This window comes from Carica papaya, chromosome 1, assembly GCF_054855325.1.
Source record: "Carica papaya isolate Zhongbai chromosome 1, ASM5485532v1, whole genome shotgun sequence".
Lineage (NCBI taxonomy): Eukaryota > Viridiplantae > Streptophyta > Magnoliopsida > Brassicales > Caricaceae > Carica > Carica papaya.
In genome coordinates this window covers 11337362-11470617 of record NC_142309.1, presented here as the reverse complement: position 1 = coordinate 11470617, position 133256 = coordinate 11337362, and the positions used below count along the sequence as shown (strand labels likewise).

At 35.9% G+C, this 133256-nt stretch overlaps 6 protein-coding genes and 2 long non-coding RNA genes across 34 annotated transcripts; 3 read left to right on the top strand and 5 right to left on the bottom strand.

Moving 5' to 3' along the window:
• Nucleotides 1–19235: 19235 nt before the first annotated feature.
• On the top strand, nt 19236–25617 carry LOC110813290 (isopentenyl-diphosphate Delta-isomerase I). The gene is made up of 6 exons (XM_022040365.2): nt 19236–19524; nt 20806–20861; nt 22788–22879; nt 24546–24648; nt 24758–24895; nt 25153–25617. The coding sequence occupies exons 1-6, from the start codon at nt 19274–19276 to the stop codon at nt 25404–25406; spliced, it is 894 nt and encodes a 297-aa protein (XP_021896057.1). The 5' UTR covers nt 19236–19273; the 3' UTR covers nt 25407–25617.
• Nucleotides 25618–27602: 1985 nt separating this feature from the next.
• On the top strand, nt 27603–30546 carry LOC148269211 (Ribonuclease E inhibitor RraA/Dimethylmenaquinone methyltransferase). 2 transcript variants are annotated; one of them, XM_088219529.1, is made up of 2 exons: nt 27603–27763; nt 29831–30546. In XM_088219529.1, the coding sequence occupies exon 2, from the start codon at nt 29831–29833 to the stop codon at nt 30329–30331; it is 501 nt and encodes a 166-aa protein (XP_088075655.1). In that variant the 5' UTR covers nt 27603–27763; the 3' UTR covers nt 30332–30546. The 2 variants fall into 2 exon arrangements, with proteins under 2 accessions (XP_088075655.1, XP_088075665.1); XM_088219539.1 differs by having other exon boundaries at nt 27604–27763; nt 29826–30546.
• Nucleotides 30547–38440: 7894 nt separating this feature from the next.
• LOC110816353 (uncharacterized) lies at nt 38441–48693 on the top strand. The gene is made up of 8 exons (XM_088219523.1): nt 38441–38582; nt 39191–39214; nt 39909–40014; nt 40101–40169; nt 40631–41124; nt 42968–43229; nt 47777–47985; nt 48391–48693. Exons 1-8 carry the CDS (start codon nt 38578–38580, stop codon nt 48455–48457), a joined length of 1236 nt encoding a protein of 411 aa, XP_088075649.1. The 5' UTR covers nt 38441–38577; the 3' UTR covers nt 48458–48693.
• Nucleotides 48694–50023: 1330 nt separating this feature from the next.
• On the bottom strand, nt 50024–52315 carry LOC110816354 (Putative adipose-regulatory protein (Seipin)). Its single transcript, XM_022044509.2, has 2 exons — nt 51614–52315; nt 50024–50899 (listed from the first exon to the last, which is right to left on the bottom strand). The coding sequence occupies exons 1-2, from the start codon at nt 52256–52258 to the stop codon at nt 50282–50284; spliced, it is 1263 nt and encodes a 420-aa protein (XP_021900201.1). The 5' UTR covers nt 52259–52315; the 3' UTR covers nt 50024–50281.
• A 1103-nt stretch (nt 52316–53418) lies between these two features.
• On the bottom strand, nt 53419–95590 carry LOC110816367 (uncharacterized). 18 transcript variants are annotated; one of them, XR_015818994.1, is made up of 13 exons: nt 95344–95590; nt 95148–95237; nt 91799–91869; nt 91395–91442; nt 91220–91283; nt 90849–90911; nt 90638–90678; nt 58956–59105; nt 58663–58841; nt 57681–57896; nt 55590–55777; nt 54171–54272; nt 53419–53757 (listed from the first exon to the last, which is right to left on the bottom strand). It is a non-coding gene; the product is annotated as an uncharacterized LOC110816367 (long non-coding RNA). The 18 variants fall into 18 exon arrangements; XR_015818996.1 differs by having other exon boundaries at nt 54171–55777; nt 57676–57896; XR_015818992.1 differs by having other exon boundaries at nt 54171–55777.
• A 2404-nt stretch (nt 95591–97994) lies between these two features.
• On the bottom strand, nt 97995–100886 carry LOC148269210 (uncharacterized). Its single transcript, XR_015818975.1, has 2 exons — nt 98717–100886; nt 97995–98637 (listed from the first exon to the last, which is right to left on the bottom strand). It is a non-coding gene; the product is annotated as an uncharacterized LOC148269210 (long non-coding RNA).
• Nucleotides 100887–101629: 743 nt separating this feature from the next.
• LOC110816349 (protein METHYLENE BLUE SENSITIVITY 1) lies at nt 101630–102804 on the bottom strand. Its single transcript, XM_022044503.2, has 2 exons — nt 102366–102804; nt 101630–101856 (listed from the first exon to the last, which is right to left on the bottom strand). The coding sequence occupies exon 1, from the start codon at nt 102683–102685 to the stop codon at nt 102371–102373; it is 315 nt and encodes a 104-aa protein (XP_021900195.1). The 5' UTR covers nt 102686–102804; the 3' UTR covers nt 101630–101856; nt 102366–102370.
• A 21232-nt stretch (nt 102805–124036) lies between these two features.
• On the bottom strand, nt 124037–127925 carry RHC1A (RING-H2 finger C1A). 9 transcript variants are annotated; one of them, XM_022044477.2, is made up of 3 exons: nt 127774–127924; nt 126957–127083; nt 124037–125403 (listed from the first exon to the last, which is right to left on the bottom strand). In XM_022044477.2, the coding sequence occupies exon 3, from the start codon at nt 125302–125304 to the stop codon at nt 124360–124362; it is 945 nt and encodes a 314-aa protein (XP_021900169.2). In that variant the 5' UTR covers nt 125305–125403; nt 126957–127083; nt 127774–127924; the 3' UTR covers nt 124037–124359. The 9 variants fall into 9 exon arrangements, with proteins under 9 accessions (XP_021900169.2, XP_021900172.2, XP_021900173.2 ...); XM_022044480.2 differs by having other exon boundaries at nt 124037–125398; XM_022044481.2 differs by having other exon boundaries at nt 126977–127083.
• Nucleotides 127926–133256: the final 5331 nt, after the last annotated feature.

Below are 133256 nucleotides of genomic sequence, written 5' to 3'. Positions count from 1 at the left end.
TAATATACATTAAAAAAAATAATTCATAATATCCTACAACTATATAATATTTGGCCACATCATCAATTATGTGTGTACAAATTTTAAGAAATCTCAAATAATTATTATTCGTAATGACATGTTTTTTAAAAAAAAATTTAAAAATATAAAATTAAAATAAACACAATATTAATGCATAGAGTTGTTTAAAAAAATATAAATTATATAAGAGCTTCAAAGGCTTGTTCCACATATGTATATAAAACAGTTCAATATACAAATTTAAAATTTAAGGAAATACCTAATTTAATTCTCGAATTATTGTCAATTTAGTTATAAATATTTTTTGTGATAGCTCAAAAATACATCCAAATTAATTTTTCATGTTTAATATATTTAATTTAGTCTTTACATATATTTTAAAATATATAATAAAGATAATTTACAATCAAATGAAAAAATGATGGATAAAAATGAAGGAGCTATAACAAATATAAAAATACATAGAAAATTATGAGAACCTTTTTGAGGAAGTAATATAATGAAAAATGATAACTTTTAGATAAAATGTCATAATGGAAGTGACAACTTTAGATTAAGTAATATGTAAAAAATAATAACTTTTATATTGATTAACATAATAAAAATGACATCTTTTAGATAAAGTTTGTTGTAAAAAATAGTAATCTTTTATATAAAGTGATATGTAAAAGGTGATAATTTTATAAATGAAATGACATGTAAAAAATAGTAACATTTTAGATAAAGTAACATAATGAAAAATAACAACTGTCAAATGAAATAACATGACAAAATAGTGGTAACCTTTCTCTCGTGACTCTCCACTCTTATAAATAGAGGATGAGAGAAGAGAGAAAAATACATTTCAAATTATAAAAAAATAATAAAAAAATATAGAGGTGATGAAAGAATGAGGAGTACGAAGTATGTGATTTTCAAGAGTATTATAAGGTTTTATATAGAAACTCTACTAAATTCGTGAGAGTAAAAGAAGAAGAAGGTTAACCGTCAAAAGAAAGTTATAAATCGTTAGAAATGTAAGTTTTTTCTTAAGTTTTAAAGTTATATTTCTCTTTAATTTTTGAAATTAATTTTTGAGTATTGTGTTGAATATTTTTTAGTCAAAAAAGTGACTAGAAATCAATTTAAAACTCTGTCGTATTTGTAAAAGTAAAAAGTCATAAATAAAGTTGGAACTCTACCGGAATTAAGATTGTAACTGCTAAAGACCTAAGGTAAGTGGATATTATAGATTTATTAGTCTGCATAGTTCTGAAGTATTTTACGTATTTTCAATATAAAAATGTAAAAGTGTTCAAATTATCTTTTGTATTTACTAAGTAAGTATTTACTAAACTTTTACTTTGATATAAATATTATTTCTTTTTTATTTTCGAAATATAATTTTGATATGTGTGCATCACTCATTATGTAAAAAAAAATTATTTTGAAAGCACATGTGTTATACTAGGCTTTAATGTAGCCGTATATAACTGTTCATGTTCGGGTGTATCGATAAAATGATAAATGTATACCCATACATAACTATTTTGTGTTCAGGTGTATGGAAAAACAGTCTGATTTGCGTGCCCTAATCGTTCCATGCTCGGAGAGTAACAGTGTTTCAAGGTACTCATGTATGAAGTTTCATACTTGGGTACATAGGGAATTAGTGATAAGTATGTATGTCCATGCATAATATATAATAACTGATTGATCCTCCATAATAGTGACGAAGTATACAACGAAGCAATTGTGAATCTGTTTTCTGATTTGTGCATTCGTCTTATGATCCGTATATCTGTTTTAGAAAGATTATGAGATATATGTTTTGTTGTGTGTAAAGAAACCATATATTGCATGTACTATGTTATGATTCATAATATTGTTTATTGGGATATTTTATCTCATTCCTCCCTTATCACCCTCTAGATATCAAAAATACCATTGCAGAGTGAGCAGTGATATGGATAAAATTTTTGAAGCTATACTTTGATATTAAAGTTACTATTTTGTACTTTTGTTTAGTAATGTAAACAAATAAATTTAAAGTCTTATATATGTTTATGTTTTATATTTACGATATGTAATACTTCTGTGATTCTGTTATGATTAATAAACTTAAGTTATTTTACTTAATTTGAGTGTATGTAATTTAAGTAAGTATGTTCCACTCATTATTCTATAATGTAAAGGCTCAAAACCTTAAAGGGAAATGAATTCATAAAATTAAATGCGAAAGCGATTAATAGAGTTGATGTTTAAATTTTTTACACAGTAATTTAGAATACCCAATAGGGTTACAAAAATGTTCTTTCTGAAAGACAAACGGTAATTAAAGAAATAAAAAGAAGAGCGAATACAAAAGTACCATAAGACAATATTCACTAGTACTTGAAGGGAGTCTGGGTGGTGAACTACTCACAACTCTCTTGCTGATCGAAATTTAGATCATGATTCTCTTAATCTGAAATAGTTAATGAAATGGTGAGGTACACTACTTCAATGAAAATATCATACTAATAACATATACGAAAAACTGAAAATTGGTATTAAAAAAAAAAACTAATAGAGCCTTTGCTTTATTTAAATACCTACAAACTTGAAAATGTTTGTTTGATTCTAACGGTAATGAGTTTTCCAAAAACAACCTATGAAAACTCATATCCATACCACTTTTCACTTTCACGCATAGGAGAACAAGAGATAATAAATTTTCTTTCTTACCTGCTTACTAGTACCCTTGGGGGTCCATAGGGATGTCTCCTCTACTCGTGAACCCAATATCTAATTTTACAATTGATCAGTCGTCCTCATACCTTGTCTGATAATGGGCATCAAATATTTCATCGCCTCGATACTCCGTACAGTATGAAGGTAAACCATATCTCCCAAACCTTTCTGCTAAGAGACTTTTCAACCCTGTCTGACTGATGTAACGTTCACGGTAGAGTTTTTTATGTACTGCGTCTATCCGCCCTTTTCTTGGGTAACTAGAAAGCCTTTCACATACAGATTTTTATCAACAAATAACTAATAAATGCATATCAATATCTCATATCATATTTACAAATCAATTAAACTACATTAATGTTGAAGGTATAAAACCAAAATAACCAGATAAGTTGTTAAGATTATTAAACTATAAATTAAGAACATGTACTATACGAAAATTAAGCAAGTAGGATCGCACAAGAAAATAAACAAGAAATCAAGATAATTATGAACTAATCGGTTCAGTCTCCACTAATAACCTGTAATTATTTTTAGAATTTTCTAATTTTTTACAAAAATATAAAATTATATATCGTTAAACCCGAATTTACTGTAATAGAGAATATGGTAAGAGATCTTTACTCGGATCGGTGTTTTGAGACATTATGCTCTCTACCACGCCTCCTAATAGATATTAGGTTTCCTAATTTTTTCTACAGAATTTAAAACGCTCATCACGTACCTAAAAATATCCCAAAAATCTAAAATCAATATCCAAAACTCTTTCAGGCCAAATTTCGAGTTCCGTCACGCGGTGCTGTCGTGCTCCGGTGCTAGCTCCGTTGCCCATAACGGCAGTCCGCCTTGGCCAGACCAATTTTAGTTGATTTTGACCAGCTTTACACGTATCTCTGCAGAAAAATATGTTAAGGGTCCTCAATCAAAAAAATCACCAAAAACACCAAACCTACCGACAAGGGGTCACTAAGTGCGGCGGCTCCACCGATCCTCCTTCGTAGTTAAGGTTCCTTTTTCAGCTAACCTGTACAAAAAAGAACGGTGAATATAATGATAAAAAAATTACATGAAACAGAAATCCCAAAGGGGCTCATCGGAGGGATTTTGGAGTTTTGGTCGCAACGGCTCTACTAGATTTTGCCCGCAGTTTTCAACTCACTCGCCGTCTCTCTTGCTCTGATTTGCCCACAAGGGTGCTCGAAATTGAATTTTGAGCAAGTAGGGAGAATTTTTACCTTTTTCGGCTATCGAAAATGGCTTCGGTGCGGCGGCGGTAGGCTATCGACCTCCTTATCTGGCACCTAGTTTTTCTTCTCCGGCAGGGGTTGACGACTAGGGTCTGAGTTCCCATGTGACGCGAAGTATTTATATTCATACCGCATTTATCTGAACCATCCATCGTAATTGATCTCATCCGTCCGATGGCACCTAAAGAGGAAACGAATATGGACCGTCCATCGCAATTGATCTCGACCGTCCGATCGCGATTGATCTCGACCGTTCGATCGCGCCTAAGGAGAAAACAAATCCGAACCATCCACGCACGTAGGATCGATCCTGGGTCATCCCATCGCAAGGCACACAGATCACCCGCGTGGTAACAATGTTAGTGTGCCTTGCTACGAGGTGTGCTCCAATTCGTCGGGACTGTTGATCGGGCGGTTCTACGTGGTTGAACTTTCTCTATTTATATTTTGACCCCCCTTTTTTTTAATTCTTCTTTCAAAAACACATTGTGAATTCAAATTTTCACCAATTTCTTCCAAATTTGCTTGCAAATACATTTCTAACCTATTTTTTTTTTCAATTAACTAATAAAATTTAGTTTAAATTGATTTTAAAAATAATTTTTTATTATTTTTCGATACTAAAATTTGATCCCGGATCAAATTCTGAGCTTAGATATTACATATAAGACAGAGTATGGTCTATGACACTTTTTCTATTAAAATTTAGTCTCCTAAAACAATACCACCGTTAAGATTTTAATAGAAAATTTGAACTTTTGCTAAGGTTTGTTTAGAGGAAAAAAAAAGTAGTTTATCCCAAAGTTCAGTTCTCTCGCTATTTTCTCCATCTTTGTTGTAACAGGCCCGGAAATTCAAAAGAAAATACATATAATAATCTGAGTGCGGAAATAAAATAAAAGATTAAAGTTAACATCCTTTACACAATAACTTAAAAAGTACTATACAATATCACGGAATAAGTTCTCTGAAAGAAATAAAAAAAAATAAAAAAATAAAGGAAACTATAAAGCATCTAGCATCTACTCGTCGTCTTCTTGTGGATCGGGTTCGGGAACCAGGTCGTCTTGATCTGAAATAGTTAAATAAGGAATGAGCTACACTAGCCAATTAAGGACATCACACTATATCACATTCACAGAAGTAAATGTTAGTAGAAAATGAAAAACAATCAATGGAGCCCAAATTTTAAATCAATACATTTATTTAAAATAAAACAATTTACCCTTTTTCTTACCCTTGGAGAACCTATGAAAACAACCTATAAAGAACATAACATCATACAAATCACAATTCCATGCATAATCAGTAACATAAAAACATATCATAAATGCATATTCATTAACAATAACTTATTATCACCGTTTCTCATTTTCACCAGCTTACTAGTTCCATGGGGATCCATAGGGGTCCCCGCAACACGTGAATCAATCCCCTTAACAATCTTAATTCTAGGGTCGTTCCCATACTCCATCTGGTATGAGTGCCAAAATAATAAACCTCAATACCCCGTCCGGTATGAGAGTGAAGCGGGTCGTCCCCATACCCCGTCCGGTATAAGCACCAAAATAATAAATCTCAATACCCCATCCGGTATAAGGATGAAGCGGGTCGTCCCCATACCCCACCCGATATGAGCGCTAAATGACCAAGTCTCCATACCTCGTCCAGTCTAAGACAACGTTCACAGTAGGGTTCCTTATGAACTCGGTCCGTCCACCATCTCTCAGGATATCTAGTAAGACTGTCATCTTATCCGTTTATTAGGTCACATCTCATTCCTGTTTATCCTTAATCTCCGTTACTAAATTTAAACATAATCACATAAATAATAAACATGTACCCAGTAATACAATCATATCTTAAATACCAAAATCACACAATGGTCAAGTAATACAGTAATACATGCATTTAAAATCATATAATAGATAGACCAGATACCATCATGCCTTTAAACTGTAAAATAAATCAAAGGAAACAATAGAGAACAATGTCCGATTCCGGGCTCCATTAGCAAATCGAAATTAATTATGCATATCTATCTAACTTATACAAAAGATCGTATTATTATTTATTCAAACTTCACATCTATGATAAGAAATAGGGTGAGGGGTCCTTACTTTATTCGACGCTGAAAACTAGATTGTCACTGCGTCTACAGGTCTCTGGGTTCCCTAATTTTTTTTTTAGAACTGAAACGCGCTTACGGTACCTACACATGTCCCAAATAACCCAAAAATCAGACCCATGGCCTACTCGGCCAATTTCAGAATTTCAGCACGGCGGCGATCCGCCTCGAGTTGGCTATTTTTGGCCGTTTTCGATCGAATTCAGCCAAACTTGCATCGGTTCCTATAAGAAACCACACTTAGGGCCCTCAAAGGGCCGGAAAAAACGTAAAAAATCGAAACTCACCAGCGGTAGGGCTCTCCGGTGCGGCAGCTCCTCCTACTCACATTGCGGTTGGGTGTTTTGCTTCAGTCAACCTGTAGAGGAGGAAACGGTGATCACAACGGTGGAAAAATCACATCAAACGGGAATCAGGAAGAGCCTCATCGGAAGCGAAAATCGAAACACCCCGCGGCAGCGCTGCTGAGTTTCGGAGGCGTTTTTCGGCCAATTGGCCGGTGCTTTCACTCCAATTTGGCCATAAGTGGGTTTAGAATCAAATTCTGAGTAAAGGGTAGAGTTTTTACCTCGTTTGGCGGTCGAAAATTGCTTCAATACGGCGGGGGGTGGCGGCGGTCGGCTCCCCGGCGGCTGGGCTGTCTTATCCGGTGAGGGGCTCTGGCGGCTAGGGGTCGTGTTTGGGTGCAGATGGGGTTATTTATACCCATCTGCTTTTGATATGGGCAGTCAATCGCTTTTAATCTGAACTGTCCGATCGCGATTAAAATAGGGAGTGAATCTGGACCGTTCATCGTGATTCAATCTGGACCGTCCGTGCGCGATGCAATCTGGGCCGTCCGTGCATGTTTTTGATCTGGGCTGTCCGTGCGCGCGGGAAGAGATCTCAGCCATTCGATCGCGCGCATGTGGATCGCCGACATGGCCCCCCCCTGCGTGGCCTCCTGCGTCAGCCCCTCTGCCACCTGACACGCCCTGGTTTGTCGGGGCTGCTAACCGGGCATCTGACGTGGCGTGTTTTTTTCTCCAATTGCACTTTAGCCCCTGTTTTCCGATTTCTTCTTCAAAAATACTTACAGAACCTAAATTTTTATTCCTTTTTCACAAAATTGTTTTCAATCTCCCCCCCCCCCCCCCTCTATTTTCCTCCATTTTTACACAAAATAAATAAATAAAATTACTTTTATTAATTTTAAATTTTATTGTATTTTGGAATGTTACATTTGTAATCAACATCCAACATCCATCTTCATCTCCTCTTTTTCTTCTTCACCTTCATTTGATGTCTTTAAGGGGACGAAAATGGGTTTTATGCTAAAAAGTTGGAGATAATTTAGCCAACACTTTAGTTCTTCTTCTTCTTTCTTTTTCATCTTTCCTCTTTTAGGAAACTCAAATAATCAAAACCAACAATGCTTATGTTTTTACTATGGACTCTTGGCCTGCACTAACAAATATGGCCGAACACAAACTACTAGGTTTAGTGTTATAAGAATACACTTAATTGATAGTTTTTAAATTGTTATCAAATTTAAGTGGGGCAGACACTGTATTATTTTTTTTAAAAAAAAATATTATATCATCTTTTCTTGTAGGGTTAAAGTTATTATTTTACAAATATTTACATGGTATGTTGCAAATATAAATGTATTAAAATGACAACCTAATTCATGAATATAAAATATATATATATATATATATATATGTAATGTAATATATTGACATGGTTATTAGATTTTGCACATTTAAGGTAGTACGAAAGTGATTCGTTTTTTTTTTTTTTTTTTGGGGGTATCTCTTTTTCTTCTTAACATGTTCTTTAATCCATTATCTTATTTGCTTTTTTACATTAATAAAACTGAATGTCAATACTGTTTATACCGTATAATTTATTCTGTAAGTATTTTAAAATTCATATTTTTAAATTAATAATGTTAATATATTATCAAAATTATACAAAATAAATTTTTTTAATAAAAGTATAGATTTTGTGTATCAAATTTTTTTTTTAAAAAATAGCATTGAAACTCAATCATAATGAGAAAAGATACGAAATCATCTCAAGTTTCGGCATACCATATCCGCAATGTTCAGAAAATGCGTACTGGAAACGCTCATAATTCTCTCATAAGAAGCATTTCCAATTTTGCACACTGAAAAGTTAACAAAAACAAAAACTACTTTCTCAAGCAATTTATTGAGGTATATTATACTTGGAAGTAGGGGTGTTATTCCCAAATTATACACACTATCAAAGCTTCTTCTTTGAATTCATATTTAACTATCTCTACATGAATGAATTTTTTTTTTTTTAACGAATTAAATTAGAGTTACGACTATATATCTTTTAAAATGATATTAGACACCCGAAATATATATTGGTTCGAATAAGAGAAATTAAGTTCAAAAAATAAAATCAAATGAGAAGGAACGAAGCACCCATTATGCCGATTTGGTGGCGTAGGCTGATTAGTTTTATTAGCTAGGATGAAAACAAAAGTTGCAATTCATGAAATAATACAAATAAAATGGAAGATCCAATTTAGAAGTTAGGCAAAAAGTTCACTGAAAAATATATGGCTAACCATGATTTTATTGGAGTCTCAAAACCTTTATAAGCACAAAATGGCCCTCATCTTTTATTCATTTACAAATAGCAAGCAACATGTTAAAGTAATTACTTAAAACCGCTAAAACAACAACCGTTAACTGAGGATACCAAAACTGAGTGCTTCATCTACTTTTTTTCTTCCTCGAGTCAATGCCATAATCCATGTTCTCTTCTTCAGTAACTCATTCCTCTTCCATGCTTTATTTCTGAATCGCCAACTTTCCTCTTTTTTATCTATGGCTTCTCCTTCAGCTGCATGGAACACCCTCTCTATCATGTTATGTCACAACTTTCTCTTGAGCCAAATGTCCCTCTCTTTTTCTCTCATTAGCTCTCTTTTCTTCCATCCATAACAAATCTCGGACCCTTCTCTCCCCGTCGGCTGTAGCCAGAAAAAGAAAGTTTTTAAGTAAAGCCTAAAAACAGTGTCGTTTCGGGTCTGAAGCTTCGCGAGGCTGGGTATTTCTGTTCGCGCCTAATTGGATCTTGATGTCGGGCTTGGACAATTTTTAGCTCTTGGGTTTCAATTAGCTTGCCTTAATATTTTTGGATTTTAATTGTCCATCTTTAGTTGAAATTGAATTTTAGTTTTGGTGTGTATCTCACTTACAGTCTAGTTGTACAAGATTGAAATTTGATTGTGTTTTACCGTGCATCTTACTCGTCGCAGCTTAATCGTAAAAATTCGAAATGAAGTCTAGTTTTACTACGCATATGAGTCGCAATCTAACTCGTTTTGAAATTAAAATTGAGTTGAGTTTTATTGTGCATATATCTCATAACTATTCCATATAGAAGAATTTAGAGTGTTAGACATGCAAATGATTTTCAAACGTTGTGCATCTCCTTCACATATCACTTTCATACAAATGAACTTAGAGTACTATGTATTTTCTTCATAAATCACTCAATGCAAATGATTTTAGAGTGGTATATGCATCTCATTCACGTTTGATTCTCTGCAAATGAATCTATAGCACTAGATATCTCTTTTATGGATACTGAATATAAATAATTTGTGCATTTCATTACAAAATGTCTCAATATAAATGAATTTAATGTATTGTGCATCTCCTTCACATACTATTCTATATAAAAAAATTTAGAGCAGTATCAGTATCAATCTCCTTCATAATCGATACTATATAAATGAACTTAGAGGATTATGCATCTCTTTCATAAATTGATCCATGTAAATGATTCGTGCATTTCTTTCATAATTCGCTCGAAATGTTCATATTCAATAAGTTTTCTAATCTATCTCAGTTAGTTTGTGATATATTCATAATACATGTGCCTACAGTATTCTCAAAATCTGTATTCAGCACATGAGAAATGTTTTTGATCCATATAAGGTTCTTTTCACTCCTAAGGTTGGTTGTGAAGAATCTTCTTATATACAAGATTGTTTAAGAAAAATCTTACATTTGGGAAATTTTATGCAAGAGGTAGCGTAGCTCTATTCAAGATTTTAAAAACTACCTTCACTTTTAATAACATTATACTAGATTTGATTTACTATTATATTTTTTTTCCTTCTAAACCAAAACTATCAGAGATCACATTTAGTCGTGCTATTAATTAAGTCATTTTTTGTACATATTTTGTTTTTACATCCATTGATATTCTTTGTAATATTTACAATTCAATTTAATAATAAATTGACCATTTAATTTGTTATGTCATGAGATTTATGTCCATTGATGCATTCTACTTATTATTTTAAATTTAGATAATGATAATTATTAAATGCATCAATTAATAATGATTTTGTAGTTTTAGACTCTTGGAGTATGACTTGAATTTAGAAACTTAGAATTGTGAATTATTTGGAAGTTGGAACCTTAAAGTTTATAACATTAATAGTTGATCATACATTCATGATGTATATTGTATTTTATCTCTAATTATTTTTACATGTACGACATGAATTTTAAAAATGATATAAATGGATTGCGAATGAGCTAGAGTGATTGTTTTACCAAATTTGAATAAACGAATTATATTTTAGATGAGTTTGGATGGATCATATTTTAGCTTAATTGGAATGCATTATATATAACTTACAAATTTGGATTTGAGTTTCGTGATGAATAAATTTGAATGGGATTTAAATGAATTTGAATAAGTATATTATGTTCATTTGAATTGGAATGTATAGTATGTAATTTATAGATTTATATTTTGTGATGAATGAATCTAAATAAAACTTAGATGAATTTGAATGAATGTATTACGTTCATCTAAATTGAAATGTGTAATATAAAATTTATGAATTTGGATTTCGTGATGAATGAATATGAATAAGATTTAGATGAATTTGAATGAATGTATTATGTTCATCTGAATTAAAATATATAGTGTGAAATTTATGTATTTAGATTTGGATTGAGATAAAGGAATAAATTTGAATGAATAAATTATGTTTTAGATGAATTTGAATAAACAAACTATGATTTGAGTATGTCGAGTAATATTAGATTTGGATTTTGAATGAGATCTTGTAATATCCGGATCCGGAATTTGGCCGGATATTAATTTTAAAGTTTAAAAAATGTATAAAAATATAATTTTAAAATTAATAAATTTTTACTTAATGTGAAATTAGAGAAAAAATAGGTTGAAGATAAAATTGAAAACAATTGACACCACGGGCAAAACTCAAAATCGCCTCCGATGAGCCCCTTTTCATTTTTCGTTTCATGTGATTTTTTTACCATTGTGTTTATCGTTCTATTTTCTATAGATTGACCAAAGAAAAATGTCTAACCGCGAAGGTGAGTTGGTGGAGCCGCCGCACCGAAAAATTTCGCGGCCAGTATATTTTTGTTTTTTGACTTTTTTCTGCCAACCGAGACTACCTAACGTTTTCTCGCATGGATGGGTATAAAACCGATCGAAACCAGCTAAAACTGACCGAAAACGGCCAGAGTGAAGCAAACCGCTACTGTGGGTGGCGGTACCGTCGCTGGAGCACGGCGTTGCCACCGTGTCGAAATTTTAAAATTGGTCGGAATAGATTTTTAACACCGATTTTGAGTTTTTAAAGATATTTTTAAGTATGTAAAGAGTATTTTAATCTCTGCAAAAAAATTCAGAAAAATCTGGGACCGCCAATAACGCAGCAGAAAGTTCAGTGTTTTGAACACTGATTTGGATAAAAATTCCTCACTTTATTCCCTGTTATAAAATTGAAACTTAATAATCGGTAATATGGTATTTTGTGTAATTTAAAAAACTTTAAGAATAATTACAAGTTACCAATGGAGTCAGAAACCGGTTAGTCATTTATTTATTGTCTTGTTTAATTGATTGTTGAATTTATAACTTTAAATACATGATGATATACTTAAATAGTTGAATGATTCAATTGTGCTTCTTTAATATATATATATATTGCTTATCTTGCGTGATTTACGGTTGATTTGTGAAATTGAAAATTAATATGCAAATGAAAAATTATTTAGTCATGTGAATTAATGAATGACAGCCTTACTAAATATTCTAAGGGATGGAGGACGGACCGAGTACATAAAGAACACTACCGTAAACGTTGCCTTATACCGAACGGGGTATCGAGAAATGATATTTTTAGCATTCATACTAGACGAGGTATGAGGACGGTCTGATTAACCCTCATACCGGACGAGGTATTGATGGATGGTATTTTTGGTACTAATACCAGACGGGGTATGGGAACGACTGGTTAGTTGACAATGTTGGTCATTGGTTCACGCGTAGTGAGACATCCCTATAGGCTCGTAGGGATACCAATAGGCAAATAAAAAGGAAATTTTATTGTTCTAGCTCACTTCTATATCGGTTAGTAGTGTGATATTTTTACTAGATTAGGGTAGCTCACCCAATCATTAATTATTTCAGATCAAAAGGACCAATACACAGATCCCAATCAACAAGAGGGTTGTGAATACTTTACCACCCGAACTCCTTTCAAAAACTAGTGAATATCGTTTTTGAATGCTCAACATAATACTTTTTATTTATTTATTTGATTTTTATTTATTTTTTTAGAATGATTATTCCCGTAACCCTATTGGGCATTCTAAATTATTGTGTAAGAAATGTAAACCATAAACTCTATTTCGCTTCCGCACTTAATTTATGATTTTATTTTCTTTTAAGTTCTGGATCTTTACAAATTTTGTGATTTGTATTTTTTAATTTACCTTCTTTTCTAGTAATTCATTTTTTTTATTTCTTAAATTCAAGTATTTCTTTTTTGTTATGTTAGTATTATCTTTATTTGTTTTTAAAAATTAAATAACATGTATGTATAGATTTAAATCATAAAATGTAAAGAATATGTTTTGGGAGACTTAAATACAAATATTTTTGAAAGACAAACTTTAGGGATACAAACCATTATCGGAAAAAAAATTATATCAAATTATCGAAAAAAAAAAAATATTAAAACAAAGTATACATGACTCTATAAGGAATATTATTATGCGTTGGAATTGTAGCTGTTAGTCTTACAAGTTGATAAATAAAGAATTTTTAAGATGAATTTTTATCTTCAACTTTTTCCTTAAACTCATTTTTTTTTCTCTTGCTAATGTTTAGACAATAATTCTCTTATTTATAATTTAGAATTAATAACTACTTTTATCTTTTTAAATTTTTTATTTTTTAATTTAGTCTATTATGAAATTAGAAGTTAAATTTTTTTTGTGAGAAAAAACTTTTGCATTAATTTAAGAAAGAAGTACAGCAATATGAGGACGTAGTTCCTCCCAAACATGAAAATTCGAGGGTATGTTGGTGGCTCTAGCTAAGTTCATGAGCCATCGTATTACAGTTGCTTCTAACCCATAAAACCCAGACATCCGGTATTTGCTGTGTATATGTTTTGCACTCAGTAACTAAGAGACCAAACTTTGACTAATCTTCCTCCTCTGTTGTCAACGCCTTGTTAGACACCTCTACTACCCGGGTGGTCCCTGAACATGTGAGACAATGTGCAATAATGCCTGTCGACAACCCAACAATTCAGTTTGGTACGACAACATGCAAACGGGGAATCTACCCAAAAACACAGTCACCACATCCCCAGATGAGTTCCGTATAATTGCCCCAAAGCTCGTCCTCGAATCAACAGCTCAAACCGAGTTGTCCACATTATATTTCCAATAACCTTTAGTGGGGGGTTGCCAATGCTGTGTGTTCACTGAGTCTTGAACAGGTTGTACCACTTCCTTATACCTTATGATCTTTGTTTGCTGTCACTCACACAGATACTTCCGTATTAGAAAGACAGAAGAGTGGTTTACAAATACTTTTCCAGACCAGAGAAGGTAATTTCGTTCTTGCTACGGCCGCCATAGAAGGCAAAATACTTCAGCTGCACCTTAACTTGGCAAGGAGCGGAACAAAATGTCCCCCCCAACTCATAGCATCCGTAAAATGTGAAGCCAAACCTTGGTATCCCAAAAGCCGCCAGCAACCTCTAGCTTTGTTACACTCGAAGAATATATACCTGAGACTCTCTTCCTGACTGTATCAGCGGCAACTAGTACGAACACCAATCCCTCTCTCCCTTAGCCTTTCCTTCACTGGTAATATATATTATTCATGAAATGCCACATAAAGTTTCACAATTCAGGCATAACGTATGTTCTCCATATATGCTTCCAAACTTGCATTGTTCTCGAATTTTCACTCTCCCAAGAGTCAATTTGGCACTTGTAAGCAAACTTCATTGTAAACTGACCAACAGATGAGTGCCCCCAGATGCACTGGTCTTTTCTATTTCTTATACTAAAAGAAATACTCAAAATTAGATTGGCTTCCTCTTCTAAGAACAATCTTTTCACCATATCTGTGTTATAGCTTGAGTCATCTTCACTCATAAGTTCACTAACCGTCAGATTATCGAATTCTGCTATGCATGAGCCCTGTACATTAGCAATCGATCTTCTACGAGAGCCAAGGATCATGCCAAATTCATACATTTTTCCCTATTCCAATCACCCATCTCATTCAACTATGCAGTAAATCTAGCAGCAAAAGCAAACTCTTCCATGTAAAGCTAGGACGGGTACTCGGACTTGCATGAAAAATATCGGTATGAGGAAAGTATTTTACTTTCAGAGTTCTAGCCACCAAAAATGTCGAGTCTCGAAATAACTTCTAGAAAAGCTTCCTTAATAGTGTTGTGTTAAACATCGAGAGTCGTCAAAAACCCAACCCACCTTCATATTTCTACCTGTACATTGCTTCTCATGACTACCAGTGCATATTCCTTCTTCCATCATGCTTCAATCCCCACCAGAAATTAAACATCAGTCTCTAAATCTCTTCACACAAGCCTAACAGAGACAAACGACCGCTATACAAAATTCAGGATGGCTTGTGCCGCTGATTTCAACAGAACTTCTTTTTCGGCCCTATACAGAAATTTATGTGACCAGCCCTTTAATCACTTCCTTACCATCTCTTTTATAAAACCAAATGTACTCTTTTTGTTTATACCCACCAGCGATGGAAGCCCCAAAATTTAGAGGTACATCCCATGATCAATGGTATTACGTACTTCCACAACCCCATTCAGGTGCCTTAAGAGGTCAGATGGTCTATTAGAACTATAAAATATCTTGAACTTTTGTAAATTAATAGCCTTCCCCGAGACCTCCTCATACTGATTCAGAATACTTTTAAACTCTTAGACTTCCAGCCACCGTGGCTTAAAGAAAAAGAAGGAATCATCCGCAAAAAGCACATGGGTTTTTCAACAAAACAGAGAGCTCCTCTGCACATAGTATAAACAAGTACGGTGACAATGGATCGCCTTGCCTCAAGCCTAATCTCGGAGTAATATGGCCAAGTTCCTGCCAATTGAAACAAACTTGATAGGTAAGTTCACCCACGTATGATCAAAATCGAATTTGAGCAAAACTGCTTCCAAGTATTCTCATATAACGCGATCATAAGCCTTACTAATGCCTATTTTCATAGAAACTTCAACTTTTTTCCTCTTGTTTTTAATTTTCATATAGTGAATTATCTCAAAGGCCAACAATATATTATCTGCCATACTCCTCCTAGGAATAAAAGCTGACTGGCATTCTAAGATGATATCCGACAGATACTTCCTCAATCGATTAGTTAGGAATTTAAAGAATATTTTGTATATCACATTACATAGTGGAATGAGTCTCAAATTCGTTATACTTGACGAGCTCTCTTTGTGGATGAGAACAATGTTTGTATCATTTAAGTCTAACGACAACTTGCCTGTTTGGAACCAGTTCATACAATTAGCAATAATATTCTGACCAATCATCCCTCAGAATTTTTTATAAGTGCATATGAAAAGCTGCTTCCTCCGTCACCATTAGCGATTTTCTTAATTCTTCATTGGCCCCCTGCTGACACCATGGTCTCAATCTGCACGACCACTGGTTCCCAATTACCAGGCGTACTTATGAAAAGAGTTGTGAAGTACTGACACACATGTTCATGGAGGGTATTCTCATCCCTGATCCATACCCCTTAAGCATCTTTCAGAGCTGTAATTTGGTTCCATCTTTTATATTGCGACATCTGGCAATGAAAATACTTTGAATTGTGATCACCATGCGTCAGCCATAATTTTTTTTTCCTTTACCACCAAAAGACTTTTTCCTGTTCTAACAAGTATAAATACTGATTGTTCAATGAGACCAGTCTATCTGCATCCACCTTAGGCCTTTATTTTTTAACCCATAATAATTGGGCATACAAGTGGCTGTTGCATTTATCGAAATCACATACCATATTCTCACCCTAGTCTAGCAACTGTCTCCCATAGGTTTCAATTTTTTGCATGAGATCTTCGCTCTCTCTTGACTTCCAGCCCTGTTTCACAACCTCATCCACTTCTGGATTCAGTAGCCAAACATTCTTAAAGCGAAATTTTTTGTGAGCTTGTCCCTATTCCTCCTGTTACATATCAAGAGAAGAGGTTGAGTGATCAAACACCAGTGCTATGTGATTTTCCAACCTCGGGTAAAGACAAACATTTGACCATACATCATTGACAACGCATTGATCAAGTCTTTCGCGAATCATAGTCCTCACCATGTTCCTCAACCAAGTATATGCATAACTGGAGAGTGGGACATTTGCCAGATGACATTGCTCAAGAGTGTCCCGAAAGCTTGACATAAGTGACTAGAACGAAACACCTCCTCCCTCCTCCTCTACGGTAAGAATATCGTTAAAGTCACCAATTACCACCCAAGTCCCATTCGTGCTCGTCGTTAACTGCCTTAGGATTTGCTAAGATTCCCTCCTCTGATGGCATTATGGGATACCATAAAATCCAATTAGTAACGAGGTGCCTACATCCAGGTCATCAACTTTCAGATTGGCGTGATTTTATGAAAATGACAAAACGAACATATTGTAGATGTCTGACCAAAACATCGCTAAACAACCCTCCAGTCCAAGCCGGTCTACACTAAATATATGCTGATATCTTAGTGTCATACGAATCGTTCCAACTTCTCTTGTGTCACTAAAGTTTCGGTTAAAAACATTATCTCTAGTCGAAATTTCCTCACTAGCTTCTGAAAAACTAGCACTGCCCGAGGTTTACTAAGCCTTTGGCAGTTCTAACTAAATATCGCCATGGCTTCCGGCGAGCCTACTCTGCAGGTTTCACCGATCTCTCATTTTGTTTCCACTATACCTACTCAGTTTCCTCTCTCGAAGTAACCTCTGCTGAATCTGGCTCGTACACCATGTTTTGGCGGGGTCATTTTTTGCCATCATCTTGGGCCATACAGTATCTTCAACTCTGAACGTGTGGGCCCTTCTGCTCTGAAGGCCCAAAGCCTCATCCACATCCTGGCCCACAAGCGCATCATGATCCATATACTCCACTCCAGGCTTTCCGCTCACTTTCAAATTCTCATATCCCACGGGATGCGGAGGAATTGAATTTTGAAAAGGTTACAGATACATCCAGTTATTCTCCGCAATTCTCCCGATTTGCGCCTCGGATCCTGGAAATATCTCGCCTGTTTCATCTCTTAGCCAGTAGTTAGTTAGAAGTGAGTTCTAACGAGGGTTTGTTCTAAGCAAGTCATCTCATTCCCATTTCATGGTTCCCGCTTGAGGATGAAGAAGTAACTTGCAAAAAACTTTCTGAGTGTCCCAGCGGACTACATAAGTAGCAGAAAACCGAAAGGCATTTATATTTAAACATGACATTTATTGAATTTCCATCCCTCAAAATAAATTTTTTCTGTCGAAAAATCAGTTTTCGTACGTCCACTACCACCTTTATATGCATGAACCCCATACGGCTAGAGTTGGGATGGGTGTCATACTCGATAAACATTCCCAATACCATCCTAAACTATCTCGTCATCGATTCCATGTAGCATCTCGTCAGCAAGTGGTAACTTGCACTAAGAACAAGCTAAGATTAATATCTATTTGAATAGGGTCCTCTCTTTCCAAGAGTTGATGCCAAACCAACAAATGATTGTTAAATGTCAACGAACTCCCATTCATGAACTGTTGATTGTCCACTTCATAAAAAAATCAGAACAATTATCGACTGGCTCCCACCTCTTTATACTAACTCCTCCTGACGATCTCCAGACATCCACTAGAGTATTCTGCATAGGTTCGAATTTAATCACAACATCAATCAAAAACTGTCCCACCAGACACATCTCATAAGTCTTCTTCTGATCAGGGGCCACCTCAGCAATCTTTCAACCACCCTCTTCAGCATCAGTAATGGTAGGGGCAGCCATGTGCTCTTTGGTGTCCACGATGGTCGTCGCAGTTTCCAATCTAGGGTAACAGTAACTCGTGCCAAAGGGCAGACATCATTACGTGCCAAAAGGCAGACATTCTTAATAGAAATTAAAATTTTAATATCTACATAAAATCAAATTTTATATTGTATGAGATGTTACAAAATCTATGTCTTAAATTTATTTGATCACTTTAAGAAGATATAACTTTTATAATAACATATAATATACAATTATTATTAAATATATGTGATCTTACTAATATATGATTCTTGATTATATATAACAGAAAATTTAGAATTAATAATTATAACTACATGATATATATTAAATTAAAATTTATTTAAAACTTAATGATCTAAATCACATTATGTAATTATTTTGCTAATAAAATCTTAATAAATAATTCAATGTTAAAAAACCTTCAAACTTGTAAGTTTTTTCCTTTTTGGAGGAATAACTTATTTAAGTTTGAAGTCCAAAAGCATTTTGGTATTAAATTATATACAACATGTGATTATACAACGAATTAAATCTTTGCTTTTTTATTAAAGAATACTAATAAAAAATTAACCTTCACACACACACACACACAAAAAAAAAAAAAAATTATTTCTTAATTTTTTTTATTATTCACACGTGCATTTACCAAATACAATATAATAATATTTAATGCAGAAAATCTGATGCCCACAAAATAAAAATAAAAAAATATATAAAAAGATGAGCTTGGGTGGGTACCAAGATTCATCGGTGTTGGCGGATAGTGCAGACTTGCTCAAATGTCTCTTCTTTTTAATACCCCAAAAAATTTCAGACTCCGTTCTCTAACTCTTTCCCCTTCTTCTCCTTCCTTCTCCTCTCCCAAATCCCTTCTTCCCTTTCTCTCTCCCGCGTCTGCCTCTCCTAGACGCTTTCCCTCTTTCTTCTCAACCAGAGCATCACTCTCTTCTCCCGCCTCCGCCACTACCATGGGTGATGCTACTGATGCTGCCATGGATGCTGTTCAGAGACGCCTTATGTTCGAAGACGAGTACGTTTTTCTCTTCTGTTTTTCCAATTTATACGATTCTTCTTATTCCGGATACGACTTTAACCTCCATTTCACCTTTTTCCTTTTGGTTAAAGAGAAAAATGCATGAAAGGATGATCAAAGATGGGATCTCGTAATTTGTGTCTGTTATCTGTTAGCTCCTGTCAACGGCCATTTCCAACATTAATAGTTTTGTTTTTCATTTTCATTTATTGGGAATCTAACACAGATCTGGAGTTTTCTGTTCGTGATTGATTTCGTTATTATGATCACGTGTGTTAAGTACGTATGTCTGGACACGTATACCTCTGTGTATATATTAAGTGCGTGCTTAGATATGGTTCTGCCGGACATTTTTCACTTTGGATTGAAAAGTGTACTTGTTTTTATGTTCATATTTCTTCGAAGATAAGATAGCATTTTCATTAGTTTAAGTCATGTGTAGTCATGGATGTGATACGTGAAATTATCTTGTCAAAAGTCGTGTTTTTATTACGTTTTATATAGTTCTAGCTATTGAGCAACTGTGCTCTCTTGTTAGGACTGAGAAATGGAACAAGATTTCAAAGAAAATTGAGGGTTGGACTAGAATTCTGGCAATGTTAGTTGCTGTTCATGCGATTCATTTATTAGCAAATATGACTTTATAAATTGATTGTTTTCCGTTACAAGTGTTACCATATTTATGTCTGGATTAGGTTAATAATGAAAAGCATGCTCTTGAAATGTGTGTTTTTTTTTTTCTTATATCCCGGGTTGCAAAACATGAAGGACACCTGTTCCTGTATATTTTCTTACTCTGGCTACTTTGTTATCTTTCAATCAGGGTAATTAGCAAAATGATTTCAAATGAAGCGGTCAACTTTACCTTAGTGGAGATTGAAGATCTTAAGATTTTTGCACCTACTATTTGAATCAAGCTAATTGACTGAAAATACAGTATTAAATAACTTAGGAGTATATCCTTCAGAAGTACTCACTGAGTGCTACTGTTGGTATCTGCTTGAAATTTTTTAAATTGATGCCTAAATAATTTCTTTCTCTTTTTGGTTGATCCTTTTTTTTAAAATGATAAGCTCAAGCAATGATACAGAACTTCTTGTAAACCGATGCCCAAATGTTTCATTTTGACCCAAGAGGTGTTTCGCAGAGGCTGAGCTCCTTCATGACTTGTTGAATCACAGTTGCTTTTGATTATTGTATATCTTTTAAAATTCATTCGCCAAATGTTATTTGGTTTCGCACGTTTGCAGTATTTTCTAAAATAGAAATTCCTTGCAGATGCATTCTAGTGGATGAAAATGATCATGTTGTTGGTCATGACACCAAATATAACTGTAAGTAAATATTTTATTTGTGATGTTCGTTGGGATGCATTATTATAGTGTTTAAAGGGACTAATGGAACGATGATGATACCATTTAAGGAATTTTCTTTTTCCTCTAGAACACACATATAGGTTAATCACATTTTTATTTATTTATTTCACAACTGATGTGGTATAATAACTATCCATGACTTGGTTATACAATTTTTGAAAAAGGAGTAGATTGTGATTGAAAAATTGCTGCTTATGTATATCTTGGTTCAGTGGTAATATTGCTTTCCGTTAACTTTCCTTCCTTATCTTTCCTGACTGATGATGTATACCTACTTTTAGGCATGACAGTCCTTGAGAAATTGTTGACTGTGAAAAGGTCTTGGTTTAAAAGTAATTTATTTGATAATCCTGTGATCTTGATATTTAAGTAATTTCCATTCTCCTTGTGGTTTTGTTACTGTCTATATTGGATGTGCTCAGTGCTGATCAAACAAGGGTTACAATTGGTTAACTGAAAACAGAGATGCATGGTATAGGAACATTTTATTTACCAATAATAAGGATTTAAAGTGGCCATCACATAAATGAGAATTCATTTGTTTCAAAACTATCAGAGTTTAGAAAAACAAAGTTCTTTTGTTAAAAAACCATATACAGAGTTTTTTCAAATTTAGTTTAAAAAAACAAAATCAATCATTTTCTAGCTTTTTTTTTTCTTTTATGTGCATTTGAGCTGTTCGTTGAAATATTGAAATTTAAGTTGTGGGTGCTTCTGAAAATATGCAAGGGTAGAAGAAGCATGGGGTCTTATTACATTTTCCCTCAACATTCTTCTTTCGTTTTCTAGAGCTTTAAACAGATAGTTTTATGGCCAAGAGATTGATCTCCGGTTATGTATCCATGTGATACTAATCTTTGTTTTTTGTCAAGGGGTAACTCCCTCTCCTTTGAGGAGGACTTTGGAAAATCATTTACGTTGTATTTGGTTTAAGCCTATTCTATTATCCTTGAATTTCTAGATTTTGATTATTCGATATATACAAGTTTATCATAATTTATATGTTTGATGCATTATTAAATTAACTCTCAGTCTATCTTCAATTTCACGAAGGTGAATTTGTATTTCCATTTGTCAATGGAGAAACGAAAAGAAAATCTAACTTGAATTAAATATGGAATTTATTGGCATTATTATGTAATTTTCATATGTTTTCATTCCTATTCTATGGGATTGAAATTTGAACCTAAATCGATCTTACAAATTGACTAGCTTGTAAGCCATTACGTAATATGTTCTATGCAGGTGTTCCCCCCTGGTTCCTTGTTTATAGATACTTCATTTCCTTCCAAATTATGATACTTAGATCCAAGTGTAAACCCATAATGTGTTTGTTGTTCAAATTGATTCTTATGGCCTGTTCAAACTTATCCAGTCCTATATTTGAATTGCTTTATATGGAGATGGATCATGATTTTCATATGTTATTCACAATTGGAACCATTTCTTTCTTATTGAATTCTAGAATGGTGGATTTCTATTCTCACTTGTCAAAGTTAGGGATTAGAAATGCCTCGAACTTGAGTTGAACTAAAAATTGATATAGAATTTGGGATTAATTTTTTTTCTTATTTCTAATGTATTTCTGTTTCTATTTCAAATAATTGACATTTGAACCAAACCAAACAGAACCTCAGATTGGGTGGCTGAAAAAGAAAATTGTTAGAGCCTTCTGCATGTCTTTGTAGGTTATAAGATAAAACAAGATAGAGTTTCTTATCCTTTGTATTTTATGGGGTTGTTGGCTTAAGTTCTTTGCAAATACTGGAAATTATGCTGGTGCTTTCTCCCTCTTATTTCATGTCATAAGGATGAAATTGATCTTCTCTTTTTCTTTTAATATTTGCCGGCTCGTCGCTCCTTGATGCTTTTGAAAATGTGCAGGCCACTTGATGGAAAAGATTGAATCTGAAAATTTGCTACATAGGGCTTTCAGTGTGTTTCTGTTTAACTCAAAATATGAGTTGCTCCTTCAGGTGATTGTTTTTAAATATTTATTTATGTAAAAGATTTTAAAGTCATCTATTTGCACTCTGTTTTGTGCATAATTTTGGTCCAGTCATATTTCATGTCAAGTATTTCAAATGTTGAACCACTTTCAGTGCGTTCTAGCTGCTTATGTTTGAAATAACTTTTTTCTTACAGAACTTATGTTTGAAGCAACTGTCTGAGTGGATTATGTTTAAAGACATTCATGAAACAAAATAAGAGATAATAAAGTTGCCTTTGTTGTGGATTATCCTATGGCTTATGTTGTGGCATCCTTATCTGTTATTAAGGCTAGAAGGGGAAGATATAAGTTGGGAAAGGAAAAGAAGATGTCACCATATTTGTGCTTATATATGGAAATTGTTGCAAGGTGCATTATGATGTGTTAAAATGAGGACCTTGTGAGTGAAACAACATCTAGACACATCTAAAAATGAGGGAAAATGCATGCTGCACACCCATTCTAAGAATATCTTGGGCTGTGCTATACACATTTGTCTATTGTTTCATTGATTAAAATGAATTAGATGTGGATATGTTAATATAGCATGTTTTATGTAAGTCGGGATGTATTGGTGTAGATGATTTCACTTAAGTGTAAAAGCTCAATTCAGTGGTAGGATTTTGGATGTTGCATGGTGTGTAAAAGCTTAACTTAGTGGCTGGAATATTCCTTTGCTATGTTGTTTGGACTAGGCATTTTAGCGCCATACACATGTTGACGTGATACAACTTTGAAATGGTTGTGAAATTTGTGTCTGAGTTTTGATGTGTATGTCAAACAAGTCATTTTCCACGGAGAAGAAAGTTATTGTATTGTGGTTGCAGCATGCGATGGTTTGCCTCTTGTTTGACTATAATTTGATGGGTGTTTATTGTTTGTTGAGAGAGAGAAACGAGATGATGCACATGTATAGTATGCTTGATAGAGTAGCGAAGATAAAATTTAACGGACCAGGCTCAATAAGAAGTGTGAGAAAGAGAGGGAGAACTAGAAGGAAAGTGTCATGTAAATAGAATAAATGCAACAGACATCATGGCTAGACAGCCCTGAAGGCAATAGACTATGACAGATATGAAAGGATTAAAAAAACAACAAAGAAAAAGGTGGATAAGCTCGGGATTAGAATGATTCTGAAGGAAAGAAGCTTATTTTTATTTTGGCTGACTTAAAAGGCTAAAAAGTAACTTCATTTTACAGACCAAATTTGGGACAGTAACTGTAATAAGTGAAAAAAGATTCTATATTCATGCAACTTATAACTCTTGTCTGGTTTTTTTATTTTTATACATAAATTAGTTACAAGTTATTGTAGTTCACTCAAGAAGGAAGGATTATTTCTTTTTAACCATGATCATTGAAAATAATTTCATTGATTTATTTTATTATTTTTATCCACGTGTCAAGTACTTGTATTCAAATTTTAGACTCATTGACTGATCTCCCATTTATTTCACTATAGAAATTACCAAGTCAAACACTTAGAATTAATACCTGTAAGGACCGTGACTGATGTCTGATTCCTGCACCTGAGTCCGAGCAACATGGTTCTTTTAGGTCCAGCTGTTCGTCGTTGTGTGTCAGTTATATTGCATGTTAATTATCATCTTTGTGTACATTTATGGTGATAACATTTTGTTGCCTCTGGACAGCAACGGTCTGCAACAAAGGTAACTTTCCCACTTGTGTGGACAAACACCTGTTGTAGCCATCCTCTGTACCGGGAATCTGAGTTAATTGAGGAGAATGCCCTCGGTATCTAATATTATCTTTCTTTTTTTAGGCATTACTATTAGCCCAACTTACCTGCTGAAGGGGCTAGGTAGCTACTCATTTTCACCTATGATTTGATTTTACCTATCAGGTGTGAGGAATGCTGCACAAAGGAAGCTTCTGGATGAGCTTGGTATTCCTGCTGTAGATGTTCCAGTTGATCAATTCACCCCCTTGGGCCGCATGCTGTACAAGGCACCTTCTGATGGCAAGTGGGGAGAACATGAACGTAATAATTTCCATCTTTCTCTTTCCATAAATTTTACGCTTACTTTTCTTTGCTTTTCCTGTATCAAAATTGCTTCCTGTATCAAACTTTTGCTACATGTTAGCTTAATGGCACCACTTGGAAGTTTTAGTTGTTACCAGCATGTTACAGATAGTAGCTAGATTTGATTTGAGAATTGAGGATAGAGAAACAGGAGAATAATGATTGCCAGTGTATTTGTATATGTGAAGCCTGATTGTTGACTGTTGAATTGACAGTTGATTACCTGTTGTTCATTGTGCGAGATGTTAACGTCAATCCAAATCCCGATGAAGTTGCTGATATTAAGTATGTGAACCGGGATGAATTGAAGGAGTTGTTAAGAAAGGCAGATGCTGGTGAGGGGGGTATTAAGCTGTCACCATGGTTCAGATTAGTAGTGGACAATTTCTTGTTCAAGTGGTGGGATCATGTCGAGAAAGGAACCCTGAAAGATGCTGCTGACATGAAAACCATTCACGGGTTGACTTAAAAAAAAATTGTAGCATTTCCAGCTGCCGCCATCCGATTTAGCTTGGCAATCTGGACTGATGATGATGTTGTTATTCCTTTCATGCCTCTTCCGCTTATGAACTTTATTTGCTACAATTTTGCTATTTAAATGTCTTTAAAAACGCTTCTTTTGGGTTGGATGTAATATCATGGTTTTGAAATTCAATAATACAAATTTTCTTCATGCTTCAGAGTGGTGGATACTTTTTCTGGTAAGCTGGACTCCCATTGCTTAGTCCGTTGTTGAGAATACCGTTTCTACTTATGGTTCCATGTAACAGCCAATCCGTGAGCTTTTGACGGCATGGTAATTTTGCAGCTCATGACACGAATGCAAACAGTATCGAAAGTTTTTCATACATTACCCCAAGGCACTTGTCAATCAAGACATCTTTATGGAGAAACCTTTAATTCCAAAATCTCCTCTAAGTTAGGAGCTAAATAGGGTATGGTAGGATGATGTTTTCTTGTACACAACTGACTTAAAATTCTTAATTTCATTACATTTTAGTTTTGTTTAATGACATTTTGCCTTTTATCTCTAAATGAGGAAACTCTTTATTATTTCTAATGGTGTAGGAAGCAATATATATCTATGCAAAGGACGAGCTATCATTGTCCATGGTATGCCGCATGGGAACCCATCTCAACACACTCATGTGGGCTAACACAATCAAGTATTGCATGATATCTCAGCACCCTATTGAAAAATAAGCCGATATCATTTGACAAGTATTGCAAAATGAATGTCAGACTTACAAATGATAATATGAGTAACAAATGTTGGTTGTTATTTTATTGATTTTGCTCATGGTAGACTAGTATGTATTGATGTCATTTGTGATTTAAGTAACTTGTTTTTGTAAATCGGTATGTAATAATATTAAGACCAATTAATTTTTTTGACAATAATTTTCGACAATTATAATATATAAAACGAATTATTATTTTTTATACAAAAATTATAACTATAGTATAAAATGACATGACTGATTATACTAAAAATTGATTGGTTATACAGCATATTCAAACAAATCAAATATAAAATTGATCAATTATTAACACGCTTGCCTTATTTATATATTTTGTCATGTATTAAATAGATAGTTTTGAGAATTACCACATGTTATATCTTATTCAAGATTATTATGTTAGGCTACATATCTTACCTATAGATTTCCTTTGCACAAAAGATCAAATCGATTAGCATATAAAAGTAATTGAATATATTATAGATAAACTTATTTACAAAATAAGATAAAATTTATTAGAATTAATAAATTTATAATAAACTTAAAACCCACTCTTATAAAATCAATCAATTAGATGACATTAACAAACTAAATTTTAATTAAAAAAATAACAAAATTTTTATTCCCCTACTTGCATAAATTTTTTTTTTTTATAAAATATTATATATTTTGTAATGAATTGCAAAATAGAAGGATCAATAAAATTTACTTTAATTATAATTTTACCGGGGTTTAAAGTCTAAATATCAGCAAGATAACATATAAATCATAATTATTATACGCATGAATTATATATAAATATAAAAATTAATAAATATATATTTAGAAAAATAAGGCTCATCTTGAGAAACATTTATGATCTCCGTCGATGTACTTATCATATTATCTATGAATCACAAAAACAAGGATGGTGTTTAATCCTTGTAATTTTAATAATAGAACTAAATAGTTAAATAAAAAATATTAATATTCGTGCGAGCAAATGATGTCGAAAAAGACAAGTAAAACATATATATACCTTGTTAAACTTGTCATCAACTTCATTATTCTTCATTCAACTTCACTTTGCGAAATCACTAGAAGATTGCTCCTCTTCATGATCGTTGTCGGCAATTTTTCGAGGAACATGCCTCATCTCCTTCAATTTTGCTTACCATACCTCTCGAAAATTCTTCTATATACAGAGAAAACACGAAACAAATAATTATGAATTTAATTAATAAATAAAATTTAACGAGAGTTAAAAGATAAAAAAAAAAAAATCCGTAAGATTAAAATTATTAATAAATAATATGATTGATTATTTTCTTACTTTTCTAACCCTGCGCCAAATAAAATATTATAGTAATTTTTATCATTTTTCTTTCTCGTAAACTATAAGTTTTGAGGTAAAAGTCAACATAATATTTACCACGTACCGAGCTTGAAAGCCCATTAAGCTGCATAACGCCTTGATCAATCTCCATATCTCCGCCTCTTTTAATAAAGCCACACGTTCGTAACCCCACGACGCTGCATCTGACCTCTGCCTGGATCGCAGCTCCAACTCAAACTGCTCCTTCCGGTCATCGGAGCTTCATCACAGGTCAATCCGGCTCCTTAATTCATATTTGGATTTCACTCATCATGTACATCCCTCTGTTTGCTTGCTGAGGAAATTGGAAAAATCGATTGTTTCTGAATTTTTTTCTCTTCTCCTAAGATTTGTACATTCCACTTCACGTTATTTGATTATCTGCACTTATCTAAAAAAACAAAATAGTACGAGTTTTTTTGTTTGAATTGATCCAAATCTGAAAGATTCTGCTTTTTTTTCTCCTGATTTTTGTGTATATCGATTTGTTCTGGAACTTTAAATGCTATATCTTGCTTTACTTGATCTTTACATTTAGTTAATGAATGGATCCAGTGGGGTAATCTTAATCTAGCCTTCATTGATAGCTCAAGTGTTGTTGGGTTAGACATTCTTGTAAGAATGCTTTCTCTCAAGATTGGGTTATAGTAAAGAGGTCTTAATAGGAACTCATGAAGGAAGACGTGCTTTCTTTATTTTTCATAGAAATGATCTTAAATAATTTCTCAAAAAAGGAAAAAGAGGATCCGAATAGAAGAAGAAAGAAAGAAGATTTATGTGTTTCGACTGGGTTGAAATTTTGAAACCCTACTTGTTGGAATATTTTGATTTTTGAGTTTCTTTCTTTCTCTTTTTTCCCTTTGGGTTACGTTTAGTTATGGCTTTGTTTATTGGTCTGACAAATGTTACTTCGTTTAGGTGCTTTTATCTGTTCTAGAATTTATTTCCTGGAATAGATGATCCAGTTATAGATATTTTCAGTGCTTGCTCATTCATGGTAAAACCTATTATGAGAATCCCTTGTATCTTTTGTGCTTCTTTTAGTTTAGGATGTGAAAAGTAATTGAAGTATTAGATGGATTCAAATAATAATCTTTGTATTTATCAAAAGGAACGAGCAAAAAATGACCTGAGTCAAGTATAGACCCCAGACCATGACCTTAATCATCATTTTGGATGAGAAGTCACCACTACAGTACTTTTTCAGTGTTTAGGCAGTATGAAACAGATATTTGTAGATTGGCCTATGGATAATTAGTGACATATATCCAGTTTATCCTGAACATCATTAGGTTAGTGAAAATCGAAAATCATAACTTTCTAGACGCATGATACCTCTTGGATGCTCCATGTTAATTCTTGTAAGTGTTAGCTATAATTTACAAGAACTCTTGTAGTGTATTAAAAGGTCATGTTTCATGATAGTATTAAAAGAGATTCTTACTGCTGAAGTGCACTATTTGTTTGATTCAGTTATTATGAGTCAATTTTATTAAATGTATATACAGTATTACTTAAGAATTTTTTTTTTGAAATAACAGTTTGACATAAGAATAAACTGACATTTGTATACTCTTAAAGTTATTGGTACTAGATTTATAACCCGTGCTGCACACGAATTATACAATTAAGTTACTTTTTAATTATAGCAAACTTTTAAATAAATGGTTAATATGCAACAAATTTTATCACAGTTGTGAGGATAATTTAAAAAATTTGTATGACATACGTCTCTAGTGGCTGCTAGTTCAAGAATATACATAGATATGTTGATACATATTCCTTCTACGTAGCACTTGGCTTCCCCTCCCTACTCCCCCCCCCCCCCAGCAAAAAAAAAAAAAAAAAAACAAGTGGTATCCAGGTTACCACATCCATATTCATGTTATCCAGGACATTTACGGGCATAGATAAGTATATTTTGGATTTTGTTCCTAGAGAAACACATTTTTTTCAGGTATCCTAGAGGAAAGAAGGAAGGACAATGTTTGGAGGAAGCAACAGGTTGCACGTTAAGCTCATTCCGTTAGTAGGGATTTAGGGTGATGTTCTTATTAAAGTTTTGTAAATTTATGGGCAAATACTACCCATTTTTACATCTTTACATCTATGAATTTTACTGCATTTGTTCTTTACATTCAAGCTCTGATTGAACTGTTAGTTTCAGATTGTTATAGAGGGAAAGAAGTTGATGATAATTTTGAGCCAGTATTATATCTTGATTTCCGTCAATTTCCATGTTCTATATGGTAATTTCTTTTAAATGCTTTCCTAACATGACCAATGTACGCAGAGCAGATGGCCTTAGTTACAACTGCTGAAGTTTGTGATGCAAACCCACAGCTGATTGTCAGTGGTGAGCTGCGTGCACTTCAGCCAATTTTTCAGATATATGGTCGACGGCAAGTGTTTTCTGGACCAATAGTGACTCTCAAGGTGTTTGAAGATAATGTTTTAATTCGTGAGTTTCTTGAGGAGAAAGGTAATGGAAGGGTTCTGGTTGTAGACGGTGGTGGAAGTTTGCGATGTGCAATATTGGGGGGCAATCCTGTTGTTCAGGCACAAAACAATGGATGGGCGGGCATAGTCGTAAATGGGTGCGTAAGAGATGTTGACGAGATTAACGGGTGTGATATTGGAGTGAGAGCGGTAGCTTCTCATCCAATGAAAGCAAATAAGAAAGGAATTGGAGAGAAACATGTCCCCATAAACATTGCTGGAACTAGAATTTGTGATGGGGAATGGCTTTATGCAGACACAGACGGTATTCTTATTTCTCGAACAGAGCTATCTGTCTAGAACCAACCACATTTTCTTGTTCGGGGTGGAAGTGCTATATGCAGTTGCGTGGCAGGTAAGTTATTTTATGATGCTTTATCTCAACTTTGTGGTTCATTTTTCAACCCAGATGAAAACAAAAACCTTTGGTGTTATTCCCCCTTGTCATAACTCTGGGGAAAAATGTAATGGTATGCTCTTCTACGTAGTTAAGACTGTCTGTCTGTCTTTATTTATTTATTGTTGCTGTTATTTTGAATGTAAGTTGCTCGTTGGTTGGGTATACATAATAAGAGTAGATAGGCCTCCTTCTTCTGTGGGTGAATGGAAAAAAAAAAATCTCTTAACTGAGTTTGCTCTGAAGGACGATTAGGTTTTAATTTGACATTTTTGGGGTTTAATATAATTTTATATTACAAAATTATAAGAAAATATAAATTAATTTGGAACAAGTTTAGGAAAAAAGAAAGATTATTGACTTCTTCTAATTAATAAAAAAATGAGTCAAAATTTGACAAGACAACTGGGAGGTATATAATTCATAATTTAAGAAATGTTTTAAGAAAACACAGTTTCAAATTATATTTATTTTTTTTAATATTTCAATAATAATTGTGTGATGGTATTTGTATATCATTATAATATAATATACACAAATGACATTAATTATACAATTCAACTTCAATCCAGATGAGTTGAAGTGTTAATAATAAATTCTGAAATAATAAAATGTTAATAATTTTGATTATTTGGCTTTTTTTATTTTTTTATTTTTGGGTAAAAATTTAATTTTTATTTATTTATTCAGTATATGTTTATAATTTAATTTTGTTTAGATTATTTAAGTAATGTATAAAATTATTATTAATATATTTTTATTTTAAAAGTATTATGTTTGTTAATTAGTAAAACATAATAAATATACTCAATAAAACTATTACTTATTTCACACAATACAATTCATTTATAAGAATATCTATTTTTATCATAAATGAAAAATAACTTTTGCTTTTTCTAAAGATATTTATTTATTTATTTTTTAATATTTGGCAAAGTTGTTGCTTTTAAGAGAAGAGGGTGAACGACGGATATCATAATTATGATCTTAGTACTCCATTTAAAAGTCATAATTTTATATTAAAAATTAGATATGATTGACTAATATTTGATTCAGCGACTATATGATTTGATTCACTGGTGTGCTGATTAGATTGCAGTAATTAAATTGAACTTCATCTAAACGTGACATTACAATTTTAATTAAAAAAATTCTATGAAAGTTAAATTTTCTCAATTGAGTGATCACAATAGGTAAAAATATTTTATTTAACATTTAGAATAAATTACTAAATTAATTCTCAAAGTTTGACACTTGTTATAATTTGATCTTTAATATTTTTTTACAATATGATCTCTAATGTTTTTTATTTTTTTTTTAAATGATCATTTTCATTTCATTTCATAACAAAAAAAGTTAAAATAGTTATGTCTTGTTTAGATACTTTAAAAAATAGTTTAAAATAATGACTCTAACTAGTTAATTAAATTAATAAAAAATAAATTAATACCAATAAAATTTTTATTAATTTATTAGTATAATTAATTAATTAAAATTATTCTTTTGAACTTTTTTTAAAGACATTTAAATATGATTTAACTATTTTAACTTTTTTAGTTAAATAATGGAAGGTATTTGTAACGATTCTGGAAATACCCAAAGAAAATAAATAATAACTTAAGTGCGGAAACGAAATAAAAGAGTTAAGGTTTACATTCCTTACACAATAACTTAGAAGTACTAAACAACATTATAGAATTTACTATTTTGAAAAAAAACACAAGAAATAAGGAAATAAATAGAAAAGAAAAAATATCTAGCGTCTACTCGCAATCTTCTTGCAGATCGGGCTCTGTAACCTGGTCCTTTTGATCTGAAATGATTAAATAAGGAATGAACTACATTAATCCAGTAAGGATATCACACTATATCACCGACACAGAAATAAATGTGGGTATAAAAACAAAAACAACTAATGGAGTACTAAATTTAGCAAATTCATTTATCAATCATAAAATCATTTACCGTTCACTTACCCCAGTAAAATTTATGAAAACAACCTATGCAGACAATAATATCGTATGAATCATAATTTCATGTGTGATCAGTAAAATAGTATATATAATAAATCTATACACGTCGTTAAATAACCAAATAATAACTGTCACATTTTCACCAGTCTACTAGTATCTATGGGGGTTCATAAGGATGTTTCCGCTACACGTGACCCATTTTCTTTAATAATCTCAATTACGGGCCATCCCCATCCGGTATGAGGATGAAGCAGACTGTTTCCATATCTCGTTTCACTATGAGCGCCAAATTATCAAGTCTCTATATCCCGTCCGGTATGAGACAACGTTCATGGTAGGGTTCCCTATGTACCCGGTCCGTCCACCATCTCCCAAGATATCTAGTAAGACTGCCGTTCAATCTGTTTATTTAATCACACAACTTTCCCGTTTAACATTCTTTTCTTCTGATTCAGCAATAAACACATAGAATAAACCATACATGCATAAGGAAATGTAATCATATCTTAATTTTTCAATCAAACAGTAGTCACATAAGGCAGCAATTTATGCATTCAAACCATAAAATTGATAAAAACAGATACTATCATATTATTAGATTATAAAATAAATTAACAGAAATTAACATATAATAATTTCTGGTTCAGGCTCCATTAGCAATCCGTAATTAATTATGCACATTTATTTAATTTGCACAAATACTGTACTATTATTTATTTATACTTCAATTCTATGATAGAAAATAGGATAAAGGATCCTTACTCGATTTGATACCCGAAAAGCTAAACTATTCGACTGCACCTACGGGTGATTCCCGGGTTCCATGAATTTTTTTCAGAAATTAAAACGTGCTAATAGTACCTACAAATGTTCTAAACAAACTCAAAATCAATCTCGAGGCCTACTTGGCCAATTTTAAAATTTCGGCACGGCGGCTACGCCGTGCTTCGGTGACAGCACTGTCGCTTGCAACGGCGGTTCGCATCAGGTCGACCAATTTTGCATCGATCCCTGGAAAAAAAAACACGTTAAAGGGCATCGGTTGGCCAAAAAAACATAAAAAAACCAAAATTCACCAGTGGTGGGGCTCTCCGGTGCGGTGTCTCCTTCGGCTCACGTTGCGGTTGGGTGTTTTGCTCCGGTCAACCTGTAGAGAAAGATACGGTGATCACAATGGTGAAAAAATTATATAGAACGAAAATCGGGAAGTGCCTCATCAGAGGCATTTTGTGAAATTTTCCGCAGCGGCACTGCCGGGCTTTGCCGGTATTTTTCGGCCAATTGACCATTTTTTTTGCTCCAATTTAGCCATGGGTGAGCATAAAATTGAATTTCAAGCAAAATGAGAAGTTTTTACCTTTTTTGGCTGTCGGAAAAGGTTCTGGTGAGACGGGGGGGTGGCGACGACTCCTTTCCGGCGGCCATGTCTTCTTCTCCGGCGAGGGGTTCTGGCGGCTAGGGTTAGGGTTTGGTGCGGATGAGAGTTATTTATATATGTCCGCTTTTGATTTGGGTCGTCCATCGTGTTTGATCTGAACTGTCTAATCGCGATTAAATAGGGAGTGAATATGGGCCATTTATTGCGATCCAATCTGGACCGTCTATCGCAGTCCAATCTAGACCGCCCATCACGATCCACTCTGAGCCGTTCGATCGCATTCAAATCTGACCATCTAATCGCGTTTGGGGAGGAAACGTATCTGGGTCGTTCGATCACAGGTACGCGGATCGCCCGCGTGGCCTCCTGCGTGGCATCGTGTCAACGTTCGCTGCCACGCAGCGCGTCCTGATTCACTAGGTCTGCTGACCGGGCATTTAACGTGGTGAAACTTTCCAAAATTGTATTTTGGCCTATATTTTTCGATTTTTCTTTCAAAAATACTCTCAGAACTCGAATTTTCACTCATGTTCTCCAAAATTATTTTCAATTTAATTCTCAATCAATTTTACTTCATTTTTACTCTAAATTAAATGAAAAATAAATTATTAAAATTATATTTATAAATTTTAAATTATATATAATTTATTTTGGGGTGTTACAGTATTAAAGTAGTTAAACAACTATTTAATATTTAATCAACAAATTAATTAGTTTTGTTACTTTGTAATTAATTAATAATAAGTTGCAATTAGTTTTTCTTTTTATATAAATACCTATCATTTTATTAATGAAAACAATGCCCTATTTTGCTTTTCACTCTCGAATACTCTTTCTTTCTCTTCTTGAATATTATCCCTTGCTCTTTATCTATCTCAGCTCTTTCACTCATTCTTTTTTATCGATTATACATCACTCACAGCTTCAATGATCTTTATAATATGATATGGTATTAGAGCTTCATCACTCTTCCTGATCAAGTGACGTCTCTTTCAATAATCGAAAAAAGCAAACATGAAGAACATATTTGAAATTTGTTTCTTCTATCCTCTAGGTGTTCGATAAATTGTCAGAAAGATTAAAAAAAGATTAAACAATAAGCAATCTTGTTCCTTGATTGTCCTATACGTTGATTTCTTATAGATACTATAGTGATTGCCTTAGATGCGCTAAAGATAGAAGAAATTCTAGTCAACCCATTTTATTTACATCCCAACGAAAATCCATCACTTCAACTCACTTTGTTGGTGCTTATTGGTAGCAATTTCCATTCATGGTCCAAGATAATGAAAATGATACTAATTTCAAAAAACAAACTTTAAATTATGAACAATTCTATTCAAATTCCAGATAAAGATGACTGGATGTTTGAAGCTTGGGAACGATGCAACACCATAGTATTTTTGTTGGATTATGAGATCTCTGTCGTCGTGCATTGCTTATAGCATAATGTGGATTTATCATGCAAAGGATTTATGTAAAGATTTGTATGACTGGTTTACATAAAATGATATGGTCCGAATATTTAATATACAAAAAAAAAATTACTCCATAAGGTACTCAATCTATCACTCAACATTATACTCAAATGAAAATATTATGGATCATACAATTGTCAGATGCTACAAGAAACATGGATGTCCACCTAGTTATAAGTCCAAGTTGACAAACAATTCAAGTATTAATCAATTGAGCATCTGTGTATCTGAACTAGAATATAATAAAAGTTATGATACTGTTGATTCTCATGCATGATTCAATAACCAATGCAACACTTCATAAGCATTGCCTCTCTCCTTTAGAAAGGGTCAGTACAATAAAATTATCGCCTTAACTTGACCATCAACATCCATAGCCAACTCAATGAACATAACACACAATACTATTATCTTACCACAGATTAATACCCTTTAGCAAACTTCAACTTTTAACCGAACCATGCAACATTTTCTCTTAATGGTCTCATTTAACCATGACTAAAAGAATGATTGGATAAATGATTATGGAGCAACAAACCATATAATAAGTTCGCTTGAGTTGTTTGCTTTATATAAACCTAAAAATAGTATGTTTATTAAATTACCCAATTCCCAAATAGTGAATGTAACACATACAGGTGATGTATATCTTTTACCTATATTACAACATTCATCGTATTATTTGATATTTAATGATAATTGTTGCTTTATCCAATAAACTAGAAGATGATTAGTTTAGCTAAAGAAAATCATGACCTATATCATTTTGAGGTTTCAAAGACCAATAATGTTCCCACTATTCGTTTTGTTATCAAAGATGTATGTCTTTTACGTATATTATTACATTCATTGTATTGTTTGATATTCAATGATAATTGTTGCTTTATCCAATAAGCTAGAAAATGATTAGTTTAGCTAAAGAAAAGCATAACCTATATTGTTTTGAGGTTTCAAGGACTAATAATGTTCCCACTATTAGTTTTGTTATCAATAACCAATCCCATTTCTCTTTATGTTGTTAATGGCCAAACTTTATGGCATTTTCATCTTGGACATCTATCACGATATCTCAAAAGGTCTATTATAGAAGGTGTAAATCAATAAATTCACAAAATAGTAAAAAAAAAAAAACAATTAGGGTTAAGGTTCATCAACCTAATTATCTCATCAACTTTGTAGCAACTGCCTCTCAATTATCGCCATCTCATTTCGCGACTGCTGCTGCGCATGAAATGCTTCTCAATTAAACACCTTTTTAGATCATGTTCAATGTTCCTCCAAAATTTAGTCATTTGAAAGTCCTTGGATGTCTATGTCATATATCTATTAATGATTCTCATTGTTCAAAATTTGATTCCGGTGCTACAAAATGTCTTTTCCTTAGATATCTTTCTTATGCCAAAGGATTTCAAGTATATGATCTTGACTGTCAGAAAATCTTTATTTTATAGGATATGGTATTATCGAACATATTTTCTTTTTTGCTCATTCCATAAATGAAAAATCAAATGATCTAGTTTTACATTATGCTAATGATTTTATGGTAGCTTCTAACAATGACGTGATTAGGTCCTCAACTTCACAAGATGATGCTGATCATGGAAATTCAGTTAAGCTACTTGTTACTGGTAACTCATCTATCTCTTTTTTTTAATCCTGTAATGACCATATATTTGAATATGACATACTTGTTTTGATTTTCACATTAGTAATCAACCTCTTTTAGTATTTAGATGCTGTAACAAATCTATATAGTAACCCTTTCATTTACATGACTATCACTTATATGGTTTGAAGTCCCTATGTTAATTCTAAAAAATCTATACCACGTTCCATTTATAATGTTATTTCTTACACAAATATAACTACTACTCATAAACCATTTATTTTTGCCATATCCCAAGATAAAAAGCCTATATCCTAGAATAAAGCCATTAACTACCCTTATTTGAAAAAAGCCATGCTTGCTGAAAGTAAAACATTAGAAGAGAATCAAACATGAGAATTAACTACTCTAACTTTTACAAAGAATTAATTAGGTGTAAATGGATCTATAAGATCAAAAGAAAAACAAATGACTATATTAAACAATATAAAATAAGGTTACTAGCAAAAAGATACACTTAATAATCAGGTGTTGACTATTTAGACACGTTCTCATCAGTTGCTAAATTAACTACTATCCGCACATTACTTTCCATTACTACCTCTAAAGGCTAGTTTTTTCATCAATTGGACGTAAAAAATGCTTTTTATATGGTGATCTATTTGAAGAGGTCTCTTTGACTCTTCTACCTAGTTTTCAAGCTACTCAAGTTAATTAGGTATATAAATTGAAAAATAGTTAATATAACTTAAACCAAGCTAATAGATAACAACATTTAAGCTTACAAATGCTTCAAAGAATCAAGATATTTATTCTTCACCCCTAAATGCTATTTTTTCCTCTTCTCGTATGTTCTCTCTTGCTCTCTATCCATCTCAGCTCTCTCAACTCTTTCTCTCTTATAAATTGTACATACAGTTTCAATGATCTTTATAATCTAATAAAAGAAAATTAGATCTTTAAAACAAATAGACATCATTAAGGGTTAAATTATGGTAAAAAAATATGAAAAACTAAGTGATAGTATGTATTAAATTTTAGAGACTAATCTAAAATCATTTTTAGTAACTCTTAAGAGTTTCTCTTAAATATTTCATGAAATCAAACTAAAAGATAAAAGTGAATGAATGAATAGCGTGCGATTCTCATGTGCCTCATGTTTCGTAAGGAAAATATTTGCTACTTAATTTTTTTTACGGCGAAGGACCAAAAAGCACGCGGTTCCCACATGCCTCATGTTTCGTAAGCAAAAACGTACGATTCCCACGTGCCTCACATTTCGTAAGCAAAATATTTACTACTAATTATTATTTTTTTTTTACAGTGAAGAAGCAAAGAGCATGCGATTGTCACGTGCCTCATGTTTTGTAAACAAAATAGTTGTTACTTATTTTTCTTCATAACAAAGGAGCAAACAGCGTGCGATCCCCACGTGCCTCAAGTTTCATAAGCAAAATATTTGCTAATTTTTTTTTAGAGCGAAGGAGCGAACAATGTGTGGTTCCCACGTGCCTCACGTTTCGTAAGTAAAATATTTACTACTTATTTCTTTGGAAAAATATTTTTAAATAATTGTCACTCATTCTCTCTCTACGCCTTACAAATCTGTCGATCCCCCCATCGAAAGCCCTCGCTCTCTCCCCCCTCCTCTAAATCACCCAGCTTCCCAATCGCAGAGAGATTCTTCACCTTTGATTCATCGTCATCTTGGTTTATGAGGTAATTCTCCTCTCAGTTTGTTATGTCTATATCTCCATATGAGACATGTATATACGATCTTATTTATGGATCTTTTGTTATCGATTGTCTCAGATCTGTTTCATTGCAGTGTAATTTTTCTAAGAAGATCAAGTACCACTGAGTTTTTCAGATCGGATTTTTATTCAAAATCATCAAAGTTCGTTTTTTTTTTAATTTCTTGACAATCCTGTGATTCTCTAAAAGATTTAAATTATGATTCTTTATCGACTTTCGAGTTTGTATCAATTTTCAATATTTTAAGTACTGTATTTTTCCTGAAATTTATTGAAAGTGAGAGAAATTTCTCATCTCGTCATTAGGAATATCCAAAGTTGGGTTGTGTTCTTAACTTTTTACCTTCTGTGAGTTCTAATCTATTAGTTTCTTCGACTGATTTACTTATTGCAAAAGAGGGTTAGCCTCAAAAGGAGCTTTTATGGGATTCTTCTTATGCTGATATAATCCTTCAGCTATAAAAGCCTACTTTTTTTTTTGTTTTCTGTTTTCTTCTTTTGTATTAACTGTTTATTGCTTACTAATTTCTCCGACGTATTTTATTTACTTCAACTCGGCGCGTACACGTGCAGCTCGAAGGAGAGACCCACTCTCGGGTAAGTAATTTTTGATCCATAGATGTACGTGCATGATATGAGCTATGATTTTGCGTTTGAATATGCACTTTAAGTCTATTCAACTTGGTGTTTTCTTTTGGTTGCCAAGAAAACATGGCTTTCCCTCTGGATTTTGTGTGCTGTTGTCTTTGGATTACCCAGATTTCCAATCTAGGCTCGTAATTTATTTTATATCCTTTATTTCAATTTTTTTTTTATTCTTATTTTCTGCTTCCAAACTCTTGTATTAATCCTCGGGAAACAATTCATATTCTTAACCTCTCCCTTCTTCCTTTTCTCAACTAAACCCTTTTTCTCTTGCAATGGTTTGCCTTTCAGCTGGGGAAGGGAGAGAAGATAGAAAAACCTGAGTAACTTGGGGCTATAGATACCTTGAATATCGAGTTGTTCTCAATCATGATCAAGTGTTTTGGTTATTTTCTTGTTTCCTTGACAGACTGTCAAAACATATTTCTGTACTTTCTACTTTTATGTTGTGAAAGAAAATTTTGGAGTTTTGTTTGGATAGTTAATGCAATAGTGGTAGCTATTCATCTCGATAAGTGCTTGCCAATTCCCACAAAATAACTAACTAGATGCATAATATGCATTTTTCTAGTGCTTATTGCCTTCTATTTCATAACAACTGTGGTCGTCACAACATGCTAGAGTTTTAACTTTTTTGTGTGTGCAGAGGCACGCGGATTAAGACCCGCAAACGGAATATTGCAGCTCCACTGGACCCTGCAGCATTTGCTGATGCAGTGGTCCAGATTTATCTGGATAATGCTGGTGATCTGGTACTTCTAGCATTTTTATCTTCTGTATGTAAACTGTTTGTCTACATACGAGTGTGTCTATGATCGTTCTGAATCTTTACATGCAGGAACTTGTTGCCAAGAGCATTGAATCCTCAGACCTTAATTTTTCAAGATACGGTGACACCTTTTTTGAGGTAGGCTCCTTAATTCTTTGTACAATTTGATAGATTTTGATGTCTTATATCAAAAAGAAAAAATGGCAGTATACTACATTTGTTTTTCTGAGCTTGAGCATATTTATCAAGAATGTGGTTGTCTTGGGGCTTTGATTTTGTAGATAATTATTTAGAAGAATATTCATATTCTAGCACACTGATACCTTTTCTTTGATGGATCTATGCTCTGAAAATATCAGTGAAAATATCAGTTAGTAGTAATTCTTGAACTTTGATGGCAGTGTCTAGTTTCTACTTTGAAACTTGCTTTTGAGTTTGCATTTGTTTAACCTTTTTGATTTCTGGGAATATCAGCATCAGTTTTAAGTTTTTCAATCTTACTAAGTATACTTGAAGTATTCTTATTGCTTATTTTCATGTTTCAGAGATTAGTCACTGGTTATCTGAAGGTTACTATCTGATCTGTTACACAATTGCAGGTTGTTTTCACAGGAGGCCGTACACAGCCTGGGACAACAAAACCCGATGAGGGGGAGCGACACCCTTACTCTATAATAGACTGTGAGCCGAAACGTGAAGTTATTTTACCATCTGTAATCTATATACAGAAGATTTTGAGGAGGCGTCCATTTCTCATAAAGAACCTTGAAAATGTTACCCGAAGATTCCTGCAATCATTGGAGCTCTTTGAGGAAAATGAGAGGAAAAAGCTGGCAATTTTTACAGCTCTTGCATTCTCCCAGAAACTATCAGGGCTTCCACCAGAGACTGTATTCCAGCCTTTGCTCAAGGACAATCTTGTGGCCAAAGGGCTAGTACTTTCATTCATAACAGATTTCTTCAAGGAGTATCTGGTTGATAATAGCCTCGATGACTTAATTTCAATTTTGAAAAGGGGGAAAATGGAGGACAATCTCTTGGAATTTTTCCCTTCTGCAAAGCGCTCTGCTGAAGGTTTCTCTGAGCATTTCACGTGAGTAACTGTTGTTTGAAATATGTTAGAGATGACTTATTAACTAACTGAACTTGTTTAAATTACAGATATAGAATTTTTTTTTCAGCTGGTTGATACAATTTCTCTCGTATTCTTATCACATGCCATGATGGTAAATGGTTTTAGTGTCTAGTAGAATGTTTTATTTGTTTAGATGCAGATATTGGTCTTGCCCCCCTCTTCTAATTCTTGTAATGGGTTATACTTATCTAGATCTTAACCTGCAAGCATAGAATTCTATTACTGTCTCCTGGTAGTTTGGTTTTTATACTATCCATTTCTAGAGATCCAGTACCAACATGTAGCTCTTAAAGTTTCCAATAAGATTGTTGCTTAAGATAGATATATATGTTATGTTTCTTTCCTTGTAGTTTGGTTTTAAGTTCTATTCATTTTTAGGAATACATTCAACATTTAGCTCTTAAAGTTTCTAATAAGATTGTTGACTAGAATTGGTAAACACACACGTATACATGTATGTACATGTAACATGGCAATGAGCCAATCCATATACTTAAATATTTGAGTTTGATTTTTTAAAATATTGTGAAGCCCTTGTTTAAGTTGAAACTATGTTGGAACTTTATTTGAGCTTTGAGCACAACTAATTTAAAGAAACATTGAGTTTGGTCACCTTGAGAAAAGCTCGGTAAAGAGTTGAGATTGAATGGCTCGAGCTTGAATAAGCTTGTTCTGTATTGATCTGTAGTTAAATCCTACAATGCTAATGTAAAATATTAACAAGTTTCAAAAATATATTATATGTATTGATTTTAATTTTTTTTTGAAATAAACTCATTTTGATAAGGTATATTTGGTATTTAATTTATTGATAGATAAATGATGCATTTTCAAGCTTTTGAACCATATAGCTTAAGGCTCGAGTTTGGCTTGTTTAGGTAAACGATTTTTTTTCTTTTGGGCCTGAGTACATCTTGAGCTCGGTTTTAACCAAACTTGAATTGGTCTTTGAGCAAGCCAAATTCAAGTAGTTCACCAACATGTTTGGCTTGTTTCAGCTCTATATGTGTGTGAATATTTCTTTTAGAATGTATAGGTCAAAAAGAATAGTAAGCTTATGCCGGTTGTTGAATAATTCAATTTCAAATTGAGGTCCATTCAAGGCATCTGGTACTTGCTTAGATCCCCATACCACAAACATATGTGCTTGTAGGCTTTTGGATATTTTTCTTAATAGTTTACCAAAGAAGTAAATAATCTACTCTTATGGTTAGGTGCTTGGATTATTTTCCCGACCTTGTGACCAAAGGCTTTTTGTTTCGTGTTTTAGAAAATTTGCAGTCGGTCACGTTTGTTTTGATGATATATATATATATACATTTAGTTTATCCTTATGTTATTTGGCATGCTGCTATATTACGCACCTCATTGAATTCTCGTGATTTTCAAATCTTTTTTATATGGGGCTTCATTTCTAGGTCTTAGTTGTGTTGATGTGTATATACATTTAGTTTATCCTTATGTTAGTTGGCATGCTCTGCTACATTACACACTTCATTGAATCCTCTTGATTTTCAAATCTTTTTTATATGGGGCTTCATTTCTAGGTCTTAGTTGTGATGATGTGTATATAGATTAGTCAGTGTTTGTGGTGCTCCCACAAAGTTATGAAATGATGTTAAAAAATTGAATTCTAAACTTGTCCACTGAATGCTGTGAGAGTTTTGTTGCTTGAAAATTTCTAATGAGGGCTCCTAAAAGCACATTTAAGGTTAACTCTAAAATTTGAGATTATCTTTCTCGTACATTCTTGCAGAAGTTCTCTATCTTTTTGCATGTCTAATGTCTTATAAATTTTCAGCAAGGAAGGGCTGGTAGCGTTGGTTGAGTACAATGAGAAGAAAATATTTGAGGTCAAACTCAAGGAGATGAAATCTGCACTAACAACACAGATAGCAGAAGAAGCTGATATATCTGAAGTTATAGAAACTGTGAAACAACGGGTTAAAGATGCTAAACTACCTGACCTTGAGGTTATAAGGATTCTATGGGATGTTTTAATGGATGCTGTTCAATGGTCAGGGAAGAACCAGCAGCAGAATGCTAATGCAGCTTTGAGACAAGTAAGAACTATATTAACCATCAAACTTTTCAATTTACAATCGGCTTGGAGGTAGTGAAAATAGGGCTATTAGAAAAAAGATTTGCATAGTTGCCTTTCAATTTTAAGAATAAAAGTGTAACCTAATTATACATCCTAGCCTTCACATCCCTATTATGTGGAACAGTATTGAAAGTTGGTCATACATTCATATGAAGATGCATGCATTATGCACATAAATGTGCTTTCAGTCATAATATCTACTCGGCATTCATGCACATAGGCACCTGCTTGTTTAGAAATACATGTACATATTTCCACATATGTTGGAAATGCAACAAGAATCTTTTGAAGTAAAAATTAAAGGATTTTCCACGATAGGCATTGTGCAGGAGAGATTCTCTCCTTTGATTGGGTTCATATGGTAGTAAGTGGCATACTGGTGTGTGTATTAGGCCTATTGTCATGCTTTAGTTGTGGACATTTCTTTCCCTCTGGGGTTCATAAAAGTGAGTGGTCAATTCTGTTAGATGTCTTATATTGGATGTATTTGTCATGGGACTTTTCTCCCTTTAATTATTGCAAGATAATGTCCTTTTCTATTTTGTATTTTTGGGTGATGTTTTGGTTTTATGGAAACTGGCTTAGGCCTCTTTTTTATGGTTGAGCTAAGCCCCAATAGATTACCTCTCGCCTAAAATAGATTACTGCCCTAAGTGAAAATAGTTTCTTTCTTTTTTCTTTGTCCTATTTGGTTGTAGTTTTTTTTGGTACATTTATCAATTTTCTTGTTACAAATATGCTCCCTTGAATAACTCGATGCATGTCTTCTAATTTGTTAATTGATCTTCTAGCACAGATATGGGCAGCATTTGTTATACATTTAGAATAAACATTTAGAACAGAATAGAACAACACAGTTCAGGGCTGTACATGACTAAACAGAATGTGTTTGAATGAGAATGGACAGATCAAATATGTCAGTTTATGTTTGTTCGGTTTTTGAACAGAACATATATTGTTTACTATTACTTAAATATCCCTTTAATGTTTAATGTTTAATGTTTATTCTTTACATTTAAGAGTTTTAAGTCAAAATTGTGCTTTTTAAACTATAAATATATTAGGTTACTAGACTAAATTTCAAAGTTTAAGTAACGTTTGAATGAGAACAAAAGAGAAAAAGATTTTTCTCATTTAGCAAATCTTTCAATCCTCTGAGTAATATGTATATATTTGTGTGTATATATAAAACCTAAAATTGATTAAGAAAAAAATCCTATGTGACAGTTGAAAAAAGGGATAGATGACTCAATTATCCATTTTTATGTGTATCACTTGCAATAACAACAATCAGTAACCTCTTCCAAGGGTCTGTACATGGACATGTTATCAACACCTGGGGGTGTTCATCGGTCTGGAACTGGGATTTAATGGGTTTTGTGTGTTTTATCTGCAGTTCTATCTTTTCTTTTTGGTTGATGAACATAGGAATGAACAACTTTGTCCTGTTCAATTCTGTAATTTTAGTGTTACCAAAAACGTGACCTGTGGTTTTGTTTGGCCTTAACTAGACATGTGATTTAGGTTGACTTGTTTATATCTACAGCATCATATTTTACGAATGTGTTTTTGAGGCAACTTCAACCTTGGGAATGGGTTCGTGCTCGTGTTATGTTGTATTTATGATGCCATTGATTATAATCCTTGCCTCTTAATTTTTTGTTACAGAGACTTCTAGTAATATTACATATATTGCTTGTTATAATGTTAGATACCTACTCAGTGAATTTCCGCACATTGCATTTTACAACGGAACTGGATCATAAAGGAATGAAGCCAGCTACTAAATTCTCATTAGCCTAAATTTTTAGTTTACACCAAATCAGCTTGCTTTGTAGGCAAGTCATAAAATTTATAAGGTTTTTAATTTTGTTTATGTCATGTTTACATCTCAGGTTTGTAAGCTTATACTCTGTGGTGATTCAAGGTGGTGTTTTGTTCATTGTTTTTTTTGAGAGAGAGAAAAATAGAAAATAGCTTATTATGGATGCTATCCTTTGAAAAAGCTTTAGCTTTTCTGATAAGAGTAGAGTTAAAGTACCTTGTCATTCTTAATTGCCTACCACTCGCTGCCATCCCTTCTCCTCCCTCAAGCCTTTCTCCAAAAACAGAACAGAGAAGTTCTTAACTTATTGAAGAAATGAAGAATACATTATATAGAAGTCAATGCAAGAACTGGAGTACCTAAACACTTTGTTCTTTTCCATAATTGTTTGCAGTAGTGTTGGTACCATTTTTTTTATTATTATCGTGTAATCGTGGTAAAAGTAGTGAATTGTTGCTTTAGGTTGATAGAGGAGTTGTGTAGTTTGTTTGAACTGTCTCTTAAGCAGTGAAGTGGAGTGAGGATCAAATTTGGATGGTATGACATCTGAGTCATTGGATGCCCAGAAGGCCAAGTGGTTAGGGAGGTCCTTTTTCTTGAGATTTTTTTTGTGTTGATTAGTTGATACAAGAACGAGTCTGTATTTCAGGAGGCTTCTCAATAACATTTTTTTGTTATAGTTTGGCTGTTATTTCAGGGGTTTTATGATTTGGTACAGTTTGTGTTGTTTCTTAATGCAACTTTCTTGTTTTTCATTCTTAAGTTGGAGGATGTTGTTGATTGGACTTCAGTGATTAGCTTGGTAAATGGTGATTAGTGTTTCCTAGCTTATTGTTAGACTTATTGCCTCTGAAGTTGAGGCATTTGATTAATAGGGTGGTTAGTGAGGCTCAACATGCCTTTGTGGATGGAAGGCGTATTCTTGTTGCTGTGTTGATGGCTAATGAGGTGGTTGATTACGTCCATAAATTAGGGAAAAAGGTTTCTGTGTAAATTGAATGTGGAGAAAGCTTATGACCATGTGTTCTGCTTTTCCTTTTGCACCTTTTTTAAAGAAATGGTTTGAGAAAAGGTGGTGTAAAGTGATCAATAGATGTATCTCTATTTGCTCCTTTGTGGTTTTGATCAATTTTAATCCTTATGAATTCTTTAAAATCCCCTTGAGGCCTTAAGCTAGGTGATCCAATTGCTTCTTATTCATCTATTCTTAGGGCTATCAGTAAGATGCTAATGACATCCAGGTCAGCTAGGTCTCATAGTAACACGGCTTTAGAAGTAAAGGGATGAGGGATCCAAGAAAGTGGTCACCTATTTGTTGTCTATTGATAACTCTGCTCTCTTTTGATTCTTCACTATGTTCTAGTGAAAGCTATTTCTTGGTTAATCAGTCTCATCAATCCTCTCTACTACTAGGTTAATTTAATTTTGTTGACTCTCATTTATTTCAAAAAATTTTGTCAACTCTCATATGCTTAGGGAAGGGTCATATTCAAAGCTGACATGAACCTTTCATCACTATAAAGGGAGGGCGATAGCTCAATCTAATTACTGTTTCATAATGCTAGGGAAGGGTCATAATTCAAAGTTGACATGAACCTTTCATCACTATAAAGGGAGGGCGATAGCTCAAGCTAATTAATGTTTCATAATGCTAGAGAAGGGTGATGGGCCATTGTTCTTTAAATTAGTGAAGGGTGATAACTCTAGCGCACCAACTCATCATGCTTAATGTGTGATTGCTCAAGCCTATAATCCCTTCATCATGCTTAGGGGAATGCGATTACTTCAACGTATCAACCTTTCTTATGGTTTACAAGTAATTATTTTGAGGAGAAGAGGTGAATTTGTTATTTAATAAAAGCACCAAGGGGGTGCCACTTAACAAACTACTTAAGGTCTCAAACCAGTGGTTCCTAAATGTAGCAAATTAGATTCAAACCCTAAATGTAACCATTTTCTATTTTTTTTTGGATAAAAAAATAGATAAACCATTTTTTATTTGCATGGTCTCATGCATGACATGCAACTAGCTAAACGCTTCTGTGTCTTCAGACCCTAAGGATATCCTCTAGTTGTCTATATGACGCCTAGAGGTGCATACAGCATTAAGGAGAATACTCAGCTGGCTTGTATCTTTGCATGCTGGTGAATTTGTTTGAAAATGTTTTGTTCCCCTGAGCTCTTGCTACTCTGAGGATTTGGGTCACTGACAAGCTACTGCAAAGGAGGGAGGTGAGGTTTGGAGGGAGCTTGTTGTGGCTACGTCGTGGCTACTTACCTCCTTTCACCATAATTCAAGATCTCCATTTTCAAACCTTGGATGTCTTGTTGAAAGGTTACCTACTCATGGAGAGTACATAGGGAGACCTCATGGATATTTTGACTTCTGATGACATCCAAGTGCTTTTGGATACAGGTGGCACCCTTTTGGTGCGTGGTTAATATCATCTTCTAAAAGAAAATGTATTTTGTCCTGAAAAATGGAATCTATTCTGAGATAGACCTCGATCTTGTTTGAAATTCTCATAGTTCCACTTCTGACACAGAAGAAAATGGGAATATGTTTGGGAACTCATGGTGTTTCATATTTTTGAAATCGTAGTCCATGCATTAATAGGAAGGTTTTTATGTTTTTAAAAAATTGTTGGCAGATTTATTGATCTTATCATTGGTTGATGCAGGTGAAAACATGGGCAGAACTGTTGAATACATTCTGCACCAGTGGGAAGCTTGAGCTTGAACTGATGTACAAAGTTCAGATGCAATGCTATGAGGATGCTAAGCTGATGAAGCTCTTCCCCGAGATTGTGAGATCTCTGTATGACCAGGATGTTCTTGCAGAAGACACCATTCTTCACTGGTTCCGAAAAGGAACAAACCCCAAGGGCCGGTAAGAACTTTGCCTTATATTTGCTAGAATGCTTGTGCAATTTTTATAATCATCCGGGTCTAAGGAGGGGGAATGATCTTCTGAAAGAACAATTAGGTAGTTCTGTGGGCTTTTTGTGGCTTTCAAGTTGCAAATATCCTTGTTGTTTCAGTGCAATTTATGTTAATGCACTGAGCAAGCACCATGTCTTTTGTTTCTTTTGCACTTGCATCAACTGCAACAACCTGATGTTTTATTTAGCTTGATATTTAGGAATTTCTCCTTTTTAGGTACTCGTTCTACAGTGAGACCAAAGTAGTATCATCATAAATCTTCTGCAATTAGATTCTTTTCGTTTTGCGTGCACTTGTGTTTTAACTTAGGAGTCTTACACTGTGAAGCTTACGTTGTAAATCTTTTGCACAGGCAAACCTTTGTGAAAGCCTTGGAGCCCTTTGTTAAGTGGCTGGAGGAGGCAGAGGAAGAGGAGTAAGTGAGTTGTGGCATCATGATCTATCTTGTTGCAGTTTAAGTTATTTTCTGTTCCTGAGATGTGAACTAATAAAATTCTTTGAGATGTTATGTTTTTTGTTATGCTTGTTGATGATGATACGATTTGCAAAAAATTTGACATTCGTTGTTTCGTGTAATAACCAAAGTGCCCTATGCCTTGACTTTTATTTTAAAAACCTGATTATTATTCAAGTCAATATCTGGGCATTCTCCGAAGTTCTGGGTATATATGCTTGGAGTATGATGTTACTTAGTTTTGGTTTTGTGGCTCGTGTGAATGGTGCCTCAGAGGCATAATTAGGTCGGAAATTCTAAGATGCCTCGGAGGCATGATGCCTCCAATCCGAAGGTGGAGGTGCCATGCCTTGGAGGTGTTTTCGTACTTGGCATAATTAGACATAATTTTCATTCAGTTTTCCGTCTGCTTGTACTGCTGGTGTATTTTAAATTCATTCATTTTTTTATACAAGGAAATTGTTATGTGATTTTTGGTGTAATGCCGGAGAAGGATTGTACCAAATGAATGAATTTAGGAAAGATTTTTTTTTTTTTTTTTTTCAAAAATTGAGAATTGTCCTGTATTTTTCAATTTAGACAGTGTCATTTATCTAAATGGCTGAAAATGAAAGTTCCTTCTGGTCCTCCGGCAGCAACGGTACCAAAAGTTGAATTAAAGTTTTCAATCACTTCCAGTCTCTTTTGTCCCTGCAGGCTGTAGCAAATTGAATTCAACAACAAAGAAAATAGGAAAAGATAGAAGGAAAGTTACATAAATTTTTGTATTGGGAAAGTGAATTCCAAATTTTGAAGTTGATGGAATAAAAAAATTTGCAGAGTTCTGTATTTGAGTACAAAATGGTGAGATCTTGTGAGCTTGAAAGTTGAACTAAATTTAGATTTTTGATGAGTTAAAAGGAGGAAATATTAATAATTGTAAATAATATATTTTCTCGAAATCTTCTGAAAAAGTGATCTTAGATGAAATTTAAAATAAAGAATAATTATAATTTTAAAATAAATTCTATAAAAACACTTTGTTGCATGTATATATATATATATATATATAGCTGTAAGGCCAATGTTTTCTTCGGAAATTATGTTTTTGTATTTTTTTTAATGGTTGTGGGTTGATTTATTTTAAAAGAAAATTTTGCAACTTGTTTTACTACAATCTTTTAACTTGAGTTTTGACTATTAGATACAATAGACGAATTATTTAATTTTATTTACTTACTTATTTTTTACTTCTGTAAAGATTAATCATTTGTCATTTTCCACCAATGAAGTTATATAATTAAGTGTACTTACAGAATATTGGTGTATTATAAAGGTAACCTTCGTTGCATGTGTTATAAATAGATTAAGAAAGTTTGTAAGTAGTGAAATTTATGGAAAAATGGCAGTTGAGTTAATTTGAGAATTAACAATAAGTTTTAGAAAAATTATTCCCCAAACTAAATCCTTCTTCTTAATCTAGAAACAAACACTCAGCCAAATCTGTTGTACCCATATAAGCAACCAGGAAAAAAAAAAATTCTCACGCAAATTACAGTACCATTCAGCTATACAATTATATATATTAATGTACATCCTCTAGTCTCATCTATAGAGATAAACCCAATATCATAAGCTTAATCTCTTATATATAGTTGTTTTGTTACTCAAATTTCATCACATTAACCTTATATAATTTCCCTTTTAATTATATAAAACATCTAATATGGTAGAACAATGTAATCTGCATACGTTAGAACCCCACTTTGCCAGACATACAAAATGACTGGAATTAGAACAAGTTATCCATCTACAAACATACCGATTCAGAGCTGTCTGCTACTTCTTCAACCACCATGCTTGATGCTGCTGATGAAGCAAGAGATTGATCAGGGACACTACTTTTTCGCTCATAATTCATTTTGGTTCCTCTCCATTTTCTTATAAACTCCGAAATCTCACTTTCGTCTCTAACCCTATTGCGTATAGACTTGGATTCCTCGGACGTTATGACTTGCTGAGGTGACGAGAATGGTTTACAAAAGAAAAGGTAAAGAAGTAGAAAAATAATGTAGATATATAGAGATGTCCAGACATATAGTGTCCATTTCCAGTTATGGAGTAATTGTCTTGTCCAAGGTAACTGAGAATTGATGATGATTTGTGCTTCATATAATTGCGGTAGAGATGAAGTTCCAGCTCTTGGAACCATTGTTACTCTAACAGCATTTGTTCTTAGTTTCCCTTCTTTATGCCTCAAAATATGAAGTGTAGTCAACTGGGTTTCGCTCGAAAACCCTAGTAGAAGAGGTATGCCCATGAAAAAGGTTCTTGTGAGTCGGATTGGCAAGCTTCGAAATTTAAGCATACATGGTTGGCTAGACTTTGCTAGCACATCTCCTTTGCTTGATAGTATCTCTGCATTCACCTGGTTCAATACAAAAAACTATTAAATAATAGATTGGACCGATTGTTATAAATGTTCTTCAGCTTTTCACCAATAATAAGAAATACAATATGTGTATGTATTGAGTACAAAGAAAGTACAGAGTCCAGTAAACAAGGTTCAGAAGCAAACAAAAGAATATACGAGCCTTGTACCATTTACAAAGCTTAAGGGTGAACAGAAAAAATGAGTAATAATGATGAAAATGAGATTCTTCACTGGTTCTAATCCTATCTTAAATAATAATAAAAATGACAAAACATACAACCCTTATAGAGATTAATAATATTAACTTAGTAAAAACTGTATTTCCAGCTGTTGATTTAATTTTTAGAATTATAAAAAACTTCTATTTATAAAGAAAATAACATATACAAACAATGGCTTACTCACACCTATCTACTCCTGATTTGTCAAGACACAAGCTTTACAATTCATGACTTAGAGATTCCATAATAAACTAAAGAAAATATAAGATTCCAATGGACTCCTTCTAACTCTGATACTATCTTATGATTCATATACTTCAATTTCCTCTTATATGAAATGTTAGTGGGTATTTCTACTCCAGATGCTATTTGCCATAAAATTTTGAAACGTAATAACTTGGAATTAAAAGAATAATTAGTAGAATCTATTATTACTTACAAGATAAAAAGAGTGGCAATTCATTCAAATGTAGTGAATAATTAGTACCTGAAACATTCCAACCTGTCTGTTAAAATCAGATTCCGGCATCAAAAGCAGCATAGAAACATGAATGGTATGTCCAACAGGTACCCCATTAATTGATCTCTTCCCATATAAATCATGACTGAAAGAGAAAACAGCCATTGGATTAGCTTCTCCATAATTAAACCAAACTTTATCTCTCACAAACACAGGTTCTTGAACCAGCAAAACCCTAACCAACCCTACACCCACCATTGTTGCCAAAACCACCAAGCCCACCAATACACTACACATCTTCACTGCCCCAACACACCCATATACTATTTTCTTCAAAACCATGCTGCTGGTACGTGTCAGCTTACTGGGTGCTCTGTAAACCGCCATTTTCAGACTGTTTGTCGTCTCCTCTGCCTCCCGGTAAGATGCCCATGCAAGAGAGAGAAGGAAGAAGATGGGGGAGAGGAGAGAGAGTAGGCAGTTGTGAAGGAGATCTGATTGAAAACAAATCATTTTTATTAGCCAATCGGACGGTTTTGGTAGCACCAGAAACTTTTCTTCTTCTTCTTCTTCTTCTTCATAGTCGTCCGCCATGAGAGATCTGAAGGGTAACTTGGGCTGGGACTTGAGAGAGATAAACATGGATTTGATTTTTCCAAGCTTTAGTTGCATGCCGCTGGTGTAACGTGTTGGATTAGATGATTACAGAGTTGACAGGTGTTACCTGAATCAACAAGACATTTGTTTGCTCTCTGTACGTATATAGAATCCCCCTTTGCCAAGCAGGGCACAAAATTAATCAGATGAAGTTGTTCTTAGAGGCCCATTAATTTGTTTGCCCTCTGTAAATTCATGAGATTACTTATCTTGAAAATTCTATTATAAGAATTGGAAAATGCTTTGCATTGTAATTACCACTCAATCCTAATATATATAAACAGCATGACATGATGTTATCAATTTAAGGATTAATTAAGATAGTTTCTTTAATTAACCATTAATATTATACCATTCAAGAAATTATGTTTGAATTGTACTTATTTCCAGAAAATAAAATAACATATTACCTCAACAATCTATTAATTTGCAAATATGTATGATTGTATTTATGAGTGTGTTCTAAAAAATTTTAAGATTAAAACTTGTGTTAAAATTATCCATAAAGGGTATCGATTGAAAAACAAATGGTTGGCCTGGTTCATGATCTTCAAAACTTTTGGTTTAGATTGAAAATTAAATAAACATTTTGACTTTGAATTTGCACTTCTATAAAAATTCAAATGACACGCACATAAATCAAATTCAGTTCATGTACAGATTCGATCTCCCCAATCACTTTCAGCTTCAATCTCACTATCTATTATGGAATCAACAAGCTAACTAATCAGAATGCTGAGGTAAAATTTTCCAGCCGAGTTAACAGAATGAAATTTTCAGACCTGCATCAACACTCGAGAAGAAGATGTAATTAAACTTTACAACACAAAAAGGATATATATATATGTGTGCGTGTAGAGACAGAGAGAGATAAGGCTTATACATGGGGGGGGTGGGTGGGGGGTTGGGGAAGTACTCTTCTATATCCCTCCAAGGTTAAATAAATCTAATTACTACAATATATATATATATATATATATATAAGCAGCAGATGCAGCATAACAGGAGATTTTTAATAAATTTATGTTAAAAAAGAGTCTCATCTGAGCAAACACAAATAGATCGAGAAGTGCGGAAAGAATTTTTTGTATAGAACTCCATGGGACAAAATGTTTTCTCACTCCATCGAAGAACTCAAAAAAAATTCTCTTTCCTCCTGTCAATGACTCAAAAGATAAATGTACAAAGAAATATATGCTTAAAATTACAAATGTTACAACCACAATACAGATGATAAGATAAAACATATACCCATAGATGTTGAGGCATTGAAAGTAAATAAAAAATGATTACTCCACAAAACTCGAGAAAAAAGTACACTATTTCGGGCATTTGATTAAGAATAGGTCACTTTGCCCCTCAGCTGGCTAAGTGGCTGGGAGAGTTGTTAAACATATTGTACCACATATAAGCTCTTGAAAGCACCACTTCGCGTTCCTTGTGAGTCCAGTTTTGAGTCAGAAGGTGTTGCAAGAATATCACAATTTCTTGGAAATCAAGCTTCTGAATTTTATCTGACCATTGAAAAGAAAAACATGAAAAGAGGAACTGTTTCGCGGTTAATGCCTTTTGTATTCTCTTTTGGGTGGAACTTTTCATGTTTGGTTTTCTTTTAAATAAAGATTCTGCTTATCTAGAACCTAATTATTTGTAAGGACAAAAAGAGAAAGAAAAGTAAATCCTTTCTCAGATTCTCTACTTAAAAATATTTGTTAGGGAAAGAAATATAGAGCAGGAACAAGCATAGGATTTTAAGGAACATAAATTGACAACTCTTACAAAGTTTTATGACAAGTAGCATTCAATTTATTGAAAAAGAAAAGCGTCGAACATGGTTCATTTCATTCTATTTAAGCATGAAAGAATATCAACCCAAACAACTTAATACTTAGTATCAAAGTGCTACGGAAATGAGGATGTCTCTTACCGTTAGAAGAAAACTAACAAAGATGTACACGAGGAAATCTGGCAATGCATCTCCTTCGGCAAGATAAGTGTCCCATAGACGTGTAACGCGATGGAAAGGAATCTAATAGAGCAAAACATATAATCAGTTTCTAACCTTAAAATTGAAAATTGTGGATGACAAAACATTGTACAGGGACTTCCAGAGTATAGATCTAAACCTCACAAATCAAAAGACAATTAAACCAGCGAAAAGCAAACTGAAGAAATTCAAGCCCTTGCTCATCCATATGTTTTGAAACAGGCTCCAGACCAATATAGAAAAACATAGTGATCAACCAGTTCAAAATAAAACAAAAAAGCAAAAGCAAAGATGAGTTATGAATAGAACTGACATGCATAAAGTCACGTGGCATTTTATATTTTCTATCAGAAAAAGAGGTAATATGGCATTTTGACAAATCAGATGTCAAATGGGTAGTTTAAAAATAAAACAAAAGTACTTTTCAAAGATATAAAATTTTCCATCCTAGTTGTACCTCAATAAAGTACTTCAATAAACTCAATGAAAACATCAATAGAAAGACTAGCAAATATAAGTACTTACAAATATTCTCATAGAAAGACTAGCAGATTGTTCATCATGATATGAAACTAAAAACATCAAGAACCAGACCTGGGAATTTAGCCTATTTGTAGTCATTCAGCTTTTACATGGAGGGAGCTGGGTTCAAGCCCAGTCTTGGACATTACTGAAGCTAAAATGAATCAAGAATTAGTACCTGAGCCAAAGGACTACAAGAGAGGCTTGTACGAACAAAGCCATGTGTTGCACCGGGATATCTCTTAGGGCTAAATAGGTCAAATTATTGCAATATTGGGAAATCATTTCAAATATTTTTTAATATTGTTTGTGGTCATGTTAAAGAATATACTTCAAATACTTTCTATGGGTTATGAGAAAGTCGCAGTTGTTTTAGACAACATAAAATCAAATAATCTTCCAGTGAGGGATACGTCCCCTTAATTATTCAAAATTAGAAGTACCATGAAACATCAGCTTGCTCAAATAGCAATCAGTAAGTGCTGCTAGGAGAAGCAAATTTCCCCTAAATTCCCCCCATGCCCAAGCGACAGAAAATCATAGGCCTGGACTGTGCACCCAGCTAGGATAAATTGTTGTCAGAAAAGCAAAATTCAAACCAGCATCATCAGTCGATTAACTTGTTCCCTCAATATAGTGAGAATAAGTAGAGCCCTGAAGATGTTCATGCAGAACTTGTGTTCGAGAAACTTGCCATCACTATTAATTACTTCAGAAAAGAGCTTTGAGAATGATACTAAAAAATTTTGGATTCCAAGAAAAAAGTCAAAAGTTTGTCAAGAATGAATATTGATAAAAGGTGGAAAAAACAAAAAAAAAAATAAAAGACCCATTTACCATCAATGCATCTAACCAATTCTTTCAGCCTAAACACAAGTCTTTGGTTCCTGGTTGAGAAAAGGTGTAATGATCTTGCATGCCATCAAGGAGTTTTGAGAAGCACCAATAGCAATCAGCTTCTACATCAGAGATTTCTCTGGAGAGAGATCAGCCATTGACCAGCTATCCACACTGCTTCTTATTTTCTGACAAGAAAACAATGAAAAAGGTGTAACAAGGATGTCGAATGGCCCTCAAAATTTTTTTGAAAGAAAATTACATATGAACAATGAGTGAGATAGCACAATGCAACACTCAAGCATGAATATTCACGGCAAGCCAAATCTTGAATAGCATATCATTTTTGTTATATTGTAATAGTGAATGTTTAATCTATACAAAGAAAATTATCTAGATTGGAAAATTGTTGGGGGAAAACTAAAGAATCTCTTGAAGCCAATGTTTATCACGGTCCACTATGTAGGAAGGGGGGGGGGGGGGGGGGGGGAGAGAGAGAGAAAATAGGCAACTAAACTTTAAGAATTTGAAACTGCATTAAAAAAGAATTTCACAGTGCTATCCGATAAAAAATCTTCAAGTAGTCAATGGAGTTTGGAAGTGTCAAAATATGCAAGTTTTTAACCTCAATAACTTTGAAAAAGTTACTTCCGGTTTTTCACTGCAACAAGTTAAGATCCACCTATACTTCCTTCAAAACTTATCCAGTCAAATCCAATTTGCCTTTGGATTCTAACAACTGATGTAAAAAGTGCAAGAAGAAAAGCTATCTAAAAGTGGCAACTATACCAGTGTACCTTTGTAATTTATGTTACTACCCACTGGAAGTCCAAGCTAAAAGTAACTTGAACACGTGAAATCAAACAATTTCTTAACAGGACCATCACGCAGTAGAAGTAGCCCAGAGCAAGAAGATTCTAGAATGAGCATAATTCAATATTTAAACATATTATGCATTTATAATTTTTGAAGTATTATTAAGGATATTTAACTTATTTAAGAATTAATAACTATTGATTGATTATTGAGATCCGAGTTGTCCAGTATTGTTTCTCTGTAATTTTCTTTCAAGTATTGTGTCCCGGCTCTCTCCACCCTAAATCAGAAAGCCCAACAAATAACTTTGATAACCAATAAGAGAACGAATTATATGGACTTTGACATCAACTAAGAAACCTCCAAGTACACTACAGATGACAACACCATCAGGATGCGGAGGCAAACTGATGAATATGCATGCTAAAGCACAGAGAATGTACCACAATACTGCCCTAATAATTTATCCCTAACTGTTTACTACGAACCAAAAAACCTTAGCCATGTTGCCAGTTTTCCACTTCTAAACCCACACCTTTAAATCTCTGAATCTACAGAGGTAACTTTCATTTCAATTCTAGAAAGTCAGAGATATAGTAAGTACTGAATAGAAGCGTTATCAAGCCCCTTACTTGCATGCTCTCTTAACTTGAGCCAAAAAGAAATCCAATAAGAAAAAATATTAGAGTCTAGGAGCAAGCAGTCTGGATGGATTTTGGAGATTGTGATGCAGAAAGTCCAGCTGAATCAAGCAAGAGATTTCTTTCACGAGTCTTGAAGTTTATTTCTTTTTTCATAAAAAGAAAAGGCTAATGTGTGGGTTGTCCCTTTCTCTTCTGGATTGTTTCATGAGTCCGAATCTAAATGGAGAGGAGATGAGAACAGAACCAAAACAGTAAGTCGTGGTACTCTGTTTAGGGGATTGTGGATTTTTGGCTCAAATGGAACAACAGGATTTTTGAGGATTGTTTCATGAGTCCCGAATCTAAATGGAGCAGATGAAATTTCTGGCCTCCTTATCGGCTAAGATCACTAACCTTACTGATATATCCATTTCTACGTTATATAGGAACTTGGGGAGGGGGGGTGGGGGGGTGGGGTGGGGTTAATAGCCTGATATTTATCGGATTTTGCGGAAACTACATTTTGGCGTTCTTGTAATAGAAGGCTCTAAGAGACTCTTATCCTCTTACATTGTACTTTATCTATTCTCGTACTTAATAATATTTCTTTTTTATCCAAAAAGAAAGCTTAAAGGATAGAATAGTACCAAACCTTGTATAGAGAATACACTCCAAAGATTTCTGAACTTGCACTTGCTGAAAGAAACAGATATCTGGCACACTTCTTGGACAATCAACGATAATCCAACATGCACAGCAACGCGACTTTCATGAATGAGGCAGAAGATATTAAATACATAATTTGATAGCAGAACAACAACTGACGAAGCATGTTTATTTCATCATCTGAATTAGGTGGTGCATATCCCTGTTGTCAGTTCATAATTAAATTTCAAGCAACAAACAATATTTAATACATATATAGGAATAACAAACCAGATTAGGTAACGAGTATTTTGATCAGTAAAGAGTACTCTAAATAATGAACTGTTCAGTTTCAAATCAAATGGTAGGGGTACCAAAATTACAACAGGGACAGCAATCCTACTTCTCAATACATGTTTTCAAAGTTCAAGCAGTGAACACAGTAATAAAAGTTCCCCAAAATAAATAAAGTGCAGATTGATATTGTAGTGTCTGCATAATCTTTCACAGATGCATCTTACAACAATCATAACCAGTAGATGCCAATCAATTTAAAAGTTTAAGATCATCGTGCATCCTAAAGATAAAACCAACAGAAGAGTATTAATCACACTAAGAGAAGCTGCCAGACATCAGGGCAAATATATGGTGGTATACCACTCCATGCTAACTCACGTCAATTCTCTGCACAAGTTGGGAATAGAGAGGAGGGAGGAAAAAACAAATAACACTCATACAGTTCAATTTACATAATAACTGTGAACCAATAAGCTAATTTATCAAGAGGTCCACTAAGACAAAAGGAGTTGTTAATGGATCAGCATGTTGTCTGCTAAATGATTGATGTTAACAAGAACTAAAAGCAGTTCTCTAGGAAGTCTAACACGTCCTAACTCCTATCTTATCTTCATATTCAACATTCAAAAAATAAAAATAGCAACTAAATGTTGAGAATAAATGAGTATATAAATAGTAAACAGATGCAATACCTAACATTACTGTGGTTGCTGATAGCTTTGTGAACTTCACTATTCTTGTCGAATCAGTCGCACTAGCACCCATTGCAGTTTTTGGGACTTGTTTGGCTGTATTTTTGACATTAAAGATGGCAATCTCATCTTATTAAAAGGTGTTTTATTACTTTCTTGATATCACTCTGTCCTTCTGCCTATATAAGCGTCAAAATCCAAACTCATTAAAATTTCTTATTTTAGAAATCTAACATATTAGATGTTATTAGTAAACAGAAAGTAGAGAAAAAATAAAAAATATACAGTATTACATCCAAAAACTTATCCATGTGATCACTTCTGCCAGTGTCGTTCTCTGATAAGCTCCTTTGATAAGTAGGTGATCTTATGCCGGAGAACTCTGGAAATCTGATCTCCTTGTCAGTAATACTTTACCAGGAATACTGCAGCCTTTAAGTAACCTTCACAGTACACGTCAACATATAAGAAGTCTTACTCCAAGAAAAAAAATTAACAGTTAAAACATGGATATTAAGCAGATTGGAAGCATAAATAAACTCTAGTATAGCTATGTAAGTCATCAGAAAAATGATCATCCACATAAAATAAGCTTTTCTAGAAAACTAGAATGCTTTTCATTGCAAAGCCTGCAACTAAACTACGAAGCATAAAGAGTATAAAGTGAAATAAAGCTAAAACTAAAACATCCATAGCAAATGCAAAGATTTCCATCCAAAGATACTTTAGAGATTGTAGGTGGGGATGAAAGAGAGAGAGAGAGACAATGTTTTTATTCAGTTTATTGCAAATTCTTCAAAATTAAATTACTACGTAGAAAAGAAGAAAAATTGCAAGTAGCATGAAAAATTAGAAGGCCCTGTAAGATGGTTATTTTAAGCTCTGTCCCTGAGACTCCTCTCTAAGGCTCTGTTCCTGCATGCTTGTGTATATATACACACAATAGAATGGGTAAAAAGGTGTAAAGTTACAAACCATGATCATGTAATCTACTAGATGTAAGATAGACAAATACATTTATCATATGCCAATACAAACCAAGGTTAAAATTTGTCTTGCAACTTACGCCTGTCCAGTTACCTTGAAAGCAAATCTAAATATGAGTAAATATTACACAAATAAAAGGTTAAGTTTTTAGGTTTCCTTTTGATATTTTGCCCTACTATTTCTGCTGCATTCAAACTTTTCTCATGACGCGTACCGATGCACACTTCAGCCTTGCCCAAGGCATACCACAAATACACTTTCAACAGTTTTTAACCCCATCTTTTTCACAACAATCTCAGTTATACTCAAAACAACTCTATTATGATGTTTCAAGAATTGAATTGTAATTATGAAAATCTTATAGGATTTTTATCTTTTTTTTTCCATCTTTTCACACCATGAATACCTTTGATTATGTACCTTAACATTGTCTTTGAAGATTTTTAAAGAAAAGTAAATTACTAATTTTATTTATTTTGTTTTGTGTTTACATTTACGAGATATATATAGAATAGTTATTTTTATTCTAGGTAGATTCTAATTATAGGATATAACTTTACTATTAGAACTCTAATTAATAAAATATCCTATTTGGTATAGTATTCTACTTAGCATAAAATCCTAATCAATACTCTCTCTCTAACAATATCACACATGCTCAACTTACAAATCAGGTTCTGAAAAGATTTACTGCATAATTCTTTAGTGAAAATATCAGTCACCTGAGTGTCAGAAGATACATGATATAAGCATAGAGAGCCACCAACCACCTTCTCTTTTATGAAGTGTCGATCAATTTCAATATGTTTTATTTCCTACCATATTGAACTAAATTATGAGTAATGTTAATTTCTGCTTTATTGTCACAAAATAGGAATAATCTCTCCTCTTTAAGTAGTTTTTATTCCCTCATTAACTTTTGCAACCATAATAATTCACATATTTCTTGAAACATTACTCTATATTCTGCCTCAGCACTAGAGCGGGCAACCACACTTTACTTCTTACTTTTTCATATGACCAAGTTGCCTCCCACAAGTGTGCAGTAACCTATAATTGATCTTCTATCATCTAAGAACCCAACCCAATCGGCATCTGTAAATACTTCTATTTTGAGGTGACCATAATTAGAAAAGAACAGATATTTTCCTAGTGCAGACTTCAGATATCGTAATATGCGGAAGACAATATGTAAATAAGTCTCATGAGGATCATGCATGTACTGGCTCACTAGACTACTGCATATGTTATATCAGGTCTGATATGTGAGAGATAAATGAGTCGTCCAACTAGTCTCTAATATCTTTCCAAATCAACTGACGTACCACTACCTGTTTGTAATTTGTGGCTGCTCTCAATAGGTGATTCTGTCGGTTTGCAACCCATTGTATCAATCTCTTCTAATAAGTTTAGGATATACTTTTTTTGAGAAATAAAAATCCTTTTATTGGTCCTGTCAACTTCAATTCCCAAAAAATATTGTAATTTTCCTAAATCTTTTATTTCAAACTCTTAAACAAGAAGTTCTTTCAATCGAGCCATCTCTTCTGTGTCATCTCCAGTTATCACAATATCATCCACATAAATAATGAAAAAAGTGACCTCACCCTCACGATATTTGATAAATAGTGTATGATTAACATTACTTTGTTGATATCCAAAAGAGATTATAATTCTTTTAAACCGTTCAAACCGTGCTCCTGGAGATTACTTCAATCCGTATAAGGCCTTTCTTTAATTGACAAAACTTTTCTTGCTTCTTCTCATCTTCAAATCCAGGTTTAATTTCCATGTACGCCTCTTCCTTTAAGTTTCCATAGAGGAATGCATTTTTTACATCAAACTGCTGTAGATCCCAATCAAGGTTAGCCGCACAAAACAAAAATATATTAATTGTGTTCATATTCGCAACAGGTACAAAAGTCTCCTGATAGTCAATTCCATAACTCTGAGTAAATTCTTTAGCCACCAATTTAGATTTGTACATTTCGATCGATCTGTCTACTTTGTGTCTTACGGTAAATATCCATTTGCAACCAACTATCTTCTTTACTTGTGGAGGTAAACAAGCTTCCATGTTTCATTTATTGTCAATGCTCTCATTTATTCAATCATGATTTCACAGGGAATGAAGATAGTTGGTTGCAAATGGATATTCATCGTAACTTCCACTTGGGATCTCCTAGAGCTTCTCTCTAATTCTGTGAAATAGACACAAACGAAACATATAAGATAAAAACTCTATAGGCGAGAGATAGAGAGTCATAGGAAACAAATTTAGATATAGGATGCTTAGTGCAAGTTCTCATTTCCTTTCTAATAATAATAGGTTTATCTGATAAATCACAAGATAAAGATAACTCACCAGTATCTTCTGAAACTAGAGAAAATTCTTGATCTGAAACAGACTGCATGATGACTTTTTCAAAGTTCCCTCTATTTGAATACCTTTTCAAGTCTGCTTTATCCAAACGTTCAATATTATCGTCTTGAGTAAGACCTTCTGCAAAAAAATTCTCTACCTGAATATGACTCTCAATTGTTACCTAGTTAGGTATCACTTCTTCCTTCTCACTCTCCCCCCTGAAGAGGTGTTGGGTTTGATTTAAAATAAAACTCGTTTTTCCTAAAGGTAACATCCATAGTTACAAATTATTTTCTAGATGGTGGATGATAACACTTGTATTATTTTTGGGTAGAAGAATATTCAATAAATACACACTTAAGAGTTTTAGGTATAGAGCTTACCCACATTTCTACCATGAACAAAGTACACACATCCAAACATTTTTGGGGGAACAATGTAGGAATTTTTTTCTTACAAAACCTCCATAGGACTTTTAAAATCCAAGATCCGCAAATGTATTTTATTGATAAGATAGACAACTGAGAGAATTGCATCTTCTCAGTAACTCTTTGGTACATTAATTGTGAACATTAGTGATCGAGTTATCTCCAGTATGTGTCTGTTTTTCCTTTCAGTAACCCCAATTTGTTCATTGATGTAGATAACTTGTCTGATAAATTATCCCATTTGATTCCAAGTAGGCACGGAACCCACTATTCATATATTCTGTATTATTTTCAGTTATCAAAATCTTAATTTTAGCACCAAATTGTTGACATATCATTTCATGAAATAATTAAAAATATGAAAATACATCATCTTTTGCTTTTAACAGATAAGTCCATGTTAGTCTAGTACAACAATCAATAATAGTAACAAACCATCTATGATAAAAAATAAAGGTATTCTGAGTAAGTCCCCACACATCAGAGTGAATAATCATAAAATGATCAATACTTCTATTATTACTTAAATAATAAGAACTCCTCTTATATTTAAGAAATTCGCATGCATCACAAAATAATAATAGAATATAATTTTTCTAAAACAAAAAAGGAAGGATGTCCCAATTATTGGTGCCATTGTAGTATCTTCATATTGACTTCTTTATTCCCAATGATTGCTTGTTTTCTAATTAAGTTTTGGTGTCTACTCAAGACATATAAGTCATCTTTCAGTCTACTAGTGCTAATTCTCTTTCCGATTTGAAGATTCTGAAAGATATAATAACCAGGAAAAAATTCAATTTTACAGTTTAGATATCTAGTTATGACATTAATAGATAAAAAATTGTCAAAAAAACTAGGCACATATAAAACTGAAGACAGTGTAATAGCAGAAGTACAATTAATAGAACCTATTTCTGAAACGGGAGTGTATGACCCATCTGCTAGACGGACATTATCCTTTTTAGTATAAGAAAAATAAGTTAAGAATTTTTTAGAAGAACCTGCCACGTGTCCGTTTGCTCTAGAATTTATGAAGAGAATAAAGGAAGTAGTTTCTATGAAAAGAGGAGAATTCCTCTGATTTTCCTTTTTAATTTCATGGGCACAAATGTACTATTATATAGGCGTTTGACCAAGACAAAAATGGTTAAAAAGGTGCTAACAAAAGGCTAAAAAATTAGTGGAGAGAATACCCAGCTGTCCTAACAATGTCATTTGTCCTAACAACTTGAGAAAAAACTAAGTTATCCCTAGTATAAGTATACATGTATATATACATTCTTACATATGTACATTCTATACTCCCCTTCAATCTAGGTTACGTAAATGTTAAGTAACCTTATATTGGATACAAGATTATTGAATTTCCTTTTTGGTAGAGCTTTGGTGAGTATGTCTGCAGTTTGTTGACTTGTCGGGATGTATAAAAGTGATACGTCCTGACTTTGAAGTTTCTCTCTAATGAAGTGAGGATCAATCTCAACATATTTAGTTCTGTCATGGTGCACAGGATTCTTGACTATGCTAATAGTTGATTGATTGTCACACCAGATCCTCATTGCAGTCGGAGCAGAAAATCTTAATTCAAGTAGGATCTTTTTAAGCCATACTCCTTCACACATGCCATGTGCAAGTGATTGTAATTCAGATTCAGCGTTGCTCCTTGATACAACAGATTATTTCTTGCTATGCCAAGTGACTAAATTAATCCAAACATAAGAACAATAACCAGATGTGGATCTCTTATCTATCACAGATTCAGCCCAATTAGCATCAGTGTAGATCTCAATATCTCTGACCATAGTTTTTTGAAAGAATAATCCCTGCCTAGGTATCATTTTTAGATACCTCAGAATACGATAAACAACACTCATGTGTTCTTCAATAGGTTGAGACATGAACTGACTCACAGTGCTAACAGTGAAGCTGATGTCAGGTCTTGTGTGAGCCAAGTAGATAAATTTGCTTACAAGTCTTTGATACTTCTCTTTATCAACAGGTTTACTGTCACTTTTGTAACCAAGTTTAGCATTTGTTTACATAGGAGTCTTTGCAGGTTTACAACCAAGCATACCTGTCTCATCCAGGAGATCTAAGATGTACTTCTGCTGAGATGTAGAAATTCTCTTCTTGAATCTGACAACTTCCATTCTAGGAAAATACTTGAGTACCCCAAGGTCTTTGATTTCAAATTTTCTAGCTAAAAAGTCTTTCAATTTATGAATTTCGTCACTATGATCAGCTGTTTGGATAATATCATCCACATATACAATTAGCTCTCTTTCCTGTGGTACAATGCTTGACAAACAAAGTGTGATCGAACTGACATTATTCATATCTCATATATTTCACCCTGGTGAATCTATCAAACCATGGTCTTGGAGACTGTTTGAGATCATATAGTGCATTTTTTAGTTTGCACACCTTTTGGGAATTCATTTCAAGTCCAGGTGAGACTTCCATATACACTTGTTCCTTTAGATCACCATTAAGGAAAGCATTTTTCACATTAAGTCGGTAGAGAGGCCAATCAAGATTAGATACCAAAGAGAATAATACCTGAATTGTCTTGTACTTGGCAACAGGAGCAAATGTCTCCTGATAGTCGATTTCATATGATTGGATAAACCCTTTAGTGAAAAGTTGTGTTTTTCGCTACCATTAGGATTGTACTTAGTGGTGAAGATCCACTTGCATCCTACAGGAGCCTTCCCTGGAGGTAGATCAGATAACTCCCATGTCCTATTTTTCTCAAGGACTGAACTTTCTTATTGGATAGCAGCATTCCATATAGGAATCTTGAGAGCTTCATGAACTGTTCTTGGTTCAGGAAGAGTACTGTCAAACTTACTCACAAGTGCATGTTACTTTGAAGACAGTTTGCCATAAAAGACATAATCCTGTACGGGATGCATAGTATAAGAACGAACACCATTTCGTAAAATAATAGGTAAATCAATATCATCAGTTGAATCAAAGATCTCATTACTTGTGTTATTCTGAGTGCTTGGTTCAAGAGTTGAGTCATAACAGTGTATAGTTGGCTTAGGTACTTTATCTCTACCTTAAGTTTTGTTCCTCCTGATATAGACATATATATAGCTTACTAACTGCAGGTAATGTGCTATCACTCTCTGTGGTAGCTTCAGGTTCTTTGGTGGTTTTATGGACAGGTTCTTTTTCTGGAGTTTTCAATGGAGTCTGTAGTAGAGATATGTTCACATCCCACAATTGATATTGTTAAGTTCTAAATGTCTCCATCTAAATATTAAGAGTGGGATAAAATGGTCGGTTTTCAAAGAAAATGACATCCATAGTGTTATAAAATTGGTAGGTTACTGAATAAAAGCATTTGTAACCTTTTTGAGAAGTAGAATACTCGACAAAGACACATTTGAAGGCTCTAAATCGAGTTTTCTTCTAAGGTGACTATGAATGTGAACATAGGCAGAGCAACCAAAAATATTAAATGGAATTGTGTGAAGGATGTGTGATGTTGGGAAGGCTTGAACGAGGAAGTCATAAGGTGTTTTGAACTGAAGTATACGGGAGGGCATTCAGTTGATCAGATATGTAGCAGTGAGGATAGCCTCTCCTTAAAGGAATTTAGGGACATTTGTGGTAAACAGAAGTGAGTGGAATACTTCAAGTACGTGCCTATTTTTTCTTTTGACTACACCATTCTATTGGAGCGTGTAAGGACAAGAACTTTGATGGACAATGCCTTGTTCAGTAAGGAATTTGGCTAGATTGGATGCAAAATATTCACATGCATTGTCAGTTTTTAACACTTCTATTTTCAACGAGAGAGGAGTTTTGCTCATCCATTGCCGTTTTGGCTTGAGTTGGATGGTGAATGATTCTAGATCAGAGTTGTTGCTCTGATACCATGAAGAGAATAAAGGAAGAAGTTTCTGTAAAATGAGGAGAATTCCTCTAATTTTCCTTTTTAATTTCATGGGCATAAATGTGCCATTATGTAGGTCTTCGACGAGACAAAAACGGTTAAAAAGGTGCTAAGAAAAGGCTAAAAAATTAGGGGAGAGAATACCCAAATGTCCTAACAACTTGAGAAAATGCTAAGTTATCCCTAATGTAAGTATACATGTATATATACATTCTACAATTTATAATCCAATTATCAAAAGTGGAAATAGGATAGAGATGAGCAATACCTTATTTTATCATATTTGATGTGCCGACAGTTGATTAAAATTTAAGTTGACTCAAAAAACGCTTCAGGTTTTGAATTTCTTCTATGGAAAAAGCTTCAACAGATGGTGAATTAGGTGCTTCCCTGCCTTCAACAAAATTTGCTTGAGCTCTTACAGTTCCACCTCTTCTTCATCCCCGACCTCTAATTGGTCTTCCATATAACTTCTAGCAAGTTTACCTAGTGTATTTTGGCTTGCCATAATAGTCACACTTCCGTATATCTTTGGATTGATTAAATTGAATAACTAATTCAGTCTTCTCAACTGTTGCAATGTCAGCATGACATTTCTTCTAGTTTTTTCTTACTGAACATAAGCATAAGTTTATTCTAATGAGGGAAAATGATCTTTACCAAGCACTTGAACTTGTATTTGATCATATTTGGTATTCAGACCAGCTAAAAAATCATAAATCCGCTATCTTTCCATCAGTTTCTGAAATTTAATGGTATCAACAAAACAATCTGCTTGAAAATCTTGATAATAATATAACTTTTACCATAATCCATTTAGTTCATAAAAATATTGAGAAATAGTTATCTACCCTTACATTATGCCATGAACTTTATTCCGAAGTTCATAAATCTTGAACTCATTACCCATCTGTAAATATGTAAGAGATGCTGCATTTCATATCTTTTTGGCAGCGTTAGGCAATAGATTTGTTGTGACAATATTGGGTTGCATGGAATTAATGAGTCATAACATTATTAAGAAGCTTTCAAAGTCCTATCTATTATATTCTAAACTACCAATATCTAATTTTTTTCACCTCACCAATAATGTAACTATACAATCATCTAAATTTGATGAACAATAAATAAAATCTCGATCAAGCAAGATAATTAGTTCCATATACTTTTATGGAACTGATGTGTAATGAAAGGTTATTAAAACTAGTAACACCCACCTTTTTTGCTTCTGTCATCTTGTAGTACTAAAAATAATAAGAAAAATACCTAATAAGGAAAGATGAACCTCCTAATCTGCACCAAAGGAACCAAAAAATGACCAAAAAACAAAAAAAGAACAAAAAACCCGGAATTAGATCTGGCTCGGCTAAACTCAGCTTGGTTCGGCGGCAGTTTGATCGCGCATAGCTTGGCTCAGGCACAAAATGACCAGAATGAATCGGCTCGGCTCGTGGAATGGCTAGATCGGATGTCCCAATGCGCAGAAAACTGGAATGGTGCGCATAAGACGTTTGTTTGACAATGTAGCACGGTTCAGTCCGTGGCCGGAGCGGGGTGGTGCGCGGGAGGTCCAGATGAGTCGCCTTAAGGCGCTGAACAGTTGGGAAGACGCAGTTCAGGGGCTCGGCCGAATGTGCACAGCCGCGTGAAATCTGGAGTCTAGACGCACGATGCATGTTGGATTGCGTGAGCAACGTTAAAGGGAGCTAAATCTTGACGCGCGATGAGATTATGACTGGAATGAGGTGATTCTTGATGGCACGTGGGTTTCATGTGCTTCCATTGTCGGCAACGTGTGTGGTCACGCGCGGTAAAGATTTCTCCAGTCTGGTGTCAGTGAGTTACGGCTCCGTCTGGATGTTTGGTGAGGTTAGAATTTTTTTGATAGGTGAGTACCAACTCAACCTATTTTGTTATTTTAGGGTTTTGAAAAAATCTTGAAATTAGAATCCTAAAATTAGCCTTATTTTGTCTCTGACATCATGAAGATTTTTAAAGAAAAATAAACTACTAATTTTATTTTTTATGTTTTGTGTTTATATTTAGAACATATATATAGAGTAATTATCCTTATTTTAGGTGGATTCTAATTATAGAATATAACTTTACTATTAGAACTTTAACTAATAACATATCCTATATAGTAGAGTACTTTACTTTGTATGAATTCTTATCAACAGTTTTTAATTAATTTTTTCGTCATAGAATAAATATTGATACTTAGGAAAACTCTACTATAACCTGTCTGGATTTGTGTGTTTAATAACATTAAGGTTCATAACTAGATTAAAAAAAGAGAAAGAAAGAGGGAGCACAAATAATAAAATACTTCTCTAGTCAATTGGCTAGAAGTAACTCTAGTAGCCACATGAATTTGTGACCAACTGAGTAACTACGTATATTCATCATAAATGTTTGTCCTCATGTCAAAAGATTGATGACATTTCAAGCAAGCAATAAGAATGCTCAAACTAGTTACAATTAAATTTTATGTTCTAACATGAACCAAATGAATGAAATACTTGTGTTTGGAAGAGTTTGATGTGGCCGTTATACTGCGTGTTGGCTGTTCTCCACAATGAAAAGTGCTTATAAAAAAAAATTGTAAATCCTATTCATTTTGTGCTCAGGTAGTGGTCAAAATAGTTATTCATTGGTGTGACTCTATAAAACTCAAGCCTAGGGATTACTAGTTGATTACTATTTTTACAGTTTGAGAATTTAGATGTAACATGCGAGTTGTGAAGGAATGGTTAGGAATAGTTGGGTTGAAGGTGAAAGGTTGAGAGTTATTGATTTGTATCGTGGGGTACTTGAGGGTAAGCACAAGATAAGTGTGGGGGAGTATAGAAAATTCGAAAAAATATTTACACTTTATTTTTCACTACTCTAGATATTACAACTTACTCGTATATATACAAGACTTCCTAGGTACCAATAAGAAAATTTTTCTTATAATAAAGATTTTAAATAATTATATTATTATGGAGGAAATAAATAGTAGGATAATATTGGAAAACTATCATGGTCATTTAAGCAAAAAAATATTTGTGTCAACACTCCCTCTCAAGTTGTTACAAAGATATCACACATGCCTAACTTATATCAAGTTCAGAAAAGTTTTGTTGAAGAGTCATTTGATGAAGATATTTGCCACCTAATTGCTAAAAGACACATGATGCTTTAAGCACTAGGAAAAATAAAAAAACATTTTCTTTTATGAAGTTACAGTCAATCTCAATGCGTTTTATTCAATAATGTTGAACTAGGTTTTGAGCAATACTAATAGCTGCTTTATTGTCACAAAACAATGATAGACTTTCTTGTTTAAACAATTTTAATTCCTTCATTAGTTTTTGCACCAATAATAATTTACATATCCCTTGGGCCATTACTCTATATTCTGCTTTAACACTAGAACGGGCAACCATACTCTGTTTCTTACTTTTTCATATAACCAAGAATCTAATGCGTGTTTTACGAAAAAGTTGAAGAAGTTGTTTTCGTAGCACGAACAGCCTTCAAGAATAGCTTCTGTTGCTTTTGGGAATTTGAACGCAACGACGAAATAAGGAATCGGTGCGTTCTTAGCGCGATCAAGTTTAGAGATCGACACAACAAGCCTACGCCACCGTCAGATGCCAAGAACGCGCCGATTCTTACGGTTCAAAATCTAAAAAGCCGCGCAGGCCATTGGCGGAGAATGCTTGTGCTGAAACAAAGCAATACAGCTTTCTTTTTCAACTTTTTCAGAAATACCCCGCAAGTTCAGGAGTCATTCCCTTGCTGTACACTCCATTCACCTCTCATCCTCCTTCAAAGTACTTGAAAATCATTTCCTTGAAATATGGACGTCTTTAAAAGTTACTGTATTTTCGATTTCTCTTTCGTTTTGAAATCCGACTTGATTCCAAAGCACTGCGTTTCGTATTCTTTTTACTCGGAATCCAACAGTGATCGGAAGACATCGCATCCAATACCTCCTTATCCATTGGGTCTAATAAAAATTTCAAATGCTTGAATTTGACTGGACTCGGAGTAGTTAGTACTCCGAGCTGCCTACGTACCTTCTCTTTGAGGATCAAGTCATACGTAGTTCTGCTCATTCCGTGAACTCTAGCAGCAAACTTAAATTGATGTGAGTCAAGGCAGCCGCAATTCCCACGAGCAAACAACCCCGGAGCAAGCGGAATCCCGCCGGGAGAGAGGAAGTTCTACTGCGTTCAGCTTTTGCTAATTGCGAGTGCTCCTTGGAGGATTCTTCACCCGTCCCCTTGAATTAGGAGTTGAATCTATTTACCGAGGTATTCTCGTGGCGCCTTTTCAATTCTCTTTCCTATTCCCAGTTACCGTTGTTCACCATCGCACCGTTGATTGTGGGGTACGTAGGGATGGTTTATTTAAGGCTTCAAGTTTTCTGCGTGCTGGTGTTATATGTGGGGTTTCGGATTGTGTTGTTGATCCCGGGTTCCGCACCACAAATTCATCAGCTTTGACTGAACTTGGAGTAGTATGCCAAGCTGCCTACGTAACTTCTCTTTGAGGATCCAGTCATACGTAGCTCCCCTCCATCCGTTTCATTTTTTGTAAGACTTCATGGATAACAAAGAATTGGATTTCAAGAAAACTTCAAACGAAACGCATTGCTTTCTGGCCCACGCGGATTCCAAGATGAATGACGAATTGAAGATACGGTATCTTCCAGAGACTTCTACATTTCACGGGAGGAGAACCATAAAATTTTACTTCCCTCGTTCACTTGTGTAATTTTCGATTACTGCAAGAAGTCTGGGAAATGAAACGGAGTTTACGGCAGTGTAAATGAAGAATCGAAGGCAACGACTCGCGAATCTAATGGGTATTTTTCGAAAAAGTTGAAGAAGTTGCTTTCGTAGCACGAACAGCCTTCAAGAATAGCTTCCGTTGCTTTTGGGAATTTGAACGCAACGACGAAATAAGGAATCGGTGCGTTCTTAGCGCGATCAAGTTTAGAGATCGACACAACAAGCCTACGCCACCGTCAGATGCCAAGAACGCGCCGATTCTTACGGTTCAAAATCTAAAAAGCCGCGCAGGCCATTGGCGGAGAATGCTTGTGCTGAAACAAAGCAATACAGCTTTCTTTTTCAACTTTTTCAGAAATACCCCGCAAGTTCAGGAGTCATTCCCTTGCTGTACACTCCATTCACCTCTCATCCTCCTTCAAAGTACTTGAAAATCATTTCCTTGAAATATGGACGTCTTTAAAAGTTACTGTATTTTCGATTTCTCTTTCGTTTTGAAATCCGACTTGATTCCAAAGCACTGCGTTTCGTATTCTTTTTACTCGGAATCCAACAGTGATCGGAAGACATCGCATCCAATACCTCCTTATCCATTGGGTCTAATAAAAATTTCAAATGCTTGAATTTGACTGGACTCGGAGTAGTTAGTACTCCGAGCTGCCTACGTACCTTCTCTTTGAGGATCAAGTCATACGTAGTTCTGCTCATTCCGTGAACTCTAGCAGCAAACTTAAATTGATGTGAGTCAAGGCAGCCGCAATTCCCACGAGCAAACAACCCCGGAGCAAGCGGAATCCCGCCGGGAGAGAGGAAGTTCTACTGCGTTCAGCTTTTGCTAATTGCGAGTGCTCCTTGGAGGATTCTTCACCCGTCCCCTTGAATTAGGAGTTGAATCTATTTACCGAGGTATTCTCGTGGCGCCTTTTCAATTCTCTTTCCTATTCCCAGTTACCGTTGTTCACCATCGCACCGTTGATTGTGGGGTACGTAGGGATGGTTTATTTAAGGCTTCAAGTTTTCTGCGTGCTGGTGTTATATGTGGGGTTTCGGATTGTGTTGTTGATCCCGGGTTCCGCACCACAAATTCATCAGCTTTGACTGAACTTGGAGTAGTATGCCAAGCTGCCTACGTAACTTCTCTTTGAGGATCCAGTCATACGTAGCTCCCCTCCATCCGTTTCATTTTTTGTAAGACTTCATGGATAACAAAGAATTGGATTTCAAGAAAACTTCAAACGAAACGCATTGCTTTCTGGCCCACGCGGATTCCAAGATGAATGACGAATTGAAGATACGGTATCTTCCAGAGACTTCTACATTTCACGGGAGGAGAACCATAAAATTTTACTTCCCTCGTTCACTTGTGTAATTTTCGATTACTGCAAGAAGTCTGGGAAATGAAACGGAGTTTACGGCAGTGTAAATGAAGAATCGAAGGCAACGACTCGCGAATCTAATGGGTATTTTTCGAAAAAGTTGAAGAAGTTGCTTTCGTAGCACGAACAGCCTTCAAGAATAGCTTCCGTTGCTTTTGGGAATTTGAACGCAACGACGAAATAAGGAATCGGTGCGTTCTTAGCGCGATCAAGTTTAGAGATCGACACAACAAGCCTACGCCACCGTCAGATGCCAAGAACGCGCCGATTCTTACGGTTCAAAATCTAAAAAGCCGCGCAGGCCATTGGCGGAGAATGCTTGTGCTGAAACAAAGCAATACAGCTTTCTTTTTCAACTTTTTCAGAAATACCCCGCAAGTTCAGGAGTCATTCCCTTGCTGTACACTCCATTCACCTCTCATCCTCCTTCAAAGTACTTGAAAATCATTTCCTTGAAATATGGACGTCTTTAAAAGTTACTGTATTTTCGATTTCTCTTTCGTTTTGAAATCCGACTTGATTCCAAAGCACTGCGTTTCGTATTCTTTTTACTCGGAATCCAACAGTGATCGGAAGACATCGCATCCAATACCTCCTTATCCATTGGGTCTAATAAAAATTTCAAATGCTTGAATTTGACTGGACTCGGAGTAGTTAGTACTCCGAGCTGCCTACGTACCTTCTCTTTGAGGATCAAGTCATACGTAGTTCTGCTCATTCCGTGAACTCTAGCAGCAAACTTAAATTGATGTGAGTCAAGGCAGCCGCAATTCCCACGAGCAAACAACCCCGGAGCAAGCGGAATCCCGCCGGGAGAGAGGAAGTTCTACTGCGTTCAGCTTTTGCTAATTGCGAGTGCTCCTTGGAGGATTCTTCACCCGTCCCCTTGAATTAGGAGTTGAATCTATTTACCGAGGTATTCTCGTGGCGCCTTTTCAATTCTCTTTCCTATTCCCAGTTACCGTTGTTCACCATCGCACCGTTGATTGTGGGGTACGTAGGGATGGTTTATTTAAGGCTTCAAGTTTTCTGCGTGCTGGTGTTATATGTGGGGTTTCGGATTGTGTTGTTGATCCCGGGTTCCGCACCACAAATTCATCAGCTTTGACTGAACTTGGAGTAGTATGCCAAGCTGCCTACGTAACTTCTCTTTGAGGATCCAGTCATACGTAGCTCCCCTCCATCCGTTTCATTTTTTGTAAGACTTCATGGATAACAAAGAATTGGATTTCAAGAAAACTTCAAACGAAACGCATTGCTTTCTGGCCCACGCGGATTCCAAGATGAATGACGAATTGAAGATACGGTATCTTCCAGAGACTTCTACATTTCACGGGAGGAGAACCATAAAATTTTACTTCCCTCGTTCACTTGTGTAATTTTCGATTACTGCAAGAAGTCTGGGAAATGAAACGGAGTTTACGGCAGTGTAAATGAAGAATCGAAGGCAACGACTCGCGAATCTAATGGGTATTTTTCGAAAAAGTTGAAGAAGTTGCTTTCGTAGCACGAACAGCCTTCAAGAATAGCTTCCGTTGCTTTTGGGAATTTGAACGCAACGACGAAATAAGGAATCGGTGCGTTCTTAGCGCGATCAAGTTTAGAGATCGACACAACAAGCCTACGCCACCGTCAGATGCCAAGAACGCGCCGATTCTTACGGTTCAAAATCTAAAAAGCCGCGCAGGCCATTGGCGGAGAATGCTTGTGCTGAAACAAAGCAATACAGCTTTCTTTTTCAACTTTTTCAGAAATACCCCGCAAGTTCAGGAGTCATTCCCTTGCTGTACACTCCATTCACCTCTCATCCTCCTTCAAAGTACTTGAAAATCATTTCCTTGAAATATGGACGTCTTTAAAAGTTACTGTATTTTCGATTTCTCTTTCGTTTTGAAATCCGACTTGATTCCAAAGCACTGCGTTTCGTATTCTTTTTACTCGGAATCCAACAGTGATCGGAAGACATCGCATCCAATACCTCCTTATCCATTGGGTCTAATAAAAATTTCAAATGCTTGAATTTGACTGGACTCGGAGTAGTTAGTACTCCGAGCTGCCTACGTACCTTCTCTTTGAGGATCAAGTCATACGTAGTTCTGCTCATTCCGTGAACTCTAGCAGCAAACTTAAATTGATGTGAGTCAAGGCAGCCGCAATTCCCACGAGCAAACAACCCCGGAGCAAGCGGAATCCCGCCGGGAGAGAGGAAGTTCTACTGCGTTCAGCTTTTGCTAATTGCGAGTGCTCCTTGGAGGATTCTTCACCCGTCCCCTTGAATTAGGAGTTGAATCTATTTACCGAGGTATTCTCGTGGCGCCTTTTCAATTCTCTTTCCTATTCCCAGTTACCGTTGTTCACCATCGCACCGTTGATTGTGGGGTACGTAGGGATGGTTTATTTAAGGCTTCAAGTTTTCTGCGTGCTGGTGTTATATGTGGGGTTTCGGATTGTGTTGTTGATCCCGGGTTCCGCACCACAAATTCATCAGCTTTGACTGAACTTGGAGTAGTATGCCAAGCTGCCTACGTAACTTCTCTTTGAGGATCCAGTCATACGTAGCTCCCCTCCATCCGTTTCATTTTTTGTAAGACTTCATGGATAACAAAGAATTGGATTTCAAGAAAACTTCAAACGAAACGCATTGCTTTCTGGCCCACGCGGATTCCAAGATGAATGACGAATTGAAGATACGGTATCTTCCAGAGACTTCTACATTTCACGGGAGGAGAACCATAAAATTTTACTTCCCTCGTTCACTTGTGTAATTTTCGATTACTGCAAGAAGTCTGGGAAATGAAACGGAGTTTACGGCAGTGTAAATGAAGAATCGAAGGCAACGACTCGCGAATCTAATGGGTATTTTTCGAAAAAGTTGAAGAAGTTGCTTTCGTAGCACGAACAGCCTTCAAGAATAGCTTCCGTTGCTTTTGGGAATTTGAACGCAACGACGAAATAAGGAATCGGTGCGTTCTTAGCGCGATCAAGTTTAGAGATCGACACAACAAGCCTACGCCACCGTCAGATGCCAAGAACGCGCCGATTCTTACGGTTCAAAATCTAAAAAGCCGCGCAGGCCATTGGCGGAGAATGCTTGTGCTGAAACAAAGCAATACAGCTTTCTTTTTCAACTTTTTCAGAAATACCCCGCAAGTTCAGGAGTCATTCCCTTGCTGTACACTCCATTCACCTCTCATCCTCCTTCAAAGTACTTGAAAATCATTTCCTTGAAATATGGACGTCTTTAAAAGTTACTGTATTTTCGATTTCTCTTTCGTTTTGAAATCCGACTTGATTCCAAAGCACTGCGTTTCGTATTCTTTTTACTCGGAATCCAACAGTGATCGGAAGACATCGCATCCAATACCTCCTTATCCATTGGGTCTAATAAAAATTTCAAATGCTTGAATTTGACTGGACTCGGAGTAGTTAGTACTCCGAGCTGCCTACGTACCTTCTCTTTGAGGATCAAGTCATACGTAGTTCTGCTCATTCCGTGAACTCTAGCAGCAAACTTAAATTGATGTGAGTCAAGGCAGCCGCAATTCCCACGAGCAAACAACCCCGGAGCAAGCGGAATCCCGCCGGGAGAGAGGAAGTTCTACTGCGTTCAGCTTTTGCTAATTGCGAGTGCTCCTTGGAGGATTCTTCACCCGTCCCCTTGAATTAGGAGTTGAATCTATTTACCGAGGTATTCTCGTGGCGCCTTTTCAATTCTCTTTCCTATTCCCAGTTACCGTTGTTCACCATCGCACCGTTGATTGTGGGGTACGTAGGGATGGTTTATTTAAGGCTTCAAGTTTTCTGCGTGCTGGTGTTATATGTGGGGTTTCGGATTGTGTTGTTGATCCCGGGTTCCGCACCACAAATTCATCAGCTTTGACTGAACTTGGAGTAGTATGCCAAGCTGCCTACGTAACTTCTCTTTGAGGATCCAGTCATACGTAGCTCCCCTCCATCCGTTTCATTTTTTGTAAGACTTCATGGATAACAAAGAATTGGATTTCAAGAAAACTTCAAACGAAACGCATTGCTTTCTGGCCCACGCGGATTCCAAGATGAATGACGAATTGAAGATACGGTATCTTCCAGAGACTTCTACATTTCACGGGAGGAGAACCATAAAATTTTACTTCCCTCGTTCACTTGTGTAATTTTCGATTACTGCAAGAAGTCTGGGAAATGAAACGGAGTTTACGGCAGTGTAAATGAAGAATCGAAGGCAACGACTCGCGAATCTAATGGGTATTTTTCGAAAAAGTTGAAGAAGTTGCTTTCGTAGCACGAACAGCCTTCAAGAATAGCTTCCGTTGCTTTTGGGAATTTGAACGCAACGACGAAATAAGGAATCGGTGCGTTCTTAGCGCGATCAAGTTTAGAGATCGACACAACAAGCCTACGCCACCGTCAGATGCCAAGAACGCGCCGATTCTTACGGTTCAAAATCTAAAAAGCCGCGCAGGCCATTGGCGGAGAATGCTTGTGCTGAAACAAAGCAATACAGCTTTCTTTTTCAACTTTTTCAGAAATACCCCGCAAGTTCAGGAGTCATTCCCTTGCTGTACACTCCATTCACCTCTCATCCTCCTTCAAAGTACTTGAAAATCATTTCCTTGAAATATGGACGTCTTTAAAAGTTACTGTATTTTCGATTTCTCTTTCGTTTTGAAATCCGACTTGATTCCAAAGCACTGCGTTTCGTATTCTTTTTACTCGGAATCCAACAGTGATCGGAAGACATCGCATCCAATACCTCCTTATCCATTGGGTCTAATAAAAATTTCAAATGCTTGAATTTGACTGGACTCGGAGTAGTTAGTACTCCGAGCTGCCTACGTACCTTCTCTTTGAGGATCAAGTCATACGTAGTTCTGCTCATTCCGTGAACTCTAGCAGCAAACTTAAATTGATGTGAGTCAAGGCAGCCGCAATTCCCACGAGCAAACAACCCCGGAGCAAGCGGAATCCCGCCGGGAGAGAGGAAGTTCTACTGCGTTCAGCTTTTGCTAATTGCGAGTGCTCCTTGGAGGATTCTTCACCCGTCCCCTTGAATTAGGAGTTGAATCTATTTACCGAGGTATTCTCGTGGCGCCTTTTCAATTCTCTTTCCTATTCCCAGTTACCGTTGTTCACCATCGCACCGTTGATTGTGGGGTACGTAGGGATGGTTTATTTAAGGCTTCAAGTTTTCTGCGTGCTGGTGTTATATGTGGGGTTTCGGATTGTGTTGTTGATCCCGGGTTCCGCACCACAAATTCATCAGCTTTGACTGAACTTGGAGTAGTATGCCAAGCTGCCTACGTAACTTCTCTTTGAGGATCCAGTCATACGTAGCTCCCCTCCATCCGTTTCATTTTTTGTAAGACTTCATGGATAACAAAGAATTGGATTTCAAGAAAACTTCAAACGAAACGCATTGCTTTCTGGCCCACGCGGATTCCAAGATGAATGACGAATTGAAGATACGGTATCTTCCAGAGACTTCTACATTTCACGGGAGGAGAACCATAAAATTTTACTTCCCTCGTTCACTTGTGTAATTTTCGATTACTGCAAGAAGTCTGGGAAATGAAACGGAGTTTACGGCAGTGTAAATGAAGAATCGAAGGCAACGACTCGCGAATCTAATGGGTATTTTTCGAAAAAGTTGAAGAAGTTGCTTTCGTAGCACGAACAGCCTTCAAGAATAGCTTCCGTTGCTTTTGGGAATTTGAACGCAACGACGAAATAAGGAATCGGTGCGTTCTTAGCGCGATCAAGTTTAGAGATCGACACAACAAGCCTACGCCACCGTCAGATGCCAAGAACGCGCCGATTCTTACGGTTCAAAATCTAAAAAGCCGCGCAGGCCATTGGCGGAGAATGCTTGTGCTGAAACAAAGCAATACAGCTTTCTTTTTCAACTTTTTCAGAAATACCCCGCAAGTTCAGGAGTCATTCCCTTGCTGTACACTCCATTCACCTCTCATCCTCCTTCAAAGTACTTGAAAATCATTTCCTTGAAATATGGACGTCTTTAAAAGTTACTGTATTTTCGATTTCTCTTTCGTTTTGAAATCCGACTTGATTCCAAAGCACTGCGTTTCGTATTCTTTTTACTCGGAATCCAACAGTGATCGGAAGACATCGCATCCAATACCTCCTTATCCATTGGGTCTAATAAAAATTTCAAATGCTTGAATTTGACTGGACTCGGAGTAGTTAGTACTCCGAGCTGCCTACGTACCTTCTCTTTGAGGATCAAGTCATACGTAGTTCTGCTCATTCCGTGAACTCTAGCAGCAAACTTAAATTGATGTGAGTCAAGGCAGCCGCAATTCCCACGAGCAAACAACCCCGGAGCAAGCGGAATCCCGCCGGGAGAGAGGAAGTTCTACTGCGTTCAGCTTTTGCTAATTGCGAGTGCTCCTTGGAGGATTCTTCACCCGTCCCCTTGAATTAGGAGTTGAATCTATTTACCGAGGTATTCTCGTGGCGCCTTTTCAATTCTCTTTCCTATTCCCAGTTACCGTTGTTCACCATCGCACCGTTGATTGTGGGGTACGTAGGGATGGTTTATTTAAGGCTTCAAGTTTTCTGCGTGCTGGTGTTATATGTGGGGTTTCGGATTGTGTTGTTGATCCCGGGTTCCGCACCACAAATTCATCAGCTTTGACTGAACTTGGAGTAGTATGCCAAGCTGCCTACGTAACTTCTCTTTGAGGATCCAGTCATACGTAGCTCCCCTCCATCCGTTTCATTTTTTGTAAGACTTCATGGATAACAAAGAATTGGATTTCAAGAAAACTTCAAACGAAACGCATTGCTTTCTGGCCCACGCGGATTCCAAGATGAATGACGAATTGAAGATACGGTATCTTCCAGAGACTTCTACATTTCACGGGAGGAGAACCATAAAATTTTACTTCCCTCGTTCACTTGTGTAATTTTCGATTACTGCAAGAAGTCTGGGAAATGAAACGGAGTTTACGGCAGTGTAAATGAAGAATCGAAGGCAACGACTCGCGAATCTAATGGGTATTTTTCGAAAAAGTTGAAGAAGTTGCTTTCGTAGCACGAACAGCCTTCAAGAATAGCTTCCGTTGCTTTTGGGAATTTGAACGCAACGACGAAATAAGGAATCGGTGCGTTCTTAGCGCGATCAAGTTTAGAGATCGACACAACAAGCCTACGCCACCGTCAGATGCCAAGAACGCGCCGATTCTTACGGTTCAAAATCTAAAAAGCCGCGCAGGCCATTGGCGGAGAATGCTTGTGCTGAAACAAAGCAATACAGCTTTCTTTTTCAACTTTTTCAGAAATACCCCGCAAGTTCAGGAGTCATTCCCTTGCTGTACACTCCATTCACCTCTCATCCTCCTTCAAAGTACTTGAAAATCATTTCCTTGAAATATGGACGTCTTTAAAAGTTACTGTATTTTCGATTTCTCTTTCGTTTTGAAATCCGACTTGATTCCAAAGCACTGCGTTTCGTATTCTTTTTACTCGGAATCCAACAGTGATCGGAAGACATCGCATCCAATACCTCCTTATCCATTGGGTCTAATAAAAATTTCAAATGCTTGAATTTGACTGGACTCGGAGTAGTTAGTACTCCGAGCTGCCTACGTACCTTCTCTTTGAGGATCAAGTCATACGTAGTTCTGCTCATTCCGTGAACTCTAGCAGCAAACTTAAATTGATGTGAGTCAAGGCAGCCGCAATTCCCACGAGCAAACAACCCCGGAGCAAGCGGAATCCCGCCGGGAGAGAGGAAGTTCTACTGCGTTCAGCTTTTGCTAATTGCGAGTGCTCCTTGGAGGATTCTTCACCCGTCCCCTTGAATTAGGAGTTGAATCTATTTACCGAGGTATTCTCGTGGCGCCTTTTCAATTCTCTTTCCTATTCCCAGTTACCGTTGTTCACCATCGCACCGTTGATTGTGGGGTACGTAGGGATGGTTTATTTAAGGCTTCAAGTTTTCTGCGTGCTGGTGTTATATGTGGGGTTTCGGATTGTGTTGTTGATCCCGGGTTCCGCACCACAAATTCATCAGCTTTGACTGAACTTGGAGTAGTATGCCAAGCTGCCTACGTAACTTCTCTTTGAGGATCCAGTCATACGTAGCTCCCCTCCATCCGTTTCATTTTTTGTAAGACTTCATGGATAACAAAGAATTGGATTTCAAGAAAACTTCAAACGAAACGCATTGCTTTCTGGCCCACGCGGATTCCAAGATGAATGACGAATTGAAGATACGGTATCTTCCAGAGACTTCTACATTTCACGGGAGGAGAACCATAAAATTTTACTTCCCTCGTTCACTTGTGTAATTTTCGATTACTGCAAGAAGTCTGGGAAATGAAACGGAGTTTACGGCAGTGTAAATGAAGAATCGAAGGCAACGACTCGCGAATCTAATGGGTATTTTTCGAAAAAGTTGAAGAAGTTGCTTTCGTAGCACGAACAGCCTTCAAGAATAGCTTCCGTTGCTTTTGGGAATTTGAACGCAACGACGAAATAAGGAATCGGTGCGTTCTTAGCGCGATCAAGTTTAGAGATCGACACAACAAGCCTACGCCACCGTCAGATGCCAAGAACGCGCCGATTCTTACGGTTCAAAATCTAAAAAGCCGCGCAGGCCATTGGCGGAGAATGCTTGTGCTGAAACAAAGCAATACAGCTTTCTTTTTCAACTTTTTCAGAAATACCCCGCAAGTTCAGGAGTCATTCCCTTGCTGTACACTCCATTCACCTCTCATCCTCCTTCAAAGTACTTGAAAATCATTTCCTTGAAATATGGACGTCTTTAAAAGTTACTGTATTTTCGATTTCTCTTTCGTTTTGAAATCCGACTTGATTCCAAAGCACTGCGTTTCGTATTCTTTTTACTCGGAATCCAACAGTGATCGGAAGACATCGCATCCAATACCTCCTTATCCATTGGGTCTAATAAAAATTTCAAATGCTTGAATTTGACTGGACTCGGAGTAGTTAGTACTCCGAGCTGCCTACGTACCTTCTCTTTGAGGATCAAGTCATACGTAGTTCTGCTCATTCCGTGAACTCTAGCAGCAAACTTAAATTGATGTGAGTCAAGGCAGCCGCAATTCCCACGAGCAAACAACCCCGGAGCAAGCGGAATCCCGCCGGGAGAGAGGAAGTTCTACTGCGTTCAGCTTTTGCTAATTGCGAGTGCTCCTTGGAGGATTCTTCACCCGTCCCCTTGAATTAGGAGTTGAATCTATTTACCGAGGTATTCTCGTGGCGCCTTTTCAATTCTCTTTCCTATTCCCAGTTACCGTTGTTCACCATCGCACCGTTGATTGTGGGGTACGTAGGGATGGTTTATTTAAGGCTTCAAGTTTTCTGCGTGCTGGTGTTATATGTGGGGTTTCGGATTGTGTTGTTGATCCCGGGTTCCGCACCACAAATTCATCAGCTTTGACTGAACTTGGAGTAGTATGCCAAGCTGCCTACGTAACTTCTCTTTGAGGATCCAGTCATACGTAGCTCCCCTCCATCCGTTTCATTTTTTGTAAGACTTCATGGATAACAAAGAATTGGATTTCAAGAAAACTTCAAACGAAACGCATTGCTTTCTGGCCCACGCGGATTCCAAGATGAATGACGAATTGAAGATACGGTATCTTCCAGAGACTTCTACATTTCACGGGAGGAGAACCATAAAATTTTACTTCCCTCGTTCACTTGTGTAATTTTCGATTACTGCAAGAAGTCTGGGAAATGAAACGGAGTTTACGGCAGTGTAAATGAAGAATCGAAGGCAACGACTCGCGAATCTAATGGGTATTTTTCGAAAAAGTTGAAGAAGTTGCTTTCGTAGCACGAACAGCCTTCAAGAATAGCTTCCGTTGCTTTTGGGAATTTGAACGCAACGACGAAATAAGGAATCGGTGCGTTCTTAGCGCGATCAAGTTTAGAGATCGACACAACAAGCCTACGCCACCGTCAGATGCCAAGAACGCGCCGATTCTTACGGTTCAAAATCTAAAAAGCCGCGCAGGCCATTGGCGGAGAATGCTTGTGCTGAAACAAAGCAATACAGCTTTCTTTTTCAACTTTTTCAGAAATACCCCGCAAGTTCAGGAGTCATTCCCTTGCTGTACACTCCATTCACCTCTCATCCTCCTTCAAAGTACTTGAAAATCATTTCCTTGAAATATGGACGTCTTTAAAAGTTACTGTATTTTCGATTTCTCTTTCGTTTTGAAATCCGACTTGATTCCAAAGCACTGCGTTTCGTATTCTTTTTACTCGGAATCCAACAGTGATTGGAAGACATCGCATCCAATACCTCCTTATCCATTGGGTCTAATAAAAATTTCAAATGCTTGAATTTGACTGGACTCGGAGTAGTTAGTACTCCGAGCTGCCTACGTACCTTCTCTTTGAGGATCAAGTCATACGTAGTTCTGCTCATTCCGTGAACTCTAGCAGCAAACTTAAATTGATGTGAGTCAAGGCAGCCGCAATTCCCACGAGCAAACAACCCCGGAGCAAGCGGAATCCCGCCGGGAGAGAGGAAGTTCTACTGCGTTCAGCTTTTGCTAATTGCGAGTGCTCCTTGGAGGATTCTTCACCCGTCCCCTTGAATTAGGAGTTGAATCTATTTACCGAGGTATTCTCGTGGCGCCTTTTCAATTCTCTTTCCTATTCCCAGTTACCGTTGTTCACCATCGCACCGTTGATTGTGGGGTACGTAGGGATGGTTTATTTAAGGCTTCAAGTTTTCTGCGTGCTGGTGTTATATGTGGGGTTTCGGATTGTGTTGTTGATCCCGGGTTCCGCACCACAAATTCATCAGCTTTGACTGAACTTGGAGTAGTATGCCAAGCTGCCTACGTAACTTCTCTTTGAGGATCCAGTCATACGTAGCTCCCCTCCATCCGTTTCATTTTTTGTAAGACTTCATGGATAACAAAGAATTGGATTTCAAGAAAACTTCAAACGAAACGCATTGCTTTCTGGCCCACGCGGATTCCAAGATGAATGACGAATTGAAGATACGGTATCTTCCAGAGACTTCTACATTTCACGGGAGGAGAACCATAAAATTTTACTTCCCTCGTTCACTTGTGTAATTTTCGATTACTTCAAGAAGTCTGGGAAATGAAACGGAGTTTACGGCAGTGTAAATGAAGAATCGAAGGCAACGACTCGCGAATCTAATGGGTATTTTTCGAAAAAGTTGAAGAAGTTGCTTTCGTAGCACGAACAGCCTTCAAGAATAGCTTCCGTTGCTTTTGGGAATTTGAACGCAACGACGAAATAAGGAATCGGTGCGTTCTTAGCGCGATCAAGTTTAGAGATCGACACAACAAGCCTACGCCACCGTCAGATGCCAAGAACGCGCCGATTCTTACGGTTCAAAATCTAAAAAGCCGCGCAGGCCATTGGCGGAGAATGCTTGTGCTGAAACAAAGCAATACAGCTTTCTTTTTCAACTTTTTCAGAAATACCCCGCAAGTTCAGGAGTCATTCCCTTGCTGTACACTCCATTCACCTCTCATCCTCCTTCAAAGTACTTGAAAATCATTTCCTTGAAATATGGACGTCTTTAAAAGTTACTGTATTTTCGATTTCTCTTTCGTTTTGAAATCCGACTTGATTCCAAAGCACTGCGTTTCGTATTCTTTTTACTCGGAATCCAACAGTGATTGGAAGACATCGCATCCAATACCTCCTTATCCATTGGGTCTAATAAAAATTTCAAATGCTTGAATTTGACTGGACTCGGAGTAGTTAGTACTCCGAGCTGCCTACGTACCTTCTCTTTGAGGATCAAGTCATACGTAGTTCTGCTCATTCCGTGAACTCTAGCAGCAAACTTAAATTGATGTGAGTCAAGGCAGCCGCAATTCCCACGAGCAAACAACCCCGGAGCAAGCGGAATCCCGCCGGGAGAGAGGAAGTTCTACTGCGTTCAGCTTTTGCTAATTGCGAGTGCTCCTTGGAGGATTCTTCACCCGTCCCCTTGAATTAGGAGTTGAATCTATTTACCGAGGTATTCTCGTGGCGCCTTTTCAATTCTCTTTCCTATTCCCAGTTACCGTTGTTCACCATCGCACCGTTGATTGTGGGGTACGTAGGGATGGTTTATTTAAGGCTTCAAGTTTTCTGCGTGCTGGTGTTATATGTGGGGTTTCGGATTGTGTTGTTGATCCCGGGTTCCGCACCACAAATTCATCAGCTTTGACTGAACTTGGAGTAGTATGCCAAGCTGCCTACGTAACTTCTCTTTGAGGATCCAGTCATACGTAGCTCCCCTCCATCCGTTTCATTTTTTGTAAGACTTCATGGATAACAAAGAATTGGATTTCAAGAAAACTTCAAACGAAACGCATTGCTTTCTGGCCCACGCGGATTCCAAGATGAATGACGAATTGAAGATACGGTATCTTCCAGAGACTTCTACATTTCACGGGAGGAGAACCATAAAATTTTACTTCCCTCGTTCACTTGTGTAATTTTCGATTACTGCAAGAAGTCTGGGAAATGAAACGGAGTTTACGGCAGTGTAAATGAAGAATCGAAGGCAACGACTCGCGAATCTAATGGGTATTTTTCGAAAAAGTTGAAGAAGTTGCTTTCGTAGCACGAACAGCCTTCAAGAATAGCTTCCGTTGCTTTTGGGAATTTGAACGCAACGACGAAATAAGGAATCGGTGCGTTCTTAGCGCGATCAAGTTTAGAGATCGACACAACAAGCCTACGCCACCGTCAGATGCCAAGAACGCGCCGATTCTTACGGTTCAAAATCTAAAAAGCCGCGCAGGCCATTGGCGGAGAATGCTTGTGCTGAAACAAAGCAATACAGCTTTCTTTTTCAACTTTTTCAGAAATACCCCGCAAGTTCAGGAGTCATTCCCTTGCTGTACACTCCATTCACCTCTCATCCTCCTTCAAAGTACTTGAAAATCATTTCCTTGAAATATGGACGTCTTTAAAAGTTACTGTATTTTCGATTTCTCTTTCGTTTTGAAATCCGACTTGATTCCAAAGCACTGCGTTTCGTATTCTTTTTACTCGGAATCCAACAGTGATTGGAAGACATCGCATCCAATACCTCCTTATCCATTGGGTCTAATAAAAATTTCAAATGCTTGAATTTGACTGGACTCGGAGTAGTTAGTACTCCGAGCTGCCTACGTACCTTCTCTTTGAGGATCAAGTCATACGTAGTTCTGCTCATTCCGTGAACTCTAGCAGCAAACTTAAATTGATGTGAGTCAAGGCAGCCGCAATTCCCACGAGCAAACAACCCCGGAGCAAGCGGAATCCCGCCGGGAGAGAGGAAGTTCTACTGCGTTCAGCTTTTGCTAATTGCGAGTGCTCCTTGGAGGATTCTTCACCCGTCCCCTTGAATTAGGAGTTGAATCTATTTACCGAGGTATTCTCGTGGCGCCTTTTCAATTCTCTTTCCTATTCCCAGTTACCGTTGTTCACCATCGCACCGTTGATTGTGGGGTACGTAGGGATGGTTTATTTAAGGCTTCAAGTTTTCTGCGTGCTGGTGTTATATGTGGGGTTTCGGATTGTGTTGTTGATCCCGGGTTCCGCACCACAAATTCATCAGCTTTGACTGAACTTGGAGTAGTATGCCAAGCTGCCTACGTAACTTCTCTTTGAGGATCCAGTCATACGTAGCTCCCCTCCATCCGTTTCATTTTTTGTAAGACTTCATGGATAACAAAGAATTGGATTTCAAGAAAACTTCAAACGAAACGCATTGCTTTCTGGCCCACGCGGATTCCAAGATGAATGACGAATTGAAGATACGGTATCTTCCAGAGACTTCTACATTTCACGGGAGGAGAACCATAAAATTTTACTTCCCTCGTTCACTTGTGTAATTTTCGATTACTTCAAGAAGTCTGGGAAATGAAACGGAGTTTACGGCAGTGTAAATGAAGAATCGAAGGCAACGACTCGCGAATCTAATGGGTATTTTTCGAAAAAGTTGAAGAAGTTGCTTTCGTAGCACGAACAGCCTTCAAGAATAGCTTCCGTTGCTTTTGGGAATTTGAACGCAACGACGAAATAAGGAATCGGTGCGTTCTTAGCGCGATCAAGTTTAGAGATCGACACAACAAGCCTACGCCACCGTCAGATGCCAAGAACGCGCCGATTCTTACGGTTCAAAATCTAAAAAGCCGCGCAGGCCATTGGCGGAGAATGCTTGTGCTGAAACAAAGCAATACAGCTTTCTTTTTCAACTTTTTCAGAAATACCCCGCAAGTTCAGGAGTCATTCCCTTGCTGTACACTCCATTCACCTCTCATCCTCCTTCAAAGTACTTGAAAATCATTTCCTTGAAATATGGACGTCTTTAAAAGTTACTGTATTTTCGATTTCTCTTTCGTTTTGAAATCCGACTTGATTCCAAAGCACTGCGTTTCGTATTCTTTTTACTCGGAATCCAACAGTGATTGGAAGACATCGCATCCAATACCTCCTTATCCATTGGGTCTAATAAAAATTTCAAATGCTTGAATTTGACTGGACTCGGAGTAGTTAGTACTCCGAGCTGCCTACGTACCTTCTCTTTGAGGATCAAGTCATACGTAGTTCTGCTCATTCCGTGAACTCTAGCAGCAAACTTAAATTGATGTGAGTCAAGGCAGCCGCAATTCCCACGAGCAAACAACCCCGGAGCAAGCGGAATCCCGCCGGGAGAGAGGAAGTTCTACTGCGTTCAGCTTTTGCTAATTGCGAGTGCTCCTTGGAGGATTCTTCACCCGTCCCCTTGAATTAGGAGTTGAATCTATTTACCGAGGTATTCTCGTGGCGCCTTTTCAATTCTCTTTCCTATTCCCAGTTACCGTTGTTCACCATCGCACCGTTGATTGTGGGGTACGTAGGGATGGTTTATTTAAGGCTTCAAGTTTTCTGCGTGCTGGTGTTATATGTGGGGTTTCGGATTGTGTTGTTGATCCCGGGTTCCGCACCACAAATTCATCAGCTTTGACTGAACTTGGAGTAGTATGCCAAGCTGCCTACGTAACTTCTCTTTGAGGATCCAGTCATACGTAGCTCCCCTCCATCCGTTTCATTTTTTGTAAGACTTCATGGATAACAAAGAATTGGATTTCAAGAAAACTTCAAACGAAACGCATTGCTTTCTGGCCCACGCGGATTCCAAGATGAATGACGAATTGAAGATACGGTATCTTCCAGAGACTTCTACATTTCACGGGAGGAGAACCATAAAATTTTACTTCCCTCGTTCACTTGTGTAATTTTCGATTACTTCAAGAAGTCTGGGAAATGAAACGGAGTTTACGGCAGTGTAAATGAAGAATCGAAGGCAACGACTCGCGAATCTAATGGGTATTTTTCGAAAAAGTTGAAGAAGTTGCTTTCGTAGCACGAACAGCCTTCAAGAATAGCTTCCGTTGCTTTTGGGAATTTGAACGCAACGACGAAATAAGGAATCGGTGCGTTCTTAGCGCGATCAAGTTTAGAGATCGACACAACAAGCCTACGCCACCGTCAGATGCCAAGAACGCGCCGATTCTTACGGTTCAAAATCTAAAAAGCCGCGCAGGCCATTGGCGGAGAATGCTTGTGCTGAAACAAAGCAATACAGCTTTCTTTTTCAACTTTTTCAGAAATACCCCGCAAGTTCAGGAGTCATTCCCTTGCTGTACACTCCATTCACCTCTCATCCTCCTTCAAAGTACTTGAAAATCATTTCCTTGAAATATGGACGTCTTTAAAAGTTACTGTATTTTCGATTTCTCTTTCGTTTTGAAATCCGACTTGATTCCAAAGCACTGCGTTTCGTATTCTTTTTACTCGGAATCCAACAGTGATTGGAAGACATCGCATTCAAGGAAATGAAACAGAGTTTACTGTAGCGTAAATTAAGAATCGAAGGCAATGACTTTAGAATCTACTGTTTTTTTTTTTTTTGAAAAAGTGGAAAAAGTTATTTTTGTAATACGAACAGCCTTCAAGAATAGATTCTGTTACTTTTAGGAATTTGAATGCAATAATAAAATAAAGAATCGGTGTTTTCTTGGCGCAATCAAGTATATAGATCGACTCAAGAATCCTACGCCACCATCAAATGCAAAAAATGCATTGATTCGTACACTTCAAAATCTAAAAAATTGCGCAAGTCATTGGCCGATACTACTTGTGCTGAAACAAAGCAATACAATTTTCTTTTACAACTTTTCAAAAATACTTCTGTATGTTCAAAAATCAATCCCTTATTGTAAATTACATTTACTTTTAATTCTCATTCAAAGTAGTCGAACATAGAAAGAATGAAAGTGAAAGCATGACTTTCTTGAGGATCAGCAACAAAGTTGTAAGGAAGATTTAGGAACAAGAATTACGATTGAAAGTAAGATGATAATAAAGTATTGGAGATATAAGGGTTGAAGCCGCGAAGAAACGCAAGTTGATTCATGCTTCTTATTAGAAAATAAGAATGGAAAAGAGCTATAGTTTGTTCACCAAGTTCTTTGCCTCTACAAGCATCACTCTTCCTCTCACTAATACAGCATAAGAATAGAAAATGGATCATCCAATAACAACTAAAGGAAAATGAATTGAAGAACCAAAACTGGAATTCTTACTTTTTTCACATTAATAAACTCTTTTTACGCAAGCTAAGATTTAGACTACTAAACACATGTTTTACTGCAAATTTAAATAAAGAAGAAAAGAAAGGAGGAAAGAAAGAAAGGAAAAAAGAAAAGAAAGAATGAAGAAAGTATCCTATTAAAGCTTGGATTCTAGTCTAGAATGCACTAATAGCAACCGTTAGTGCATAACTTATAAGGAATACATAGGTTACATGGCATGCATATAGCAAATGCATTATTCAATAACTATAAAAAGAAAAATAAGTCCTTACTTTTCTTAGGACCAATTATACCAACACCATTCCCTTCTCCTAACCTGCCTAAAAGAGAAAATCAATACGCTATAATTGATCATAAAACTTAATGTGGTACCTACTTCCCATTTATGAACTTTTCATGACAAGCTCGGATTAAGAATTACCAAATGCACGTACCAGTACAAATTTAAATGAAGGAAGAAAAAATGAAGGAAAAAAAAGGAAAGAAAGAAAAAAAAAAGAAGGAAGAAAGTTTGCTACCAAAAGCTTGAAATCTACCTCTAAAATACATCTCACTTTTAGTGAATCCTGCATAATCTATGAGCAATACATAGAATATGCAGCATATGACTAACAATTGCATCATTTAATAAATATGGAGAGAAAAATCATCTTCTCTTGGGTTGCTTAACAGAGCACATCAATATATTACGAGTGATCATAAAACTCGATGACATACCTCTCTTTCTCTTAGATATTATTTTCAATGCGAGCTTGGATTTGAACCTATAAAAGGCATGTTTTTCTACAAATTTAAATGAAAGAGAAAAGGAAATGATGAAAGAAATAAGTAAAGAAAGAAAGTTTTCTACCAAAATTCAAACTCTACCTCTACCATAAGTGAATGTCACATGACCTATGAGTAACAGATAAGTTATATAACATATGGATAGCAATTGCATAGTTCAGTAAATATGAAAATGAAAAATTCTCTTCGGGACACTAATCATGCCAAGATCCTCCCTCTCCCTTAAATTGCATAACCAACTGTGTAAATTTAATATAAATTATCAAAACACTTAATAAGGTACAAAATGCACATGTCATTGTAAATTTACATCAAATAGAGAAAGAAAGGAAAAGAAAAAAACTTTTCTCTCAAAGCATAAATTCTATTTTAAACGCATTACCAACTGTCAATGAATGTCTCATAACCTAAAAGGAATACATAGTCACATACAAAATGAATAACACATGCATTGTTCAATAACCATAAAATTAAAATAGATTTTTACCTCTTCTTAATACTAACTATGTTGAAATCATCTCCTTCCCTTAGTCCACCTAAAAGACCACTTCAATATGCTATATATGATCATAAAACTTGACAAGACACCTTTTTCCCACTTATAAATTTTTCCAAGTAAGTTCAGATTTATAAATGTACATTCTAATCAAATATTTAAATGAAGAATGAAAGAAAGAAAGAAAGCAATAAATAAAAGGAGGAAGAAAGAAAGAAAATTTCCTATCAAAGTTCGGATTTTACCTCTAGAATGCATCAATAGCTGTCAATGAGTGTTGCATAACCTATGAGAAATATCTAGGTTACGTGGCATATAGATAGCATATGCGACCTATGAAGAAAAAAATGAAGCATAGCTTCTTGGCAACAATTATGCCAACATCATCCCCTTCTCTGGACCTGCCTAAAAAGCAAATAAATATATTATAATTTATTACAAAATTTGAAAATATACCTCCATCTTTTTAGTGAATCTTGATAGGCAGTTTAGATTCAGAACTAGCAAATGCATGTATCCCTGCAAATTTGATTATGAAAGAAAGAATGAACGAAAGAAATAAAGAAAATAAGTGAAAAAGAAAGAAAATTTTCCACTAAAACTCAAAATATACCACAAAAATACATCACTCCCTATCACCGAATCTCGCATGACCTATGAGTAATATATAGATTATGTACCACACAATAGCAATTAAATCATTCAGTAAATAAGAAAAGAAAAATCATCTTTTCCGTAATAACTATGCCAGCAATCTCCTTTTCTTTCAGATTGCCTAATACATAACATCAATATGTTATAATTGATCATAGAACTTGATAGTTTACCTCTTTCTTATTGATAAATGTTACTATACAAGCTTGAACTCAAAGCTACCAAAGGCACATATTGCTGCAAATTTAAATGAAAACATATGCTATCAAACACTTAAATGAAACACCATTATAAGAGTTCCAAACAGAACTAATTACTTGCTAAATAATTTAGAAGACATTATCTCACCTACCATCAAAGCTTGTTCTTGTTCTTGCTTAGCTTTTCGGTTGACACCTCAATGTTGATAGAGACAAAAAGGAAATTTTAAAAGACAGAGAAAACCCAATAACAATAACCAACACATATTTGCATGTTCATGGCGCTTAACAATTATAAATATGGTAAGAATGAACAAAACAAACCTAAAAACCTCAGATAAGAAACCAAAATTAGGTTGTTTTAAACCGTGAAGAAGAGAAAAAAAAAGGGAGAATGGTTTCTCACTCCAGTTTCCAGACCCACAAATCATCCACAACAAAGTGACTAATGATGTCCCCTTACTATCAAGAGGAACTCCTTACAAAATCTTTCCACTCAAATTATACATTAGTCTGAAAGATAAATTATATGAAAAAGAAACAAAAAAATACTTAATCTCACAGGGCTGCTAAAAACTCTGACGTCCCAAGAAGATTCTTCTCAGCAAATGACCACACACAATCTGCAATCACCAACCAATGTCACCGGAATCAATCAACAGGCATGTAAAATGAAATAAAAAGAATGATGATGTACATTTGCTGTATATAACAGGGTATTTGAGAAAGATCAGTGCCACCACAATACGTGTAAAAGGTGTTCTTCCACTCCTAAACCCCATGATACAATAAATTAGATGAAGAGGTATTCAAAGATAACATGCATGCCCTTGATGACTACTCTAATCACTAGAAGCAGAGACGTTGAACATATTCGGGCCGGCATACAATCAACCACATTATTGTAAGTATTCACAAGATTATCCCCATTATACTGAACAATGAACAGTTTGCATGCATAGCTTTTATTCGTGTCACTAAGGGTAATAGCAACATTCTGAATGATGGAAATTAGAGAGCAGAAGTGGATTACACATTTCAATGAGACAATAGAAGCGCAACAACAACCTTCCTCTATAAATAATAAATAACTCGCCCCAGTCTTGCACCTGTCATTTTCTTATGTCTGTCCTCATATTGAGCCAAGATAAACCCCATGGTAGTATCAGTGACTGATAGCTAATTCTCTTTCGAACTGCTCAGTTTTCTACTAGTTTATAAAAGATGCTTGAGATCATACAACTTCCATGGATTTAAAGAAAACTATTATGCTTCCTAGACCTAAAAAGGAGTTCCCAATACTTCTCTATCTTTTCGGTTTGTAATGTGTGGAATGCGACTGAAAATAGATAACTGGATGCATTCTGTGTGAGCGGGCTAACCATGTTTCATAATCCCCCATGGCAGTGTGTCTAAGTAAGATACCAACCCTATAGCTTGGAGCAGAGCCATTATAACCATTCTGTACAGGTAAAAAAAAAAAAACTAAAAACCCACCAACTAAAATAATCTTGCCTGATCAATATGTATCAATTTTTTGTAAGCTTCAAAACAATCTGACATCAAGGCAAAAGTCCGAACAGTGTCCATGCAAACCAAGTAGAAATACTGCTCAGCACAAGTTAGGATTGCTTCAAGAAATGCACTTAGAGCACCCCTCGTACTTTAAATTACTTCAAGTTACTTGAAGTTGATACTCATTTAAAAAATAAGCCACCATGCATTTAACAAAGTGGTGATTAGAAAAAAATAAACATTTATCTTTTTAGAAAGAACTAATAACAAACATATATTTACTATAAATATTTTGTAATTTATTTTAATATATATTTTGTTAATTTTAAGTAGGTAAAAATTATATTTAAAAGATTTGTTATATTAAAAAACTAAGTTTTAAAAATTTTAAATGAGACACAAAGTGTTTAAGCACTTTTTACAAAAAAAGAAAATTTAATTAAGTGTGTAAAGTTACTTACTAAGCTTAAAATAAGAAATTTCAATCACCTTTATAATCTCTTCTTATTATTAAGAAGGAAAATAACGAACATGTATAGTGGTATCTGAAAGTTACTTTTATCAAAATTGATCAATTGTTATGAACACAATGGTATTTGAAAATCATTTTTTTTAATGCATTTAGAAATTATTTTTATCAAAATTGATCAATTGTTGTGGACCTATATAACCTAAAACGATCTTGAGCAGGATGAGAGCATCAATTTGAAAGGTAGTCATGTAACTCATGTCTCATTCTGTACTTTTTGATATCACATGTCATATCACTCATGATACAAAAATTTTATATGAATAAAATTTATTTTCATTTATTTTCTAACGATCTGAGAACTAAAAGTGATATCTAAACTAAATACATTAAAAAAAAAAAATTATTATGTTCCTAAATCTTATTTATTTGATACATAAAAATTAAACATAGTTTACATAACACATAATTGAATCAAGCTCACTAATATCCTCAATTATAGGACAATAATTTTGTATTCACACGTTTCGAGAAAGAAAATAAAAAATCAGCTAACTTGAATTGGACCTAAAATTCATTCAGGAATTAGAATATGATTTTTAATTCAATTTTCCATCCCATTTTTATTGTATTGCTATTACCATTCTATTTCTTACTAAGAGGAAGGACCTTTTAAGGCTTGCAGATGGGCAGCTTTCTCCTTACAGAATTTCTCATAAAGCTCTTTATATTTGGCAGTCTCATCCTTCAACCAATTTTCACACTGGAGATATACAATTGCTTAATTTATAGCTTAAGAAATTCACAAAACCAAAGAAGACAAATTCGATTTCATAATAGGAATCATTCTAAGCCCTTTTATTCTCCATTAACCTCTTCTGAGCTCTTTGAAAGTGCCTTCACAAAACTCTGTCTGCAGTACAAATTCCTTTTACGAATACAAAATCAGCCGATTTAGTTACATCACATGCATGAATAAGACCGGTATGATGATGACAAAGCATAGTTAATCTAATTAAAGAATCTTCAAATGTGAAGTTACCTTTCTTTCTTAAGCTTTGATTTCAATTCATGAATCTTACGCCTTATATCAGAGGCGACATTGTCACCAAAAACATAAACAGCGAATGACAAAAAATGATTCCACAGACGGGTGTGCCAAACGTGGGAAAGAGAGAACATAAACTAACAAAACCAATTTTCCATCATTGATGAAGCCTTAGGAACGAGCAGAACTATATCATAATAGCAATGAATCAATTGTTTTCCTTAAAACATAGGGGAAGTGTACAAAAATTGACTGGAAACAAGATATTATAATTCATCTTTTTTCTGTCAGACGGAATTTTAATTTCAGCACATGTTTTTACTGCTAACGAATCTAAAATAAGGAAGAAGAGTTTATTCCGAACAATCAGAACCTCAGTTTTATAGAATTCTGTAAAACCTATAAATGTCTACAAAACTAAGTTTGATTGTTCCACCTAAAGCACATATACTAATAGAATCAATATATTAAGACTATGACGATATATCACGAGTTTAATCTAATCCATGCCAAATGATGCGATAGACATGAATGTTAAAGAATAGTTTATGGCGTTCAAATTTCAGTCATTTAATCAAACCTCTAAACTAATCAGCCAAAACAGAAAGCTCATAAGCTGCTTGACAATCATGAAAATTCTTCAATTCTGAATGAAACGATGTTGAACCTCACAATAACCTTGAAACTTCCTCTACGGTAATAAATTCAACAAAATAGAAATGAAACCGTAACTTTTGTTTGAAAATTATAGAAAAATACCAAACACAAAAGTGCGCACGGCATGTCATAGCATTAGAAAACGAAGAAAGAATAAAATACTTCATTTCCAGAGTTATATTTCATGGAAATATGAACGCGAAATTTAACACCTCGAAATTGTCTCTTCGTTCTTCTTTTGACCGTCCTTGACCGCTTTCTCCTTAATCTGTTGCAGAGCCGACATGATCCCTTCGAGATCACTGCAAGTTCACCATAATTAGTTTTGTCAACAAATAGAAGCCATAAATATGGTATTGATTTTGAAAAAGAAAAGGAATAGAGTGAGATTGTCTTTGAGAACAAAACCTAGAGAGATCAAGATCGAGGTCCTCGTCGTCTATTCGAGTTACTGGATCCGATTTGGTAAGCACAAATTCTGACCCTCGCTTTTTGGAGTTCCTTTTGGTTGTCGCCATTATACAATTTTCGAAGTTCGAATTGAGAGAAACAGAGAGACGCAAAACGGTTTTGCTTTCAGTATGTCTTGGTCGCCGGAGAAAGAAACTAGATAGAGTTCTGTTATGGCGCGGGCGTCTCTGCTGGATTCAGAATTTCAAATTTTAACCTCATTATATTCAAAATTTCTTTTTTGGTCCTAATTTTATTGGATTTTTATTTTTTGACCCCTAATGTTACCATAAATTATCTGCAATTTGCTAATACAACCGTCGTTTTGTCCATAAGCTAAAAATTTAATCCAAGGGATGTAAGAAAAAAAAAAAAAAAAAAAGTGATTATTTCTGTAATTTGGATTATATTTATCAATCTACTATTACAATTTTTTTATTAATTAAATGACACGTATAATAATAATAACGATATATAACACAATTTGTTAATAAAAAACGCACAGTTCAAATCAAAACTCAGAAAAACTCTATGAACACAGAGAATTGTTGTCCGTAGCCACCGACTTAGCCATGTGTTTAATTGTTTTTTAAATGAATGTCCATGAAGTTGTCACGTGGTATTAATACAATATGTTTTTAATTTTTTTTTATAAAAATAATATTTAAATTATTTATTAAAAAAAATAAATATAAAAATATAATTATGCTGAATTGATCTGTCTTTCCTCCGCTCAAAATTCTCTCATTTTACATTAATATAATGCATGTGAGAAACTGAAAAAGAAATTAATTAATTAATGGAAAAAAGAAATCAACAATATGTACGTACGTATGTATATATATGAAATCAGCCTTCACTGTCCATTTCAAAGTCCATTCATATTAATTTTTTTTATACATATATTAGGCAATTTATAATTATATTTAATTTGTATTCATTTCAACCATAATTTTAAATATAAATTTTGTTATATGCATTTTGATTATGATGACTGTAGTTTTATAACAGAGGGGATAAAATTAAAATGTTCAATTATAACTAGTTGGATCTCTGAAAACTTAAATAATATAAATTAATTAGTAATTATTTAGTAATATTAATAGTGATATATCTAGGAAGTTAATCATATTAAATGTGAATTGACCATTATTTTTATAATCTATTTAAAATATTATCATTAAACATTTTTGAGTAAAACTTTTTTTTTTTAATCATAACATGCTTAAAAAATAATGTTTCTTACGAATTATACAACATCATCAAAGATCGTAATTTAAATATAATATACTAAGTTGAAAATAACATCAATTTTTTAATAAACTCTTATATATATATATATATTTAAGATTATGGTTGAAATGAATAGAAACTAAATATAATATGTTTCCCATAGCCTCTCGATAAATAACTTTTTCTCAAATTTTATGACCAACTCGAATTTTGTTACCTCGTGCTTTATTCATTACTGCAATCCTAAAGAAATAAAAAAATAAAAAAACAAAAATTAATGTCCGAGCTTGTTTATCAACACTACTGACAGCGTGTTTTGGTTTCTTCTAAAAGCGAAGTCGTCGCTATAGCACAACAAAGTATAATCCAAGAGAAAGAAAGTATACGTCTGAAATTAGAGAAGATGGAAAGAATGAAGCTGAAAGCATGACTTTCCTGAGGATCAACAGCAAAGTTTTGAGGAAAGAAAGAAACGAAGAAAAGCAAAGAAAAAGAAAATGAAAGAAACGAAGGAAAGAAAGAAAGAAAGAAAAAGAAAATGAAAGAAGGTAGAAAGAACGTTTCTTATGCAAGCTCGGATTTAAAGCTACCTAACGCATGTATGACTGCAAATTTAAATTAAGAGACAGACATAAAAAGACAGAAAAAAAAAGAAAAAAAAAAACCAAGAAAGGAAAGAAAAGAAAGAAGGAAAGAAAGAAAGTTTTCGTGCTAAGCTCGGATTCAGAAACTGTTCTACGAAAGCTCAGTGTCGCACAAAATATGGGGAATATGTAGATTATATAGTATACGCATAGCATATACATTTGATGAAACAAAGAAGAAAGAAAGAAAGAAAGAAAGAAAGAAAGAAGATCTATGAGCTTGACTATGTGTTTGAGTGTGTGTGTGTGTATATATATATATATTTATATTTATATATGTACGTATAGTTCTCTTCTGAGGTCGCTGCCTTTTCAAAGCTACTGCGAGGAGATTGGGCGATTTGATTGTTAATAAGTTGAGCATGACTTTCGGGATTATATGTTATATAAAAAGTACATGAATGATAATATTTAAATATTGGCTAAAGAAAGAAAGAAAGAAAGAAAGAAGGAAAGAAAAACAACGCAAACCAAAGAAAAGTATGTCTCCTTCGAAACCAAACAGTGCAGGGATGACTTACCAAACCCATGGATAACTGCATGCTTAAATAATGAAAGAACGAAAGAAAGAAGGAAGGAAAGAAAAACAAAGGAAAGAAAAGAAAGAAAAAGAAGGAAGAAGGAAGGAAAGGAAAAAAGGGTCTGTAAAAGGCTTCAAAACCGAGAGCGGCGAAGTATATATAGGTCGTCATGTAAGTTGTTGCCCACGTGGCATAAATCGAAAATAATAAATTAACACAAAAGTAAAATTTTTATTTTTATTCACTAATTATTGCGCACGTGGCAACCAATCAATGAAACATCATTAGGTCACCTACCCGTGGCACTATCAAACACCACCAAGGCCCATTCCTTCAACAAGCCCGGTCCAAAAACCAGTGCGCCCTCATCCTCCAGACCCAAAACGCTGATTTTGCTGTCGTTTTCGTGCCTCTTATGAGTCAACCCGTGCGCGACTCGGGGGGAGACGGTATAGAAAATTTGCAAGCTGAGTCAACCTGAGCGTAGGCCGAGTCGCAAGCTGAGTCAAACGCACGCGAGTTCTCTAGTGAGTTCTTCACTCGCTTTGAGGCTGATACACCTATCTTCTCTCCTCTCTCCGTTGCTGGGTAGCGAAGATTTTCTCTTTTCTGGTCGGAACAGAGAAGGGAGAAATGATAAATGTCGAGCCAGAGGATTATCACGTGATCTTTCTATCTGGGTCTTGTTTGGTTCCCGAGAAAAACAAAATGGTTCTTCTATTTTCTCCAGTTCAGGCCGTGATGAAATCAAGCGTGATTGGTCCTGTAAAACCCTATTTGCCTCAAAAGATGAGAGAGAAAACCCCATTTGTTTTTCTCTGTGAAAACCCCTTCGTTTCTCTCTCAAATTGGTTCTGTAAAACCCCAAGCTTTAGTTGCATGCCGCTGGTATGAGGTGTTCGATTAGATGGTTACAGAGTCGATAGGTGTTACCTGAATCAGCAAGACATTTGTTTGCTCTCTGTACGTCTATAGAATTCTTTGCCGTTAACTTCACTTCCATTTTTATCATAAATCGGACGGTTTTGGTGGCAGCAGAAACTTTCCCTCTTCTTCTTCTTCTTCATATTCTCCCGCCATGAGAGATCTGAAGGGTAATTTGGATTTGAACATGAGAGTGAAAAAGATGGGTGGGATTTGATTTTTCAAAACTGTAGTTGCATGCCGCTGGCTTAACGTGTTGGATTAGATTATCACAGAGTCGAGAGGTGCTATGTTAATCAGCAAGACATTTGTTTGCTCTCTGTACGTGTACAGAATCCCTCTTTGCAAAACAGGGTATAATTAATTAGATGAGGTGGTGGTGGGTTCGAAGGAAGTTTTTATTAGAGGCCCATTAATTTGCTTGCTCTCTGTAAATTCATGAAATTAGTTAACTTGAAAATTCTATAATAAGAATTGGAAAATGCTCTCTGTTAATAAGTTGACCATGACTTTCGGGATTATATATTAAATAAATAATAATAACATTTAAATATTAACCAAAGAAAGAAAAAAAAAATAAGGAAAGAAAAGCAAAGCAAAGCAAAGCGAAGAAAAGTCTTGTCTCCTTCGAAATCAAACAGTGCAGGGATGACTTAAATGATGAAAGAAAGAACGAAGAAATAAAGAAGGAAGGAAAGAAAAACAAAGAAAAGAAAAGAAAAGTCTTTTTCCTCGAACATCAGTGCAAGATGGTTGCAAATTCGAAGGAAGAAAAAAAAAAATTAGTTTTGTTGGAAGTAATCGAATTTAAAGCTACCTAACGCATATATGAGTGCAAATTTAAATTAAGAGACAGACGTAAAAAGACAGAAATAAACGAAGAAAGGAAAGAAAAGAAAGAAAGTTTTCATGCAAGCTCGGATTCAGAGCAAACGATTTCATCTGCCGGTGCAAATTTAATTAAAAGAAAGAAACAAAGAATTAAAGAAGGAAGGAAAAGAAAAGAAAAAAAAAAATCTTTTTCCTCGGAAATCAGTGCAGAATGGCTGCAAAGTCAAGAGGAAGAAAAAAGTTCGTTCCGGTAGAAGTAATCGAATTGTTTTAAAACGAAAAAGGGAGGAAAAAAAAAAGAAAATCTTAATGAATTTGTCTTCCTCACGGATGATCGAGAATCATTTGGATACATTAAAGAAGAAGATAAAAACTCAACGCAAATCCTTTTTCTTGGTAACCAAGCATGTCGGAAGTAAAAAGAAAATGAATTCATCTCGATTGCAATAAAAAGAAAAAGGATTGAAAAGTTTAGAAAGAAAAGGAAAACTGAAGTGCATTCTTTTTCTCCAAACAAATTGAAAACTGACAACTGAAGGCGAGTTTGATGAAACAGAGAACTGAAGACGAATTTGGAAGACGACCGGAGTCTGAAGAAGGCTATTAAACTACAGAGAGCAACAAAGTATTTATAGGCCATGTAACGTTATAGCACACGTGCCATAATTCGAAAATAATAAATCAACTAATTATTGTGCACGTGGCAAACAATCAATGAAACATCATCAAGTCATCTTGCTTGAACAAGGCCGGCCCAACAACCAGTGCGCTCTCATCCTCACGACCTGAAAAGCTGTTTTTGCCGTCGTCTTGTCCTCAACCTGAGTGCGGCTTGGGGGAGAGGTGAAGAGTCGCAAGCCGAGTCAAACGAACGCGAGTTGGCCAGTGACTCGCTTTGAATCTGATACACCCATCTTCTCTCCTTTCTCTGTTGCTGGGTATCGAAGATTTTCTGTTTTCTGGTCGAGACAGAGAAGAAGGGAGAGATGATAAATGTCACGCGAGAGGGTTATCACCTGATTTTTCTATCTGGGTCTTGTTTGTTTTCCGAGAAAAAAAAAATGATTCTTCTATTTCCTCCAGTTCATGCCGTTTTCTTCGCTTCCATGGATATGATGAAACCAAGCGTGATGGGTTTTATAAAACCCCAGTTGCCTCAAAATTTGATGACAATGATGACTGAGAAAACCCACCAGCAACAAGGCTGGGTTTCCGTCATCAATTGTGGGCTAGGACGAGGACCCAGGAAGCCTTTGTGGAGGTCAAGGCTGATATCCAGGCAAGCCATACAAGCAATCCATGCTCTCAAAATTCGTTCTGTAAACTCAAAATATGAGAGAGAAAACCCCATTTGTTTTTCTCTGTAAAACCAAGTTCTGTAAAACCCCGAGCTTTAGTTGCATGCCGCTTGGGTAAGGTGTTCGATTAGATGGTTACAAAGTCGACAAGTGTTACCTGAATCAGCAAGACATTTGTTTACTCTCTGTACGTATATAGAATCCTTCTTTGCCAAACAAGGCCTAATTAATTAGATGAGGTGGTAGTGGCCTTCTTTGCCAAACAATCAATGAAACAAGGCCTTCTTTGCCAGACTTTTCTTCGCTTTGCTTTGCTTTGCTTTTGTTTCCTTATTTTTTTTCTTTCTTTGGTTAATATTTAAATGTTATTATTATTTATGTACTTTTATATTTTATTTCCTCTCTGTAAATTCATGAGATTAATTATCTTGAAAATTCTATAATACGAATTGGAAAATGCTTTGCATTGTAATTACCACGCAATCCTAATATATATCGAGAGCATGACATGATGTAATAAATTCAAGGATTAATTAAGATACTTGCTTTAATTAAAGCGTAATATATACCATTGAAGAACTTACATTCGAATTATACCTATTTCCTGAAAAGATGCAACATATTGCCTCAACAATCTATTAATTTACAATATGTATGATTATATTTATGAGTGTTTTCTAAAAAATTTAAATGTTAAAAGTATCCATAAAGGGTATAAATTGTCTAGTGCCAACTGAAAACCAAATGGCTGGCCTGGTTTATGATCATCAAAACTTTTGGTTTGGATAGAAAATCAAATAAAATTTGACTTCGATTGTATATGCACTTCCATAAGAATTCAATTGACACCCACAAAAATTAAATTCAGTTCCTATACAGATTCAGTCTCCCGAATCACTTTCAGCTCCAACCTCACTACCTGTTATGGAATCAACTAGCTGTCCAATCAGAGTGCTGAGATAGAGTTTCCCGGCAGGGTTAACAGAATGAATTCTTCAGACCCACATCAGCAATAAAGACCTGATTAATTAGCATGGAAATTAGAAATCCCAGGTAGAAGATGTATTAAAACTCTACAACACAAAAAGATTATATATACACGCACATATGTATAGGGATAAAGCTTATACATGGGGGGAACGTAGTGTTCTAATCCTCCTCCAAGGTTAATCAGAAAAATCATATACCCAACCAGTCATTACACTACTACATATACATATATATAAAAGCAACAGATGCAGCATCACAAGAATCTCTTTCAATAAATTTAAGATAAAAAGAACTCCCATCTGAGCAAACACTAATTAAGTAGAGAACATAAGCAAGATGATTATCATTCATGATCAAGATGAATATTATACAGCAAGGAGGGAGGGAGGGAAGTCTATCCACCACAATTTCAAAGCTCATATTTTCAACACACCCCCAAATAACATACGACTACCCAAGAATCCCAACAACAACCCAACCCTAAATTACCAAAACAATTAACAAAAACCACCAAAAAGGAAAGCAGACGAATGACCAACCCAGATCACTTCTTGAAGCTACCCCTCACGCCAGGACGAGGCTTCGACGACTCGGGCAAATGGCTCGAATGGAGATTCACCAATTTCGATTCGTCGAAAGGGATCTTCGGATGCTTTGCATCGTGATGAATCTGCATAGACTTGATGTCCGGTGCTGTGATTTTGCAGAGAGGACACTCAAGTTTGGCGTGGCCGCCTTTTTCGTGACCAGACCTATCTGCAAGTCCGGCCTTCCCGCCGCCACGGTTCGTAGTAGCGGCGTCGATCTTCGACGCGATCTCTTTGGCTGTGTGCTTCTTTGGCTTCGCCTTCCCAGTCATCGTGATTTATGTTGCAGATGTTAAGGATTTATCTGTCGCGAACACAGATGAGAAAACCCTAATTATCCACAACCTCCGGGGACCCGACTCGAGACACAGGACAATGTGCAAGCCCTTCTGACTAAGCCTATTTATCAAACCTCATCTTCCGGACGGCTGCTTGATTTGCTACACTCAATCGTACGATACGAACATGAGTTGTGAGCATCTAATTGGCTCCAAAGTTTAATTATATTAAATTTTTTCCTTCGTGCATGCTTTTGTGATTTATTAGTTTTATATGGTGATAATGATTCTTAATGAAATTGGATTTTATTTATTGTAAGAAATAACTAGCACAATATTATGAGGTATTAATGTAAAAAAAAGCACAAATTAATAATTTTTTTTAAAAAATATATGATTTAATTAAATAAATAATTTTTGTTTGTTTAAGAATTCTGACCTACTCGTATTTTTATAAGAGACTTGAATAGAGTAATATAATTAGAATCATTAAATATAAAAATAATAACAAATTCTAAGATCTTGTAGTATTCATCTTCACTTAGTAAAAATTCATTCCTACTTTTTTTTTTGTAAAAAAAAGTAAATAATTAAGTGAAAGATTAATTATATTTTTCAAAAAATTGAATATATAAAACTCGATATTATCATGAAGAGAGAAGAATCCTTCTAAAAACAAGGATTTTAAAAAAGTAATGGACCAAGTAAAAATGACAGAATTTGTTAAAAAAAGAATCAGCAACCTTTCCCTAAGTGCTTAGAACTAAACAAAAACTTATGTTAGTCTCTTAGGTGAGACCTTCTTTTCTTCAATTTTAAATTAACTAAAATATTATTATCCTCAACCTTAAAAATGTTATCAATAAATTAATTACTTGATGACTCAATTTAGATAATATTCTTCACAATTTCTTAAATTATTTAATTTATTAAGTTATAAGATGATCAACGGTGATCTAATTAACTGCAATGACCTCAGAATGTCCAAATGAAATAAATTATAAATCTAGTGCGAAAGCGAAATAAATAGTTAAGGTTTACATTCATTACACATAAACTTAAAGTCCCAAATAGTGTTATAGAAATTACCCTTTTGAAGAAAATATAAAAAAATTGAAGAAATAAACGGAAAATACACGCAACCTCATGTAGATCAGGCTCTAGATCCCAGTTTTCTTGATCTGAAATGGTTAAATAAGAAATGAGCTACACTACTCTACTAAGAATATCACGCTACTCAACGACATAAAAATGAAGGCTAGTAAAAAATCAAACTAACTAATGGAGTACTTAATTGAACAAATACATTTATTAATAATAAAACCATTTACTGTCCACTTATCGCAGTGATATTTATAAAAACAACTTATAAAGATAAAAACATAGCACTTATCATGATTTCATATACAATTGGTAACATGCAGACATTATAAATCCATATTCAATAAATTAAATAACCACTATCCATTTTTCATCAATCTGTTGGTATCTATGGGGGTTTATAGGGATGTCCCCGCTATGCGTGAACCATTTCCTTTAATATTCTCAATTAAAGGGTCGTCTTATACCCCGTTCGGTATGAGACAACATTCACGATAAGATTTCCTATTGTACCCAGTCTGTCCACCATTTTTCAGAATATCTAGTACGACTGTCGTTTTATCCATTCACTTAATCACATCATTTTTTATTTTTTTCCTTAGTCTCCCTATTCCAATTCAACCGTAATCATATAGACAAACAAACATGCATAAGAGAATACAATCATATCTCGATTTCTCAATTTAACAGTAGTCACATAAGGCAGCAATACATGCATTCAGACCATAAAATTGATAAATAAGATATTATTATGCATTCAAACTGTAAAATCAGATAATCAGTTAAATATAACAAACAGTAATAAGTAACTGGTTTCGGCTCTATTAGTAACGTGTAATTAATTACGAATATTTTTTAATTTATACAAAATACCGTATTATTATTAATTAAACTTTAATTCCATAACAAGGGATAAAGTGAGGGATTCTTATTCAATTTGATGCCCAAAAGGCTAAACTGTTGATTGCGCCTACTGGCGGTCCCTGGGTTCCTTGAATTTTCTTTGGAAAAACGCGCTATAAATACATACAAATGTCCCAAAAAACCCAAAATTAATCTTAGAACCCAATTTTGGCCAATTTTAGCGTGGTGGCTTCGCTGTGCTCCGGCAACAACGCTGCCACCTGCAGTGGCAATCCGTCTCGAGTCGAATATTTTTGGCCGTTTTAGGCCGAATTCGACCGATTTTGCATCAATCCCTATGAGAAAATACGTTAAGGGGTCTCGATTGGCCGAAAAAACACAAAAAACTTAAACTCACTAGTGGCGGGGCTCTCTAGTGCGGCGGCTTTTCCGACTCACATTGCGGTTGGGTGTTTTGCTTAGGTCAACCTCTAGAGAAGGAAATAGTGATAATAATGGTGGAAAAATTACACCGAACGGGAATCGAGAAGGGCCTGATCGGAGGTATTTTATAAAATTCTCTGCGGCGTCGCTGCCGTGCTTTTCCTGTGATTTTCGGCCAATCGGCATATTTTTTTGCTTCAATTTTTCCATGAAGGTGTTCAAAATTAAATTTCAAGCAAATGGAGAAATTTTTACCTCTTTTGTTGGTCGGAAGTAGCTGCTGCGCAGCGGCGGGTGGCGACGGCTCTCCTTCCCGGTGGCTGGGTCTTCTTCTCCGGCGAGGGTGTTTAATGGCTATGGTTAGGTTTTGGTGTGAAAAAGATTATTTATATTCGTTCTTATTTAATCTGGACCGTCCATCGTATTTGATTTGGACCGTCCGATCGCGATTAAATAAGGAGTGGGTATAGACCGTTCATCGCGATCTAATCTCAACCGTTCATCGTGATCTAATTCGAACAACCTGATCACATTTAAATATGACCATCCGATCTTGTTTGGGGAAGGAATGGATCCAGACCGTCCATGCGAGCGGGAACGGATCTGGGTCGTTCGATCGCGGGCACGCGGATCGCCTGCGTGGCCTCCTGTGTGGCACCGCGTCAGCGTCCATTGCCACGCGGCACGTTCTGGCTTGCCAAGGCCGTTGATCGTGCATCCTACGTAGCACAAATTTTCTAAATTATATTTTAACCCCTGTTTTCTAATTTTTCTTTCAAAAATACCCCCATAACCCAAATTTTCACCAATTTTTTTCAAAATCGTTTTCAATTTCATCCTCCATCAAATTTTCTTCATTTTTACACTAAATTAAAAATAAAAAAAAATTAAAAAATTGTATAAATTAATTTAATTTACATTAAATTAAAATTGAGCATTACAACTCTCTCCTCCTTAAAAGAAATTTGGTCGCTCAAATTTGTTTCTCTCTTCACAATCAAATAGTTGGGGATATTGGGCTTTGAAGTCAGATTATAGCTTCCATATGGCCTCTCTCGGTGTGTGATTCTGCTACATGACCTTAACAAAGAGAATTTCCTATTGCAGAGTAATATGCTCTTTTGGTCCACAATATCGACCGGTACTTTTTCGTAGGACAATGTTTCTGGAGTGAAAGAGACTCGTGGGCCAAGATGTGAGAGGGGTCCAGGTTGTACTTGCGTAGTATGAACACATGAAACATATTATGGACCCTAAAAAGTTTTGGAGGAAGAGCCAATTGTACAGTTCAGATCAAATCGCGATAAATGTTCCAAATTCATTATCTCTTTAAACGCGATCGGACGGTCGAGAGCAAATGCGATGAATAGTCCATATTTAAGGAAGACATGTATAAATATCTCACTTCACACCGAACCCAAACCCTAGCCACCAGCCCTCCCGCTGGAGAAGAAAAACCTGTCGCCGGAGAAAGAAACCGACCATCGCTGGCCGTCGCGCCAGAGCCACCTCTGACCGTTAAAAAAAGTAAAAATTCACTTATTCACTCGAAATTTAATTTTGAACACCCTCATGGACAAATTGGAGCAAAAAGAACGGTGGATGAGTTAGAAATCGTGGGTAAAGCTCGGCGGTGCTGCCGCAGGAAAAATAAAAAATCGCCTGCGATGAGCCCCTTCTCGTTTTCTGTTATGTGCTATTTTTCTACCATTATGTTCATCATTCTGTTTTCTACAGGTTGACCGAAGAAAAATGCCCAGTCGCGAAGGTGAGCCGGCGGAACCGCCACACCAGAAAAATCTGCCGCCAGTAAGTTTTTATTTTCGATTTTTTTCGGCCAACCGAGGCCCTTTAACGTTTTTTCTCGCAATGATGAGTATAAAATCGGCCAAAACTGACAAAATTTGGCCGAAAATAGCTAGTTCGAGGCAAACCGCCGCTGCGGGCAGCAGTGCCGTCGCCGAAGCACGGTGGTGCCACCATGCCAGAATTCTGAAATTAGCCAGAAAAAAGTTTTTAACATCAATTTTAGATTTTTGGGGTATTTTTAGGTACGTGAAACGTGTTTTTATCTCTGTAGAAAAATTCAGGAAACCTATGGACTGACAGTAGGCGTAGTAGAAAGTTCAGTATTTCGGACATCGATTCGGGTAAGAATCTCTCACCTTATTCTCTATTATAGAATTGAAGTCTAATTATAAATAATACAGTATTTTGTGTAAATTAAAAAAATTTGAGAATCAATTAGAGGTTACTAATGGAGCCGAAACTGGTTGTTTATTACTGTTTGCCCTATTTTAACTAATTGTTTGATTTTACAATTTTAAATGCATGATAATACACTAAAATTGGTAAAATGATTCAGTTGCATTTCTTTGATGTATGTATTGCTTGTTTTGAGTGATTTACAGTTAAATTGTAAAACTGAAAATTAAATATAAACGAAAAATTGTTTGGTAAGTGAATTAATGAAACGGTTATTTTACTGAATATCTTGAGAGATGGTGGACGGACTGGGTACATAGAGAACCCTACTGTGAGCATTACTTCATACCAAATGGGGTATAGAGGAATGATATTTTGCCGCTCATACCGGATGAGGTATGGGGACAGTCTAATTCACCCTCATACCAGACGAGGTATTAAGATATGGTACTTTTGGTGCTCATACTAGACAGGGTATGGGGACGACCCAATTCACCATAATACCAGAAGGGGTATTGAGGGATGATACTTTTGGCGCTCATACCAAACGAGGTATTGGGACAGCCGGTTAATTGACAAGTTTTGTTATGGGTTCACGCGTAGTGGGACATCCCTATGAACCCCCATGGATGCGAGTAGGCAAATAAAAAGGGAAAGTTGTTATTCTTACTTACTTGAATATGAGATTATGATGTTGTTGAACTATTGTCTCTATAGGTTGGTTTTGAAAATCTCACTACGGTAAGTATGCAATAAATAGTTTTATTTATGATAAATGAATTTACTTAATTTAAGAACTCTATTGGTTGTTTTAGAATTTTTACCAACATTCATTTCTGTATCGGTGAGTTATGTTATCCCTTCAAAAGCTAGTGAAAGTCGTCATAGGATACTTAATTGTTTACTTTTTATTTATTTCTTTATTTTTTGCTTGTTCTTTTAGAATGGTTATTCTCGTAACCTTATTGGGTATTCGAAATTATTGTGTAAGGAATGTAAATCCTAATTCTATTACTTTGCTTTCGCATTCAATTTATAATTTATTCTCTTTTAAGTTCCGGGACATTACATATATGAATTTTATATTCTTTTCATCCATCACAAGCTCTCAAATATATATCATGGAAACACTCACTTGAAGAAGCAATAAATAAGGTATGTGATACTTAACCAAGTCTCAACATCCAATTATTATTATTATTTTCACGTATGACCTTTATACTATATCAATTCTACATTAGAAATATATGTGAATTTTCAACTCTATATAAGAACTCAAGCAAGACATTGCCAAGAACTTGAGTTTGAACCTTTTAAAGTTAGTTGTTTGAGTTTAAAAATTGTTAGATCCATGGTGCTTGGGCATGAGGTATTATAATTGGTGTTAAATCAAGACCAACTCAATTATTTGAGTTAGTGCTAGATCGATCTTGTATCCCTTATGAGATTGTGATATGTAGCCTCATCGAGAACATTAAGGATAAAGTAAAGATTATGATATTCTAATTCAACATCGAAAACATATATGATTTTTGAATTTTATATAAGAGTTCAAGTTGCACATCATTAATAACTACTTAATATTGAGTTTTTGTGCATTGAGGATAATAGTTCTTGGATTTTAGATATTACAACCTCTATCTTTAATTGTAAAAATATGAAGTGTTGATCTTAGTATCCTTAATGTACGCCTCTTATTTTCGATATTCCTACTAAATTACTTATCCCCTTATATGCCTTATTCTTTTATATATACATAATGTATTTTTATAAGGTAATCCTTATAACCTATTTATCTTATAGATTTTAGATTTGACTTTTGTGTTCGCAACCTTTTTTTAACATTTTATCTATTGCTTTTTACTCATGTTGTATATTTTTCATGTCTTAATTTTGTTCACTTAGTAATTTTATTCTTATGCTATAAAATTTTTAGTATATAATTTGTCTTGATATTGTGACTAAGAGGTATCGGATAGATTGTTGATCCTTGTATGGTTTTCTTATTATTGATGATGTAGGTCTTCTTTTGAATTTTAGTTCTTAGTAAATTTTGAAAAATCTTATTGTTTTACTTTGTTATTGGATTATAATATTTATATATAGAAAATAAAAAAAAAAGAAAACTATTGAAATTTTAAATAAATATCCAATAGTCTTTAATGATTAATACTACATCGCTTTAATATTTTGAAAGTATTCACGTTTGACATGTTTGTCTTATATCTATTTTTTGCTGAAAAAATAAATTAAGATTTTAATTTCATCACGTAAATTTTGACTTCCTTTTGTCATATTTAGTCACAAAAAACTCGTGTATTTTAAATATTAAAATAGATATGATGAATATTGTCGAATAATACAATAATATTAAATTTAAAAGCAAACTTAAAAGGACAAATCTTATTAAAACATAGTAAGTTATGACTATATAAAGACTAGAGATATTTAGTTTTCAATTTGTTTAATCCTTGTATTGTTGCGTTAATAATCTTCTTAAAGAATTTTGTAACTAGACAAGTGATGATTACTCATTAAAAAATTTTCGTATTATGTATTGCATTCTTTTGTTCAAGTATCCTCTATCATAAATTGTACTGCTAAATTAATTATAAATATAATTTTTAAAAATTTTAATTTTAATTTAGTGTAAAAATGAAAGAAATGTGATGAATGATGAAATTGAAAATAATTTTAGAAAAAATAGGTAAAAATTTGGGTTCTGTGGGTATTTTTGAAAGAAAAATTAGAAACCCGGAGTTAAAATAAAATTTAGAAAAGTTTTGCCACGTAGGATGCTTGGTTAGTAGACCCGACGAACCAGGATGCGTTGCATGGCAACGAACGCTGATGCGATGCCACGCGGGCGATCTGCGTGCCTGCGATCGAACGATCTAAGTCTGTTCCCGCGCACACGGACAACCTAGATGCGTTCCCTCCCCAAACGTGATCGTCCAGCCAGATTTAAACGCGATCAGAAGATACAAAATAGATCGCGATGAACGGTCCAAATTTGATCGCGATAAACAGTCCAGATTCACTCCCTATTTAATCGCGATCGGACTGTTCAGCTCAAACGCGATGGACATTCCATATTAAATAAAGACAGATATAAATAACACTCTTCACACCAAACCCTAACCCTAGCCTCCGGACGCCCTCACCGGAGAAGAAGACCCAACCACCGGGAAAGAGAGCCGCCGCTACTCGCCGTAGCACCGGAGCTCTTTCCGATAACCAAAAGAGATAAAAAATTCTTTCTTTGCTCGAAATTCAATTTTAAACACCCCCATAGCTAAATCAGAGCAAAAGGATCGACTGATTGGCCTAAAACCATAGGTAAAGCCCGGCACCGCCGCCGCGAGGAATTTCACAAAAAGGCCTCTAATGAGGCCCTTTCCGATTCCCATTCGGCGTAATTTTTCCATAATTGAAATCACTGTTTCCTTCTCTACAGGTTGACAGGAGTAAAATACCCAACCACAGTGTGAGCCGGAGGAGTGCTGCACTGGAGAGCCCCACCATTGGTGAGTTTTAGTTTTTTGTATTTTTAGGCCAACCGAGGCCCCTTAACGTATTTGTTCGTATGGATCGATGCAAAATCAGTCGAATTCGGTCGAAGACAGCCAGAAATAGCTGATCTGAAGTGGATTGCCGCCACAGACAGCGTCGCTGTTGCCAGAGCACGGTGGAGATGTCGTGCCAAAATTCTGGAATTGGTTAAAATTAGACCTTGAGGCTGATTTTGGATTTTTTGGGATATTTATAGGTACTTATAGCGCGTTTTAATTCCCGAAGAAAAATTCAGGGAACTCGGAGACCGCCAGTAGGTGCTGTCAACAGTTTAGCCTTTCGGGTATCAAATTGAGTAAGAATCTCTCTCCCTATCATCTGTTACGGGTTATTAATGGAGATAGAACCAGAAATTGATTTTTGTTGATTTATTTTATAGTTTAAATGCTTGATAATATATGATTTATCAATTTAAAAGTTTGAATGCCTTATGTGACTACTGTTAAATTGGGAAACCGAGTTATGATTGCATTCCCTTATGCATGTTTGCTTATTTATGTGATTACGGTTGATCTGAAAAATGAAGACTAAAGGAAACTGAAAAAATTGTGTGATTAAGTGAATGGATGAAATGACAACCTTACTGGATATCCTATTAGATGGTGGACGGATCGAGTATAATAGGAAACCCTACCGTAAACATTGTCTCATACTGGATGGGGTATTGAGACTTGGTAATTTGACACTCATACCGGACGGGGTATGGGGACGGCTCGTTTCACTCTCATACCGGACGGGATATTGAGCTTTAGTGATTTGACTCTCATACTGGACGGGGTATGGGGACGACTCTTTAATTGAGAATGTTGAAGGAAAGGGTTTATGCTTAGCGGAGACATCCCTATGAACCCCTATGGATACTAGTAGGCCGATAAAAGGAAAGGTTGTTGTTTGTTTTATTGAATATAGATTTATAATGTGTGCACATTACCAATTGCATATGGAATCATGATAAGTGCTATGTTGTTGTCTCTATAAGTTATTTTTGTAAATCTTGCTACGGTAAGTGGATAGTAAATAGTTTTATTATTAAGAAATGTATTTGTTTAATTAAGTACTCCATTAGTTGTTTTCATTTTCTATCAACCTTCATTTCTATATCGGTGAATAGCGTGATATTTTTACTAGGGTAGTGTAGCTCATCTTTTATTTAACCATTTCAGATCAAAAGGACCAGGATCTAGAGCCCGATCCACAAGAGGGTTGAGAGTAGGATATCAGTTTTATTTATTTTCTATTTATTTCCTTATTTTTTTATATTTCCTTCAAAAAGTTAATTCCCGTAGTACTATTTGGGACCTTAAGTTTATGTGTAAGGAATGTAAACCTTAACTATTTATTTTGCTTCCACACTTAAGTTATAATTTATTTTTTTAGACATTTTAGGATCATTACAGTTGGTATCAGAGTCACGTTCCTCGGATCCATTCCTTACACAAAACCTTTAGGAGATATCAAAAATAATAAATTGTCACTTAACCATTCCTTGTGAAATGCAAGTACAGATAGATAAAAAGATGAAGACCACCACTATACTGAGCAGTCCGGGAGGGTTCACTTAGAGAGGATGTTGACCGGTTATTTGAGATGGTGGAGAGACTCAGCGAGAGGATCTCGAGCCACCCAGATATGACCTTACTCCTCCACAGTACCACTAGGCACCACCACAGTATAATCCAGTGCCCCAACAATCACATTAACTGGCACAACCACAGTACAATCCGATGCCTCTACCGTATCATCAAGTACCACTGTAGGGCCATTCAGTCCATCTTCAGCCTATCCTAGTCCCTCATCCACGGGACCCAGCTCATCTCATGATGGACTCAGACTATATAGAAAGGTATAAAAGACTAAATTTTTCTATTTTTGCAAGGGGATCCTCATTTGAAGAGACCGAGTTCTGGTTATCTGAGATAGAGAAGGCCTTCAAGACCCTCGGGGTGATTCCCAAATAGAAGGTCATCCTTGCTACCTACATGCTGGTGGGAGAAGCAGACTACTGGTGGCAACTCAAGCATACCACCATGCCCTTTCCAGTCACTTGGAAATAGTTCCTGATGGCTTTTCATGCAGAGTACCTCCCATAGCATCTCTGACATCTACAGGAGATAGAGTTTGCACACTTGATCCAGGAGGATATGACTGTATCAGAATATACTCACAAGTTTCTAGAGGTAAGTCGATATTCTCCTGAGAGGATGATGGACGAAGATAGGAAGGCTAGAAGGTTCGAGTGGGGTCTCCGTCCTGAGATCAGATAGTAGTTGTTTGTGTTCGAGTTTAGTACTTATTCGACGGTTCTGGCTAAGGCACAGTTAGCAGAGAAGAGCCTTCGCACCTTCCCTCACACAGCAGGGAACCTCAGGTCCTCAACCCCACACCCAGACTAGCACCTACTGTACCTGTTCAACAGAATAAGAGATCCAGGCTGATGACTCAAGCTCCCCCTCAAGTTTCAACAGCAGGACGTGACAAGATCTGTCAGTATTGCGGAAAGGATCATGGGGATCGACCCTGCTATCGGGTCAACAACACCTGCCGCATATGTAGTAGCAGCCAACATTATGCAAGGGAGTACCCGAGGAACCAGAACCAGGCCAGACCTTCTATCCAGGGCAGGACTTACAATCTCACTCAGCAGGATGCAGAAGCCAAACCAGACGTGATATAGGGTATGTACACTATCTGTAACCATCTTGCTCATGTCTTGATTGATACTGGTGTATCGCATTCATTTCTTTCACATGTTTTTGCATCAAAATTTGATGTATTACCTAAAAAACTTGATTCTGTCTTATTTGTGTCTACTTCTGGGAGTAGGACACTACTAGGGGAGGTTGTATACAGGGCCTGTGTTATAGATATAACAAATAAGAAATTGAGTGTAGACCTAATAGTAATTGACACGATAGATTTTGATATAATTTTAGGAATGGACTAGCTAGCAGCATATAACGCCATTGTAGATTGTTTTAGCAAGAAAGTTGTATTCAACCCTCTTGATGATGAGTCATTTACAAATTAATAAAATTATTTAATATTTGTTCCATCATGGTAAATTTTCTTATTATCGAGTACTTTAACCCAGTTATTTTCTCGAATTAGGCAAACCCAAAAAAGAAATTTATATTCAAGCGATTTCGGTAGTCCAAGACTTTTCAGATGTGTTTATGAATGAACTACCTGAACTGCCTGTGGATAGAGTTTTCAGACAATTCCTAGATTAGTTTGTCATTGTGTTCATCGAAGATATTTTGGTATATTCAAAGAGTAGAGAAGAACATGCTTACTATCTGACTCAAGTTTTACAGGTTCTTAGGGAAAAGAAGTTGTATGCAAAGTTGAGTAAGTGTGAGCTTTGGCTTGAGCAGACTACCTTCCTTGGACACATCATATTAAAGGATGGAGTGTCAGTAAACCCTAAAAAAATTGAAGCAGTGCTTGGATGGAAAAAAATTAACATTGGTTAAGGAGATCCGTAGCTTTCTAGGCATTGCAGGGTATTACTGCAGGTTTGTGGAAGGGTTTTCTAGTCTAGCTGCCCCTTTGATTCGGCTCACAAAAAAAAATGTCAAGTTTGAGTGGAACGAAGACTGTAGAAGAATTTTTTCAGAACTAAAGAAGCGGCTGACTACTGCACCTATGTTAGCCTTACCGAGCGGATCAGATGGATATACAGTTTATAATGATGCCTCATACCTAAGGTTGGGTTGTGTTTTGATGTAGCATGGCAAGGTTATGGCCTATGAGTTCAGGTAGTTGAAGAGTCATGAGAAAAACTACCTCTTCCATGACTTAGAACTTGTCGTAATTATTCACACCTTGAAGACTTGGCTTCATTATTTGTATAGGGAGAGCTTTCAGATCTATACCGATTATAAGAGCTTGAAACACATATTCACTCAAAAAGATCTCAACATGCGTTAGAGAATGTGGATATAACTCCTCAAAGACTATGATTGTGATATCATGTATCACCCTGGTAAAGGTAACGTGGTAGCTGACGCACTCAGTAGGAAAAACGCAGATACATTAGCTCATTTGATGATTTCACAATGCAGACAGATAGGGACTGTACAACAGATACAGCTTCAGGACCTGAAGAGAGTCACATGTTTAGGCCACTTAACTGTTCAGCTGGAGTTAATCCAGAGAATAAAGGAAACTCAGTCTACCGATTCCTCCTTAGCAGCCCTCAAGAAAGATGCAGAACAAGAAGTTAACTTAGAATTTTGAGTCTCTATCAATGGGTTGCTCAGATTTCATGATAGTGTGTGTTTTAGGTGACAATGAGTTAAAAAGAGACATCATAACAGAGACCCATAGCTCAAAGTTTGTCATACATCTCAGAAGCACTAAGATGTATCAAAGTATGTGACCACAATTTTGGTAGAACAGATGAAAAGAGATATAGCTAACTTTGTTTCTAAGTGTTTGGTATTTCAGCAGGTCAAGGTAGAACATCAATGCCCAAGTGGGCTACTTAAGCCATTACCAATTCCGGAGTGGAAGTGGGAACATATCACCATGGATTTTGTGATAGGAATACTTAAGACACATTTAGGACATGATGTCATCTGGGTAATTGTTGACCGACTTACTAAGTCTTCCCACTTATTGGCCATCGGATGACCGATTCCTTGAACAAGTTTGCAAGAATGTACAACTAGGAAATTTTATTCGTTAAAGTCATGTGGCAGAATCACACACAGAGAAAGGCCACATGGGAGCTAGAATCAAACTTCAAACCTCAATATCCTCAGCTATTTGATTGAGAGTGAGAGAGACAAATTTGATGGATCAAATTTTTTTAAAGGGAGAGTTGTAATGCCCAAATTAATTTAATTTTAAATTAAATTAATTATAAATTTAATTTTTTAATTTTAATTTAGTGTAAAAATGAAGAAAATGTGATAGAGGATGAAATTAAAAATACTTTTGGAAAAAAAATGTGAAAATTTGGGTTCTGGGATATTTTTGAAAGAGAAATCGAAAATCCGTGGTCAAAATACAATTTAAAAAAATTTTACCACAGGATGCCCGATCAGCAGTCCCGAAAAACCAAGACGTGTCGCGTGGCATGGACGCTGACATGGTGCCATGCGGGCGATTCGCGTGCTCGCGATCGAACGGTCTAGATCCGTTCCTGCGCGCACGGATGGCCTGGATGCGTTCCCTCCCCAAATGCGATCGGACGACCAGATTTAAATACAATCAAACGGACCATATTAGATCGTGATGAACAATTCAGATTTGATCGCGATGGACGATCCAGATTCACTCCCTATTTAATCGTGATCGGACGGTCCAGATCAATTGCGATGGACGACCCAGATTAAATAGAAACGGATATAAATAACCCTCTTCACACCAAATCTTAACCCTAGCCGCCAGACGCCCTTGTCGGAGAAGAAGACCTAGCCATCGGAAAGGAGAGCCGCTGCCATCTGCCGTCGCACCGGAGCCCTTTTTGACCGCCAAAAGATGTAAAAATTTCTCCTTTGTTCGAAATTTAATTTTGAACACCCCCATGGCCAAATCGGAGCAAAAGACTGATCGATTGGTCAGAAACCGCGGGTAAAGTCCAGCAGCGCCGCAGCGAGAAATTTCACAAAATGCTTCCAATGAGACCCTTTCTGATTTTTGTTCGGTATAAAGTTTTCACCATTGTAATCACCATTTTCTTCTCTACAAATTGACCGAAGTAAAACACCCAATTGCAACGTGAGCCGGAGGAGCCGTTGCACCGGAGAGCCTCACCGTCGATGAGTTTTAGTTTTTTTTTTGAATTTTTTTGCAATCTGAGACCCCTTAACGTGTTTTCTCATATGGATCGATGTAAAATCAGCTGAATTTGATCAAAAACGATCAAAAATAGCAGACTCGAGGTGAACCGCCGCTACAGACGGCAGTGCCGTCGCCGGAGCACGGCTGAGCCGTCATGCCAGAATTTTGGAATTGGAAAAAATTGGACCCTGAGGTTGATTTTAGGTGTTTTGGGACATTTGTAGGTACTTATAGCGCATTTTGATTCCCGAAAAAAAATTTAGGGAACTCAGAGACCGCCAGTAGGCGCAATCAACAGTTTAGCCTTTCGAGGATCAGATTGAATAAGAATCCCTTACTCTATCCTCTGTTATGGAATTGAATTTTAATTTTAAATAATATGATATTTCGTAAAATTTAGAAAATATCTATAATTAATTACGGGTTACTAATAGAGACAAAACCAGAAATTATTCTCTTTTGATTTCTTTTGATTTATTTTATATGATAGTATCTGATTTATCAATTTTATGGTTTGAATTCATGTATTGCTACCTTACGTAACTACTGTTAAATTAGAAAATCGAGATATGATTGCATTCCCTTATGTATGTTTGCTTGTTTATGTGATGATGGTTGATCTGAAAAATGGAGACTAAAGAAAAACAAAAAAATTGTGTGATTAAGTGAATGGATGAAACGACAGCCTTATTGGATATGCTGAGAAATGGTGGACAGACCGGGTACAATAGGGAACCCTACCATAAACGTTGTCTCATACCAGACGGGGTATCGAGACTTAGTAATTTGGCACTCATACCGAACAGAGTATGGGGACGGCCCGTTTTACCCTCATACCGAACGAGGTATTGAGGTTTAATGGTTTGGCACTCATACCGGACGGAGTATGGGGATGGCTCTTTAATTGAGAATGTTGAAGGAAATGGTTCACGCGTAGCGGAGACATCTCTATGAACCCCTATGGATACCAGTAGGCCGATAAAAGGAAAAGTTGTTGTTTGATTTATTGAATATGGATTTATAATGTGTGCCTGTTACCAATTGTATATCAAATCATGATAAGTGCTATGTTATTGTCTCTATAGGTTATTTTTGTAAATCTCGCTACGGTAAGTGGATGGTAAATAATTTTATTATTAAGAAATGTATTTGTTAATTAAGTACTCTATTAATTTTTTTAATTTTCTACCAACCTTCATTTCTGTGTCGGTGAGTAGCATGATATTTTTACTATGCTAGTGTAGCTAATATGTTATTTAACCATTTCTGATCAAGAGAATTAGGATCTAGAGCCTGATCCACAAGAAGGTTGTGAGTAAGATACTAATTTTATTTGTTTTCTATTTATTTCCTTATTTTTTTGTATTTCCTTCAAAAGGTTAATTCTCGTAGCACTATTTGGGACATTAAGTTTATGTGTAAGGAATGTAACTTTAACTATTTATTTCACTTCCGCACTTAAGTTATAATTTATTTCTTTGGACATTCCGGAGTCGTTACATAAATAATATTTATTGTGTTAGATTATGGCAGAGTTATTGTAACAACCCGGAACTTGAAATAAAATAAATTATAAATTGAATGTGAAAGCAAAATAATAGTGTTAGGGTTTACATTCTTTACACAATAATTCAGAATACCCAATAGAGCTACATGAATGATCCTTCTAAAAGAACAACGAATAATCAAAGAAATAAATAAAAAATAAATAACTGAACATCCTATTCGCAACCCTCTTATGTATCGGGATTTGGATCTTAGTTCTCTTGATATGAAATAGTTAATGAAAGAGTGAGCTATACTGTAACGCCCACTAATTTTTTGATTATTATTATTATTATTATTATTAATTTTATTTAGTTTATTTTATAATTTTATTATTTTAATTGATTTATTTAATTTAATTTAATTTTTTTAATAAAAATAAAAATAATAATAATGATAAAATGGGGTAAAAATATTATTTGGATTTAATTGAAATTGATTTTGGAAAAAAGGGGTGAAAATTAGGATTCTGGGGGTATTTTTAAAAATAAAATCGGAAACTGGGGGTCAAAACGTAATTTAGAAAAATTGTGCCCCGTCAGCGCCACGTCAGCAGCCACGTCAGCGGCCCAGTCAGCAGTCCTGGCCAACCAGGACCTGCCACGTGGCAAGACCACGTCGACCTGGGAACGGGCCACGTGGGCGATTCGCGTGCGCGCTATCGGACGGCCCAGATGCGTCCCCGCGCACACGGACGGCCCAGATCAAGCGTGCGCACAGACGGCCCAGATGCACGCACACAGACGGCCCAGATGCACGCGCACGGACGGCTCAGATTCAATCAAGTACGAACGGCCCAGATTTAATCAAAATGGACGGCTGTGATTAAAAGACAAAAGGGTATAAATAAAACCCCCACACCTGACCACAAAAACCCTAGCCGCCTGCCCTCACCGGAAAAGACGAACCAGACGCCGGAGGAGCCGGCCGCCGCCACCCGCCTCCGCACCGGGGAGTTTTCTGACCGCCAATCGAGGTAAATTTCATACCCTCGGCTCGTTTTTCAATGCTAAGTTCCCCTGTGGCCAAATCAGAGCCAAAATTCTGGCCAAACGGCCGGAAAACACGGCCAAAACCCAGCGGTGCCGCTGCGTCCCTCCTTGATTTTTGCCTCCGATGAGGCCTTCCCGGCTTCCGTTTGATACAATTTTTATATCACCATGATCACCATTCCTTTCTCTACAGGTTGATCGGAGCCAAATCACCAAAACACGAACCTCGCCGGAGAGCCGCCGCACCCAAGAGCACCGCCGCCGGTAAGCTTTGGTTTTTCGTAATTTTTTGGCCCCCCGAGGGCCCTAGGGTTATTTTATCACAGGGACCGATGTGAGTGTGGCCGAATTCGGCCAGAAACGGTCGAAAACGGCCAACCCGAGGCGAATCGCTGCCGCAAGCGGCGGAGCCGCCGTGCTGGAATTGCGATATTGGCCGAAAGGGGCCCTAGGTCTAATTTGGGATTTTTTGGGACACGTGCAGGTACCAGTAGTGCATTTCAGTTCCCCGAGAAAAATTCAGGGAAAATTAGGGACAGCCTGCAGGCGCACTGTAGTGCCGTATTCGGACCCCGAAATAAGTAAGGACCCCTCACCTTATTTTCTATCACGGTATTAAAGTTCAATAAGTGATAAAACGGTATTTCATGAATCAACAGATGTGTGAAATTGTTTAAGGTCGCTAATGGAGCCCGAGTCTGGTGTGTTTGTCGGTTAGCTGTTGTTTGGCCTATTTTATGGTTTTAAATGCAGTATGAGGTCTGATGTTTTCATTTCATAGTTTCGTGTGCATATATTTCTGTTTTATTGATTATGGGTTGAATGACTGAGAACTCAATATTGTATGTTGTCTTGTTTCGCATAAATTACTGGTTTGCTTGTTTGTGTGTGAATTGATGATGCTGACTGAGGAAAAGGGAAATGAAAGGTTATGTAAATTGATAATTGTATAATGTGGTCAGCCTGACTAGATATCCTGGGAGATGGTGGACGGATCGGGTCCGTAGGGAACCCTACTGGGATTGTGGTCTCTCATACCGGACGGGGTATGGAGACCTTATGTGTTTTGGTGCCCATACCGGACGGGGTATGGGGACGGCTCGTTTCACCCTCATACCAGACGGGGTATTGAGGTTTATAGTTTTGGCGCCCATACCGGACGGGGAATGGGGACGGCCCTGGAATCTGATTACAAGTGTTAAGGGTTCACAGGTAGCGGGACCCCTATGGATCCCCATGGATACTAGTAGGCTAGTAAATGAGGAAAAATATGCTGTGTAATGATTGCATTGTAAAAGGTGTGATAAGTATTATGTTATACAGCTCATATGATTTCATGATGATGATAATGTTATTGCTTTCGTATATTGTTTTATGAATTTCACCGAGGTAAGTGGATAGTAAAAGATTTTATTATTGATAAAAGAATTTGTTGTAAATTATGCTCCATTGGTCTTCTTGTGTTTGCTACCCACTTTTACCTCCGTGACGGTGAGATAGTGTGATGTCTTTACTGGGCTGGTGTAGCTCATTCCTTATTTAATCATTTCAGATTAGGAAGACATTGTTCCCGATCCCGTTCCGCAGGAAGACGGCGAAGGGGACGCCTAAAGACTTCGTAGTTATATTCATAGCTTTTACTTTTGAGTTTCTCTTTTTGTTAGTTTGTTCTTTTATACTTTGAGCACATTTTTGGTTTTAGTGTAAGGGATGTTAATCAAAAATTTTATTACGCTTTCGCATTTGACCTTTTTAATACACATATTTTTTTTTAAATTTCCAGGCCGTTACACTAGTCAAGCAAAAATATTACACTACTCACTGATACAGAAATGAAAGTTGGTAAAAATCATGAAAATAACTAATGGAGCTCTTAATTTAAGTAAATTCATTTATCATAAGTAAAATCATTTATTGTACACTTACCGTAGTGAAATTTCCACAACAGACTTATAGAGGTAATAGTACAAACAATATTATAATTTCATATTCAATTAACTAGAACAACAACTTTTTCCTTTTATCTGCCTACTAGTATCCATAGGGGTTCATAAAGATGTCTCCACTATGCGTGAACCCTTATTTAACATTTTTAAGTAATCGGCCGTCTCCATACCTCGTCCAGTATGAATGCCAAAAAAATCATCTCTCAATATTGTCCGATATGAGAGTGAAATGGGTCGTTTCCATACCCCATCCGGTATGAGCGCCAAAATATCAATCCTCAATACCCCGTCCGGTATGAGGCAACGTTCACGGTAGGGTTGCCTGTACACCCTGTCCGTCCACCATCTCTCAGGATATCCAGTAAGGCTACCATTCATTCATTCACTTAATCAAACAATTCTCCGTTTACATTTAATTTCCAGTTTCAATATTTAATTATAAATCACGTAAAACAAGCAATATATGCATCAAGTAAACACCACTGAATCATCATACTAACTCCAGTATAATGTTATTCATTTGAAACAATAAAATCAATCAAACAGGATCAATAGTGAATAATAACTAGTTCTGACTACATTAGTAACCTGTAATTAATTATTGAGATTTTCTAAATTGTACAAAATACCACATTATTTATAATTAGACTTCAATTCCATAACAAAGAATATGATGAAGGATTCTTGCTCGAATCGGTGTCGAAACGCTAAACTTTCAGGTGCGTCTATTAGTGGTCCTCAAGTTCCCTGAATTTTTTTTCGAAAATTAAAACACACTCCAACTACCTAGAAATACCCCAAAAAATTAAAAACTAGTGTTAAAATCCTCTTCTGGCCAATTTTAGAATTCTGACACGGTGGCACCGCCACTCACGGTGGTGGTTTGCCTCGGACTAACCGTTTTCTACTAATTTCGGCCGATTTCGGCTGGTTTTGTACTCATCCTTGTGAGAAAATACATTAAGGAGTCTCGGTTGGCCAAAAAAAATAAAAAAATAGAAGCTTACTGGCGGCGGAATTTTCTGGTACAGCGCCTCCGCTGGCTTACCTTCGCGGTTGGGCATTTTTCTTCGGTCAAATTATGAGAAACAGAATGGTGAATACAATGGTAGAAAAATAACATTAAAACGGAAATCGGGAAGGGCCTCATCGAAGGTGATTTTTGATTTTTTCTGCGGCGGCGCCACCGGGCTTTACCCACGTTTTCGGCTCAATCGCCGGTCCTTTTGCTCATATATTACCATGGGGGTGTTCAAAATCGAATTTCGAGCGAATAAATTTTTTTTTTTATCTCTTTTGTCAATTGGAGGTGACTCTGGCACGGTGGCAGGTGGCGGTCGGCTCTCTCTCCCGGCGACTGGTTCTTCTTCTCCAGCGGGGGGGCTGGTGGCTAGGTTAGGGTTCGGTGTGAAGTGAGGTATTTATATCTGTCTTCTTTTAATATGGACCGTCTATCGTGTTTGATCTCGATCATCCGATCGTGTTTAAATAAGAAATGAATCTAGATTGTCAACGCGCAAGGGAACAATTTTGGACCGTCTGATCGCGGGCACACGGATTGCCAGTGTGGCCTTCCGCGTGGCACCGGGTCAACGTATCTTACCAAACATTGTGCTCCGGTTCGTCGGGGCTACTGACTGGGCAGTTTTACGTGACATATTTTTTTAAAATTATATTTTGACCCTTAATTTTTTATTTTTCTTTTAAAAATACCCTCATAACCCAAATTTTTACCATTTTTTTCAAAATTATTTTTAATTTCATCATCCACTTATTTTTTTAATTTTTTTATATTAAATAAAATTCATAAATTAAAAAATTATATTTTATACATTAATTTTAAATTAATTTTTTTAAAAAATTAATTACAGGTATTACAGTTATGACAACAAGTAGTTCCTTAATCTCTTTAGTCTTTAGTAAGTAGTAATATAACTTAAGGCATTTATCAAGTCATTTTGGTTGAGAAGTTTCAAGGCATAATCTTGGGTTCCTTTCTTTACGTTTGTGTTATGTAGGTGATAATTCCGTCAAACTTGAAAGTGGGTATTTTTAGATTTTTGAAAATTTTAATATTATTATTATTATTATTACTACGTGAGTTAAAAAAATAAAAAATAAAAAAGAGAAAAGAAAATAAAAAGTCAATTAAAAAAAAAAAAAAGAAAAATCTGTTCTCCATTTTTCAACTCCAATCCATTTTATTTAAAACCTAACAATTTTGCCCAAGCCTAAAACCCAATCTAAATTTAAGCCTCATTAGAAAGAGTTCAGAAACATGGTTGATTTTAATTTAAAGAAAATTAATCCAAATATTATTTAAGCATGTTTTTTGGTTGGAGTTGGAAAGGTATGCTAGGGTTCCTATTTAGGAAAGAAGACAAAAGGTACAGTAAAAATCAGAGAGCCTTGGTAAAAAAAAAAAAAAAAGTGTGAATAATAGTTGAGGCAGAAAAGCCAGGAGAGAGAACGCAATCAAACCGTAAGGAAAATTAGAAAATGGGCAACAAGTTAACACTAACAGGGTTATATTATTACAAGGCTTTATTTATTTCTATCTTTGTTTAACCTCATCCACATGATATATAAACATTTAATAAGAATACACTCATACTTAAAATTCACATGTTTAACTTTACATCACTAGACAAGTGCCTTCTCCTCATAATTAACTATGAGGATATGTACAATAATTAAACCAGTATACATATCTTTTTCTCTAATCCTCTCAGAATTATCTCAAATTTAAAAATTATTTTCAAAATATTAATTTCTCCTCTCATATCAAATATTTAAAATATTAAACATGTAGAAAATCTATTCAATTATTTGTTGTGAATAATGTAATCCATTATTCAATAAATTTTAAAGAACCCCCTCATTTAAATACAGTTAACAGGCAAGGATAAAAATTATGGCCTCTAGGAATTCGTTTGAACAATGTTTTGCTGGATAACAACAGTCCAACACCCTCCTGCTGCATACAGTACATATAAACTCTTAATAGCAGCAACTTCAACTAACATCATATCACAACTGAGAAATTACAACTTCTTCCCAACAAACAGAAGTCTGTAAGTCATTTACAGATAGAGGTCCAGGTAACATAAAACCCTCAACCCAACTCAAATCACTTCGTAAAACAAACTGGCAAGGGATAAGGACTCTAAAACAACTCCAACTTTTAGCACCAAATTTTTTAAATGACTGGGACAGCCAGGCAAACCTTTCAGTCAAACGGCCATCCAGAATATCCCATGTGGTGGTTGTTTTCATGCATGCCTGGCGAGCTACTTCCGGCTGTTCCATTATTGCTTGAGCTCGAATTGGATGAGCGAAATGGCCACAGGTAAGAAAAAGGACTTCTTCTTCCTTGATTCTCTCGGTTATTCTCCCTCCCACTGGTACCACTGCTAAAGCTGCTGCTTCTACTTCGTTCACCTGTGCTTTGATAACTTTGGCTGCTGCCTGACCCCATCTGCGGTAGCTCCTGCCGACAAACAGGGCATGAATTATGCTGCAAAAGCCATGGGACAATGCAATCTGAATGATACATGTGGTTACATGGCATTTGTTTTACTTCAAATCCTAGTTCGAATTTATCTTTGCACACGGGACAGTGTGAATCCAAACGAAGATGCCTTTGTGTGATCTTAATGGTCGGCATTGCATCAATTGATGATCTGGATGCTGGGGGAGGGCCCCGTCGATCATTTGCTGAAAGCTGCTCAAACAGCTCTTCTAATCCAGGACCAAAAAAGTAATCGCCAGCATTACCCCGTGCAAGGCCAATTCCTGGAGAACCATTAAAGAGAGCTTCAAACCCACCATTCCCAGACAGCCTTACAGGAATTTGGCCACCAAAAATCAAGAGAGGGCTAAAGCCAGGACTATGTTCATGAATAGAACCTGACCTCCCCCTGATGTCATGGTTAAAGCTTCTCTCAGCTAAACGCTGCCTCATCATGGCTGAGAAAGCATCCATGAGACCAAACCTTGGGTCACGGTCTTCATCACTATCCAGTCCAAAGAAATCCAGCGGGTTGATGTGCATCAGATCATCCAGTTCTTGAACAAATCCTCCACTACAGTAGGGGCAGACAGCATCACACCCCCGCAGGCGAACCGGCCTCCTGCATCTGTAACACCAATGCGTGGTTCTGCTACTTGACATCCTCTTTTCTCTCCCCTCTCTTTGCAGAGTTCCCAAAGAGAAAACTGGCACTCTTTCAAGTTGTTCCTTAACTATTATCTATACATCATGCCCACTACTCTGCAAAAGGAACATATCAATATGGATTTTCAATGATAAGGATTTCAGAAGATCAACAGAATGTTCAAAGCAAATCAATTGCTGAGGGACAACAAAAAGTGGAAGCTGTTTGCAAATCCACATTTTTTAGCTCAATTATCCAACTATTGTTTTGAAATGAAACCTATTACAAATGAAATTTAGCAAGTGAATTTCAAATTAATCAAAATTTGACATAATTTGAAAACTTGCAGTTCAGAGAAAAGAATTGAAATCATTTCTGCATTCCTATTTATGTTTCCCCAAGTACATTTATTCAATTTAATTTCATAAAATATTTTCTAACATCAATGCAAATAAATTCTTTTCTCCAATGAAATTTAAGCTGTTCATTTATTCCCAATAAAACCTAAGAATGTTACCAGAATGAAACTAAATTACTATATATACATATGTGTAAGCAAATTAAAGATTAATTACGAATCTCTGACAAACAGACAAGAAACAGCAAATGGAGCAGAAGCACCAAATATTATGAAAAAACAAAAGGACGGGAACTCAATCAAAATTCCTATAAAACTTAGATATTGACTACCAATGGATTTACAAGGGGAAAAATCAGAAAAAGGAACTAGAAACAAATGGTGTCACAAAGCTCAAAATGATGGCAACTTGGTTCGTCGAGAGGATAACACGATTGTGATATGGCAAATAAAATGGTCCTTTCAGAGGTCTCTCTCTATCCTGCACTCCTAATCCTTCCCTCCTCCCTCTTCTTCCATCTCTATCAGCATATTTTCTCCAAATTTGATGAAATAAGAAAGATATCACATAACATTTCTTTTGTGGTTGAATGAAATGCCAAATCAGAATATGCAGTCACGAGGATAAAACTTGTCATCATTTAAATAATGCTCCACAGAAAGTCAACAATTTTCTCAAACTTTTTGTGTTTAGAGGATGAAATATGTCGGGCATGCCTATGTTCCTTAACTATCGTGCTACATTACATCATAAAACATTAAGGACCTTGGCTAAGCAGATTTCCATGTAAAACAGTTGGAAGAGTAAAGACAATCCAATGCTTGGGTAGCTTTGAGGAAAGGATCCTCACTATTTAAATAATCAAGAAAAGCAAAAAGGATGCTCTTATGCAATAACACAGGGACACTTTTGTCAAAATCTTTTATCAGATTTGTGGACAAAGAATACGTTGAGAATGCAGCTTTCATAATAATAGGAACGAAATGAGACCTGTGGCATCAGGATAGTACAAAGGTGGACAAAAGAGAGGCAAACGGTTCAATAACACTGTCTATTTTCTAATTAGTCATCAAAGAGAATAACATGAGGGCTTTTGTAGAGGTAGTAACCCCTTTCCAAAAAGGGGTTAAGGACTATTGTATGTGATACTTCTCTATTTCCTTGCTAATAACAGTACTTCTATATATATATATATGCACACACACACACATATATGTATATTCGTATGTAAAGGTTTTCCCAGACCCATTCAGTTCCACTCATGAGTAATCATTTATCATTATTTATCACCAGTCAATGAGATACCCAACCTATGATTTAGCAGCTGTACATGTATCTATTTGCCTTGGCATGCAAAAGGTGCATACTTCGCCTCAACATACTTGCAATTCAAAATTTCCCTTGGATGAAAGAAGTATTATTTGCACCTTAAGTCCCCTGAAACAAAATTAATTTAGAAACAAGAGAAATAAGTTTTTGATACTTTTCATGGTAAGCTCAGTACAACACTTCATATATGTGAAGTGATACGGTACATCCCGTTTATATTTATATATAAAAAAAACACAACTCAAGGCAGATAATCTTTCTCCACTATACCAACCAGTTTTCTCTATATTTCTCTCTGATCAATCCAAAAATTTACACGATTTTTAACGAAAACAATATTACGCTAGAAGCTAGAGCGACTGAGCCTCAGATCAAAGGAAAAGGGAAAAAAAAGAGTAAGAGAGAGAAAATCCATAACCCATGTGACCAGAAAATGAGAAGAAAACAACTGCAACATCAAGACCCCGAATTTTGATTTATTTCCAATAAATTCGAGTCGTGATTCTACTATCGTGAAAATAAGCTGGATTACTTACCATTTTCAACAAGCCACCCCCCAACGCCCGACCGAAAAATAAGACTCTTCAATGAAATTTCGATTAATTCATTGACAGGTAACCACATGGTTTTTTCCTTTAAAAGATTGTTCCCAATTCATGAACAATTGCTTTTTAGGTCACCGATTAATGAGTAATCAAAAGGAAGCTGAGAACAGTTTATAAAAAACGAACATAATTTCGTGAAAGCGAAAACTGACCTAAAATTTAAGAAATCAGACACAGATTTCCAGCAACTTACAAGATCGAAAGAGGAAGTAGCGGATCAATTAGCAGACGCAGGAAGAAGAGAAACCGCGATATCCTCTTACTTGTCGAAATAGAACGGATAGATCTAGATGCACTAAAGAGGGATAAACACTGTTTTATCCTACGCTACACGTGTTGCGTAGTGCGCCCACTATATATACATAGCTTATTTATTTCACTCTTTGGACCCAAACAAAAAAAAATAATAATAATAATTTTTTATTTTTTATTAGTTTTAAATTAATTAAAGGTTAAAATTTAGTTTTTTTTAAAAAAATAAATAAGTATCAAAAGGTCTCCTCCCATTTCTTTTTGTTTTAGTAAAAAATTTTAAAAATTAGTGTTGATTTAGTCTCATCGACACGCCTCCAATGAGGTCCTTCCTGATTCCCGTTCAGCGTAATTTTTCTATCGTTATGATCACCGTTCTTTTCTCTATAAGTTGACTAGAGCAAAACATCTAACCGCAACGTGAGCCGGAGGAGCCGCCGGTGAGTTTTGGTTTTCTGTATTTTTTTTTTATCAACCGAGGCCCCTAAGTATGTTTTCTCACAGGGATTGATGCAAAACTGATTGAAAACAGCCAACCCAACGTGAGCGGCGGCACCGTTGCCAGATTTTTAAAATTGGCCGAGTGGGCCCTAAGACTAATTTTAGGTTTATTTGGAACATTTGTAGGTACAATTAGCACGTTTCAGTTCCCGGAGAAAAATTTAGGGAATCAATGGACCGTCCGTAGGCGCAGTAAACAATTTAGTTTTTAGGGCGTCAAATTGAGTAAGCATCCATCACCCTATTCTCTATCATAGAACTGAAGTCTAAATAAATAATAATGTGATATTTTGTGCGATTTTAGTAAACATGCATAATTAATTACGGATTGTTAATAGAGCCAGAACAAAAAAATATCTACTGTTGTTTGTTGATTGATTTTACAGTTTATATGCACGATGGTATCTGATTTATTTTGTGGTCTTGAATGCATATATGATTTAATTGATGTGTTTACTACTGAATTGGAAAAAAGGGAATGTTAAACGATAAAAAAATTGTGTGATTTAAATGAATAGATGAAACGACAGCCTTACTGCATATCATGGGAGATGGTGGACGGACCGGGTACATAGAAAACCCTACCGTGAACGTTATCTCATACCAGATGGGGTACGGAGACGGCCCACTTCACCCTCATACCGAACGGGGTATTGAGGTTTAATGATTTAGTATTTTTACCGGACGAGATATGAGGACAGCCTTGTAATTGAGATTGTTAAAGAAAAGGGGTTCACTTGTAGCGGGGACATTCCTATGAACCCCCATGGATACTAGTAGACTGGTGAAAAGAGAAACAGTTATGGTTTGGTTTATTGTTAATGGATATAGATTTATAATATGTTCTATATTGTTGATTGTTCATGAAATTATGATCTGTATGATATTATTATTTTTATAGGTTGTTTTCATAAATTTTACTATGGTAAGCGAACGAAAAATAATTTTATGATTGATAAATGAATTTACTAAATTTAATGCTCCATTAGTGGTTTTCAATTTTATACCAACCTTTACTTTTGTGCCGGTGATATAGTGTGATATTCTTACTGGGCTAGTGTAGGTCATCCTTTATTTAACAATTTCATATCAAGAGAACTAGGTTCCAGAGCCCGATCCGCAAGAAGATTATGAGTAGATGCTACATGTTTTCTATTTTTCATTTGTTTCCTTATTTCTCGTATTTTTTTCAAAGAATTAATTCCGTAATGCTGGTTAGTAATTTTAAGTTATTGTATAAGGAATGTAATTTTTAACCTTTTATTTCGCTTCCTCACTTGAGTTATTATATATTTCTTTTTGGATTTTCGGGGTCATTATAGTTGGTATCAGAGCCGCGTTCATCGGACCAATTCCTTACACAATAATCCTTAGAGAAACACCAAAATAATGAATTATCACTCAACCATTCCTTATGAAATGCAGGTATAGAGAGATAAGGAGAGGAAGACCCCACTAAACCGAGCAGCCCAGGATGGTTCGCTTAGAGAAGATGTTGACTGGAAATTTGAGATACTAGAGAGACTCATTGCTGCCCAGCAGGGCCGAGAAGAGAGGAGGGAGCTACCTGACCCTTCCTCGCTGCCACAAGTTGAGCCACCCCTACAGCGAGAGGATCTCGAGCTACCCCGGTACTACCCTGCTCCTCCACAATACCACCCGAAACCACCACAATATGATCCAGTGCGCCAGCCACAGTACCACCCGACACCACCACAGTACAATCTGGTACCCCCACCATATCAACAAGTACCACCGCAGGGCCCCTTAGTCTATCCTCAGCATTGCCTAGTCCCTCTTCTGCGGGACTCAGTTCCTCCCATGATTGACCCAGGCTACATAGAGAGGTACAAGAGACTAAATCCATCTACTTTTGCAGAGAGATCATCTTTTGAAGATGCCGAGTACTGGTTAGTAGAGACAGAGAAGGCCTTCAAGACCCTGGGAGTGACTCCCAAACAGAAAGTCACCCTTGCTACCTACATGCTAGTGGGAGAAGCAGACCGTTGGTGGGAACTCAAACAGATCACCCTGCCTGTTCCAGTTATTTGGGAACAGTTCCTAACAGCCTTTCATGCAGAGTACCTTCCAGAGCATCTCCGACATCTGAAGGAGATGGAGTTTGTACAGTTAGTCCAAAGAAACATGACTGTATTAGAATATGCTTGCAAGTTCCTAGAGTTGGGCCAATACTCCCCTGAGACGTTGTTGGATGAAGGCAGGAAGGCTAGGAGATTCGAGTGGGGTCTCTGCCTAAAGATCAAACAACATTTATTTGTGCTGGAGCTTAGGACTTATTCGACCATTCTGGCCAAGGCACAGTTAGTGGAGAGGAGCTTCCGCACCCTTTCTCAGGCAGCAGGAAACCTTAGACCCTCAACTCCACTCCACAAACCAGCACTTACTGCGCCTGTTCAACAGAACAAGAGGCCCAAACCGGTGATCCAGGCTCTCCCTTAGGCTTCAGTGGCAGGACGCAGTAAGAGTTGTCAGTATTGTGGCAAGGATCATGGGGACTGACCCTGCTATCGCCTCAACAACACATGTCACATATGTGGTAGTGCCCAATATTATACGAGGGAGTGCCAAGGAATCAAAATTAGGGCAGACCTCCTATCCAGGGCAGAGCTGACAATCTCACCCAGCAGGATGCAGAAACTAACTCGAACGTGGTACATGATATGTACACTATCTGTAACTATTTTGCTTATATTTTGATTGATACTAGTGCATCGTATTCATTCGTCTCACCTATTTTTGCATCAAAATTTAATGTACTACCTGATAAATTTGATTTTATATTGTTTGTGTCTACTGCTGGTAGTATGACACTATTGGAAGAAGTTGTCTATAGGGCCTGTGTCATAGATATAACAGATAGGAAATTGAGTGTGGACCTGATAGAATTAGACATGGGAGATTTTAATGTAATTTTAAGAATAAATTGGCTAACAGCGTATCATGCCACCGTAGATTGTTTTAACAAGAAGGTTGTATTCAATCCTCCTAATGAGGAGTCATGTACAAATTAATAAAATCGTTTAGCATTTATTCCTTCATGGTAAATTTTCTTATTCTTCGAGTACTTTAACTCTGCTGTTTTCTCTAACTAGGCAAACCCAAGAAAGAGATTTGTATTCAAGAGATTCTAGTAGTCCGAGACTTTGCAAATGTGTTTTTGAATGAACTACCTGGACTGCCAGTGGACAAGGAAGTCAAATTCACCATAGACCTCCGGCCGGGCACCCAGCCTATTTCGGTTGCTCCTTACTGCATGAGCCGTGTTGAGATGGAGGAATTGCAAAAAATAGATCACTGAATTACAAGACAGTGATTTTATCCGACATAGTGTGTCTACTTGGGGTGCCGGAGTCACCTTTGCCAGAAAGGGATATGAGATGTTGAGGTTATGTATTGATTAGAGAGAGTTGAATAGAGTCACAATCAAGAACAAGTATCCCCTCTCCAGGATTGATGATCTCTTCGATTAGTGGAAGGGTCCCTAGGTATTCTCTAAAATAGATATGTGTTCAGGTTACCATCAGGTAAAAATGAGGACAAAAGACATCCCCAAGATAGTCTTTCGAACCAGGTACAGATACTATGAGTTCCTGGTCATGCCATTTGGACTAACTGATGCCCCAACCATCTTCATGGACTTGATGAACAGGGTCTTCAGATAAATCTTGGATCAGTTTGTGATTGTATTCATCGATAACATCATGGTTTATTCAAAAAGCAGAGAGGAACATGCTCACCATCTAACTTAAGTTTTGCATGTTCTCAGATAAAAAAAACTGTATGCAAAATTGAGTAAGTGTGGATTTTAGCTTGAGTAAACCACCTTCTTGGGACACATCATATCAAAGGATGAAGTGTTAGTAAATCTTAAAAAGGTTGAAGCAGTGCTCGACTGAGAAAAATTTACATCAATTAAGGAGATCTGTAGGTTTCTAGGGATGGCGGGTTATTACCGTAGGTTTATGGAAGAGTTTTCTAGTCTACCTGCTTCCTTGACTCGGTTTACAAAGAAGAATTTCAAGTTTGAGTGGAATGAGTACTGTGAAAAAAGTTTTTCAGAGCTAAAGAAGCGGCTGACTACTGCACCTGTGTTGACCTTACTGAGTAGATCGGGGGGATATACAATTTACAGTGATGCTTCCTACCTAGGCTTGGGTTGTGTTTTAATGCATCATGGGAAGATCATAGCCTATGGGTCCAGACAGTTGAAGAGTCATGAGAAAAACTATCCCATCCATGACTTAGAGCTTGCCGTAATTATACACACCTTGAAAACTTGGCGCCATTATTTATATGGAGAGACCTTTCAGATCTATACTGATCACAAGAGTTTGAAACACATATTCACTCAAAAGGATCTCAACATACGTCAAAAAAGGTGGATAGAACTTCTTAAGAATTATGATTGCGACATCTTGTATAACCCAGGTAAGGGTAACGTGGTAGCCGATGCACTCAATAAAAAAGTACAGGTACATTAGCCCCTTTGATGGTTTCAGAATGCAGGCAGATTGGGGCCACAGAACAGGTACAGCTCCTGGACTTGAGGAGAGTCACATGTTTGGGTCACCTGACCGTTTAGACTGAGTTAATCTAGAGAATAAGGGAAGCTCAGTCTGCCGATTCTACCCTAGTAGCCCTCAAGAGAGATTCAAAACAGGAAGTTAGCTCAGAATTTCAAATCTTCGCCGATGGGTTGCTCAGATTCCAGGATAGGGTATGTGTTCCAAGTGATAGTGAGTTAAAGAGAGACATTATGACAGAGACCCATAGTTCAAAGTTTGTCATGCATCTCGGAAGTACTAAAATGTACCAAAGTATGCGACCCCAATTTTGGTAGAACGGGATGAAAGAAGATATAGTTGACTTTGTTTCTAAGTGTTTGGTATGTTAGCAGGTCAA

Excerpts from the sequence above, each read along its gene's own strand:
- RHC1A (XM_022044478.2), bottom strand. The coding sequence starts at position 125,304 with ATGTCAAGTAGCAGAACCACGCATTGGTGTTACAGATGCAGGAGGCCG.
- LOC110816353 (XM_088219523.1), top strand. Across the intron at positions 39,215-39,908 it reads AAGGAGAGACCCACTCTCGG|AGGCACGCGGATTAAGACCC; the intron begins GTAAGTAATTTT and ends TTGTGTGTGCAG. Across the intron at positions 47,986-48,390 it reads GGAACAAACCCCAAGGGCCG|GCAAACCTTTGTGAAAGCCT; the intron begins GTAAGAACTTTG and ends TCTTTTGCACAG.
- LOC148269211 (XM_088219529.1), top strand. The coding sequence starts at position 29,831 with ATGGCCTTAGTTACAACTGCTGAAGTTTGTGATGCAAACCCACAGCTG.
- LOC110813290 (XM_022040365.2), top strand. The coding sequence starts at position 19,274 with ATGTCTCTTCTTTTTAATACCCCAAAAAATTTCAGACTCCGTTCTCTA. Across the intron at positions 20,862-22,787 it reads TCATGACACCAAATATAACT|GCCACTTGATGGAAAAGATT; the intron begins GTAAGTAAATAT and ends GAAAATGTGCAG. Across the intron at positions 24,896-25,152 it reads CAAGTGGGGAGAACATGAAC|TTGATTACCTGTTGTTCATT; the intron begins GTAATAATTTCC and ends TTGAATTGACAG.
- LOC110816349 (XM_022044503.2), bottom strand. The coding sequence starts at position 102,685 with ATGACTGGGAAGGCGAAGCCAAAGAAGCACACAGCCAAAGAGATCGCG.
- LOC110816354 (XM_022044509.2), bottom strand. The coding sequence starts at position 52,258 with ATGCAACTAAAGCTTGGAAAAATCAAATCCATGTTTATCTCTCTCAAG. Across the intron at positions 50,900-51,613 it reads GACAGGTTGGAATGTTTCAG|GTGAATGCAGAGATACTATC; the intron begins GTACTAATTATT and ends GTATTGAACCAG.